The sequence below is a fragment of the Haemaphysalis longicornis genome, unplaced genomic scaffold (genome assembly GCF_048455015.1).
Source record: "Haemaphysalis longicornis isolate Haplotype H1 unplaced genomic scaffold, Haemaphysalis longicornis Haplotype H1 scaffold_16, whole genome shotgun sequence".
Lineage (NCBI taxonomy): Eukaryota > Metazoa > Arthropoda > Arachnida > Ixodida > Ixodidae > Haemaphysalis > Haemaphysalis longicornis.
The window spans coordinates 22751339-22895517 of record NW_027526266.1 but is presented as its reverse complement, the minus strand read 5'-3'; the positions used below and the strand labels follow the sequence as shown (position 1 = coordinate 22895517).

The window sequence follows — 144179 nt, the reverse complement described above, 5'->3', positions numbered from 1 at the left end:
TTTGCTTTGCGAAGTAGGCAGTTCAGGCAGAAAGTAGATTTATTAGTTGCAATAAATGGATTATTTTGGGTATGTTAATGGCTACTTTACTGTGTTAATTTCTGCATGCGGGGATGATGGAGTCGGAGAGGAAAAGGGAGGGGGGGGGGGGGGGGGGGGGGGGCTCCCGCGGATTGCGAACTTGTAACAATAAGTTCGTTATAGGCAGGTTCGGCTATATCGAACTATTGGATATATCGAACTAATCGCGGTGCATATTGCAGTTCGCTATAAACGGGTTTGACTGTAGTAGTCGGCGAGGAGTCGACAGCGACAGTGAAGGTCGGTTTGTGCCGTTGTGCTGCAGCATCTAAGCATAATGTGTAAAACAAGAGGGGAAAGCGGAGACGAGGGCGCGCGCTCGATGGAAAGGAGGTCTCGTTTTCATCGAGTGGCCATGGTCGAGCAGTAGAAGTAGGGTTCATATTGCGGAGGAGTGGAGAAACCGTTGTGCAATCTCTGTAATCGGCTGTAATGCGAGCCGTGCTGGGGGTTGATGTAAGAGGAGTATGTATTTGTGCCTCCATAAGTTAGAGTTGGCCAGGTGTGTGTTTATTTGTTTATTTATTTCAGGATACTCTCACTCAATCCCGTTATGGTATTATTACAGGAGTGGAGTCACATTTCAAAACAAACAATATACAGACTAAAAATACATGTTTCAAGTACTTGGAATTTCAAGCATACATCACGGACGTAGTGCAAATTTCGGCGCACTGAAATGCAAAGAATCGTTGGAAATATAAACATTGGTTCAACTGCTGGGGAAAACGACAAGCATAATAAAACCAAATACCAAAAGTAATTGCACATACACAGAGTTAAAATTTGCGACATCGTCAACTCAAGAAATCATGACTACATAAAAGTCAGCACAGATTCACTCGCTCGAACAAATTTGTCCACTGTCGGCTGTGTCAACACAGTGGGGGGCAGTGCATTCCAGGCGCATATGGCTCGTGGAAAAAAAGAGTGGCCAAAAACATTGTTCTTGAAAGAATACTCATCAAGTGTGTGGCAATGCTTGTTTCGTTTTTGGTGCTTACAGTTAGCCTTAACATAACTAGCAGGATTTCTTTTGAACAGCGCAAGTAGACGAGGACGTGAAGTGGACAGGACAGGACGTCCTCGTCTACTTGCGCTGTTCAAAAGAATGTCGTACCAACACGCCCAAGCTTCTACCTTAGCAGGATTTATTTTCAAAGAGTTGTGTAACATCAGATACAACAATCTCAGACTATAAAGTTTGGCGCGGCTCGCCAGGGTGGACAGATCCGCTCTTTTCAAAAAAGCTGTAGGTAAATTGGTATGCCTATAACGATTATAGATAAAACGAACTACCTTACGTTGTACTCTTTCAAGCGGGCTTACATGTTTGTTTGTGAAAGGGAACCAGGCCACATTCGCATATTCGAGGATTGGACGCATAAGCAAGGTATACGCTAGAAGTTAGCCAGGCGATGTTAGCCAGACGATGTTAGCGAAGTTAGAAGTTAATCAGGCGATGTATCTAGCCCGTACGGTGCGCTTCAAATAATTCTACAGGGCTGCCCTCGGCTTGCCTTCTCACGCATCCACTGCAAACTATATGGGCCACCCGCCGCACAACTGCCTGGTCGAATTATTTGAAGCACGAAGCGTTCTATCGTGAGGCGTTGCAAAACGAGTGTCCCGGTGTTTTTGGCACCGTGACTAGATGAGACGGCGATGACAGGATTCGCCGACACCTAGAGTCCGGAAGTCGCTTCGCCCATAAGGAGTATTGGCATCGCTGGGGCTCGAACCCGGGGTGTTTGTTTCAAAACCCACTCCTAGGCTACTGAGGCAGTTTTTTTTTATTTATTGCGTGGGAGAATACGCTGATACATGACAGTACGAGGACACTCCATAGTCAAGCAAACAAGACGTACACTACGCACAAGCGTTCGAAAGTTGGAACCAGTCAAGTGGTTGGTCGAAAGATGTATGTAGTTTTCTTGCTTTAGTCAATGGAAAATTGGGGCCCACTCACGATCATAGAAAACGACTAAGACTAAGAGACAATACAAAAAAATCCCGGGTCATCTACACTATCCTGAAAACTCGGGAGGGGCGAAACATGCACTGTATAACTGTATTCTCAGCGCCTTTGCATTTTTGCCCACGGAGATGAAACCGTCTGGGGTTCAGGTATACAGCTTTGCTGCGAAAGGCTCTTGTCTTTGAAGCACGAAACTCTCTAGCGCGAGGTGTAAACGAGTGTCCCAGAGTTTTTTTAGTACGCGTTACGAAGCGCTCCAGCATGAGGCGTAAACCAGTGCCCCGGTGTTTTTTTTAGGACGCGTTACGTTCTAGCGTGAGGCGTAAACGAGTTTCCCGGTGGGTGGCGGGGATTTATTAAGAAAGCAGGGAAGAGAAAAGAACTGGGGATATTGTTGAACTCATCGGGGAGTTCACCCTCGTGCAACCCAGTCCAGGGAAGGGAAGTGGGGGTTTCAAACTCAAAGGATACGAAGAGAGAAAGACGGGGAAAAAGAAGCTGATTGGGGGACAGTCTGTCGCGTTCGTCTTGTCCAAGGCTCGACGACAAACAAACAAACAAATTAACATTTATTGAAAGGTATGGCTCAAGGCCGCATGGGGAAGAGGAGGGAGGGGAGATGAGGACCTCAATAGTGTCCCAACATGGAGGAGTCAAGAACGAACCGCCACAGTGCGGATAAAGTCTGTTCGATGCGGCCCTTCGGACGGATCCAGTCCTCGTAAGCGAGTACCCAGGCAGGCCGATGTGTCTCACGTGGCCCTGCGAGACCTATGCAGTCCCATACAAGGTGATGGATGGTTGGCTTCAGCGACTGCCCACATGCGTAGCAGACGTACGAAGGGTCGGACGGTAGGTGGTATGGTCATCTTGAAGGTGCGAGTTGTGTCTACGGCCGGTGCGTGCGTAACGGCGGCGAGGGACGCCGTTTGTAAATGGCACCGCCACAAAGCAGCCACGAAAACAGAAATTGTTGTTGAGCTACAATCCCTATACTAGTCCTGCCACAAAAAGGAAGTTTAGGAGGTGCTGGAAGACCTCCCGTCGGAAGGCGCCTGTTCCCATAGGGAACAGGAAGTCTTCCAGCTTCTAGATTGGTGCACCGAGTCGCTCGAGTGCGACCAGGAGTTCCTCCCTCACGGTGTCATGGTGGCGGCAAGAGCACAGTAAGTTCCCGAGCGTCTCGGGCACTGGGCAGTCCACGCAGGTGGCGGACGCCCGGCGGCCCTGGTGGTGCAGGCGGGTCCCCACGTTGAGCAATTAAGCCGCAGGCGAAGCAGGAGCCACCGGCAGCCTCTGCCGAAGCGTCCGGGCAGACCCCATGGGGCCTGATCACTGACCACTCGGCATCTGGATGCAGGGCCTCCACCACTCGGGCCAGGACAGTCCTTGCAGCGTCGAATGAGACCCCATCCCGGGAGGCTAGGACCCCTGCCTGGTGAGCAGCACCCTAGGCCAGGGAGTCTGCAACCTCGCAGCCTATGATATCCACGTGCGATGGCAGCCAGCGAAGTCGCAGTAGACACCCCTGGGCCTCCACCGCATGACGCTTGGCCGCCAGTGACCGTTCTACGTAGCCGCGGGAGCTGGCTGGCTGGTCGGCAGCTCGCAGACGGAGGAGGGCAGACCGGGAGTCAGTCAAGATGATGGCCCCCCGGACCTGGGTCCCCTGCTCTAGTAGGAGATCCGCGGACAGGTAGAGTCCAGCCAGCTCTGTGAGGGTGGATGAGGCCGGGAAGGTCAGGCTGCACACCTGGCTGGTGCGGAGGTCCAGGGCCGTGCAGGCAGCTCCGGCTCTGCCCATCGACTGTTGCACGGAGCCATCCGTGTACACCTGCAGAAGTCCGGCAGCGTTGTCCTGCAGCAGGGCGGCCACCTCTTGGTAGATGGCCTGGGGTGTAGTGGGACTCTTACTACGGACCCCCGGCATTGTGGTGGCGATGCGTAGAGCCTGCCCCGTGCCTGGTGGTGGTGGCTCAAGGCGGGGCCGCTGCGGCAACGGGTTATGGCTGTCGTAGGTACTGAGCAGCATGCCCATCCGAGAGTTGGGCCGGCTGCGGTAGCGTTAGGAGGAGTGCCGCGCTATCCGCGGTGCCCTGCAGGTGGTGGATGTGGTGGAGCCCCACCTGCAGGGCCCGCATCTGGATAGGCCAGGAGCCTGCCTCCGGGTACGTCGCTGTCTCCGGAGATGTGCTCGGACGGCCCAGGCAAAGGCGGATAGCCCAGCACTGATCCACTTCCAGCTCCTCCCACCGGCGCGGCTTGAGTTGCACCAGAGGCAGAGTATAAAGGACAGTGGACGACGCCATCCCATGGAACACCCGCAGGGTCACGGTGTGTGTGCAGCCTGCCACGCGTCAGCAACCTCGGCACGCCCCGGTGTACCCTCGTTGTGCGTTGCCGGAGCGCCTTCACTGCACGTAGCCAGAACAACTGGAATTCGACCAGGAGCCCCAGATACTTGGCACTGGTGCACCACGGAAGAGACTGGCCATTCAAGGTGAGTGGCGGTGTCGCCTTGCGTGCCCTGCAGCCCCTCGGGTGGAAGACCGAGGCCTACGTTTTCGACTGGGACAGCTGCAGGCCATGGCTTGTCAGGAAGGCGGCGACTGCCCACAGCCCCCCCCCCTGAAGGCACTCCTTCGCCTTGGAGAGTAGTCTCGTTGGTCCGTGCGCCCAGATGGTGATGTCGTCGACATTGACGGCCATCCCGACTGGAAACGCAAGGCCAGCCGGGATGCAATCCGGGAGTGGAGCCAGGACTAGGTTGAAGAAGAATGGGCTGAGCACACTCCCCTGAGGAACCCCAGAGCTGACGTCTCGTGGATTGCTGGTTGCGCCGCCGACCTTGACTAGAAGGGTCCTGTTGTCCAGGAACGCCCTCACGTAACTCCGGAGGTGCCCCACAACGCCCATGCTCTCCAAAGCCATGGCCGTATGGGGGATGGAGTCGAAGGCCGACATCATGTCCAGCAGGACCAAGAAGGCCACCTCCTTGTCATGGCGGGCCTGCTCCAGCATAGACACAATTATCCCAGGGAGTCCGCCGTGCAGCGATGACTCTTGAAGACGCCCCGACGATCAGCAATCCACTGGAAGTGGGTCAAGACCGTGCTCTCCATCAGCTTCCCCGCTGCGGACGTCAGGGAAACCGGGCGTACGATGCAGGCTCGGTGGGCGGCTTACCGACCTACAGCATCGGCCTGACAAGTGCCACCCGCCACTGAGGGTGGAAGGCTGCCCTCCCTCCACACCCGGTTGAGGCGCTGCATCAGGGGCTCCAGCCGGGTGACGTCCAGGTTCCGGAGCATCTGGTACGTCACTCCGTCAATGCCAGAGGCGCTCCGCCGCCTGCGGCACCGATCCAGGGCGGCCCGGAGTGTGATGCCGCCACCGCAAATGGCCACCACTTGCGGATCTTGCGGGATCGCCGGCAGCACGTGCAGTTGGGCCGCAGTGGCAGGTGAAGCCGGGGTGAACTGGTCTGCTAGCTGCTCTGCCAAGGCGTCCTCAGTGATGCCCAAGGAAATGGCAGAGGCCAGCAAAGGGCGCCGGTTGGTGATGGCAGGCTGGAGCAAAGCCCGGAAGACTCTCGAGGCTTTGGCTGGATCCCTACGCGAGTCCATGGAGGAGCAGAGCGACTCCCAGCTCTGCCTTCGCCGCTGCTTGGCTCTCCTTCTGCACTGCGCATCTACCTGCCGGTACGCTGTGGAGTCTTCCGGACGCCTGCTCTGGATGGCCCGCCGTTGCTGCTGGTTCTGCCTGGCCCGTATTCTCAGGAGCTCTAGGTCCGGAAGTGCCGTGCACAGGGGTACCTCCCCCGTACCGTGCCCTTGGCGCTCCGCATGACAGTTGCCAGGTAATCAGGCTCTGGGTCCTCCAGACACTTTGCCATCTCCTTGCGGTAGTTGTTCCAATTGGTGACGGCGTATACCCTGGTGTCTGCTCGCCTGCTATCGCTCCTGTTTTTGCACTGTGAGTACATGAGACGACGATTACGAGGGCGATGAGAGGAGGCGCCAACAGCCCCAGTCCATAAGGGACTCCGCCCGTAAAAAGCTAGCAGGCATCGATGACGAGGCACATAAGTCCACATGCGGTTTGTCGCCCTTCAAAAGTCAGGCGAGCAGACACGAACATCCAAAAGATTCAACTACCTCGGTGGATCACTCTGCGCCGCATAAACACTCCTCACTAACGCAGCCAATTAACGAAAAATGGACCATGTTGGCCGGGGTGGTTCCGTATGCCGGTCAGTCATGCGGCACTACCGCAAGCTGTAACCGGACTGTGTACGGAGTAATGTTAACGTCGTTTCTGAGAGTCCTCTTCAAAACGACCTAGTAGGCGCTATTTCAAGCCACAACACAAAAAATGATCGTTGTCTCTGGTTTATTGCATAGGCAGCAATTGTCCGACAAACGAATAGACATTACCGTTTCGCGCAGCCATGTTTTAACTGGAAGTCTGCAAGAATGAAGCTTGAAGAAAAACGCTTTCGCATTTGGCCGAACACAAACTCACTACCCCCGATAAGGGGATTTGCGGGGATAAATTGGTCGCAGTTAGCGCAGGACCGGGGTACTTGGAGATTAATGGGAGAGGCCTTTGCCCTGCAGTGGGCGTAGATAGGCTGGTGATGATGATGATGGTGAAACCTATTACACGTTTTAAAAGTACTTTTATGGTAACCGAAGTAAGGCTGACGATAAAAGGCGTCGGAAAAGGCTACCACCTCCCCTCGCGGGAACCCCTGTGTAGATGCGACGCATAGGGGGTTCACGTTGCAGCGTTGGACAGCGGAGGAACGGCGCTGGAACGATGGAGCGGAGCGGCGCAGGCACCACGTTTTATAGCGCGCATAACGGTGAGGGGACGCGCCGGCGCCAGTGCGTCTGCCGCGGCTATGACGCAACACAATCCAACACAATCCACTTTAATCCAATCTAATCCAAATCCAATCCAATCCAACCCAAGCCAAGCCAATCCAAGCCAATCCAATGCCCCTCACGAGAGAGTGTTCGCTATCGGAGAGGAGAGGGGGTGAGCGGTGGAGAGCGTAGCTGGCGCGGCGAGGAGAATGGGGGAGGGGCGGACGCCGACGACGACAACGCCGACGACGCCGGATGCAAGGCGAGTGAATGAGATGCAGTCGCATCTAAAAGGCTTTCAATGAGACTGCTCGTCGCAATTTTGCTTGGAATACTGAACAGACATTTCAAAAGAGCTTCTAGAAGTTGCATAAACAAAAGTGTTCCAAGTGAATCAACAGGTGGCGCTGGGTTCACAGGAAATGCCCCGCTTGTACCCTCAAAGGAACGGAATCTCTCCAACAACTCAGACGTTTAGAATAGCCAGAAAAACTTGAACGGTGTACGAGGGACGCGCGAGAAATGCCGCGTTGCTTTTTGAACGTACAGATAACGTTTCAAACATTACATTCACGCTCAAGGCGTCTTTTAAACACGAAAGTGTTTTATGCCGGGGTCCACCAAGATCTCACTGACGTCATATCCATCAGTGCCATTGAAAAGTGCCATTGACGCGACGGCGCCCAGATTCGAGCCCACAATTCTCTCTCACCTCTTGCCGTAACGGTAGGTACGAGGCGCCCTGCCAATTCTGCTGTTTTTTTTATTGAACTCTGCTATGAACTCAGACGTCAACAGCTCTACGAACGCGCCTTGTATTTCACGAGGATGACTTGGTGGGCTAGTTGGTGTAGCATCATAAAGGGTTGACAGCGCACAAATACGACGACACACAAGGAAGAGAAGACTTGTACTGTCTTCTCTTCCTTGTGTGTCGTTGTCTTTGTGCACTGTGAACCCTTTATGGCGCCTTGTAGCCTTCCTTATGACTAATTCAGATGATGCTATCCTCTAGGAGAGTCGAAGCACATCATGACGCCAATGAGCGCCGAAAGTTGGCGCCTCGATTCCAGCGCCTTCGTGTACGGGGACGCGCGTCAATTGAGCCACCCCCCACTGTCGCGTTGTTCCCATGACCGTTGTGTGTTTCAAGCTGCTGTTTCTGTGCATGTCATTTTGGGTTTTGTTGTCCAGGAACAAACCGGTTATTTTTCTGTTTCTTGCGTGTCGGTGTCACTTCGTCTGGCGGGGTCAGGCTCGCGAACCCTTCGCACATGAAGGAGGTTCCTTCAAGATTCAACTGCTCTGGTGAGGGCACCTTTCACTTTCGTGGGTCATTCCAGATAAGATCGAACAAAGCATGGCTAGTCGACCTCTTCAATTCGCTTGAATTGTTTTGCCTCATTCCCGCATGTATGTAATTTGCGGATTCAGAAATATTTTCGGTTGAAAAAATTTTGACCGACTGAAAAAAAAAAATTAGTAGTGGCTTAGCTCTGCTATGCCAGGATATACGTAGCATGAACTAAGGTTAAGGAATCCAGTCGTATCCAGTCCAGTCCAGTCTAATCCAGTCCGTTACAGTCCAGTCTAGTCCAATTCAGTCCAGTCCAGTCCATTCCTGTCCAGTCACTGCTCCTCGCGCATGTTCAGCACCGCTCTTCACGAGCCACACGAAACTGCTATCAAGCGGCTCCGGTGCAGTGTCACACTTGGCTACTGCGCAATAGGTGACCGGTAAAAAGCGCAAAGGATCATGGGTACGTCTTCTGCTACCGCCACATCCGGTTCGAGATCTCTCCTTCCCTCCCGTACGCCTGCGAGCGCCGGCGGCTGTCAGGCGCGTGTGTGCGTGTTGTTTATTTGTCACAGGGTGCTTACCTGTCAGATAAACCCCTAGTGTGGTCAATCGTTGTTATTTATGGAATTCCCGATGGATGAGCGTTTTTTCCCCAGTGGAAGCAGATAAACAACAAGCACACACGCGCGGGAAAGCCGACGGCCTACGGGAGGCCAGGAGAGCTCCCGAACCGGAAGTGGCGGCTCTCCGCGGGAGAAAACAATGCACCCATGAGCCTTTGCGCTTTTTACCGGTCACCTATTGAGGCGCACACCTGGGAGCGCGCCGGCGCCAGTGCGTCTGCCGCGGCTATGACGCAACACAATCCACTGTAATCCAATCCAATCCAAATCAAATCCGATCCAATCCGATGCAATCCAAGCCAAGCCAAGTCAATCCAATCCAATCCAATGCCCCTCGCGCTTGCGCAGAACGGCCCTTCATGGCACACGCGAAACTGCTCAACCTCGGCCAGTGTAGCTTACGCTACAAAATTTGGAACGCACCCGCGTGGACACCGGCCGCTGCCTGCCCGTGCGGTGCAGCCAAATTTAGCGACGTCTACCAAAAATTACACTGATCAGATGGGAATGGTAAATTTTATGCTTAACCTACGCGTAGTGTACATTTCGCCCCCCAAATATCGTTGGCTAGAAAAACATATATTTTTGTAAATATTTCCAAATCTTGCTCACCCGCCGCGGTGGCTCAGTGGCTAAGGCGTTGCGCTGCTGAGCACGAGGTCGCGGGTTCGATTCCCGGCCGCGGCGGCCGCTTTTCTGATGGAGGTGAAAAGCGAAAACGCCCGTGTGTACGAGATTTCGGCGCACGATAAAGATCCCCAGGTGGTCAAAATTAATCCGGAGCCCTCCACTACGGCGCGCCTCATCGCCTGCGTTGCGTCGGCGCGTTAAACCCTACAATCAATCAATCAACCAAATCTTGCTCATTTTGTTCTGTACTTTGTGGGCCAGCATTATCGTAAGTGCTGGAGCTAGAGCGTTCAAACTTTAGTTAGGCCTGCTCCTGGCAAGCACAAATAAGGGCCGTAAATATCCTGTATGTGCAAGCTACGGTTAAAAAGCAACTGGCGCACAAGTTTCAAAAAAAAAAACGAAAACCCTCCATGTTCAGAGGCTTATTAAAAAAAAAACACTTCTTCGATTTTGCTGAAATTCTCCCCAGATGTTCACCTGTGCATGCACTTCAATGATCATTAAAAACATGCTGCATCATTTTTTAACTGACGCGCCTACAGCGCTAGAAAAAAGCCTCGTCGGCCAGGTCTTCACAAGATCTTGAAACACGAAACAGTGAGAGCAACTTCCACCGAATGGGCAGACATTTTATAATTTTTAAGTGCGAATGCACTTCTTAAGCGAGCCTGAATCGTCCGCCGCCGTCGTCCGCATAGCAACAGCTGCGGGTGCGCGTGCTCCTCGTCTTCCTCCTCGTCTTCCCTAGCAACGGGGGGAGATGGGCGCGCGCTACTCTCCTCCTCCTCTCTCCGCTCAGTGACTGCGGGTGTTGGGCGCCTCCTCTCCACTTCGGGCGGGAGAGCTCTCGCTCGCGTAGCGGGCGCTCCGCATTCCGACGCGTGAGGGCGCTCGTGTAGCCCTCGCCCTAACGGCGGGCGCTACTCTCCTCCTCCTCTCTCCGCTCACTGACTGCGGGTGTTGGGCGCCTCCTCTCCACTCCAAGATCACGATATCCACCGTAATCGCGCAATCAACAACCGTGCATTCGCACTTACACACTCTCCCCCTCGGGGAAGTGCGAGGGAATTTTTTGTACCAAGGCAAATGATTACTCATCGATAATATTACGGAGAATTCAGAAGTGAAACTTAATTTCTATGTGAATTTTGGAACAAAAAAAAAACAATCTGCGCACGCCTAAACATGTACAGTTTGAAGAAAAAACGGAACTCCAGGCTCACGCGTATTTAAAAAAAACACTTCTTCCTGCTTTATGAAGCTTTCCACAGATGTTTTCTTCAAAACTTACTTGTGTGAGCCCTAGAAATATCGTGCGTCATTCTAAGCACAGCGCGGATACAGCGCACCTTTCGTGCGGTTGCGAAACCGATGCAATGTATGGTGGTAAAACGCGCAATTGTAAGTTCTTCGAATCTATTTTCAGAGCTTCCTCTAGGTTTCCCCAACCCCGGTCACTCTTTGGCTTACATTATCAACGCTCTTTTTTTGTGCGCACTGCTGCCGTGATGCGCTATTAGGTGCGATGTACCTTGTACCGCACAATGTCCGTCCGTGTCCGTGGGCATATAGCATTCACAATCGCAAAAAATCACACAGGCACCGGCAAGATTCGAGCCTGTGTCTGGTAGACCAGACAGAGTTCGTGTCAGTCGTCTTACCCATTGGGCTACGAGCGTTTTTTTTTCTTTAATGCCGGTCTTCGACACAACACAGAAACACAAAACAAAACTTATTCACATGAGCAACTCGAGCGACAAGCCACCAACCTATATGAAGGCTGATGTCTCTCTAAAATTCCCTAAGCGTAGTCAAGGGTTCTATCCTTGACAGCCACTCAGGAGTGCATGCCCTGCGCTTCTGGACTTCTACGTACTGGGATATAGACTCACGAAAACATTGCCGCGTAGGGCGGGCGTCCACATCACCGTGGAGCCAGGCCATGCACGAGCGCCATATGCTATGCAAGGCCACCAACATAACGAGGTTAAGGGCGCCCCCTCTTCGTTTTCCACCGCTAGATAGCGTATGCCATGGGGGCTCAGCGGAAATCTTTATGAAGGGTCCTCTGGAGGACATCCCACAAAAATACCGCAGCCCAACAATGCAGAAAAGCGTGCTCTATAGTTTCTGGTTGTTTACAAATTGAACACTGAGTTCCCCATGGCACAGATATCCCTCTATCCTGCATCCAGGTTCCAACAGACAAGGTGCCTGTGTGTAATTTGAAGAAAAAGGTTTTCACACCAGGGTGAGCCTCCATTCTTTTGACGCGCTTTAGCACATTTTGGCCTGGCCCAACACGGTAATTATATCTATACATAGGGACGGGGAAAACAACATCGCAAATGTCCTTATACAGTTTTTTTGCGTGTCACAGAGGACAGGTACTCGCCAGAAAAACGTGCGAATAGAAAACGGGCCGTCATAACTATTTCCTCAAAATAACCATACACGCCACCTGGCATGCACCATGTTGATACTACATATTCCGGCATAGCACGCGCCAGCCGTAATTGGGCTAAGAGCGTGAGTTAGCACCCGAGAATCAAACGGCTTACTCTCTCTCTCTCTCCTGTAACGGTGCGGAGTACCTTAGGACATCCCAATGCCCGTCCGCGTCCATCCGTGCGCACACCACCATCAAGCGAAAATCAAGCGAAATTCGATTTGAGCCGTGAGTTGCAGTTTCATTTAGGGAATAATCAAGGTGCAACTCGCGGCTCAAATCGAATGACGGTCGGGGCGAAAATCGGATGTCATTTCGAGTCCACGTACTCCGCACCCTCACCATCATCCACGGAGTGGAGGTGCTGCCATTTATTTGGTTCATAAGATCAGCTACTTGACAAGGTGCACGCAGTCTTGTTTTTTTAACTCGCCTGGACGTAACTTTCGTTCACCTGAAATCAAAGGTTCAACGGAAGCCCGTCCCGTCGGCAGCACACATGGCAAGTATTAAAAACGGACATCGGCCACCCACTACCACGGCGCGCGTAACTCCGCCAGGTAGCGCGCCCCTCTTCGGTCCTTCTCCGGACTGGCTAAATTACCGAAATAACGATCAAACAGGAAGCCAAACGCTCTTGAGCCTGGTAGGGTCCGGGACGACACATGTGGGATCTTCATTTTTTTTTTTTTTTTTGAGGCGACTATTTTTTAAATGCAGAGCATTTCAGTAACTCACGATGTCACCCGCGTTGACGTCCGTAGTCCGCACCGCACCCCTCCCTACTATATAAAAATATACTATCCGGCGCCAGGTTTCGACCCCTCGACCCTGCGGGCAGAACTCAATGTACATGGTGCTCTACCCACTGCGCCACAAAGCCGACACAGAATGGACGCTTACGAACGCGCCTTATATCGTTTACTCATTCAAATTACTGCTGACGAGCGCTGTCTCGTCAGCAGTTGCCACAAGTGCAACAACATTAACGTAACGCAAACATTGTAACGTCGTGCGCCCCCGGAAATGCTCTGCATTTGATCGTGCCCCTCGCGAGGGGGATGTTTCACTGCGTCTTCTCTCGGTCGCGGGACCCGTGGCGCCATCTGGCGGAGGCGCGGCACAACTCGTAGCACTTTCTTTGAAAAAGCGCCTCGAAAGCGCGGCAAATATGAAATAGGGATGACGCGCTTTCGAAGCAATCCGCCGACGCGGCTGCTTTGTGTACAGACTCGGCGGCGAGCGTCCCGGGATTCTGGTGCCGACCGAACCCCATTTTTGATTAAGTATCTTCTTAGTTGTATACGCAGCAAGTTCCCTTTTGTGCTTTTTAAACCGGATGCGGGGGCGGGGACTTGGCTTACCGAAAGAGCGAAAGAAGGGAGGGGAAGAAAGGGGGCTGCATGCGTTCGAATGGTTACGAGTTCTCAGTTCTGTCACACTGTGAGAGTGCCTTGCGCTGCCTCCCCGCTATTTTACTACGGTCGCATTTCAATCTTCATTTCATCATTTTTTTGTTATTCCTTTTATGTATTCGGATTTTATTATTATTTCTGTATATATTTCGCTTGCTATTCAGTCTCTTTTGTGTTTAATCTTGTTCGTTATTTCCCTGCTCAATGGCTGCGAGGAGTAGCTTTCGTCGAGTGCATTGTGCGGACTATCTCGACAAGCATCGACGGAGGATACTGCAGAAACGAAACTTTCGCAGTGTTAACGACCTGGACATCAGCGCCCTGAAACGCCTTTTGGGCCCGGACAACTTCAAGAAAGTGAGTGAAGATGATTAGTTGTGTCAGCACTGCTTCATGCAGTTTACTAAAGTAATTTCTCTGCAAACGTCCGAGCCTGACGCCGCCGTTTTTGTGACTGCCGAAGAAGCTGTGGAGCACCTAAACCTTGGCGTACTTCTTCCTGAAGTGTCGCCACCGAAACCACTCTCGCCAAGTGCAGTGAGAAAACGGGAAAGATCAGCTTATGCCGAACGAAAGCAAAGGGAATTGGTGCAAGCTGTGACCAAAAAAGTGCGCTCGAGCGTGCGCGCCGCATATAACGCGAAGACTGCATCTGGCTCAGCAGAGAAAAAGTGCTTCACCTGCGCCGAGTTCAACCACAACTTTCGACAAGCTTTTGCAACTTGTACATCCTCCAGGGAGCGTTGCCAGCTGCTCTTGTTGCGGCCGTCATCCCTCAAGAACGAAGTACAAAGGATCATTCCGAAAGCTTCCATGTACCTGATCAACAAGTCCCGGAAGGTCAGGGAAAAGCACGGCGTATGGTATCAGCCGGACCCGTACACGAGGCAAAGGGTGAGTCAGGACTGCATATCCACGGCAGGTGACTACACGAAAGATGAGCTAGAGTGTTCGACACTACGTCCGAATAATAAAGACGTCATCTCGGTTGTGCGTGACGGAGAAAAAACTCTTGCCACAAAGCGCTTTATGACACGATCAATTCGAGAAGCGTTCCGCATTTACGAGGAACGAAATTATGACTCAAGCACTTGGCTAACAAAGTTTTACTAGTTGCGGCCTCGTTGGGTGAAATGTAGTCCTCAGCAAGAAGTGTGTGTCTGCGCCTACTGTGCCAATCGCGAACTCTATGTTGCCGTTGTGGAAAACGCTAGCAACTCAAATATAGATGCCAGTGGATTCAACGCTGCAATCCTCTGCACTCCGGCATCAGACCGCCGCTTCTTAGGGGAGTGCGACCAGTGCCCAAAGGGAGAGTACCTGACGCTCGAAACACTAATTATCCCCAAAGAAGAAGACATTGCGGTTGCGACGTGGGAGTCCGGCGACCTTGTGAAGAAGACCCTTGACCCTTCAGCATTCCTGAGGGGAATCCTACTAGCACTAGCTACATGGATCCTGCACAATCACATCCGAAAGACCCAGGGAGCTGCCATCCACAATGGAAAGAAATGTGAACAGCGAGGAATCGGGGTGTTTCACTTCGATTTTGCCGAAAAAAGTCCCCGCATTTCCCCGAGGGGAAGAATGTGAAAGTGCGAATGCACGAGTTGAATTTGCGCGGTTCGGTAATGTTCGCGAAAGAGAGATCACACACACACACACACAACTACAAAGAAAGAAAGATGCATTTATTCACAGACACCTATTTGTGTTGTCGTTGTACTTGATTGCTAGAGCGGATCTCAGCTTTGAAATTTCGTGTCAGTACTCCTTTAAGCGGGTGCATTAGCCCTTCTCACGCCAGATTCCTGGCCAATCCCCCACGTGGGTATGTGCCATGCACAGACACCTATTTGTGTTGTCGTTGTACTTGATTGCTAGAGCGGATCTCAGCTTTGAAATTTCGTGTCAGTACTCCTTTAAGCGGGTGCATTAGCCCTTCTCACGCCCGATTCCTGGCCAATCCCCCACGTGGGTATGTGCCATGTCAGCGGCCAGGCAGCGCGCGCCCATCTCCCCCCGTTGCCAAGGAAGACGAGGAGATTCCTGGCCAATCCCCCACGTGGGTATGTGCCATGTCAGCGGCCAGGCTGCGCGCGCCCATCTTTGAAATTTCGTGTCAGTACTCCTTTAAGCGGGTGCATTAGCCCTTCTCACACCCGATTCCTGGCCAATCCCCTACGTGGGTATGTGCCATGTCAGCGGCCAGGCAGCGCGCGCCCATCTCCCCCCGTTGCCAAGGAAGACGAGGAGATTCCTGGCCAATCCCCCACGTGGGTATGTGCCATGTCAGCGGCCAGGCTGCGCGCGCCCATCTCCACGTGCGCGGACATCGCCGGTGGACGCAGGTTCAGGGTCGCTTAAGAAGTGCATTCGCACTTAATTGGACTGTCCTCCTTCCCGACCACGTCCAAAGCTACCACTGGCATAAAAACCAAGTATCGATATTCACTTGTGTGGTGACGACCCAAAAAAACAGTCATAGTTTTGTGGTTGCAAGCGATGACGTCTGCCATGACTCTGCGCATGCCTGCTTGGCTTCAGAAAAAATCAGGCAGTGGGTCGACGACAATCTCCCACCGTACTCCAAGGTGACTTATGTGAGTGACGGAGCTGCCAGTCCCTTTAGAAACAGGTACCAGATTCATGAGTTGCGAAAGAGCGACGTGCCTGAAACGCAATGGATATTTTCCGCAACAGGGCACGAAAAGAATGCCTGCGACGGAGTTGGAAGAATCATCAAACACCAGGCGACACTTTACAACCTAAGAGAACCCAAAAGTAATGCGATTCAGACGGCAAAATACCTGGTAACTGTGTTGTCTGAGGAGATCAAGGGTGTTCACTTCCTATACCTCGAGGGGAACGAAGTTTCCCGCTATCGCGAAACAAAAAAAGTAAGCATGGCGAACAGTGCGTGCGTTTCCCGACATACAGCCCTGGCACGTGTGGTGTTTAAGGAAATCATCAGAAGTATATATATATGAACTATATGCAGCGCGGACTGTTTGCGCCCCTTTGAGGAAACTGTGAACATTGATGTAGCAAGCAACATGTAAATAAACAGCTATTAGCTGCACGGTATTTATGGGGTGCCGATGGAACTCTGTCATGTGAAACGTTGACTTCGTAAATGTCACTTGGCTATTCTATTCTCCTTATCTCAGAAGATATTCTGCCCTTTCTACAAAATAAATAAAGGAAATCTGCAGAAAGTCACAATTGTCGTTTCATGTCTAAGCTCCTTGTGACGAGCATGCTTGACAAGGCTCTTTTGCTTTTTAGTGATCAAAATGATGCAAACTTTTTTATTGGCTCCCCCGCACGGGGCACCATGAGTAATCTTAGTTAAGGTATCGGCGACACCGTGGAGCCCAAGCCTCCATACTCATGCGGTAATCTACCATGGCTAGGAGTTTTAAGGTGAAGGGAAGAAACCACAAACGGTGACCGTCGGAGCCCTGGTCAAGCTCCGGCGGATGGGCAACGTGTCTGTTTACCAGGTAGGGAGCTCGGGGACCTGTCTGGGTACCAGGGTAACCCGAGCGAAGAAAGTACCCCCGTCCCCTGCTGTTATACTATGCTATATGGTATTGTCAACCCCCCCCCCCAAACATGATCGGTCACTGAAAAGGGGCCGCACGGAATTATCTTTTTCCCCCTTGACACCCCTAACCTTTCCTGAACCGGGTAATTACTCTTGATTTCTTTTCATGGAATCCCTCAGTCCAGCCCACCATCTTGCATCGCAGTCTTTCTTCTTGATCGCAAAATATCTTAAAGCCATAATCGGAAAATCGTATAAGCCCAAAAAACAAAGGACTGGTTAAGTCCTCATCGAGGTAAATGACAAGCAGCAGTTCACAAAGCTTTTAGCTCAAACTAGACTGGCTGATCTGGACATCAGGGTCACACGCCACCGGAGCCTCAACAGCTCCCGGGCTGTGATCTCTGAGTCACATCTGTTGAACGAAACGGATGCGGATCTCTTAGCCGGCTTGAAGGATCAGGGCGTAACAGCCATGAGGCTCATCACTATCCGAAGAGACGACAAGGAGATTCCCACCAACCACATAATCTTGACCTTTAACCACGCATCACTTCCGCAGCATATAAATGCCTGCTTTATCCGACGCTCCATCCGTCCCTACATCCCGAACCGACGGCGCTGTTTTAAGTGCCAGCGGTTCGAACACGGTACAAACTCTTGCCGTGGCCGAACAACCTGTACAAAATTCGCGGCACAGGATCATCCTACCGACAACTGTCCATCCGACACCCTCTTTTGTGTGAACTGCCGGGGCCGCATGCGGCATACTCCCGCAAATGCGAAAAATTTCAACTGGAAAAGAAGATCATCAACATCAAGGTCACTGCGAACATCACCTTCCCAGAGGCGCGGAAGAGGTTCGCTTCTTTCCCCTTCGGGAGGTTCGGGAGGTACGCCGACGCAGCTCGCCGGTGGGCGGAGCGGCGTTTGGTTTCCACAGGGACCCAGTTCAGCGAGTCTGACTTGGTCCCTCCCTCGCCCCCAGCTGGGTTGCCTCAGGCAGCCCAACCCGTCACCACACCGCTTGCTGAAGCACCAGCGGTTATGGTGCCAACCGCTTCCGTCGGGACCGGTGCCGCTCCGGCCCCTGTCTCCCCGTCCTCCAGTGCGTTGGAGGGTACCGAGGGGATGGACACCGGAGGCCTCGCATGGGCTCCCACCACCACCGCTCTGCCCGTGCCCCCTCTGGCGCCCCCGACGCCCTCGGCGGTGGCAGGTGAAACGAAGGGCCCCCGAAGGGGGGCCAAGTGCGGGGGGGCCCGGTCCTTCGGGCACCCCTCTGACATCTGACAAGGAGATGGACGTCGGGCCGTTACTGCCTGCAACGCAGCGCAAGGAGCAGCCTCCGACGTCCGAGCCAACAGAAAAGCCCAAGAAACCTGCTCCAAGAATACTATCCCCGAAAGACGAAACATGAACACACACGTTTCAGTAGCTCTTGTGAACATAATGGGAAAAGAAAATATCATACAGTGGAACTGTAGAGGCCCCCTTAAGTATCTTGATGATGTATACGAAATATTGCATTCCAATCAGCCAAGTGTGATGTGTCTACAAGAAACGCATCTAAACTCAAGACACACTAATTTCTTGAATAGTTACATTGTATTTAGCAAGGACAGGAATGGGGGTGGTACATCTTCTGTGGGTGTGGCCATCATTGCCCCAAAATCATTGGCATGTCTTCTTATCCAACTACAGACTGTCCTTGAGGCTGTTGCCATAAGAACCATAATTTTCAATAGGCTAATAACACTGTGCTCCATCTACATCTCTCCTGATTTCCAGCTTCCAATTGGGTTCAGATTTCGAGGGCCGTGTAGATCAGCTACCGGAACCTTTTATTCTCATAGGTGACCTCAATGCACACAACTCTCTTTGGGGATCTCTCCGCACAAATACCCGAGGTCGCCTAATCGAATTTCTAACACCTTCAGGAGCATGCCTACGTAGGAAAAAGCCGTGGACTCGGTGATGCTGTGGCTCTCCTACATTTATTGTGGGTGTGCAAGCCCCTGCCGGAACTGGAGAGCGGTGATGGCATGCGACCACCCCTGGAGCGCAGCCGTGTTCGATCTCTGTGTAGCGTGGAAACTGTTGACTTGGCCAGCCACCTGTGATGGTGATTGTAGGCAACCGTTGTTTATGATGAAGATAGTAGCGCCGCAAGCAGATGGTGATTATGCGCCACTACACCTATTTAACAAAAACAAGCCTAGATAACATAACATAGGACACAACACTCATTCCAACCTTGACTTGGCTATTGGCTCTGCAGTACTCTTTCCATAGCTTGAGTGGGATGTTGGCACTAACCCATAAGGCAGTGACCACTTCCCTACCTCACTAACATACATAGATAAAGGCTTTAACAGTTCACCTTCCCATTGCAAGTTTATTGAAGCCAGAACAAACTGGAACACATTCACACAGGCTTATCAACTACACTACACATAGCACACATACCTGTAGAGAAGGCAACCCAGCTTGTCCCGGCGCACACACTCGCTGCCGCTGCCCAGGCCTCCTTTGCCCCGCGCAACCGAAGGAGGCCCTGGTGGAATGACGACTGCAGGCGTGCGCGGGAGGCCCAGAACAAGGCGTGGGGTATCCTCCGTAGATACCCCAAAACTTTTAACCTTATTTCTTTCAAAAGGGCAAAGGCATAAGGTAAGCGTGTGCGCCGTGAGGCAAAAAGGGAGAGCTGGCGCGCCTTTCTCACATCCATAAATTCATACACGGACACCCACATGGTATGGACACGAATACGTAAACTGAAAGGACAACACACACATAGCCTGCCCCTGGTTAGCACGACAGAAGACACACTGGAAGACACACTGGAAGACCACTTGCACAACATTTCCAACATGAATCTAGTTCTGCACACTACACAAACACTTTCATGAAACGCAAAATATCTGCAGAAAAAAGCCCCTACGTGGCAAGAACAAGTCAAAGTCGGCATACAACTCTGAATTTACACTTCATGAGCTGAAGATTGCTCTTGCCACTTGTAACCCTTCAGCTCCAGGTGCAGACAAGATTACATACACTATGATTCAACACCTACACGCAGCCACTCTTGAGACTCTCCTACACCTGTACAACCAAATATGGCTTTCGGGGCACATTCCAGAGCCTTGGAGGGAGGCCATAGTTGTGGCTTTTCTGAAGGAAGGGAAGGACCTTTCTTCTCCCGCAAGCTATAGACCCATTGCCCTGACAAGCTGCCTGTGCAAGCTTTTCGAGAAGATGATTAACCGGAGGCTCATGTACTTTGAGTACAATGGTATTCTCGAGAGCTGCCAGGCAGGCTTCCGGGCAGGGCGATCCACAAAGGATCATCTTGTTGTATTAGAATCATACATTAAAGATACCTTTATACGCAAACAGTACTGCATGACCGTATTTTTTGACATCGAAAAAGCGTGTGATACGGCATGGTGTTATGGCATTCTTGCAGACTTAAAATCCTATGGTGTAACAGGTCACATGTTGAACACTCTTGATACTTACTTGTCCAAATGAACATTTTGTGTTACAGTCAGGTAGGCACTGTCAAGAGTTCACATTCAAGAAAATGGCGTGCCTCAAGGCGAAGTTTTGAGCTGCACGCTGTTTATCGTCAAGATGAATTCGCTTCGGAAAGCATTGCCTCCATCGATCTCCTGTTCATTGTATGTGGATGATGTACAAATACCTTTTAAAACTTGTAACATATTCATATGTGAACGTCAAGTACAGCTTGGGGGTAAAGAAACTTTCACGCTGGGCAGACGAAAATGGTTTCAAACTTAATCCCGCGAAAAGTACTTGTGTCGTATTCTCAAGGAGATGCGGAGTAAGGCCCGGTCCGGCAATAAATCTCAATGGTGACCCAATTTTTGTTAAAAAGGAACACAAGTTTTTGGGTATGGTGATGGGCGAAAAACTCACATTCATCTCACACATCAAAGAACTCAAACATAAATGTCTAAAAACAATGAATATTCTGAAAGTACTGTCTCACCAATCATACGGTGCAGATAAACAACTCCTGCTGCGCCTTTATACCGCTTTGGTAGGGTCTCGTTTGGATTACGGAAGTGCTGTCTACGGGTCGGTCACAAAAACAGCGCTAAAAATGCTCGACCCAGTGCTGCACTTGGTCCGGCAATAAATCTCAATGGTGACCCAATTTTTGTTAAAAAGGAACACAAGTTTTTGGGTATGGTGATGGGCGAAAAACTCACATTCATCTCACACATCAAAGAACTCAAACATAAATGTCTAAAAACAATGAATATTCTGAAAGTACTGTCTCACCAATCATACGGTGCAGATAAACAACTCCTGCTGCGCCTTTATACCGCTTTGGTAGGGTCTCGTTTGGATTACGGAAGTGCTGTCTACGGGTCGGTCACAAAAACAGCGCTAAAAATGCTCGACCCAGTGCTGCACTTGGGGATTCGCCTCTCGTGTGGTGCTTTCCGTACAAGCCCGGTCCAAAGCCTGTATGTGGAATGTGACGAATGGTGCCTGGAGTACCAGTGAACTTATGTTGAATTTTTATGTTTGTAAAATATCATCAATCGGCAACCATCCTTTTAAACATGTTTCTATGGATGCATCCGCACCACAGCTCTTTTTAAATCGCCCATCCGTTTCTGCTCCCTTCTCGCAGAGAGTGAGAGAGGAGGCGGCTTTACATAATGTCTCCTTTTTAAACACCTTCAAATCATCATGCATTGATTTTTTGCATTGAATGATGACCCATGGCACCTTCGCACTGTGTCGTGTGACTTGTCTTTCATCCAACTGGATAAAAATTGGGTTCCGAGGAACGCGATTCTGCATCCCTTCCTGTCACTGCAGGAGAAGTACCAGTGTACAGAATTTTACAGCTACTCCTCCAAAATTTCCTAGGCCATGTCTTGTGCTGCGCACGGACCCAATTTTAAAGTTTCTGAGACCATGAATGTAACTTGTAGCATATTCACAGCAGAGGCTTATAGGATCTTTCTTGCTGAGAATCACATTGTGAAATGTCATATTCCAAAATCCATCATTTACACAATCACTAAACGTTGTACGAGCGTTATCACCCCGAAAGAAGCCCAAAAATTACATCATCAATCTTGTCCTTAGGACAATTATGGCGGCATATGGCGCAAACATTGAGGTGACTGTTTGTTGGGTCCCAGGCCACTCAAGGATCGCTGGAAATGAGGCGGTAGATGAAATAGCCGCCGCTGCACTCACAAACACGGTGCACATAACAGCAGTACGCTTCATCTACTTCCAACCATACATAAAACAACAACTACGCAAAACTTGGCAAAAACATCAGAGTGAACAGACAGACAACAAACTGCGCATCGTAAAACCACACTTGGGACGATACACAACCAATTCACACAACAGACACGCAGAACAGACACGCAGACACACACAACAGACACGCAGAACAGACACGCAAACAGATATGTTATGGATAGGCCACTCACATGTAACACACTCCCACCTGCTCACTGAATCCCCAAGACCCATGTGCAGCGGGTGTGGAGAGGGGCTATCCGTGATCCACTATCCACATACTGATTCAATGCAAAGCACTTGACACAACCCGACGTAAACACTTCCCACAACTATACACACGACATATTCCACAACACCCGTCATACTTCTTAGGAGACGAGCCCATGTTTTCAATGAAACGCGTTTTTGAGTTTCTTACTGAGGTAAAATTTTTACATCTCATTTCTTATCATGCATCTTGACAACCTGGCCCTTAACACCAGTCATCTTCATTACGTTGTGTGTTACTTAGTTTATTTTTACTAAAATGTTTTACTTTTGCTTTCGCTTAGTTGGCCTTGCGGCATTAAAATCCAAACGTCGTCATCATTTTTAATGGCTCATGCAAGTAAATTTAGAGGAAAATATCTGTGGAAAGCTTCATAAAACTCGAAGAAGCGTTTTTTTTAATCCGCGTGAACCTGGAGTTCCTTTGTTTTTTCTTCGTTCAGTACACGTTTACCGGTGCGCAGATCGTTTATTTTCGTTTCAAAATTCCCATAAAAATCAAATTCCACTTCTGAATTCTCCGTAATATTATCTATGAGTAATCGTCTGCCTTTGGTACAAAAATTATAAAATGTCTGCCCATTCGGTGGAAGTTGCTCTCAGTGTTTCGTGTCTCAAGACCTGGTGAAGACCTGGCCGACGAGGCTTTTTTCTAGCGCTGTAGGCGCGTCAGTAACAAAATGATGCAGCATGCTTTTAATGATCATTGAAGTGCATGCACAGGTGAACATCTGGGGACAATTTCAGCAAAATCGAAGAGGTGTTTTTTTTTTAATAAGCCTCTGAACTTGGACGGTTTTCGTTTTTTCTTCAAACTTTTGCGCCAGTTGCTTTTTAACCGTAGCTTGCACAGACACAATATTTATGGCCCTTATTGGCGCTTGCCAGGAGCAGTGAACGTTCTAGCTCCAGTACTTAATAATACTGGCCCGCAAAGTACAGAACAAAATGCGCTCGGAGCAAGATTTAAAGATTAATTACAAAAAATATATGTTTTTGTAGCCAACGATATTTGAGGGGCGAAATGTACACCTGACGTAGATTAAGCATAAAACTTGCCATTTCCTCCTGACGAATACATTTTTTGGTAGACGCCGCTAAAATTGGCCGTGGCGCAGGGGCAGGTAGCGGCTGGGGTCCACGCGGGTGTGTTCCAATTTTTTTTCAGTCGGCCAAAATTTTTTCCGCCGAAAATATTTGTGAATCCGCACATTACATACATGCGGAAATGAGGTAAATAATTTTAAGCGAATTGAAGAGGTCCACCAGCCATGCTTTGTTCGATCTTATCCGAAATGGCCCTCAGTGTTTTATCGATTCCTATGAAAGAGAGATCAACCACTTTTTTTTCTTTTTAAAACGCTGCTTTAACATCGTCAGGTAACACGTAACGTTGCTTCAACGCTCGTAACTGCCAGATAACGTTATTCTAGCATGTGCTACCTGGGCGGAAGTGCACAGCCAGCGAAGCAATTGTTTGGAATAACACCATTCAAACTATACCGTCTGCGAAAAAAAAAAATTGACATCCACGTGAAATTCTTAACAGGGTGTACTGTCGGGCGAGCTCGTAGTTCATTTTAAAATAGCCACAGCGCAGGAAGGAGCAAAGATACGCGGAAACGACGGGACGAGCGCTGACGCCCCACTGAATTTATTACGAAGAAAGTTGCACCTTTTAGTCACGCACAAATCATGTTAACGACAGAAATATTAAAGGATTAAGACCGCAAAAAACCTAGAAAACACACCACAAAAACAAAAGCGTTCACACAATTGGCACAACCTTTTAAGGTACCAGGTTGATGTCGTACGCATCAGATCAACACACCCCTGTTAAATGCGTAAGCAGGACATCAATCATGTTGTATACAAAAAGAGATTGATTTTCTTTTTAACACGTGGTGTACATCGGATACGACATAGCCTGGTATCTTTACAGATTGTGACAAGAGTGTGAACGTTTTTGATGTTGTGAGGTGTTTTCTTGGCTTTTGCCGGTCTGCTTTTGGTTTTCATCTTCTATTTTTTTCTGTCGTTAACATGATGTGTGCAGGTAAAAGCTGCAACTTTGTTCGAAATAAATTCAGTGAAGGCAGCGCTCGTCCCGTCGTTTCCTCGTGTCTTCGATCCTTTGCGCGCTGTAGCAATTTTAAAATGAACTGCCAGCTCGCCCAACAGTACACCCTGTTCAGCGTACAGCTACATTTCAGATGATGTCAAATTTCAATTCGCAGAAACTTACTCCACCTCGGGGATTTCCCCTAAATGTGGGCGATAAAACTGTATGCTCTGTACCGATGTACGACTTTAAACGACACGCAAGAGCCTTTTCATTCAACTGGGTTACAAAGGTTTTTGAAAGTTAATCGTCCGGCTGGCAGATGAGGGCTATCGTAAAAAGATTACTTGCGAGATGCTGAGCTACTCGTTATATACCTTCCGCCTCCCGTTTCTTCGTTCAGCACCCGCTGCTGCTTTTTTTTTTTTTTACTGCCGTACTTCGACATAATGACAAAGTAAACATCACGCCGTGGGCAACTTGACATACATACAGTGCCACTTTCTGGATCTCCCGGCTGGCCTTGTCGTTATAAAATTCCTTCAGCGTAGACAATGGTTCGACAAGTTCCAATCAATCAGACACTCACTCTTGAGCACTTAGCTCTTCAACAAAAAGCGAAACGCTCTGGCGAAACATCTTCCGCCTCGGCCGAGCATCCATGTCATCACGATGCCAGGCCATGCGTGCCCTCCATATACCGTATTTACTCGCATAATGATCGCACTCGCGTAATGATCGCACCCCTTAAGTATGTCGTCGAAGTTCGATTTTTTTTATTTCCCGCGCAATGAACGCACACTGAACTAGCCGCAGCAATATGTCGTATGTGTGCAAAGTCTAGCTGATGATGGTCGTGCGTGTACCTGTGGTTCCTTCCCTTTCGAAGAGGACATGGATACGTTATTGCGGCAGACTTGCCGATATTAGCGATATCGGCAAGTATGCGTTCATTATTGATGAGGAAGAAACTCTCACTAAATGCAGATAATATACTCACAATAGAAAGAAAAAACGCGCCCAGGTTGCAGAGTGGGCCGCCATGTCTGTTGTGATGTCCCGCACTGTAACAGCGGCAGTCACTTATTGGTCGACCTGTTGTCCCCTCGCCGCAACTCGCACCGGCGCGCTTGGTAATTCATAAAAACACGGCATTTTGCGTCACTCCGCAAAGCAGCTGGCGGCAGTGTGCGGAGTTTTTATGTTTTTGTATATTATTTTTATTGTGTTCATGAGAACTATCGTAACACTTTTTACGCACAACTTGCTCCCGTTTTCTGTCCTCAAAAGTGTTTCGCGAAAAATTTACCCCGCGCAATGAACGCACCCCTAAATTTACATCAAATTTTCTGAAAAAAAAAGTGCGATCATTACGCGATTAAATACGGTACTATGGACGCCCAGAAGCAACAGTTAATCGTACAATACGCCCTCCACATGTTCGGTAGGAACGTGCCGAATGTGATGTAGGTCCAATGGAAAATCATTATGCGGTGTTCGCTGTAAAACGTCCAAAAAGTGCACCGCCATCACATGTTGCATGATTTCTGGTTGCCTACATATTGTTGCAGTAAGCGCACTACGGTACTTCAAACTCTTCATATTACCGCCAAGTTTTAATTGTAAGAGTACCGGAATGTAGCTTAAAAAGAAAGACTGCCCGCTCTGGAACTGGCATTTTTGTGGCTCACTTTCGTGCATACGTCTTGTCCTGGGCCTCCAGATACCGGGCTCTGTAGCGTGGTTCAGGGGAGAGGTTACCGCATATATTTACGTGAAATGGTGTTCAGGCACTGCATTGGGAAGAGAGCAGAGAAGAATCGCACTGACAGCCCTACTTCTTGCCGGCTGGCGGTGTTTACGGGATCGGCGCCTGGTTGTGCACGCGTTCGTGGCATGGCATTGAGAGAGAGAGAGAGAGAGAGAGAGAGAGAGAGAGAGAGAGAGAGAGAGAGAGAGAGAGAGAGAGAGAAAAATTTATTTGCCCTTTAGGCTAAGGCCTCATCATTCCAGGGGGCCACTGGATTTTTTTGATAGTTGGTCTTCCACTTCCAGGAGTCTTGCTGGGAAGGCGGGGTGCCTATGGTCTTTTAGACAAAGCCTGCAAACGATAGCTGTTGCTCTAGCGTGGCCGGTTCAGTCAGCCATTCCCTGCGGATACTGCTTCTGTCTACCTTGGGGCACTCGTGGCATTGAGGCATTCGTGTTTCAGACGTTCACGTGGTCTTCTCCGGGCAGGCCAATGAGGAGGTGTCCTCTTTGACTTTGAGACGCTGTGCCGGGTTCGTTTGTCTTGTTTTTTGCTTTTGTTTTCCTTCTCTCCGTCTTTCCAGCTCGCTTCCGCATCCTTTCTGCACACGGGCGACACGAGAAATCACGACCAACGAGAGGCTGACAGCTGACTTAAAAAAATGCCCACGTGCGTGCGACTTCGGTGAACATTACAGTACCAAAGCTTTTTTTTTATTCTGTTGCAAACATAGTGCAATGATTGAAATGCCCCTTAAGTGCGCTTGTTTTCCCAAACGTTCTGAAAAAAAAAAAAAAAAAAAAAAAACGCGCGATCACGTTTTACAACCATACACCAAGAGAGCGTAACAAAAGGATAAAGAGAGGGTGCAGCTATAGCCGCTGAACGGGCTAAACCTCTACCTGCGATATTGAAATTTTCCGCTTCGAATCGGCGCCTGGTTAATGAGACTGCGGATTAATTTAGACCATCCATATGAAGACAATAAAGTGTGATAGCACGTATCAAATCCAGCGATCTCCGTTTGAGTGCGTGTGTCCATTAAAATAAACATTTTTTACCTTCCATGGTCTTCACAGAAACAATTTTTCTCCCGCCACCGAAGTTTATGCGGTGCGGCTGACAGTAGGCAGCCCGTGGTTCGTCCAACCCATGTTTGAAAAGCGCGCGGCCGTCGTGTGCTTCGCTCCCTCGCCGTTTAGCGGCGCGGCGTGCGCGGTCACGTGACCCACGCCGTCCTTCAAACTCGCCGTGAGTGGTTGTGTCGAGCGAAGCCGGAGTGCCGTCGACCGAGTGGTGCACGCACAAATGTCGGAAAACAACCCGGACAGCGAAATGGAGGAGCCCACAGCGCAAGAGACGAAGGTGAGCGACTCCGATGGCGGCGGCCGAGCGGGAATCGCCGCCATCGGGCGGCATCGTCATGACACCGCGACGCCGGCTGCGTTGCGCACCAACAACAGGCGACCGTTTCTCGAACGCCCGACATCGTGGTCGCTCCGCTGGGCACACGTGTCGTACTTGTGCCGATGCCGCGCGACTCCCGAACGCTCGTGGAAACGTCTCGCAGGTCGGCGTACCCCGCTAAGGGACTCCGACTCGACGCAGTGGGCACGATATTTCGAATTAATTCCGTGGTTCGGACAACGTCCATAATGGCGGGCGATTCGTGGTGCGGGAGTTTGACGAGACCATGGCGCCATCTTCCGCGTCCGAGGCAAAGTTCCCCGTCGTGTTGTCATGGCTACGCTTCCAGAGCCGCCGATCTGTGGTATTTTATCTACGGGGCCGGCCGAATCGGTTGCCGAGACCACCTGCACCACAGCGTGATCAAGTTTGCTTGTAGCGAGGCTTCGATGCGCGCTTTGTGTTTGTCGCGGAAGCAGCGGCTGTATCCTGTCTGGTGTGGGCTTCCCGCGCGCACAGTGCAAGTGTGCGGCCGAACAAGCGCGGCGGATAGCGCGAGCCACTCGTCAACTATGCTTTTTCGCTCATGGCAGAGTCGCGCAGGTGTTCTCCGCGCGCGTGGCCTGGCCCCTGGGGAACCCGGTCTGGATGGGAGTAGAGTTGCCGCGCTTTGTGCCCGAGGCTAAGTCCGCGGTGTTTACATTCGCCGGGCGATGTTGCCGCCAGATTGGACGAGGCCCAACGCGTCGCGAAAAGTTGCGCCAGCAGGAGTAACGTTCGATTAGTTAAGTGCCGTGAGAGAGAGTGAATGTGATCAACACACACGTCAAATGCCGTTTTGAAGCTGATGAAGGAAATAAAAGGGCTTCGAATAAGCAGAAAGTGATGGACTGTAGTACGTCATGCGAGTTCCGCGCTGGCGGCTACGTTGGAAGAATGTGACGGCCGCAACTAGTGCTAAATGGCGCATTCCAACGCGTGCGCCGACTTAGCGCTTACAAAAATATAAAAACAGCTCTTACTAGGATAGTTGTCGGGACTGTGCCAAAACTCGCGGGATAAGTAATGCGGGGTACGCTTATTTCATACAGCGTGTAGTGAGGCAAGCTGCTCACAGATGGCGCCACATGATAACCAAAGGGCAGCTGCTCGTACTGGTTCTTGCTTTGGGTCTTCCGCGTTGCAGTGCCCACCTCAGGCGGATTGTTGAGCGGCTGGTTTGATCCCGTGTAAGCGACCAATGCCATGATTCTGCACAGTACAGGCTGTGTTGCGAAAATTGCCTAGAACTTGCACTTAGCAGTCGTAGTGTACCAAGTCTCAAGAAGTCATCCATCAGCACCTTGCTGCAAAGTGTACACTGAATGCTGGAGAAAATTAACTGCATTCTCAACTGTTTGGTATGAGGAATCTGCAGGAACGTTTGTTTTGGATGGCGTACAGACATAGTTGGTTTTGAAAAAGCTTATGGTCCTTGCGTAATCCTGCATGCACTTCAGTTTCTAACACTGCCACCATTGTTCCTAATATGTTATCTTCGAGAAATAGACACCAGGAAAAGGTTGTGGCGTCTTTGTGGTGGTCCTGTTTGTAACGAGTAAGCCAGTATTATGATAATGACAGTTCTCAAAGGGGATGAAACAAGGTTGAATTTATGTAGCCAAGCTGCCCCTTGTGCAGTGTGACTGGTGACATTGATCACTTCATTATGAACTGCTCCAAAACCAACCCTGAGCGGGCAAACTTTTTTTTTCATAATCTCCATAAGTTAGGAGTGTTCCATGCTACATCGGAGGACATTATTTTTCCTAGGGACCACTGGATTGTGCGAACAGAGGTGTCTCATCTCCTCCTCGGATTCTTGCAGTCCGAAGGACTAAGTGAGGTGTGGTGACATTGTGTGCCTGTTATTTTAGGACTAAGGGAGGTGTGATGACTTTGAGAGTCTCTGATGTGGTATTGGGGACGATTAGGCGGAGCTATGCAAGGCTAAGTCCGCCTCATTCAGCAATACTTGCTACTACTACTAATGACAGTTCTCGAGTTATAAGCTTTCCCGACAAACTGCATTGTACTGCCTCTCTCTCTTCTGGTGGTGCCGAGTATGGTGTTGACCTTTCTCTTTTCTCTGTCTCCCCCCCCCCAGCGGGCAGAAGAGGAGAAGCCTGCAGCAGCACCGGCAGCAGACTCCAAGGAGGAGGAGGAGACCAACGGGGATGCTGCTCCACCCGCTGCCAAGAAGGCCAAGGCGGAGCCGGCCAGGGTGAGTGCCGAGCAGCAGCAGCATCAAATGAAGTTCTAACACGCTTGCACAAAGGCAGTAGGTTCGAGTTGGATGTAGATACTTGCTCGTACTGAAGTACACAAGTAGGGTTGGTAAAGAAAACAAAATGGTGCGCACAGAACATCTCAGCCGGGTGTCTCGAATTACCAGGGAGCTTTATGAACTTTGGGAAGTTTCCTGATGGTACAAATATTGTCGCATAACTTGGGCCTTTTCTTGTTAAGCTAATGTAGAAATGCTGGCTGTTGTTTCAGATAAGTTCTAAAACACTTGCACAGTCGGTAAAATTCGGCTTGGACCTAGTGGATACACACAAATAAAGAAACACTGGGGAGGCAGCGCTGCGATTTTTTTGACATCACTCGTAAGATCCCTGTTCCTACCTTGCTGCATAGTTGGCTTGCAGTGCGCAATGTTTTGCTCCAGATGTGCTTCTGATATGCATTTTTGGTGTTATTTCTTGGTGCTTGCAGTTAGTTCTCAGTGTGTGAATCGTAATTTTATCTCCTGAAGACTTGATGACCCTACCGTGTTAGGCTGCCCATAAATAACTTGAGCAGGGTAGTGTATTGTTGGGTGCTGCAGAGCCGGATGTTAATCAACGAACTTGATGATGCTAAAGAAAGGCAGGCCCACTGTGAATTGACAAAAGATGAAGAATCCCGGTTGCAAATACGGACAAACCCGTATATTACGAACTCGGATAGAGTGAAATATGCTCCATAGCGAAAATTCAAAGTTATTCCGCCATTATGCATGTAAAATGTATTTTTTATGGCTGGTTAATTGTTAGATATATCGAACTCTGAGCTCTGCAATTGGTCACCAGACTCATGCCAACGTTCTGTGCTGGCTGTGCCTAGCCTCCGGGCCACCGCCCTGCCCGCCCGCGCTAAAGTCCATGAAAAGCAGCAGCAGCGGGAGCAGTCTGCGCCTTTTGCCAGCCGACAACGATGTTTTTGTGACGGTGAGCTTGCTGGATTCTGGAGTAGTTGCTGACTTGATGGCGTCTGGTGCCGTTGCCACTGACGAGCTGTCACCGGAAGACAATCGTTCTCACCCAGCGGTGCAAAAAGCCTTTTCTGCTATCGATGTGCTGCGGCGATGCTGCACTGAAATACAGGGAGGTGGGCTGGAGTTTGTCGAAATGTCGGGTGTCGAGAATGGGATTCTCATTACGCGGGAAAGCAGGAAGAAATGGCCCAGCTCTTGGTTTCAAAGTATTCTGCGCAGATTTCCGCGCAAAAAGCCAAGAGGAAGTGTATTTTTCTCTGCACTTATCTTCCCCTACCTGGCCTTTCGCATAACTGAACTTCTCATCACTGGGAACGCGGTGAGCGCCATCATGCTAATCTGATTGTTGTTTCTTAGGATGCATAGAGCGGTCAAGTTTGTGCGGACCATTTGAAGTCGTACGTTGACATCAGGAGTTTGTTACAAACCAAAGATGTCACCACAATACCAATAACGAGGTCATATTTCATACTTTGTAGCTACTAAACTGCACACATTCTGCAAGATGTTTTGAGGCATGTGATGATAGACAACCATGGCTTCGATTTGGGAATGGAGGCAAATTTAAGATGACCTTTTTATAGTGGTTTTCGATACGGAGTAAAATGCCCAACCTACCTGCAATCCGCCTCTTTCACAACCCCACTGCGCATGCGCAATCCCCTAGTGGCCAAGTCCCTAAGCAGTCCGGTAGGGGCAGCAGACGACATTCCCCACAGCTCCCGCACAAGCGGGAAGGGGTCGTGGTTGTATTTACATCGTTTGATTTTTTGTGTGTGCTCGTGCGCGGAACAATGCCCACAACTTGTGCTGCGTTCCGCTGTAACTCGGAGTGCCGAAAAGGGAACGGTGTCGGCTTCTATCGCTTCCCGTCGGCCACACGCGATCGGCTACGGCGGCTTGCGTCGCTCGCGTCGGCTCTGGTGATGGGAACTTTAGGCTTAGCAACCTGGCGGATATTTGATCGCCGCTATCTGTGCAACTGCGAATGAGAATCCGCAACACAACTTTTCACTACACTATCATCCCCTTTCTCGCATGCAGAACTCTATTTAAGTTATAACTGCCGTTTGAGCGATCGGTGATCAAGACATCTGCGTAGCCTGTTTCGATGCTTCCGAGCAGGTATCGCCATCTCTCGGCCGCTCGGCGCACCGCGCGCCGTGGCGACCGGTCAGCGTAGGCTTGCATCGCGGCACATATCTGATCGCCGCTTTTAAAATAAGCCCTGACAACAATCCCTAGCACAATTTTTCACCACACTAACATTTACTTTCTCGCATGTTGAACTTCTTTTTAGCAATCAGATTGATTCAGAAGAGCAGCGACAAGTGCGGTTGCTACCGTGGTCTGCGCCGGTGCGAGCCGCTGAGTGTGCGGAGCTGGCAGGCGCGGCCGGCGTGTGCGCGGACTGTTTCCGAAGGCAGAAAACGCTTCACGATTGCTTGCTTTATCCATTTCTTGCGAACAAACGCGCAGAATTTACAAATTCAGCTCAGCGATCATCGTAGTTGACCATGGAGCAAAAACAGTGGGCGGAGCGACGCCGACGACGCATCTCAAGCGCGCATCGGGCCGCCTCAAATTCACGCGTACGACTAGTCGTAACGATCAGTCGCATGTGAATCGCGTGTACCAATCGTACATGTGTCCAGCGCTTAAAGGGGCACTGACACAAAATTTTGAAGGCGAGATAACTTCGGAGATAGATTGGTGGGAACACATATACATCATCTGCAAAATATCAGCGGTGAATACAGCCTAGAACATATTTAAAATCAATTTTGAAGTGTGCGAAACGCAACCGAGCGGCCAGCAGAGGACCACGCGCAAGTGTAAATAAACAACATCCAAACACGTCACGAGTTTGTGTTTGCCGCTTCCGCACTGCCGGCTCGCCGCTCCAATCGGAGGGCCGGAGGGCGGAGCTTCTGCTCTCGAGAACGAACGTTGGCGCCGATCGTTGGCGGCGGAGGCGCCGTGATTTCGTTAGCTCATCGGGCAGCTGGCCGCGACCAAAGTTCTACAGCGATTCCAGGCACTCTGTTTCTATTACTGTTTATTACCATTGAATGCGGAAACGTGCCGGAGGCACGAAAAGCCCACTGAGCAAGCCGCACGGTAGCTGTGCAGGCGGCGGCCACGGCCGCGAAGTGGCCCACGCCGGCGCAGGTAGCTCGAGTGATATATTTGTTACCGCTGCACGAAATTGTCCCCAAGTCCCGACCATGGTGGCTTACATGAGAAAGGAGTTAATGATGCCATGGCGGGTTGCATTAAAAATTGTCATCTGCACCGCTTACGAGAGCGGCACTCGAATATCCGCCGCAGTGCTAAGCCGAACACATCTGTAGGCGGACCTGTAGGCAGACCGGCCGGCTGCTCCCAGCGCGCGTCTTGCCACCCACCGTCTCGAGCGTCGCGCGTCGTTCGTTAGCCGCGGTAGCATTTGCACTCGCAGCGCCTGCGTCACATCCACGGTCGCTTTTTAATTAGGCGCCTCACGAGATCAGTACGGGGGGGCATTCGCAGAAACTGCCGTCGATGCGGATTCGACAGTGCTACGGCGGCTCTGCTCTGTAACTGTGATATCCCTCCGACGGTCACGTGGTCAGCTTTGTTCACACAAAATCCATCGTTTCGCGGCACTCGCTGAAACCGAAACTGCGACTGGCCGCATTGAAAATGCCTCTAATTAAACAACCGTCGCACGCTGAAGCAAATGAGGTTTCTACAGGTTATTAGTAGGTCACTAGCTACTTATCGCAACAAAAAAAACAAGATGCAAAATTTTTGTGTCAGTGCCCCTTTAAAGGCACTTTGCGAACTGCCGGCCTTTGTTGAGCTGGCGATCGCACTTCATGCCAGACGATTCCAAGTACTGCTCGCTCTGCTACTCGGACGGCACACGCATCTGTCCGAGATTTCTCTGCCAGCCCTCATTCAGTGATAAGAAGCCGCTTGGTATTATGTGATGACCAGGGGCTGTCATCTTAAGGCGTTATAACACCAACACAGAAGAAAAACTTCGTGTGCATGACCCTAGCGTGTGCATGACCCTAGTCGTATTTGGGATTTTTTTTTTTTCAAAACTGAGTTTTTTTTTTTTCCTGAAAAGAACCCTAGGTATCCAGTGCTGTGTACGAAAGGAGCTATTTATAAATTTTTCGTCCAAATTAGTAATATCGATCCCATACCAGTCCCACTTCCCATAAAAGCGCCACGAACTAGTCTGGCGTAAGGGCTGGGCAAGAAAATGGATAGTGAATTGTTCCTACTTCATCTGTTTTTCCTAATGTCAGATCCAGTTGTTTAAATTGGCCTGAAATTTCGCCATTGTTAGGGGAAAAAGCAGTATTTTGAACTTTTGTTTATATTTTGCTATTACCCGCCGCGGTGGCTCAGTGGCTGAGGCGTTGCGCTGCTGAGCACGAGGTCGCGGGTTCGATTCCCGGCCGCCGCGGCCGCTTTTCTGATGAAGGCGAAAAGCAAAAACGCCCGTGTGTACGAGATTTCGGCGCACGTTAAAGATCCCCAGGTGGTCAAAATTAATCCGAAGCCCTCCACTACGGCACGCCTCATCGCCTGCGTTGCGTCATCGCGTTAAAACCCTACGATCAATATTTTGCTTTTAAGGTCACTTTAAACTATTCGTTTTTTAGTTTAGTTATAATTTAACGTATCGAACCTGTTTGTGAACCGGTTCAAAACTCAGAACCGGTCCTTCGACACGTAATTTATTTGAACCGGGACTGGGTTAGAATGAAATAAATTATTCCGAACTCGAACCGTAACCGATGCGGTATTTCTGCCGGTTTTGCGCACTGCTCTAAAGGATCTTGGCCAAGTTACTAGGATAACTATGGAGTGTCATGAAGTTTTGTCCAGCTTTGCTGATTGTTCTGGTGAAGTCGTGAAACATGAGCCTTCTCTTGCGTAGGCTGACAGAAATTACGGAGGCACTTTCATGTGAAGTGATAGAGTGAAATTGGAAAAAAACTCCTGGTTTTACAAAGGGCGCTTGCTCAGTCTTCTGGTAGTAGCTGCCTCAGCACTCGAACGTGGTACCTTGGCTGGCATTGCTGCTTATTGTTATTCTCTCTCGCATACCAAATGTTATGTTTACTCCTGTTAAGGGCATTTAGTACTTCAATCTTGTGCTTTTTTGAAGCCTTGCTGTAGAGCATACCCCCAAATGTTCTGGGAAATCTACTAATGAGGGTTATGGGCTTGCATCATGGTTTTGCATATAAGTTTCACGAAATATGCTCCGGGAAAAAATGTTTTAAATGCTGAACACTTAGCTGCTGCTGGCAATACCGTGCACCATCGATTGCAGGACATATACTGCATGTACCACCCGAAGCAATGTATCTTCTATCTTCTGAGGGGGGCCGTTTTGTGAAGTTTAGAAGCAGGTGCAAAATTGGCTCTAGAGAGTTCAGTTTTGCCCAGTCTCGGGACACTTGGTTTCAGCAGCTTCCAATTTAGGACCAAGGCAATCCCGCACCTCTGGCTCTGTCATGCAACACTTGCCACAGTGGTACTCTTCATGTGAGTGAATTCCACACATTGGAAGTCAGTAACATGAGTTCAAATATCGCTTGCTGTTATCATAGTGCAGTCAAGAAAAACTTTCATGAGATACAGTTAAAACCAGGTCTATTGAAGTCACTGAGAATCGCGAATTATTTCGTTAAAGGGACAGACAACCGATTTTCGTCGAGTATATATTCTCTATCCCAAATGAAAGGGCATCACTTAAAGCACCTTGCCGAGAAACGGTTTTGCTGATAACGCCCTAGAACTTTTTAAATCGAATTTTTTGATCTGCGAGCCATATGTGTCCCTCCCAAAACTAATGCTGGCAACCATGACATACAGTAGCTCGGCAACATACTTTTGTCTGTATGCGAAATAAAAAACAATATTTAAAAACTTGTTCCCAGCTAAAAAAGTTTGAATCGCGGGCTTTCCTGTTCCTTTATGTATTTTTTCAATGCAACGGTCTATTGTGCACGTATGCGCCATCTGTTGGGATAGACGATAGGTAGAATCTGGCTTCACGTTGTGGAGGCGGGAAGTTCGATTCTCCCCGGGTGGGAAGTTCGATTCTCCCGACTTTTTTTTTTTTTTTTTTTTTGTTAAGCTGCTGTTGGCGTATTTGGAAACTGAAATCAAATATTTCGGCAGAACAAACATGTCTGCCTTAGGCAGAATCGTCAAAGCTCCTTCACTGGGTCTGTTTACTGAACGCTGCCGTTGATTCTGGGCATGGAGGCTCAGTTAGCCACACTGGGAGCAACCCAGCGGCGGCGGGCGGCGTGTCTACAAAAATTTCAAAATAATGCTAAAAAATACATATACAATTTACGTTTGTGCAAATACAAAAGGTTTCCTATACGTAAATAAACATTTAGGCAGTTACAGTAGCTGCTACGTTTGCAGGTCACGTGACAGGGACACATATTGTAGTGTCAAGTTTCGACACTACGAACCGCCACCCTTCCGTTTTCAGGAAGTTTGCTGCCAAATTAAAATTATTTCTGCCAGTTTGTTTAGAAATTGCTTGTGGTTACCGGGCTATATAAAACACTGGCTTTCATATGAGCTAGAGAACAAATACGTGACAAAAATTGGTTGTCTGTCCCTTTAAATCAAGGACTTCCGTAAAATCGGGTCTGTTATTTTACAAGCAGTTGATTCTATAAATTTGATGTGCAAAGGGAGGCCCGTCCCTGCAGCTACTATGACATGGTAATTGCCGTGGCACTCGCCCGCTGATAATTTAGCAATGTGCTTATCCGCTTTGAAAATAAGAATGAAGTGCTAGGGGTTCAGAGGGAAATTAATTTATTTCCTGCAAAACAGCCTGCAATTTTTTACAGCTCGTACTTGATTAGCATTTGGCAGACCGGCTTTTCGTAACATTCAAGTGCGTTCCTGGCCCCGGTTCCTTCGTGAGGAGCCCCAGCAAAACGCCTGAGCAAGTCAGTAGCATCCATAACCTGGCCTGGAGCAGGCACAGGAGCTTCAGCAGCAGTTTCAGGGAAGTCGGCATCCTCTGACGCCTCTTGTGTGCCGGAAACTTAACTGTACGATTTCTTCGTTTGAAACCTCTGTCGTGTTTGTGTGTATGTCGGCACCCAGATAGTCATGGAAGCTCCCAGCTCTTTCGAGGAACTTGGTGAAATTTCTTCTTCTTGCTAGTGATGAGGGCTTGCAAAATACAAAATAGTTCGCGAAATCAGGAATGGTGCTGAATCTATTTCGTTAGTTAGAGTTCGTAAAAGCATTGATTCGTATAGGCTCCCCTTCAAGGGAATCCGAATTTGTTCGTTAGGTCGGGAAATCGTCTGAGGGAATTTTGACTGTATTCCAAAATGCTCATTCTAACGTAGCCATCTCAGGTGCATTGGCTGCTGTTAGCATTGTCAGCCCAGCCGCATAAATTGCCTAAGAAATGAGACGCTTGACAGCCACTGGGGGAAAGGGGGGGGGGCACAATATGGAACGTATCACATCTCCCGTATTGGTAGCGGCGTGAGTGCATGTTTGCGAGAACAAAGGTCGCACAGGGTCTCTCTGACATCTCAAACTTTGTGTTCATCCTAGGATAAAAAAAGCTCTGGCGCATTACAAGCAAGGCTGGCCTGCCACAGAACATTGGGATGACTGGATAGGCTGAGCTGGTTGTGTGCATGTTCTTGAATTGGGGTGCAACAAACAGCGGTGAGACATGCAGGTGCGGACTTTTAACTGAAGTCAAACAAAGCAAGCATAACTCGTGACAACAAATCCATGAAACTGTCATGACTACACTGCTAACGTATGCTTACAAAGTGTCCAGATAGGTGGTTTATTTGGTGTGATAGCGTGACACAAGGGAAGCTTACGCGCTCTTTTGTTTTCTTTGCTGTGTTCAGCGCTTGTAGGTCTTGTCAATGACTCGTCCTTGTGTGTTGTGCTGTGAATTCAGGAATGGAAAAACAACGTGCCCAAGCGCCGACGTTAATTGTGCACACGAGCCGTGCTGTCATTCATTGCAGGCGACTGTTCTTAAGTTGGCTTTCATTTTTCCAGAATTATTTGCCCGTGGAGCAGAGGTTTCACTCCTGTACGAAATATTTTCCTCATTTTTCCCCTTTGCGCACCTCAAATCTAATACCTTTGTATGATGAGAATGTCCTTTACGATGTTCTGTGGTAATGCTGAAGGCCCAAGAAGGTTTAGCAGTTTCAAAAAAAGAAAAAAAAAGGCTTGGGAGTTCCACTCATTCAGGTTTGACCAGCAGTGGAGCATTCTGGATTATTACAGAAGTTTCTGAAATGAGAAACTTTGGGCCACTGCAGAATCTTTTTGAAAATAACTAGTGTAAACTAGGTTGTTTTACAAATCAACCTCTCGTAAGACAGCGTACAAAGGTTTGGTCTATGTGGTCACGGCAAACATAAATTATGTCTACTTTAAGATTTTACTGAAGAAAGCGAGTATTGCATCCCCCCTTACGAGAAGTTTGCCCACAAGTTGGCAGGTATGATGATCTTGCAGACGAGCATTTGTCTCGTGTTGAGTCATTTGCAGACTGTTCCCACTTGAACTGATCCCGAATGCAGCATTGGTATTTGTCCCACCTTTCGTAGACAAGATTTGCACAGCCAATTTCAGCTCGCGCCATTCCACGACAAATGGCACGACATTTTCCCCTCTGCGGTGAATGTGCGGAACTGCCGAGTTTCACATCGATCTTTTATTGTTGGTTTTGTCGCTGTGAAGTTGTTAATGGGACACCAAAGATAACCGGCAAGCTTGTTTCAAACGAAAGGCTGAGCATCTCGCAGCCCTCTTAGCATCTATGGTTGGGTAAAAGGTATCTTCGGACTGCTGAGTAACTGCTTAGTAAAAGCATGTTTTCCTTCATTTTCATTTCCAACAACTGATGGCAGTTTGCTTCACAGTAAATCATGAGCAAGTGAGGCGGCGGAGTGGTGTGGCGGCAACCAAGTACTAGTCCACCTTGTGCCAAGCAGCTTCGTCAGTTCAGGCCTAATTGGTCGTGCTTTTATACAATCCTGCGCACTTTGATGCTCCGTACCACCAAGCTGAAGCTTTCTCGGTGGAGCCTCTGTGATATGGTGTGCTGATTCATTGAAAAAAATTACCGAATTATTGTTACATTATGCGAATGTTGGCTGGCTCTTGATGTTGGCTTAATCTCTTCATGGGCTGCCTATTTCCATCTGACTATCTTGCATGCCACACATATGCAGCATTGACAGTTTCTGTTTGTTGGAGGTGAGGGAACATTCATCAGAAAGGTGGAAGTAACGCGCGCATTTAACGGGTGAGCTTTTGATACGGGATTCTGCTCATTCGTGCTTGCATCCTTTCGGAGCTTAACGTCGGAGTGTTTGTGTGATGACCCTTTCGCTCACTTCGTTCTGGTTCTTTTGTCTACTCCAAAAGTCCTGCATTCTTGGTTTTTACTAGACGTCGCCGCTTCCTGAAGGACTGTTTTGATTTTCTTGTGGTTTTGTCACAGAGGCAGTCAATCACAGTGGGCCCTTGTTGACGCCACTTTGGTGTGACGGTGGTTACTGTCCAGGAGCGACACTGGTCTGCCCTTTCGGCTTTTTGTCGTGAAGGGGTAGTGCTAGTTGTTCTTTTCGCGTGAACTGACTTCAGCCAAGATTCTCGTTTACGAAAGGTATCCACAGTAGTAAAAAGTGCACAGTTATTGGCTCAGTTTGCAACATATTGGTTCTGGACTTCATTTTGTCTTCTGATGCCAAAACACAACACTTCCACTTGCATCACATATGCTTGTGGGCATGTATTGTAATATTTTTCGTGGTATAATTTTTCCACTTACAGGGTGTCTAGTGACCGGGAAAAGTCAGGGAATTTTGCGCCACCGGGAAAAATCAGGAAATTGTCAGGGAATTTTTCAATCAAGTAGTATCAGTCAGGGAAAACCACTTCGGGGCCTGCCCACAGTTTCAGAATAGGGGAAACTAGTGTTGGGGGCCCCCAAGAAGTTACCGAACGCAACACGTTCGCGCGCGACGAAAGCGTGAACCGCATGAAACGTTTTCTGGTTTTTCTGCAAGCGAAAACACGGCGCACACGCCTGAGGCGCGCTGACGCCGCCACGAAAACCACCCGCACGGTGCGTGCCGAGCGGCAGGCGCCGGCAACATGGTGGCTGCACCTAAGAGGGACCTTAGCTGCACCGGCCGCGGAGTAGTGTGGGAGCTCCAACCACCGCTTCTAACCGCTCTTTAAAATGCTACTCAAGGCACAAACGCACTTGCTTGTGCAGGAAATGCGCCACCGCAGGCACGAAATCGTCGACGCGGCCGTGAAAATACCGCGCACGAATCGCGTGCAGAAACTCGCCGTGCGGTTCACGCAGCTCGCAGCTGGCTTAGGTTGCTGGTTGCACTTGCGCAGAGGGGCGATGTAGGGAGTGCACAAATCGCACGCACAACGCGCTATTTTTTCAGCGAATTTTTAAAGTCCGCGTTTTTTGGGAGCTAATCTTGAAAGAACTTCTTTCTTATGACATCCGGAGCCAGAATTACCTAATCAAAATGGAACACGACATGGTTTAGCGTGAACTGCGTGGGGCGTTTTCTGCTCACGAAAATGCACCGTGCACGTCACACGCTCTGACGCTGCCGCGAAACCACCTGCACGCTGCGCGCGGTGCTGCCGGCGGCGGTTTCGACCGCGAAGTGGTGACGGGAGCTCGAGCGACCGCTTCTAAGCGCTTGCCCTCTAAAGTGCCACACAAGGCACGCACGAAGTTGCTTGTGAGGTAAAGGAGCTTATAATGTGGGCGAAAACGATACTATAAAACATCATCCGCGCCGCTAGTGAAAGCGCCCATGCAATACCTGCCGGGGTGGTAAGCCTCAACATCTGTGGCGGGGCCATCCGGCTGTCACGAGAGCTTCGAAACTGCCGCCATGAGGCGTGCGGCTCTCCATTGGCGCAAGTCGGTAGGCTCCTCCCACTTCCTCGCGCGACACGCGTCACACTACCTCCCCCCCCCCCCCCCCTTCCCTCAAAAACCTCATCGCATCGCAGAAGCTGCCGCGCACGCGAATCATCGACGTGCGGCCGTCTAAAAATCACACGCGCAACGCCGACGCGCCGAATCGCGTGCAAAAACGCACCATGCGAGTCATGTTGCATGTCAAATCGGGACAATAAAAAAAAGCAAAAGGTCTCGCTGAAGCGCAAGTTGAAGCTTCTATCCCGCAAGATGAAATAAACTCCCTGAAGCCGTAACAGAAGGCAAGCAAACCTGAAACTGAACAAACTGAAGTTAATCAAAGTGCATTATGAGAATTAGGGCACTTGCAACAAATGTGTTTTTCCTTATGATAGAATGTGTTTTGTATATGCTTTTTATATGCTTCACGACCATTTCCACAGAATGGCGCCTGTTTTATAGGTCAGGGAATTTTGTTTAAAATGGTCATGGAAAACATGGAAAAGTCAGGGAAATTGAATTAGGCAATTTGCTAGACACCCTGGCTTAACCAGTGGTGGCGGTGGCACTTGTCTTTACAATTTTGTCGTTTTCCTTGCCATTTTAGAACAACTGGCCGTAAAAGGTTGCAAAGCTCCAATGTGTGTTGACAGCGGAGGTGTTTTCGAGCTGTACCCAAGAGTCATAATCACTTACATCTTCTGTTTGTGCATCGGCTGCCGTGACTGAGTGGCCAAGGCGTTAGGCTGCTGAGCCCCAGGATGTGGGTTCGATCCCGGCCACAGCTGCCGCTTTCCTGGTGAAGTGAAAAGCGAAAACGCCGCGTGTGCAAGATTTCGGAGCACATTTAAGCTCCTTGGGTGGTCGGCCAATCGGGGGAAGCCCACCACTAAGGTGTGCCTCGTAGCCGAAATGTTGTAAGCTTGGGTGTGTTGAACCCTCAGGGTTTGAATTCTTTTGCCGTCTCCCCGTGCGCACGCAGACGGGCAGCGGCCGTCCGCAGCGGGAGAGCAAGGCGGCGGCAGCGCGGCGCCTGAGCAGCCTGGAGGCGGCGGCCAAGGAAGGGGAGGCCCTGCTCAAGGAGCTCGGCCACAAGGACAGCGCCGACGCTGACAGCGGCCGCCGGCGCACGCGCTCGCAGACGCGCGGCACCCCGGCGGCGCCCCCAGCCCGGCAGCAGCGGCAGGCGGCCAAGGCGGTGAGTAGTACCCGCTCGTCCGTCAATGGGAGGGGAACATTGTCACGGGGGGCAGAATCGAGGTTGGCATGACTGGCTGACATGCGGAGACGGGCAGGGTGGCACACTTAGCAGGCAAGAAAAGCCCGGTCGTTCGGTCCAAGTGGCTGAGAGAGAGTTGAACAGTCACCTATAGTCCGGTACAAATTAAGAATGACAACAGAAGTTGCCCCGGCGTGTCGTCAACACAGCTGGCTGTTTCTCCACACATCAGAAACGGTGCATTACTGTGAGTACAGTCTACGCTCGTTACATCGGATCCGTCAACAGACTTTCGGTTACAACAGACCATTTCTGTGGGCTTGTCTGGTCCCCATGCATTTTAAATGGAGTCCACTCCACTCATAACAGACCCGGCTAGAGCAGACTATCGGCTACAACAGACCAAATTTGGGGCGAAAATTGTTTCGACTGAATGTTTATAGCGGACTTCCGTGGCGCTGGCACCCGATATGCTTTTTCTTTGTTTAGTTTGGCAAGAAAACATTTGTCTGGCAACATTGCTGGCAGCCGGGTTGTTGGCACAGCCAAGCCAGTGCCAGTTCTTTTTTTTTTTTTTTTTTTGTGCGACCAGTTGCATGAGTAATAATTAACGCTGTCGAACACTGGGAAAAACGGGCCGACATCGCCAGAAGTACAGGCCTGTCTTAGCAGACGGTCCGCTCTACCGTCAAGAACAAGGCCGCTGCCGATAAACGCGACTCTGGTGAGATTGAAAACTGGGCTATCAAATACTTAAAGTGGTGCACCCAGAGGCGAGTTTGCCCTCGTCAGTTTTTATATGTGATAAAAAACTGGGGTTCAGTGGAGTTCGGTCTTTATTATTCCCACGTATGCATCGTTCCCGTTCCATTCGGTGAAAAGGTAATAAATGCCTCAAGTAGTGGGGCTGGTTCCCATCCATTGTGTGCAATCTGCCGGTAACTGTGCGCAGTCCAACTGGTCTAAGTTTCGATTTCACAGCTGTCAGTCATCAGATTATTTCATAACAGCTGTTTTAAGCGCAGTCTCCTTTCAAAACGCGCTCGCTGACGTCCGGGTTCATCGCTGTGGGGGAGTGACACACTGCATCAGCTATTGCCATTCTTAACTTGTACCCATAGTAATTTTTGTCCTGCAGTTCTTTTTTGCTCTTTATTCGAGATAAATGATGGGGTCCCAGTGTTAGTATTACTTGAAAGGGGACAAAAATGGCGGAAGTCAGCTTAACCTGACACGGTAAAGGCAGATTAGGAGGAATCGACTGAAACAGGCAAAAGAGGCAAAGTGAATAATTCTTTCTTCAAGGGGAGACGCTCCTCGAAAACTTCTTTTTTTGTTATTTAAACTTAGAGCTTTCGAAATCGGACCACTGATGTAGTTTTTCCTCCCGATTCCAAATCTGTAATCAGTTTTTACATAAGTGCAATAGTTTGTGAGTGATGTTGCAAGTAATGGTGAAACTTGATAAGTTTTCTGGAAACTTTCACGCATACTAAATGTTCATGCAGAGAGTTGTTCAACAGCTCCTTTTGCTCCCTATTAGCCATAGTGTGCCGATATCTAGCTAGAAATTGTGCTTCAACTGCTTCAACTTTGAAAATATGAAAAAAATATCTGTGTAGCAAAGTACCCTTTTTGTGCCACTCAACTACGATTTAATTAATTAGTAGATATTTAGGGCTTAAGGTAGTGCTGATTCAAGCAGATATCGGCATTCTACGCACTCTCCTCAATGTGTGTGCCAAATTTCGTTGTGGTATGACCATTCTAAGTGCCCGAAACACTTCCCGCAAAAAATGCAAATCGGCCAAAATTGCGAAATGAAAAAAACGCGCTTGAAAGTTTGAAACTGTATGTACAAAAATGAAAAATGCAGTAGCGCGAAAGTTGGACACATGTCCAGAGGGAATATGGGGTGTCTAAAACTCTCCAGTGCCATAGGTTTTCCCTTCCCGGCTGGTGCGGCAGGACTCTTCCATCCAATCTTTCTTGGCTGCACTGCGACGGTGTGCCCTCGCCTCAGCAGTCTGACGCACATTCATCTTGTGCATGCACATGCTGTCTCAGCGGTCGCTGAGGGTAACCAGGGCCTCAAAAGGAAGTACCCCAAGCTCTTCCAGCACCTTTTCAAAGCTATCCGCCGCGGTGGCTCAGTGGCTAAGGTGTTGCGCTGCTGAGCACGAGGTCGCGGGTTCGATTCCCGGCCGCGGCGGCCGCTTTTCTGGTGGAGGCGAAAAGCAAAAACGCCCGTGTGTACGAGATTTCGGCGCACGATAAAGATCCCCAGGTGGTCAAAATTAATCCGGAGCCCTCCACTACGGCGCGCCCCATCGCCTGCGTTGTGTCGGCGCGTTAAACCCTACAATCAATCAAATCGACCTTTTCAAAGCTCAAATTCGAGTGTCAGGGTACACGTTGGCATCACAGACCCCGTTGTAGGCCTTGCTGTCTCCATCGCTTAGGAAGATGGTGAACCGCAGGGGCGTCTCATAGTCCACAGTTTTCTGCCAAATGCGCACTGCAGCTTCGGCCTCCATGGCATGAGAAGAACAGTCACAATTCCTCTCACAAACAGGATGATGAAACGCCTGCCATGTTTCCTCGTCGCCTCCCATGTCTTTATGTAAACTGCACGCCAGGCAGAAGTTAGAAAGCACTTCATAGTCCAGGCGCAAACCAGTGTCCAAAGACACCACAGTTCCCACACCATTGTGGCTTTTGTGGCCTCTTTCTTGCCATGTGCCGTCAAACGTGACTGGCACGTCCCTACAGTTGAACCTCGTTATAAGAGACATGGATGTACGAGACAAATGGGTATAAGAGACACTATTCACCCACTTGGTTGGCTGCCCTATCTTTACCACTAAATTTACCTCTTTTATAGCAGACATCGGATGTAGAAGACAGTTGGCTATCAGGGACAAGTCATCCTTGAACTTTAATCAATAATCTCGCTTGTAGCAGACATTTTAACTTCAGATGCAGGTGCCACCAGTCACTAATTGCAGTTGCTTCCATTGTGGAAACACAGGTGGACGACAGACGCCTCCAATCGCTACTTATGATAACTTAAGCAAACACACAGTGGTTCACTCAGCTATGGAATGACAATGAGAAGCCCTGCCAATGGAAATGCAACTTACAGAAGTGGTTGAAACTTACTGCCATCCATTGGAGCGCGACCGCACATGCGGGCTCTCCCACTCGCATAGCTTCCAATCAAGAAGCACTGCAGATGTTGAGTCCTGCAAGCGTAATGAATAGCCTGAGCACACAGCAGAAGCTGTGCGCTCTGGCTATTCATCAGACTTGTGAACTCAACATCTACGATTCATCTTCCACAAACGGTGAAAGGAAAAAAAGCTTGTAGAATCGGCTGTAAAAAAACAGTGTAAATAAAGTAATGAAGCAAACAAAGATTCAGAACTGATTCATAAATTCTGGGGGCCAAACATAAATTATAATGATTCTTTTGCAACATGCGTTAGTGTTCTTTTGAGCTTATTTTAGTCATACGGTGCCCACATTGGACTAGGGTCTGATAAGTAAATGAAAACATGGCTCCCTGCTTATAAGGGACATCTCGTATAGGGACCTGGCGGCCATTGTATGGCACCACCGTTGTTTCAGCGAACAGCGCCGCCCGTGGCGAAGCGCTCGTCAGTGGAATGCCGGTGGCGGTCAGCGCAGCGTAGTTGTGCATGGCTTTCTGTCGTTTTTCTGCGGTGCGGCTTGCAAAGCGAACGTAACCCCACGTGCATTTTTCAGATCGGTAAATCTTGAGTGTGGATGTGACGTTTACGAGGCATGCCATGTGTGTTACTTACGCCCATACTCGGTATTTACAAATAGCAGACGACGCTCCATGCGCCAAGCTGGAAGTCAAGCTGGAAGTGAAAGTTTGTTGCTTCATGCAGTGTTTTCATGCCTGCATGCAGTTTCGCGAATCGAGGAGTATATTGCCGCTAAATGCTCCCTCAAAGCCGGTGTGTGTAACCGATCTAGGAATGCTGCGGCGCTGGCCTTTGGCAGTTGATGACGAAACGACGAAACGGCGCCGACGTCGTGCACAAGCGAAAGACAAAGTTGGAGGGTGTCTTCGAAGATTTACCTCAAAACAGAAATTGTGATGGACGACGCTTCCGCAACTTAATTACCTACGGCTGAAACGTGTTTAATTTCACAGAAATGCTCTTACTACAGTAATCGGGAATCGTTGATAGAATAAATACCGCATGATAGTAGAATGTTATTGCTTGTCGTGGAGAAGCATTGCTTTACAAGAATTGCAATGGTTGCTGGCTAGTTGGTAAATGGTTTTTCAAAAACCAATTCCTGCGTGGCTGAAGGACGCAAGACAGGAGAGTGCCCGAAACCTGTACTCAGCTTCACAACTGAATGCTGCGGTTGGTTTACAAGCTGCCACCTACGCTTGAAAAATCGTGCACACCTCCGTCTAACGACGATGATGGTTTATCGCAAAGCTCTATCGTTGCCTTGGTTGCCTTCTGGATTTAAAGTTTGACTAGTTAAGCGTCGAATTTGACCAGCACGCAGTTTGATCTTTTGATCGCAGCGTCTTTGACTTTGACCGTTTCCCATTCGATTTCGCAGGGAAAAAGCTTTGTGTTCAACCATCATAAACATTAGACGGAGGGCTAGATGATTTTGCTGTTTAATTTTGAACTTCCATGCCCCCTCTCCAAATCTAAACTTTTTCCAGTGTGTCGGAAATGTGCCTGTGGTGGAGGACTCGGGCTCATGCACCCATATTTGAGGCAACTAATCACCCGTTTTTGGTGTCTTCACCAGGCATTACACGATTTTTTTAGGTACTCTATAAAGAATACTTAAGCATTAAAAAACACCGGCTGACGTTAACACTGCGACATTTTTTGACTATCGGTGCCAGCCTTTATTCTACGCAGGGGGTAAAACGGGAAGGGGAGGAGGAATGGTGGATGGTTTGTAGCTTGGGCGGTTGAGTTAGTGAATAACTTTGGCTCTTGATAAAATGACCACCACAAACATGGGGTTTCCACTTCGGCTTTCAGGCTCCCATGCTGTCACAGTGTCGCTCACCAAAACCGAAGGTACAAAGCTCACGGTTACAGAAAGTGTAAACTACCGCAACATTTCTACGGCTACACGGTAATCCATCTCGCATACAGGTGCCTTTCTATTTAAAGCACACGTATTGAGGTATCCAAGCGCTAGGGCTGGCGTGGAAACTGTAGTCATTGAAACCAGTGAAAATAATTTAAAGTGGTAGAAATTAATTCTAATATTGCTAATAGTTTTATTCCTACACAGATCGCGCGGAGCCAGGCGCAGAGCGCTGCAAAAAGCGCTCGTGTCAATGTAGCCCTTCCCCAACCTTACAAGTATCCAATAAGTTTGCGTAGCCGTGAGTGCATTTAAGAAGAAAATAATACTAATATTAGTAGTTTTATTCGCACTCAGAACAGGTAGAGCCAAGCGCATATCGCTGCAAAAAGCGCTCATGCCATTGCAGCCGATGCCCAACTTTAGACGCGTCCGTCAAGTTTACGTAGTCATTACTGCATCTAAGAACCCAACACATCTGTTTATACTTCGTTTCATCTCACATGTCTGCTCACAACGCCACCAAAACATACAAAACACCGAAGCAAACACGACAAAAACAACGGGAGGCTGTGTAGTCCAATGCACCGGCGCATTCCACTGACGAGGGGAGCGCCGAGTGGTGGCGCCACCCGTCCAGCTGCCCGGTCCCTATAAACAAACTGCTCCCCGATGCGTGTCTCTTATAAAGCGGTTCAACTGTATTACCAGCCACCTCTTTGGTCACGCTGCATGCCCTTTGCATGTTTTTGCCGACAGCCTTCACCGCAGCCCCGTGAATCTTTTTGCCGATAATATGGAAGGTCTTATGGTGCATAAAGCTTGGTAATCCAACTACTGCACAAAATCGGGAAAGTTGCTCATGCCCGATGCCGACGGCGCGCTCTGTAAGCACCACTTTCAGGTTCACGGCAAAGGCGTCACGCGAACTCCCGCTGTCGTAGCTTCTGCTTGCACTGTGGCTGCCATCTGACGTGACCCGCTTCGACGAGTACGTGGACGAAAGGATGCTCTCTGAGCACTTCGTATTCTCACAGTGCAGTTCCAGAAACGCAGAAAGGCCTTTCCGCTTTGTATTCGGCGCCCGAACTGCGAGTTTCCGCTTGTGGCAAACGGAACATGCCGCGCCTGCGATGACGGCCGTCAATGCACCCAACTCGCACAACACTAAGCTTTCGGCCTGACGTCGTTTTCGAACAACGCGATCTTTTTCTGCGATGCGCTCACAAATTTCTCTGAATCGTGGATCTCGTCATCGCTGTTGCCATGGTCGACATTGCCGTGGGTGATGTTAGGCGTAGCGGCCGCTGGCCCGTCGGGGACATATAGAAGAATGGGCTTTGTAACAGTGTATTCATCCTCATTTGAATTTGCAATGATCGTCGGTCACTGTGTAATTTTTGCTTAACAGCAATGACATCCAGATGCAAACCTGGGTTTCAGCTTTTCCACAATGCACTCCATTGACCCAGTCATGCAGTCAGCAATGAAATTTTGGCGAATAACATTTTCATATGTGCAGATTCTCCCCTTAAAAGTCTGGTTTGCACAGTGCAAGCATGGCAATCTTCAGATTGCCATGTTGCACCGCAAATCACGTTTGCATATCTGCCTACTCCCGATTTTTTTGCCTATTCTCCCAATTGTATTGGAACAGTCGTAAATCTCCCAAAAATGTGCCCCTAGTGCACTGCAAAAAAAAAAGAAAGCATGTCAAGCAGCACCGCCGCATCGTAATTACCATCATGAGCTAGGTAGCCAGCCGAAGTCAGTGGAAGTCGTATCCAAGCCATTTGAGTTCAGTGAGTGTGTAGGCCTTTTTTGTAGCTCCGTAGATAACATAGCGGTGTCGAAGTCGAAGTAGTAGTGTTTGCAGTTTTTCCTTAGGCCTCATACTGCAGAATTTACGTGATCTGTGCCGTCCCGGAAAGGCAAGCACTTTGGATTTTGCATGAATATTGCATGCGACAATAACGTGGCGCACGGGTGGAAAAGCGATATGAAACTGCACTTGGCAATGACCAAGCATCGCACCGAAGAGAAGTGGGGGTCCGTAGACAATATCTTTGTCAACAGCAATGAAGACGGTGAGTGTTGTGCATGCCAAAAGCCTCTTCACTAGGTTGCAACAATGCAAAATCCGCCACCGTGCAGTTGTTGCAAAATCGTACGCAGGTGAACTAGATGGGCAGTTGCGAGTGTACAATGCTCCTCCCAACTGTAAATAAATGTCAGCTTGAACCTGCTAGGTTTTCAGCATTATTATGGCCTTGAGAATCATCAAAGCGGATATCGGAGGCTATAAAGGCCACGAGTGCTGCTACAACCCCCCCCCCCCCCCTCTCTCTCTCTCTCTCTCTCTTCCCCTGATTATCCCGTGGCCAATCTCCTGATTTTTGAGGTCCCCAGGGGTTGGCAGGTATGCGCTTGTGAATCAAATGGTGTGCACGTTGCTGTGATTCTCTGACCAGGGTTCGTACAGGTCACGATGTTGTGGACACAGCAGCCCAAAAATTTGTCAAATAGAGTTGGCGGTGCCGTGGCGCCGCGCGTGGACCTTTGATTAAAAGGACATCTGGTGGCAGAACTCCTTAAAGGAGCCATGAAGAGAAAACACAAGTTTGGTTCATTCGAAAGATTGCCTCGTTAGAACCATAACGACACCACTTATAACGCAAACTTCGCTCAAATAAGCTACATAATTAGGAAAAAAGGAAATGACCATGCGACCCACCAGCTCATTTTCCGCAACAGAACCTATGATGTCACTCGAGAATGCTCTGCGATTGGCGGAGGCCGGCAAAAGCAAACGCATGTTAGGCAGGCCTTACAGTTTGCATAGCGAGCTAAATGCCCGTGAAACACACTGCACATTCTTTTTATGACAAAGAACGGTGGAGTAAACGGTTGAAGTTCCGAACGAACACGCAAGCATGTGCGCCAATGCGTATACGAAACTACCGCCAACCGAGCTCGACATCTCGCCGTTGCGCAGACGAATTTTCGGGTTCGAGTCTCTTAGGGGCCAACGAACCGTCCCAGCACGCACAGCTGCGACCTTGCTTGGTATCGTAATCCCTTCACAGGAGGTTGGCCGTCATATCGCCAACCAGCAAAGGTAAAAATAGGAACGAGGGGAGTAAGGAACAGCAAACTAGTGACAGTCGTCGCAGTTTTGGAATGGTGTTGGCTTGCTGCTATTGTTAGGAGCTCGTTTCCAGTTTACAACCACTGAAAACTTCAGTTTGTTCGAGTACTTTAGAGTGAAATTTCGTTGCTACGTTTTGAAATGCCCATGTAGTACGGGCAAATCGTCGAGGGAGTGCGACATCCCCGGTGAGGAGATCTCCTTTCATGTGCTGCCCAACGACGAACCTCGGCGAAGCAAGTGGCTACGTTTTGTGAACTTTGCAAACGGAGGAGAAAGAGAGCTTAAGGAAGTACGAGTGTGCTCGCTTCATTTCCGAGGAAGTGATTACGGCAGGGACCCTTACGTTAGCTCACTCCTGGGACATGCTGGCGCTCATCGCCGACTTCGTCAAATCGCCGCCAAAGCGGAAAAAAAATGTCGTAAACACCGCGCATTGACGTTCGTATCTTTCTGGTCGAAGCAGAGAGCTCGCGCTAACGGCTTTCCATACATGACACCGGCCAACTGGCATAAGCGATACTGCTACTGAATTGAACTATTATTAACCGTAATAAAAATACGGCACATACGTACCAGTCTGTATTCGTCCGTCGCGATGGGGCTGACGAGGCAGCGGTGCTGACGGCAGGGCGTTCGTCTGTTGTGGCTATCGCGGAATGGTCGCTTTCCCGTCCACCGCGTATTCCACAACTCTTGCCGCTCGTGCACTTTGAAGCATTGAGCGTTCAAGTGTAGTGAGGATGTTAAATGCAAGCCCGAGCTCCTCGGCGAGAGTTTTGTTCTCCGGATCAGGCGATTCCATGACTAGGGCTGCGGGTGCACTAAGTTTTACTAGTATTTTTAAAATGGCGGCCGTCTCGGTCGACTCCCGCGTGTGGGTGCTATATGGAGTCGACATACTAAGTATCTGTTTCATGGACCGGCTCGTATGACGCCATTGTTCACATCACGGAATGTGCAATTTTAGCGGGAGATTTAAAATTTTGGCTTAAATTGCCTTATTTCTCAGTGAATAAAGCATCATTTGCTTCCGGGAAAGCACTTGGGGTACTATGAAACGCCTAATCTTTCGAATAAAACAAACTTTTGTTTATCTTCATGGCTCCTTTAACTAAGCTTCGAAGCGAATTGAACAACGACTGTCTGAAGCCAGGTGGTTAGCAGGCACCAGCGGCATGCATGTAAAACAACATTGAGCTCACCGTGTGAGCTCACACAACGCGATCTTAACGCGTAATTTATTGCATTGTTTAAACAGCCACGAGATTTCAGGCGTCCTAAGTTCATTAAGACGCGCGCCCAGCTCCTCAGAACATTGGACACCGGTAGTGAGTTTGACAACATCGATTCGTGTCTGCTGCTTCGTGCATGGACTTACCCCAGTTGTGCGACGTCATTTACGACGAAGAAACATCAGCGTAGCCGCCGCCAGTTTAATCCATTTCACAAACTGCCTACTTGTTTGTCGGGGCGTTGTTCCGGCAGCGGACGCTTTCTTTTGCCGCTGCTTGTACGGAGTAGCTTGGGGGGCTGTAGCCAATGGTAAGTCGACGGCACTGCATCGTTTGCGAGCGCGCACCTCTTCGACATTCAGTAGTACATCCCTTCAAAGCACCAAAAAACCTTTTCGTGCAACCGCACTATCAAAAAAATGTAGCACAGTTCAGGTGTGCTACACAAGTTTCTGTGTAGCACAGATCTGGGGCGGTATTCACGAGTTTTGTCTCATTTGTGTCCCTTTCAAAAGTGTCCTTTTTGGCGAGCCCTGATTGGCTAAAAGCTAACAACCGGAAGTGACGTAACGCAAGCGCAACAAACCTACTGCCAACGCCCACTGCCTAACCGGAAGTACGTCACGATGAAAGGGACTCAAAAGGGACGTTTTCAAAAGGGACAGTTACAAGAATACCGCCCCAGGTACCTCCGCCAAACCCGCCGCGGTGGCTCAGTGGCTAAGGCGTTGCGCTGCTGAGCACAAGGTCGCGGGTTCGATTCCCGGCCGCGGCGGCCGCTTTTCTGATGGAGGCGAAAAGCAAAAACGCCTGTGTGTACGAGATTTCGGCGCACGATAAAGATCCCCAGGTGGTCAAAATTAATCCGGAGCCCTCCACTACGGCGCGCCTCATCGCCTGCGTTGCGTCGGCGCGTAAAACCCCACAATCATCATCATCAAGGTACCTCCGCCACCTCATGTCAGTGGTGGGCAGGGTTCTCCTCACGATGCATGGCGGGGATTTTGCCGCCCACCAGTGTGGCTGCCCGTCCATCACCCAATTAAACCACGTCTGGGCCTTCCGATGCGGCTTTTTGGCAATTCGCAACCCTTCAAATCGCTGTGCTTGGCGAGACGGCGCACCAAAATCAGTCAACAAAATCAGGTCTTCGCCGCTCCTCTGCGGTTGCACCGCATGCCCATGCTAGGTGCTAGCCGGTGCTAGTGGAGCGTGTATAGAGAAATTGTAGCCTGTACCAGCGCAGCTTCTTTCTGTTTTGTAGGGGCTGGGGGAGGAGCAGTCGTGGGGAGGAGTCGCCATCTCGCACGCACCTGTTCGAAAGGAGAGGCGCCACATGAAACTTTCCTACTCTTCCGCACAACAACCACTCCGCAACGGTTCCGCGTGCACCCACAGCATTACTCTTGCGCCTCATCAACTTCACTTTTTCATGGCGTCACTGCACCGCTCTGTTTAGCGGGTGCGCGTCGAAACAACCTAGCTTGGTTAAGCCAAGACGTACCATGCCAAAGTCAACCCAAGCACCGAGGCGCCAATCGAAGAAAATGGCCGCCAAGAAAAAGCCAATGGAGTCGTCTCTGCTCTCCTTTTTTTTTTGTCAAAAGTTGAAAACAGCGTCGAGGTCCGTTGACCAGGAGGGGCAGCTTGCCGTCGCTGCCAGTTCTAGTGCGGCAGATGTCACCAACACATCTTCAAATGTTGAAGTGTCAACCAATGAAGCACAGCAGCATGCCGCAAACACCTGGCGTGAACGCAGCCGACGTTACTTCCACATCGTCGTTGAAACGACCTTACCACTTCGGGACGCCGCGCGATGTTATACTTCCAGCCATGTGGAAGCTGGTGATGGCAGCAAGCACGTGTCACGTTTCAACAAATCATGACTTTGCATAATCCGGGGCTCCTTTTCGATGACATCAAAGGTTGGATGCTTTGCAAGCTTTGTAGGAAGTGTGACAAAAGACCATTTGACAACTCCGTGTGGAATGAAGCGCCCTGTGAAAGGATTCGGCTGGAAAGCGTTCACAAACGTGAAAATTGCTACTCGCACTGCGACGGAGTAGCGCTGGAGGCGCTTAGCACCGAGGCTGTGCATCGCCTTCGGAGGCTTTGCAATCTCCCGTTTCCCGTGGCAGAATGCAAAAAGCATTTGCCAGCCTGTACTATCTTCGCAAACGTTGGATAGCGCACACGATGGACTACGAGCCGCTTCTGGGCTTGCTGACATTTCTGGGGCTGAACATAAAAGACCAAATTGCAGCGGGAAAGAATGCGACCTATTGCAGCCAGCGAGCTATCATAGAGATGGTGACCTGCCTGTCGAGCGTCACGGAGGACAAGATTTTGCAGGAGCTCAAACAAAGCGAACATGATGCCCTGATGTTCGACGAAACAACCTACTGCACTACAGTAGAGCAGTTGGTTATCCACTGCTGTTACATTTTCGATGGAAACTTGCAGGTGAAGTTCCTGGCATTGATTGATTGATGTGCTGGGCAGCCTAGGCCAGCAGTTGGATGAAAAAAGGGCGATTTCCCTTAATGCAGCCAATGTTGCACGAGCAGTGGAAGATTTTGTAGTGAAGCAAGGCTTGGCCTTTGAGTGGCATTAGAGCTGATGGTGCCCCCATAATGACAGGAAGGAAAGGGGGAGCCGTGAAGCTGCTGACAGACAGGCAAAGGGCAGTAACGGCTCCACAATGCACTCAAGGAGCTCACAAACTCAACCTGGCTGCAAACCATGCTGCAAAAGCAGTTCTGTACATTGGCAAACTCAAGGACCTGCTGCAGCACCTTTACAGTTTTTATGCATCAAGTCCAGTCCGCACTGCTGGACTGAGCGCTGTGCAGAAAGTACTAGATGCACATGGAGGAGGAGGAAAGATGATTGGGTCATCTGCCACACGCTGGCTTAGTGTAGGAGGATCGTGTGCAGCCGTGCGAAACAATCTTGCCTCCATTCTGGTCAGTCTGTCAAGAGAAGCAGGGGAGCGGAGGGAGGAAGTAAAGGCTGCGGGCTTGCATAAATTTGTGTCAGACTAGAAGTTCATTGGCACTCTGTTGATCATGTGTCAAGTCCTTCCATTCATTGACAGGCTCTCCAAAGCGCTTCAGCCCAAGTCGCTGCATGTGGGTCTTTCACAAGGGCTGATTAAGTCCACAATCAAGACCCTGGAGGCCCAAAAGAACATTCAGAGAAGTTCAGGCTTTTTGTGAAGCCGGTGGAATCCTGTTTCACACCCACTCAGGAATATGAAGAATGGCTGAGGGCCACAAAAAGCTCATTCCTGGACAAGTTGATTGAAGACATCAAGGACAGGTTTCAGGACGATGCCGTACTGGCAGCCTTTTCTGTGCTGTTTGCCAGAGGCAGCTATGAAGAGGTTGTGTCTGGCAATGCCGCGTACACTTCTGACATGATGGAAGAGTGGCGAAGTTTTGCAAACTTTGTGCTGGAATGTGAGAAACTGCAAAAATGGGCAGATTCGGGGTTTTGCTGCATGTGGCTACAGGCATGAAGGAGTTGTTTCCTGGTGGTGGTGGTGTTTCCTGCTGGTGCGTACCTGGTCCTGCCTCCGCACACTGCAGACTGTGAAAGAGACTTCCATACGTTGAAGCTAATTAAAACACAGTTGAGAAACTGCCTAAAGGAGGAATTGCTCGATGCACTCATTCGCATTGAATGCGAAGGACGAAGAATATCCCTATGACAAGGTAATGGACAACTGGGCCAAGCTAAAGAGTAGGCTGAAAGTGTAAATTAGTTGCCAACACAAAAATTAGGTGTTTCACGGTTCTGCAGTATTGCTGTTTGTTTTGTAAATTGACCCCCCCCCCCCCCCCCCCCCCCCTGCTCTGATGATGTCCACCTCAAAAAAATTTTGGGAGAATCCTGGTGGTGGGCGTCCTGTCATGTCACTTGCTCGTGATCTAACAGTTGTCCTTGGGAGTGCTTGAGTTTAGAAATTTTGGGGCAGTATAGCCGGAGTTTGAACAGGCTGTGCTCAGGTTACAGGAGGCACACAACACCAGTCTCGGCCCTTCTAGCGTAGCATGATGAATTCAGTATGGTCTGCATAGCCCCATGAAGCCATGGTATGATTTCGGTCCTAGAAAAGGCTTAAAGGGGCACTGACACAAAACGTTGCGATAAGTAGCTAGTGACCTACTTATAACCTGTAGAAACCTCATTTGCTTCAGCGTGCGACGGTTGTTTAATTAGAGGGATTTTAAATGCGGCCAGTCGCAGTTTCGGTTTCAGCGAGTGCCGCGAAACAATGGATTTTGTGGATTTTGTGTGAACAAAGCTGACCACGTGACCGTCGGAGGGATATCACAGAGCAGAGCCGCCGTAGCACTGTCGAATCCGCATCGACGGCAGTTTCTGCGAATGCCCCCACGTACTGATCTCGTGAGACGCTTAATTAAAAAGCGACCGTGGATGTGACGCAGGCGCTACGAGTGCAAATGCTACCGCGGCTAAAGAACGACGCGCGACGCTCGAGGCGGTGGGTGGCAAGACGCGCGCTGGGAGCAGCCGGCCGGTCTGCCTACAGGTCCGCCTACAGATGTGTTCGGCTCAGCACTGCGGCGGATATTCGAGTGCCGCTCTCGTAAGCGGTGCAGATGACAATTTTTAATGCAACCCGCCATCGCATCATTAACTCCTTTCTCATTTAAGCCACTATGGTCGGGACTTGGGGACAATTTCGTGCAGCGGTAACAAGCTATCACTCGAGCTACCTGCGCCGGCCTGGGCCACTTCGCGGCCGCGGCCGCCGCCTGCACAGCGACCGTGCGGCTAGCTCAGTGGGCTTTTCGTGCCTCCGGCGCATTTTCGCATCCAATGGTAATAAACAGTAATAGAAACAGAGTGCCTGGAATCGCTGTAGAACTTTGGTCGCGGCCAGCTGCCCGATTAGCTGACGAAATCACGGCGCCTCCGCCGCCAACGATCGGGTCGTTCGTTCTCGAGAGCAGAAGCTCCGCCCTCCGGGCCTCCGATTGGAGCGGCGAGCCGGGCGAGCCCGCGTAAAACGCCGGTAGTGCGGAAGCGGCAAACACAAACTCGTGACGTGTTTGGATGTTGTTTATTTACAATTGCGCGTGGTCCTCTGCTGGCTGCTCGGTTGCGTTTCGCACACTTCAAAATTGATTTTAAATATGTTCTAGGCTGTATTCGCCGCTGATATTTTGCAGATGATGTATATGTGTTCCCACCAATCTATCTCCGACGTTATCTCGCCTTCAAAATTTTGTGTCAGTGCCCCTTTAAAGGAGCACTGACACGAAAATTTTGTTACACTTTTATTGCTTTTATCGATGCTTAATGGTCTGGCGAACCTGAAACAGCACTTCAAATACTTCAGCGCGCGATAGCTAATTACATTGAACGGCCTGAAAATCGTTTGTTTCAAATTCCCACGCTTTCATCCCGAACGGCGCATATGACAGTCCCGGTTTGACCTCACCGCTTTGTGCGGACGTCACCGGCGCCCGCTTGAGGGGTGTTGAGCCTGCTCGCCGCTCGTGGGGCCGCGCGCGTGAAGGGACGTCACGAGTTTTTGACGCGCGTTGTCGCGTCACTTCTTTTTCCTCTCATGGAGTGATGTCACGCTGATGTCCATTGGCTGAGTGCCGCTCCGCACGCTGCTCCGTCAGCGCGATAAATGAGATCCAATTGAACTATGTTCTTCGCGTCGCTGGCCGCTCATATTTCAGCCAGGGTATTCTGTTGAGTGAAGGAAGCGAACTGTGCAATAATATTAACGCCGAAAATTGGTGTCAGTGCTCCTTTAAAAAATTGTAAAGTTCAAGAAAGGTCTCTGCATACTTGGGAGTTAGTAGTGGTACTATAAGTATTTTGGTGGTGCTGGTACACCACACCTAGCCAAACTGCTGTTTCAAACGACTTCATATTTCATGAGCACATTGTGATTACGGTTTTGGAGCTCAATATTGCTGAAAATTTTGAAGATTACACCTCCGAGAGAATCAAAAGAAGTGAAGTAATTTTTCAGACGTCAATTTTTTTATCGCAGGCCAGTTGAGATATTGAACTGGTTTTTGTTAATATAAATAACTTAGTCAGGTATCTAAACACTGTACTACAACATTTTTAAATGACACCAATATAATAGCCACGATCTGGATTCTGTGAAAACGGTGTGTTTTTACACTTTCCTCAAGAAGTACACAGCCGGTAAATATATCCGATTCGTTTTTGCTTGCAAATGCTGCCCATTTGATTGCCCTAAAATCAATTTCAGGATTTTGTCCTAACATGCGCATAAAAAAGAAGTGAGGTTTGTTAATTCACACCCTTCTGGACGTAGAATTCAGTTGAATTTTCCCGCGTTCGCATAGCGCCATCTGTTGGAACTTCCTGCAACCCCGCGCCTCCTGTAGGGAGCCCATGTTACTGATCATAAAACCGTGACCGATGAGCATCATTGAGGTAGCACTTCTCATGGGTAAGAATTCCTTTTTTCACTCAGTCGGCTTCCGTCGTATGTTCCTAGTGCAACCTCCTGCCGAATGCAAGTTATATTTAGAACCGGGCACTCTTTCCAACTATGAGGCAGAGATAATTAGAAGGATCAGAATGGGGTGGGGTGCATATGGCAGACATTCTCAGATAATGAATAGCAGCCTACCATTGTCGCTGAAGAAGAAAGTGTATGACAGCTGCATCTTACCGGTACTCACCTACGGGGCAGAAACTTGGAGGCTCACTAAGAGGGTTCAACTTAAATTGAGAACGACTCAGCGGGCAATGGAGCGGAAAATGATAGGTGTAACATTAAGGGACAAGAAGAGAGCGGAGTGGGTCAGAGAGCAAACTGGTGTTAAAGACATATTAGTAGAAATTAAGAAGAAGAAATGGACGTGGGCAGGGCATGTAATGCGAAGGCAAGATAACCGCTGGTCATTAAGGGTAACAAAGTGGATCCCTAGAGAAGGCAAGCGTTGTAGGGGGCGGCAGAAAGTTAGATGGGCAGATGAGATCAAGAAGTTTGCAGGTATAAATTGGTCACAGTTGGCACAGGACCGAGGTAATTGGCGAATAATGGGAGAGGCCTTTGCCCTGCAGTGGGCGTAGATAGGCTGGTGATGGTGATGATGATGACTTTTTCTGATATATTAGAGTGCAAGCAAAACCCCAACCTCCCCCTTTTATCCACTCTTCCCATCCTTGAGCTGTGGGAGAACCTGGTGACCAGCAGCGATTTGGAAGGCTGCCCACTCATCACGTGGCTTTCTGGAATAGGGAACGAGTCCCCCTTCACCGGCTCAATGTAATGTTTTTCACTCGCACACTCACTCGCTTGATTGCACCATCTTGGTGCAATTTGTTTAGCGAGGGTTGCAGTAAAACACGAGTTCCAGACGTTTCGCACTACCCCGTTGCGCCTGCGGTTCGAGCCCATGTATTTATTGACAGCAGTCAGGAGCTCCTGAGTGTGTACCACTTCACGATGAACTAGCCAAATATGACAACTAACGAACAAAGGAGCACGTGTTATACCCATTAGTGTCATTAATATAATGGCCCACTTTGGCATCGCCAGGTACTACCGCTAGTTTTTCATATTTACGAACGAGCACCGGACTAGTGCAAGTGCACCAATCACTTTGGAGGTTGTGGGCAGACGATCGTTGTTGCTTTCTCGCAGTCTCCGCTTTCACTTGCACTCGGTGCGATGTCGGCAATGTAGTCTTACAAACTCTCCCATTGTCGTGGTGTCATCGTACACCCTCACAAACTTGCTGACCGTTGATCCAGCAATGCCGTCCGGAAATTGACAGCTCGCTCTACACCTCAAAAACACTGGCGGTGGCTTTGTTGCACCCCTCACGATTTTCAGTCATCACTGGCACGCACAAGCAGCAGATTTGAAGGAATTTTGGGTGGTTTCTTTAGTGACACCTGTCCAGAACCTACTTCGCGAAGGTGTTCTCGGGAACCTTGTGCGTGACGGGACGTTCGACTTCTCAGCAAGTTCACTCAGCAAGTTCTACTCGATTTGCGATTGCCAGCTTCACAGTGGAAGCAAATTTTGCGGCTTCGCTCTAGCTAGAGCCACTGAATAAGCCTTTATGTAGTAACAATAGCGCTAGCCACCACAGCTATACTTTTGCCAAAGGCCACAAAGCGCGAAAGACACACACAACGAACGGAAAAAGAAAAGCATGGCGGGTGGGCGTGATGGCGCAGTCACAGTAGGGAGAGCAAGGTGAGGGAGGGGAGAGCCACCCAATGTTCATGAGTGGCCGGGCAAAAACCACTTGGGGGATGTGCCGGCAGAATTTCTTCTCCGCCCCGAGGGAAAGCCACCTTAGGGCATACTTTTGCGGCATTTGTCGTTTTATAGATCAGTTGTTGCGGGTAGTTTTGTTCGAGATAACCGTAGTTTTTGCTATAGGGACCGGGCGGCCGTTGTATGGCACCACCGTCGCTTCAGCGAACAGCGCCGCCCATGGCGAACCGTTCGTCAGTGGAATGCCGGTGGCGGTCAGCGCAGCGTTACTGTACATGGCTTTCTGTCGTTTTTCTGCGGTGCGGTTTGCAAAGCGTAGATAACTACAGGGGCTTTTTTCAGATCGGTAAACCTTGAGCGTGGATGTAACCTTTACGAGGCATGCCATGTGTGTAATTTACGCCCATACTCAGTATTTACAAATAGCAGACGACGCTCAATGCGCCAAGCTGGAAGTCAAGCTGGAAGTGAAAGTCCTTTCCTTGATGGAATTTTTTGATGCCTGCATGCAGTTTCGCGTATCGAGAAGTGTATTGCAGCTAAATGCTCCCACATAGCTGGTGTCTGCAACCGATTTAGGACTGCTGCGGCGCTGGCCTTTGGCAGTTGATGAGGAAACAACGTCGTGCACAAGCGAAAGACAAAGTTGGGGGGTGCCTTGTAAGATTTACCTCAAAACAGAAATTGTGATGGACGACGCTTCCGTAACTTCATTAACTACGTCTGAAACGTGTTTATTTCACCGAAATGCTCTTAACTACAGTCATCGGGAATTGTTCACAGAATAAATACCGCATGATAGAACGTTATTGCTTGTCGTGGAGAAGCATTGCTTTACAAAAATTGCAATGGTTGCTGGCTAGTATTGGTTAATGGTTTTCCAATTACCAATACCTGTGTGGCTGAAGGACGATAGACAGGAGGGTGCCGAAAACCTGTACTCAGTTTCAACACTGAATGCTGCGGTCGTTTTCAAATCTGCCACGTACCGTTGAAAAAAAACGACGATGATGGTTTCTCGCAAACTTTCTCGTGCGGCTTTCATTGGTTGCCTTCTGGATTTAACTTTGACTACTTGAGCTTCGAATTTGACCAGCACGCAGTTTGGTCTTTTGATCGCAGCGTCTTTGACCAATTCCCATTCGATTTCGCGCGAACAAAGCTTTGCGTTCAACCATGGTAATCATTAGACGGAGGGCTAGATGATTTTGCTGTTTAATTCTGAACTTCCGTGCACCCCTCTCCAAAGCTAAACTTTTTCCAGCGTGTTGGAAATGTGTCTGTGCTGGAGGACTCGGGGCCATGCACCCATATTTTAGGCAACTAATCGCGCATTTTTGGCGTCTTCACAAGGCATTACTCAATTTTTGAGGTACTCTGTAAATATTACTTAAGCTTTAAAAAACACCGGCTGACGTTAACACTGCCACATTTTTAACTATCGGTGCCAGCATTTATTTCACGCAGGTGGTAAAACGGGAAGGGGAGGAGGGATGGTTTGTAGCTTGGGCAGTTGGGTGGGTGAATAACTTTTGCTGATAAAATGACCACCACAAACGTGGGAGTTCCACTTCTGCATTCAGGCTCCCATGCTGTCACAGTGTCGCTCAACAAAAACGAAGGCACAAAGCTCACGGTTACCGAAAGAAAGTAGAAACTACCGCAACATTTCCACGGCTACATGGTAATCCATCTCGTACGCAAGTGCCTTTCTCTTCAAAGCACACGTATCGAAGTATCCCAGCGCTAAGGCTGGAGTGGAAGCAGTAGTCATTGAAGCCAGTGAAGTTAATTTAAAGCGGTACAAATGAATATTAATATTCGTAATAGTTTGATTCCTACTCAGATCACCCGGAGCCATGCGCAGAGCACTGCCAAAAGCGCTCATGTCAGTGTAGCCTGTTCCCAAACTTAGAATCGTCAAATAAGTTTATGTAGCCGTTAGTGCATTTAAGGAGAAATGAATACTAATAATAGTAGTTTTATTCGTACTCAGAACGGGTGGAGCCAAGCATAGATCGCTGCAAAAAGCGCTCATGCCATTGTAGCCGATATCCAACTTTAGAAGCATCCGACAAGTTTGCGTAGCTGTTACTGCATCTAAGAACCCAACACATTGTCTAGACTTCGTTTCATCTCACATGTCCGCCCACAACACCACCAAAACATTCAAAGCACCGAAGCAAACACGACACAAACAACAGGAGGCTGTGTAGTCCAATGCACCGGCTCATTCCACTGACGAGGGAAGCGCCGAGTGGTGGCGCCACCCGTCCAGCTGCCCGGTCCCTATATATTCTCATTGTGAATGTATCGTATCCAGAAATAGTACAATATAAAGGATAATTTGATGTAAGGGGGTTAGATATAGTCGGTTTTGACTCTATAGGCGCTATTCGCTGAAAAGTTTAGCGGTCAATGTCTTCGCCTGGCAACACTGGAAACGGCCACAGACATGGCCGATGCGCCACGGACACTACCCGCACGCCGAAGAAAAGAAAACACCGGTGTACGTCATCTGCTCCGTTTCGATCCGATTGTAAACGGCGGCATCAATAGAGATGTTATTAATCGCACTCACATTGAACTCGAGGCGATACATTACATTCATTGAGGCAGAGTTTGTAACGTAAACCATGGTCGCGTGTTTCACAGTCGTGCTTAGCATGGACAAGTACCGCCATCACTCGGAGCCCGACGTAACGAGTGACGGCGCACCACGGCTGGGCTAGAGCGGCGGCACGCGCTGTGTTGATACGGCCTTCGCAGCGGCGGGAGTGAGAACAATGCAGCCCCGTCTCAACGTAAAGTTCCGCCACCAACGCACGCACGCCGCTGCTCTAGCCTGGCCATGGGCGCACTCGCACGGTTGCATGGAGGAGTATAGGGGTGCCTGATATGCGGGCCATGCGCACAACGTCGCCTAGCAACAGACGCTTGGCCACAGATATGGCGGCGCACACTTGGTTGCCTGCATGCATTCCGCGCTATTGAATATCGGCTATAATGGTGCTAAAAAAAGGTGGGTGGAGAGAAGCGAGACAGGAGGCCACTGTTCCGAACAGCTGCTACTTCCTACTACTACTTCAACGTCGTTTTCTGCATCCTCCCACCTTGGAAGATGCATGGCCAATGCCCAGGTCCTTTTTCTACATCCTCCCTCAGGAAGGTGAAGATCTCAACTCCAGAAAATACAGAACCCCCTGTTAGGCCCACTTATGATGCCTGTGTCTGTCGGTACGTCCTTGATGTAGAAAAGCTTGACTGGCGTGGTAACTGCCTTCTTATCTGACTCTTCTTGTGTGGATGAAGTTTGCGGTCTTTTTAAAGCTTCTTCCACAGGGTGTTGTGTACTTTGGGTGGCGGATTAACTGGTTAACAAGTGGAATGTCGGTGAATTGTGCTCAAAAGTCTGCGCGGAGTCGTTGGAATACTATCCAAGACGTCTTCCCATAAAGATAGTTGAAAGTGTTATCAGCTGAGTTATCGTCCCTTTAAAAGTGTTACGTGTGAAGCATGGGGCTTTTGCTCTAATTCCTGTGAAGGCCCTTGTTGCTCCAAGATGCACGCATTCATTGGGTCCACTCAGCAGTACATCATGGTGCTTTTTTTGTTGTTACACAGGGACGCGCATGCTTTGCCACTTGATGCATTCCTCCCCGCATCTGACGTTCATGCTGCCTCATGTTAGTCCTGTAATAGGGGAACTGAGCATTTCAGTGAGCAGGATAGGGTGGCCCCAAATACAACGCTTACTATACTCGGTGACAACTTAAGGGGGGACGCGGCTTTCAACTTCGGAAAAATGACCAAAACATCGTTTTTTTGAAACCCACATATTCGGCTTCTATGTTTCCTATTCTATGCGTCTGCAAAGTTTTTAGGCTGAAAAGCGTCGCAAAGTGGCATAAAAAAATACTTTTGTCAGGCGCGGTGACAAACTATCAGCGCAAAAGGGCGAAAAAACGGCAATTTTCGGAGCGCTCTATCTCTGCACCGGTGCCACCGGGCGCGGCCATTTTGATATGGTTAGCTCGGCCGAGCGATCGTCTTTCCGGTTCCGCTCGTCTCTTTTATCTTCGTTCATTCACAAACGCACAAACGGCAGAAAAGAAACGACGCACAAACGAAGCTAGAAATAGATGCTGAAGCGCTATTGGTCCTCCGGTCGGGGCGCAGAACAACGACCCTCCTGATTGGATGTCACGGGCGCAACGCAAGATGGCGGCCGCCTGAGCTGCGTAGCGAGCGGTTCGAGTTCATTTTCGCCGCTTCGCTCGGCCGAGTTTCTGTTCAATCTGTGGTATTCAACGCGGACGTTATCGCGGTGGGAATGCCGGAGATAACGAGCCAGATTGCGGGAAGTTGTGTGGCTCTAAAGGAAGAGGTCATCGAACGCTTCGTGGTGCGCGTGACTCTACCGTCGCCAGACCCCGGAGGGTGACGCGGTGTGCGCGCTTGCGATAGCAGTTCGTGAAGTGAACTTTTAGTCGGGTTTGCAATGTTTACACGCTTAGTTATTGCTGTGTTTTGACTGTGGGCTCGCTAGCCTTGAGAAAGGAACGGTCGACGCGTCAAACGCAGCGGCGTGCACGGCATAGCCGACGCACATTGGAGCAGCACATGACTGGGCAACCGGTTACGATTGAACGCCAGTAGTTGTAATCAATGCCTGCGACGTTAGATTTAATCTTAAAAGCGACCTGACCAGCCATATCAGGTATAATCAAAGTTCGATATGTCGCGGTAAGCGTGCGCTGCAATGCGCGCGAGCCATATCGCCTTTCTTGCGCAACGTTTCCCGTGCACTTGTAATTTTCATGCAAACAGGTTTGAGTTAGTAATATAGGAATAAAAATGTGTTCTCTGCATTAAAAATGTACGTTACTGTCGCAGCATTTAACAGTGATTTTTTAGTGGTTATTGATACCATTGCTTAGGGCAGGGGTTCTCAAGCATGTTGGTCCCAGGGTACCCTGCTAAGTTCTGTTAAGTGCCGAGGAACCCCCCCCTCCCGCCATTTTTCATTCCGTTCATGCTACAATAACGTGCAATAAATTCAAAAGCAAGCAAAACCTTTTTTTTTTTTCGTCGACTTTACGCGAATGCGTACGCTAGCGGCACCTATCTCCAAACAGGACAAATGCGCATGGGGGTAATATAAGACCGAGATTCAAGTGCCATAGTTTAACCAGGTAGCCCGTTTTCGGAGTCTGGCTGGCTACACGCTGCTGGCGAGATTTATTGCGCAGCTCGCGCGTGTTTTGCTCCGAGGTGGGCTTACTGACACTCGGGCGTGAGTAATGGAGGTTCCTTAGATCGATCGCACCTCAAGTTCACCATATAAGACTCTCCGACTGCGGAACCAGTGAAAATTTATCAGTGGCTCGCGGAACCCTGAGGAGGGGCCTGCGGAACCCGTAGGTTCCGCGGAACCCACTTTGAGAAACCATGGCTTAGGGCATACTGGCTTTGCTGCGAGAAATATTGGATGCCTTGAATGTCAAAAGTAGTAAAAAAATATGCTCTTGCATTGAAGTTGGGAGTTATGCAGAATACTCTACGAAGCTTCAAAGTAGCTCATTTTCATCCTTGTGGTATGCAAACTTTTGGCAATGAACACCTGCACGTATGAGTACTAAGTTGCTGTGCCAGGCAAGATGATAAAACATAAAAAAAAGCCAAAAATGTTCAAATTTAAGTAAAAAAAATGCTTAACTTGTTGCCATGGTGACAACACTGCAAAAGGAGGCTGTTCAGTGTGATACAGCCAACCAGCTAACCTACTTTGCATTGAAAGCCCATTGAAACCCATCTCCCCCTTCGTTTGGTCTGCAAAGTGGGGTATGTACTTTTCACAGAGGAGCTGAAAATGATGTTTTCTGGAAAGAGAAAGGCTGTAAAAGGCACTCCAATTTCAAGGCAAGGCATTCCAGAAGCCCCATGTTCAAAAGGACATGAAAGGCTACAACCGTGACGACTTTTGATAAGTGAAACCTATGTTGCAACTTCGGAAGCCGTTTTCTCAAAACAGTTTTTTTTGCCACCTGTGTCGCTTGTACCAGGGATTTCTTTGTGACCGCTGGGTCTATTTTGATTCCGTTTCTTGCATTACATTCCTTGATGAACAGTTCAGGTCGTGACACTCTTGGTTTTCCAGATTTGTTTTTTGTGATTTTTTTATTCAAATCGTTCACAGTCAACATGCCTATTGCACATTAACCTCTAACAAAATGAAAACTAAAAAACATTGTGTTGTAACAAAAAAATTCTAAAACTGTCACGACCTCGTCCATTCATTTGGGAATGCAAAGCACTTCGAACAAGATTTCTATCATGTTTTATATGCCGCTCAAGCTCGGTACAAGCGGAACAGAAAGAAAATTTAAAGGAGTACTGACACGAAATTTCTCGCTTTCAGTTTTTATGCTGTAAAGAATACCTATTGGCCCAGTAATTACGAAAATCGAACCGAAAGCCGTCAGCCGCCAACACAGAATTAATTATAGCACGTTTATTGCAACCAATTTCAAATTTGGTCGCCGCGCGGGAAAATGGCCGTTCGAAGGCCAGCCTGCAAGCGGGCAGCCTTACGTCACGGTCACATCCGTGACGTCAGGGACGTTTTTCTTTCCTCCATGCGTTCGCCGCATCGTCTGCTACGATTGTACATGGTCCGCGACTCGCCCACGCAGTCGACATGTCGTCTGAATCTTCAGACTCGGATGAGTCACTGCCACCTGACAGACAGAACAACTTTATTTGGCCAGGCGATTAGGCCGGCGATGTCTTTGCCGTCGTCCGTTTTTTAATATCACTGCGGCTCGAACCGGCGCAGATCGTGATAGCAACAGCTTGTCGCCACTCTTCTAATCAATCTGATCACGAAAAAGAAGCTCTACATGCGAGAAACTAGATGTTAGTGTATTGAAAATTGTGCTAGGAGTTGTTATCAGAGCTGAATTTAAAAGTGGCGTTCAGATATTTGCCGCGATGGGAAGCCTACGCTGACCGGCAGCGGAGGTTCAGCGCTCCGACCCAGCACTGTCGGCACCACGGTGCGGCGAGCGGCCGAAAGATGGCACCACCTGCGCGCTAGAATCAAAACAGGCCGCGGCAGATGTCTTGGTCACCGATCGCAGAAACGGAAATTATTGCCAAAATAAAGCTTCATATGCGAAAAAGGGGATGATAGTGTGGTGAAAAGTTGTGTAAGGGATGGTCATTCGCAGTTGTACAGATACCAGAGATCAAATAGTCGCCACGATACTAAGTTCCCAACACCCAAGGTGACCCGTGCAACCCCGAGCCCGCTGGCTTGGGCGACAGTTCTTGCGGCCGCCGGCGTGCACGAACTCCACGAAGTCCACATTTAGCGCTGCATGTCGTCGCGTGGAAAATAATGCATCTTGGCGTCGTCGTTGATTTGCTCGGGCAGGCTTCCACGAGCAGTACTTCGCATACCGCGAGCTTGCCATAGCACAACTTGGGCGAGCTCGGCGACGCGCACCGCCGTGTCGCCGCGGTGCCCATGGACATCGCGCACCACGCCGTTTTCGGCACCAGTGCCATGTGCCGGCAACGAACTGAAAAGCAAAGACGTCAAACACGCAACGTTTACAAGCATTGCTCACACAGCTACGCCCACGTCTCCTGCCAGAACGAATACCACCGACAACAGCAGCGCAGGATATCGTTTCTGGTTCTTAAAACGACTATATGACGTCACCCTGAACCGGCCAGACACGTAGGCCAATGTTTCGTCACGCCGAAATCGATTGCGCTAGTGCTGCCGATTTGTGGAAGCTCGCGGCCTGGACAATCAAAATCGATTTTAGATGTGATTCTGGCCTCGGATCGCTGCAAAAATTTCTGTGAGGCATCTGTACAAACTATTGAAGCCAATTATATCATTTTTTAGGTATCAAAATTTGGTGTCAGTACCCCTTTAATACATACAAAAGTTTTCAAAATATTAGTTTGAAATTTTTATGGTGTTATCACGGAAGTATTTCCAGTTGCTGTGCCAATTTTCATCAAAATCCACAAAGAAATAAAAAAGTTGATTTTGAAAGCCACGTCCCCCTTTAAGAACGGCTCTGGAAGTTGCCACTGTGCCTTATCACCATAGCCGGATGTTTCTCCGCGCGGCGCAAGTAGGGCGTCACTGGGGATATTTTGCACATGGCGTGAGCCATTTCCGTGATTTTTTGGTCTTAATATGCTTATAAACGACTCCAGTGACGATAAACAAACTGTGTGAGACAAGGCAAACGGTATCACGCATTCATAGCAAACCCCTTTCAAAACGCGCGCGCACTGACATCATGGGTCCGGCGCTTTGGCGGATTGATACACTACATGAGGGGGTGCCGTTCTTGAGTTGTAACCGAGTATAATAACAATTTTTGGAATTTCCACCAATTACTGGCAGCTACCGTGCGTTTCTTGCGCGGAGCACTGTTGCGACACGGCTCCTTTCATGGCTGGTTCATGTAGAGAAGGCTTAGCATTACCGCAGTTTTTCGGTCACTGAGTTAACAAGCTGCATTGACGAAGATTCCTAGTGCATTTTTTCACCACACTGTTTTCCCCCTTCAGGCACTTGTAACTTCGTACGTGGATCATTTTTGCCTGCAGAAAACGCTTCATGCTTTTCAGCAGTGTCCATTTTTCATGTGCTAGTTTGACTGGCAATGAGGATTCACAGGGGAACAAGGAAAAACTGAAGTTTTTGCATGTTTGTGCAACCCCTGCATTATGCGCAGGTGTAATAGCCGGTGGGTGGCGTTGCGAACACGTACTCTGGTAATTTCTTTTTAGGGTCCTTTTAAGGTTAAAGGCCAACTGCACTCAAAATTTCGACTTCTTGAAAACCCTATTTCCGTATAGTCTGCTTAAAAAGAAAGCAACATGCAAAATACAACAGCTGAAATACGCACGTGGGCGCCGCAAGCGGCCAGCAAAAATCGGCGATTTTGAAACCGAAACCGAGGAGAGCGCGGCCATTGCAGTGACGTTGCAGCCGTCCAGCGAGCGGCCGGACGGTCACCAGTTCGGGAGAATGTCTGCGCGCAAGCTCTACGCGCGCACGGGGCAGCAGAGCTCGACCGGTTCTCCCGCTGCGTGGCTGGCCAGAGGAAAAAGCCACCGTCGGCTGGAGCGTCACGGGCGCGTCATGGCTGTTTACGCGATCCGCCGGCAGGTGCAGAGTGGTCTGCGGCGGAGCCTTTTTAAACGCTTCTGACTGATCAACGAGGCGTTTCACGGGGCTACCACTTGTGTCTCAGCTTATTTGGGGGTACTTACTACGCATTAAAAACAAATTTGGCCGAGGTGAAATTTGAGTGCAGTTGGCCTTTAAGGCGAAAGCAGAGTCCTTCAATGCTTTTCTGGTCACGAAACTCCGGCCGAAGTTTCATTCAGGGACAAAAGCTGCCGCTAGGATCGCCCCTGTTAATGTGATGGCTTCGCCGGCGGGCGACGACGCTTGCGGGCCGGCGGTTTCTCCGTCGGCAACGCGCCTACTTTCATCTGCTCTTCATTTCCACCTGTAAAAACGTGAGCGAAGTGTGCATGTTTTTGAGTCAGTTATTGTCGCGTAGCTCAGCTGTGAAATTGAGGCAAGACCACGGGTGTTACTCACATATGTTGCAGTGTTCGTTCGTTGCGGCAGGCACCGCTACGTTCTCGCTTTGAGAAGGCGGACATCTTACGTTTTCAATTTTTGACTAGCCTTTGCAGCCGCCTGCATAATTTGAGTTAACTAGCGCCAGAATTATATGTGTATGCAGCCCTGGGTGACATGCTGCGCTGAGCAAATAGGTGTGCAAACATACAGCACGTTGGGTTAGCGCCGTGTTTGCGCCATTTTATAGCGCGCTAATAATGTAAAAAAATATTCCAGATTTGGAAAGTGAGGGTGGAAAGCAGGAAAAAAATGCTCACAAAATGGAAGCAGCGTTATGGGCGCGCGGAGGGGCCAGGGTAGGAGTAAATGCTACAGCCTTGAGCGACTTTCTCGGCTGTCCTCATAGGCAGAGGGTGTCAACAGATAAACACTCGCCCGCTCAGTGCCTGTCACACCCCTCCCACCCAAACGGGAAGTTAAAAAACATTGATTGATTGATTACGAGGTTTAACGGGCCGACGCTACACCGGCAATGGGGCGCGCGCCGTAGTGTAGCGCTCCGGATGAATTTTAACCACTCAGGTATCTTAAACTTGCGCCGAAATCTCCAACACAAGCGTTTTCTCTTTTCGCCTCCATCAGAAAAGCGGCTGGGAACCCGCGTCCTTGGGCTTATCAGCACAACGCCTTAGCGCACGGGCAAGCGAGGCGGTCAAGTTAAAAAATATATATATGCCGGCAAAGATAGCCATGCTCAGCTTTCCAAATTCAAAATGTCTGATTGGATAACCAAAATCACAGTAGCTGCAGTCCCACTGTTGTTCAGCGCCTGAACGCGACGACATTTTTCAGACGGATTTTCTCGCTGTGAGCGTTACCGTGGTTTGGGCTTCGTAAAATACGCCGGCAGGTTTTCAAATATCCGGGGTATCAACGCGGAGCTTGAGCTTCTCGCGCTGCAGAAGCACAGATTGCCCACTTATTTTGAACTCATCGGCTCGAATAATGTCCGTAGGGTCGAAATGTTTCTCGCACACACGAACGGCCCTCGACTCGAAGCTGAAAGCGTCCGTCTCCTGTCATGGAATGGCTCGCTTCCACCTGTCGCGTTGTTCGCGGTCGCTTGGGAGGCAGAACAGCGAAGCCTTTTCCGTTCTACTCCGATAGCCAGAGCGGCAACCAGGTACACAGCACGTCAGAGGCATGGTAGTTCACACAGTTTGCCCTTCGTGATGAGTGTAGAAAGCTACATCACACAACAAAGACCAGCAAGCTCGCGCTCCAACGCACTGCAAATGCGGCCGCCGCCGTCCAAGCCGCCTTCACCGGACTCGTAGCGCCACCGCGCGGGAGCTTTGGTCCCCATATGAAGCTCTCCCATAGCGTTACGGAGAAGTTTCGTGACCAGAAAAGCATTGAAGGACTCTGGCGAAAGTAACCACGGTGATCACAGTTTGAGGGGCCATTCCGCGCCCTCAGCGCACCGCTGAAGCTGTTACCTGTTGGTGGCAGTTGTTGACAGTGCAGGGAATATTCTGCTGTCACTGATTAGTTTGACATACGACGGGGTTGCTGCATTTGCATGTGAAAAAGTTTCTTTGCTTACTTTTGCAAGATATCAACGTTTCGATGGAGCCAGTCGTGCCTATTTGCAGCAATTATCCATGTACACTCCCTTTGTCAAAATTTTCTAGGCCTATCCTAAGCCTACCCTACCACAAAGAATTTAGAGAAGAATACGCTTTACCTTTAAACGTGACAAAAACATTGACAGCTCTCTGGCATAAACCGTTCAGCCTTGCTCTAGACGTAAGCTTCTACATTGAATTCTTTTGTGGCCTGCTCACCTTTGGCTTGGCCTTAAAAAATTTTGACAGGCTGTACGTGCTATTGCAGCAGTTTTGATATCTCGTGCGCTGCAGTGTATAAAATTGTGCTTTATTTAGGCAAAGGTTATTTACGTGGGTTTGTGGCACTGGCGAAGGCTCGGATTTCAAAACTGCACATATTAACCACGCAGCGAGTCCTGCAGCGACGCTGGTCGCGCGAGTTATATGCAATCCGACTGTTACGCTGCCATTGTTCGCTGTGGCTAGGGTACCAAAAATAAAGCTAAAGATTTCCGGTGTTTACAGGTTACTGAAGTTCGCTTCAGTCCTGTGCTTTTATCGCATAGAGCTTCGGCAAAATTTGAAAGCGTGAGGGATGAAACTTTCATCGCGTAAATACAGGCTGATCTTTAGGATTCCGTCTAATCCAGCTTACTTCAAGTTTGCAGGTGCCGCCACTCAATATCATTTGGGAAGCTCCGGTTTCCGAATTCGTTGCACTCCTGGAAATGTCCCACCCGTTACCACTTGAATGTTGTGTGGCAAAGTCTTAGTTCAGTCTGCTGTGTTCCCACTTTGCGAGAGGCATGCTGCATTCATTGGAAAACAGCTTAGACGGCTGTCCAGTTTAAGGAACCCAGTTAATCAATGAAGACATCCGGCAGCTGCGTTGTTGTTGTGTAGCCTGCGTGCCTTTTTTTTGCTGGCCAAGCTGACATGTTCGAGGGGCGCTGGAAGCAGCTGCGGGAGCGTTTTCGCCTCTCTGTCTCTCTGTAGCTGTTGGGGGTAATTACTGCATTAGTGCACGCAAGGCGTGGGTGCGTGTTGGTCGGCGGGGTTACGTGTTTGCTGCGAGGTCAGTCGTGGGGCCAGAGATGAGTAGGCAAAGGTGCACCGCGGTGCCTGGATGGAGAAGTTGTGCCGCCCAAGGTTCGCAGCGAGATTCAAATTTGTTGCGCGTCTATAGTGTCGCCACGACGGCAGATATATGGGACGAGGGACTGACAGCTCCTTTTGTAATGCACATGCTGTTTTGACAAAGGTGGCAGTTTCGTCATCGCTGTGCGTAATGTTGGCGCGTGTTGTAGGAGCAATACTTTAGGGAGGCGGGCCTTCGGGCCAGTGCTCAGAGTTGCTATCAGTTGGTTTTTGTTAGTGATGCGCTTGTGCTTTGATGGAGTTTGAGTGAGAGTGTGGATCAAGTTATTGTTTGTGTACAAAACTTGAAGCTGCGAAAATATACTGCCGACGCCACTGGATTCCGCGGGAGCCTAGTTTCGGCAATGCAGCGCGCAGGTCTCGTCTGCCCCCTGCGTGTTCCCAGTGCTGCCCTGTGGTGGCTTCGGCAACATAACAACCTCTTTTCATAGCGTTACCAGAGTCCTTCAATGCTTTTCTGGTCACGAAACTCCGCCCGAAGGTTGATATAGGGACAAAATCTCTCGCTAGCGGGCGCCACCCGTCGTAGGGGGGCCACAAGCCGCCGCCAGTGCTGGGCTTGTATGCGCACTGCTGCCGACGTTTCGACGCGATTATGTGCGTGGCTGTTCTTCCTGTTACCTTTTCTTAAACGTGTCTGAACGCATCAGTGGGACCAGGTAAAAAAGTCGAAACGGGATCCAGTGTCGACGACGAATGACAGCTGTTTACTTTGGAACGCACGCGTAGTTTACTTTGGAGGGCGCCGCGGCGGGCCCACCTTATAAACAGCAGCGCATTTAAAGTGTTCTCACACCGCGCGATAACGCATTGTGTTAATAATTGTCTAATAGCCCAATTACATGCATACTTACGATGCCTCGAAGCGGTACTTGCGAGCTATAGCTCGCAAGCGTTGAAAGACGATGCTCATGCTCCCGATGGGAGCAGCTACTGCTATAGATCTGCTCGACAACGTGTTTATATTTGCGCCTGGCCAAAGGGCGATTATGTTTATGCGGTAGGTGAGCTTTCTATTCTGGCAGTGCCGCAAATAGGGGGAGGAAGGTCAACGGAATGAAACACGACTGGGTAGAACAGGAGCAATCACATTGGTTTATATCCGGTTCGCCTCTCGCGCGCTGCTACCCAAGTATTCAAATGAAGTGAATGGTCGAGCCAGCAGTTTTATTCCAGACCTTTCATTGTAGTTTACACCCAAATGCGCAGTTGTTTTCGACACACGTTTGTTAGCGCCGATCGCTTTTTTGACGCGGGGACTTTCGATTCTGAGCGCTTTCGCGACCGCTCTAAACACGAGTTTTACGTGCCTAACATTTGATTCATCACTTTTTTCCACGCAGTTTACACGGGACACCCGCCGCTTGACATTTCCTGGTGTTTACTGTTTAGAGCATTATTAATTACCGGCCGACAGCCCGTGATTTCTTCGGGAAGGGAAGTACAGCAGCCTAATCTGAAAGTTCCTTTTGATGCCAGTGCTATCTGCTCTGCCGCCTTTGCCTCTACCAGAGTCTGCCACTACCTAGGCACCACATCATACATTTGTTTTATTTTTTGGATGCTGGGGGGTAAGGGCGGTTATGATCTAAAGCATGCAATAAATCTTAAATTTGGCGCTAATGATACGCCGCTTAGTACTCAGGTGTGTACTTATGAATGGGAGATTCACATCAGGTGCATGTAATGAGGAGAAAGTTGGAAAACATGGTTTATTTACACAAAATACACCGAGAACAACAATTTGGAGAAGGAAAGCACTAGAAACTATTACAGCTGTTTCCAGTAATGTTACACAATCTGTTACTCTACTGTACAATGTGTATTTCATTTCATTAACAGCTGCACTCTGCCCTAGCTCACTACCTTGTAAGGAGGGATGGGACCCAGTCAAGCCGATATAGCATTAGGTTTCTGTCCCCTCTCCTGCACTTTTTGCTATGTAAGAAATGCAAAATAAACTGAATTTGAATATACACTATTGAAACTATATACACATCAATATGAAAAGTACAAAAATATTACAGTCTAATGTATACAAGATATACAACACTATATACAAATAGGCAGGCGTGCTCACACATACACAACCATTAAGACTGTGGCTTCCGCCCACCACTTGCAGGGCATGAACCGCGCACAGTTGCCCGTGAGGCTTTGTTTTTCTCTCGCGTGAAGAAATGTAATCTACATCTCAAAAAAAAGTGTACAACCTCAGCTGTTGTCAATAAAAAGGCGACAGGTCAATCCCTTCTAACTACCGTCCAATCTCTTTGACGTGCATTTCTTCAAAACTGCTTGAACATATTATAGCGTCTAGTATCATAAACCACCTTGAATCAATTAATTTCTTCTATCCGCAACAACATGGGTTCTGCAAACATCATTCCTGTGATACACAGCTGGCCGAATTTACACAAGACATACTTCACTTCATGGATAATAATCTTCAGGTTGATGCGGTTTTCCTTGATTTCGCCAAACCTTTCGATCGTGTGTACCTCATAATCACCTCATTCGTAAGCTAAGCTGTCTTGGTCTCCCTTCTAATTTGTTAAGTTGGATTCAGCACTTTCAGGACGCATGCAGTTCACCTTCACCAACAACTATCAATCTGCCCTCACCAAAGTAACCTCTGGTGTAACGCAAGGCGCCGCCTTATCGCCCGTCCTCTTTCTTATCTACGTGAATGATTTGCCCGTTTGCATAAAATCCCATCTTCGACTTTTCGCTCACGATTGCGTCATCTACACCGTCATAAACAACCCCGACAATGTTTCAACTCTTCAAAGCGACCTCGACCTCATTGCTTCATGGTGCGATAAATGGCTCATGCCATTAAACATAGCTAAGTGCAAATCGTTGTCCTTTACTCGTAAACGTACTGCAGTTTCCTACCCCTACTCCATTAATTCCACTCCCATCGCTTCGGTGTCATCTTATAAATATCTCGGGGTTAACTTGACTTCATCTTTATCCTGGACTACCCATATCGATACAATCTTCTCTACAGCATCTAGATCTCTTGGCTACCTTCGACGCAACCTCAAGTGCGCATCCTCCGAAGTAAAAAAACTAGCTTATATAACTTTCGTACGCCCGAAACTTGAATATGCGGCACCTATCTGGCATCCGTCCCAAGCGTACCTAACAACAAAACTTGAATCCATTCAAAACCGCGCCGCCCGCTTCATATCTTCGCAATACTCCCCTAGAACCAGCGTCACTGCAATAAAACTCTCGCTCTCCCTCCTAACACTAGAATCCCGCCGAATTATCGCCCGCCTATGCCTTCTTCACAGCTACTACTATCATCCCCGCTATCGGCATCCCTTGCTTCAACCAGCGCACAGGACTTCAGCACGCCTTAATCACAGCAAACCCATTGCTCATATCTCCGGCAAAACATCAGCATTTAACACCTCATTTTTTCCCCACGCAATAGTCCTGTGGAATGCTCTACCGGAGCACTGCATGTCATGCACCGAGCGCGAAATGTTCCGCTCCAAGCTCACCGACCACTTGTCTGAGCAGCCTGCTTGTTATCGATAATTTGACTACCTCATGTATTTCTGCCAAGAATTCTTGATTTGTACGCACCTTAAAATTGTAATTCTATTTTCCAGACAACATTGCAGTATTTGATTGTCTTTACTGTCTACATGTATTCGATTCTAGTTTCTGTGTTTTCTTTTACTTTTTTGTGTGTGTTATGTTTGAACATTGCTCTGTACCTCGTCACTTGCCCTCCCTTATGTAATGCCCTCGGGCCTTTAAGTTTGAAATAAATGAAATGAAATGAAAAGTGCAACACACAACCTACACTTGCTGACGCTGTGCGGCTGTCGAGCAAAATTCTCTCAACAATCCTCGCGTACATGTCACCGCAAGCAATTTTTTGCACCATGTACGTCTCTACATGCTCTTCAACAATTTTCAGGAGAGCAAGAAGACGGCTGCTAGGTACTTTTAAATAGCCCCTCGATTTTGTTTGGATCAAGGTAGGCCGGGAGCCCGTCAAAAATCCTTGGAACGGCATCCGTCCGAAGCCTCGGTCTCTCTCGCTGAAGCGACACGACCACCCCGTTTACGATGTGCTCGTCGGTTCTTGCAACGTCGCTAGCATCAAAATGCTTTTCGCAAACCCGAGCGTTCTTACTTTCGAAGTTGAAACCGCCAGCTTCCAACCGCGGTATAGCCCTCTTCCATTTCTCTCGAAGTTCGGCGCTACTTGGGAAACAGAAGATTGACGCCTTTTCCTTGTTGCTTCGGTATCCGGAGCTGCAGCCCGTCACACAACACGTCTTAGGCATTGTTCATTCGAATTTTCATGCCGTCCACCTTGAACGCGGTGCACTTGCACTTGAAGTTCGCGTGACGCTGATGCAGAAACTTTGGTGGAAGGAATACCGCTAGCTGTCACCACACAACGCCTTCGGGCTGCCGCCGCTGCCAGTGCGTTCCGCCGGGCGCAGCGGGGCGATGGCCCCCCTAAGACAGCTTGCGCCGCGTAGCGGCCGTTCTTGGCACCATATCAAGCTCTCCCATAGAGTGACGGAGAAGTTTCGTGACCAGAACGGTATTAAGGGACTCTGGCGTTACATTGGAGTTTCGTAATGCAATGGGAGGAGGTAAAGTGCATGATGTACTGTAGTGTTCTTTAATTTTTTTTGATGTTCCTTAACTCTTTCGTTACCACGCCTATTCAAATCGATCACCGGTGATCGATGATTTATATTGCCTATTTCGACATGTTGTAGTCGTTTCTCGTACACCTAATGCAGCCAGTGATTAGTCTAGGCATTGCCCTTTTAGAATCAGTTTAAATTTTCCCGCTCCGGCGACATTGAGATTTTTGGCGGCGTTTTTTGCGAGTTGAGGTGCGCGTGTTTTTGACGAAGGGGGCGTGGCTGCTGCACTTGAGAAAAAAGGATGCAGGTCGTGGTTAGGCTGCATTACCATAATATTTTTTTTGTCAAAAGGCTCCTGGCAAGTCAAATACCAAATAATGGGGTCAGCTTTGTAATCCGACAGCGTTGAGAGGTGATAATTACTTGAAAATGGCCCCAGCTATTCACTAATGATCGTTGGTTCGGACAAAGGGCAGCTTTATTCTCCCAAAGCTTATTTCTGATGGTCCCCCGCATGTCTAGCAAGTGTGCCTGACATTTTCAACCAGTTTCCAGCAGTTTCGGTTTCTTTTCGCATTGCGAAATTCATATTTGGCGCTACTACACAGTTACCCAACTACAAGCTCATTTGCCATGGCGCCTCCGTTGCCCGCTACTGCTCCTCAAAACAAGCATGCCGCTCGCGCTTCCACTTTATCTACGCCTTGCTTCTGCGATAAGAGCTTCCGCTGAAAGTCAAACGATAACACCAAGTCGTCGGGTATCAGTTCAGACGAGGAGAACGCTTCCAATTGGCCTTGAACACCGCCAGCTGTTCACCGGCCAGTTTCGGTTTCATACGAGGGTATTTCCGGAAGTCTAGTGTCGCTTCTTAGTAGTACTGTTTATTCTGACAAAGTCGCCAACAGCCTTGTATTTGTTTCTTTTCGAAATTGTTAGGTGGCGCTGCAATGTAGTAGGCTCGTAGTGCTGAACTCGCTTCACAGCCCGACGGCGGCTTGGTGAAAGCTTGCTGGGCATGATTCTAGCGCATCGTGCCTTATTCCTGCAAGCAGGGCTACCATAGTGAGTCAGAACATGATAATAAAACGCAAATGAAAGTGCTTACTTATGAGCGATCATCAGAACGTCAACAAGCATCCACCAAAGAGTTTGGTTCTCAACTCCAAGCGGATTTTTTCACATCGCTTGCTTGCCTTCAATATTGTGCCAGTCATAATCATTGACAAGGTGTTTTTAGATCACGTGGAGGCTAATTTGGGCCTTTAATAATGTCGAACCACCAGATTTCTTCTAGAGAACTATCCAAAATAGCAAAACTTGAAATAGAGGTTGGGCTTCACCACATGGCAAGGGCACCACGTGGGCTAACATTTTCTTTTATATCTGACAAATTGTACTGCGCAACTCAATTTTTTTTCTAGGACGGGTTTTTGAAATGTCTACCTACAAAATGTATATTCTAAATTTTTTCTACTACACGTGGTTTATTATACACAACTTACTTTTTTCTTTTTTCTTCGACGCGCGGACAAAAATTTCGAATTCGATAATTTTTTTCGGAATCATTATTTAGGAAAACATTAATAAAACTGGTGTCGTTGGAAAGCTCGTGGAATAATCTCCATTGTATGTCACTGCAATGTGGGCCTAACCAATATGTATAGCACAAAAAAATGTTTTGTTAGACCCTTCAAAATTGGTCAATTTCCCGCGGTAACGAAAGAGTTAAAAAGTCCTTGATTTTTTTTTTTGAGAACCTGTTAGAACCCTGCCAGGTATAGCTTCGGTGCATTGAAGCCCACAATGAAATTTGGACAATGGTGCTGGTAAGCCACATTAGTTAACGGCGTTCCTAGCGCCCTGCTTTTGGTACTCATAAGAATTTGGAATTGGGCGCCAGTTTTGTTTTATATATCACTTACGACCAGCCTCTCTCTGCGAGAGTCACTTAGTTGCATGTGCATTTGCTCTTCCACCTCCCGCAACAGGAAACATCGCGGCGGACCCCTGCCAAGCAGGCGCGTGGTGCAGCCAAGAAGGGGCCTGCCCCGAAGCGAGGCAAGAAGGCACAGCGGGAGGAGGAGGAGGAAGATGAGGAGGAAGAGGAGGAGGAGGAGGCGGCAGCTGCGGCATCGTCGGAAGATGCCTCTGCAACTGTTGCCGCTGCGACCGACAACAAAGAGGAGGAAAAGAAGCCCGCAGCCGAGCCGGCTACCGACAAGGACGGTGATAAGCAGGACGCTGCCGACGAGGAGATGAACAACGACGAGGACAGCAAGGACAAGGTGCGGCAAGCGGCCCCCGAGCCCGCTGCGACGGCTGCGCCTGAGAAGAAGAAGGAAGAGTCACCGAAGGCAGTGGTGAACAACAAGGAGGACAGCAGCAGCAGCAGCAGCAAGCCAAATGCGGAAAAGGCGGCCGCCGGCGACCATGCGGCCGAAAGCAAGGCGCCCGAGCCCGAACCGCCGGCTGCGAAGGAGAACGCGGTGGCGGGGGACAGTGCGCCGGCGGCGGCGGCTGCGGCGCCGGCTGTGAAGCCGCCGGAAGAGGTGGCCGCTTAGTGTGGAGCGCGCGTGGGCGGCTGCACACACTCTTCTCAGCATCACACCTCCTCTTTGTGACATCCCAGTGTGACGGCCCACAGCACGAGTGCCCGAGCCGATGGTTGGCTCCCCCCTTCCTGGCACGCCAAGGCAGGGACTGGAGGGGTTCCGGCCCTTACGTCCCCTTGGTGGCCATTGCGCAGGTACTGCTCACTGTGATCAAGACAGTTGATTTCGGGTCAAGGGGTTGGTTTCCCTCATCTTTATCTGCCTTGTCCTGCCAGGAAGGGGCTTGGGGGAGGGGGGGTGGGTAGCAGGGATTGTGCGGGGACATCATGGCAATGAGTCCCTAATGTAATTTGTTTTCAGGGTCCCTTCAGGAGCGTGAGGAGGCTCTGGGAAAGCTTGGGTTCCACATTGGGTCGGCGTTGAACAAAACGGGAAAACCACTCGTGGGCTTTTTTTTTACAGTTTGCTTCATTGGCTGCAGGATGGCCACTCTCGCCCTAACTTGTGCGCAGAAATTTTTAAGTCTGCATTGTCATTTTCTCGGCTTGCTCGCAGGTGAGCTTATCTTGAATGTATGTATGGGCTTAATCCCAAACCATTGGTCTGCAGGTCACCTCCCCCTGGCACTGATTGACAAGTTTGCATAACTGCGGGATGTTTCAGCTTCGTCCACCTTACCGTGTACCAGAAAACCATGCGCATTTTTCCCTTTTTTTGCTCCCAAGTGTCGCGGGGCAGGGATTTAGGAGTGTGAGGGGTGTGATGCAAGTGTGAGTGGTGTTTTTGTTTTCGGTGTTTTTTTAAACAAGTGCAGTGTGTAGCTTGACACTTGCAGGTGTCTGTCTACCTCCCTGGTGTTGTCAGTCACCGTGATGCAGAAACAGCCCCCCCTTTTGAGACGAAGCGTGGTGGAGTTGTCACTTGAAAGCGGAAGTTCCAGAGAAATTGTGCAACCGGCGACCACTAATGCTGATGCTGAGAGTCCATTTCAGAGAATTATATCATAATCACTTTGTCTCCTCTTTCTGTGGTCTTATTTTTCTGTTCGGTAGTCATTGAAGCTCTCTCGGGAGACCATCAAACACGCCCGCACTATGTTTGTCTGCTCCTTTTGTAACAACAGTGCTTAAAAGTGGTGGTTTGTTTTTGTGACAACAGTGCTTAGAAACAGTGATTCTGGCTACTTGCTGCTCAGGACTAATGTGTGTATGAATAAAGCTTAGAGAAAATTTTTGGTCCCAATTGAAAACTGATGCTGCTTTAGCCAGTAGTGGGGGAACATGTTTCTTTGTTGGCTTGATTGCATTTTTAAGTTTGCCCTCACTTTATGCCTCATCCACCTTGTGTTTGTTGCCGTACACTGTAAATACGTGCATTTTCTTCCGCTTCGTATTAGTGCACGTCGGCCGTAATAACATTTGGTTTGCACTTCAGTCGTTCCCAGAGTTCTTTTGGCGACACGATCCGTGCTAAGTGCATCTTAATTGCACGCATAGTTTTTTAACTTTCGAATTTGCCAGGATGTAATCACCTTGTTTTGGAGTCGGAGGCCGTTATCTGTCAGGTACGGAGTGAGGAGGATTTTGTGGGCAGACGATGGCCCAGCGAGCTCAAGCGTGTGGTCGGCTGTCTAATCCGTCTGGTGGTTGTTGTGTGATGGGTGCTTTTTAGCCGCGGTCAGGAGTTGCGGTGTGGTTGGCTCCGCTCCAGGGCTTTCTTGTCTCCCTGGAGTTTTGTGGATCCGCCCTCCGGCAATGCCAGCCTAGTCCGGGTACGAGACTACTCCGGAGAGCATGTTTGTATGCAGTATGTGCAAGAAGTGTCGGAGGTTTGAGATGTGACCGGCGCTTGTGGGGTTCGCCTTTTCTGAGCCTGTGGGTGTGCCGGCTGGCGTCGTCGGCTCTCTGCGACGGCAGAGCTATGCGGGGCATGTTCCAAAAGTGTGCTGCAGGTGTCCCGGGGCAGTCCGGGTCGGCAGCGGCTGTCTGTGAAGTTGCGTGTGCCAATTGTCACTGTGAATGCTGTCGGGTGTTTTCAGAGAATGGACTGTCAGCAGATGGCACGTGTGTTTTGGTACGACAAGCCCCCCTTGTAGCTAGGTTTTTTTCCAACCATTCTGTTCAGCAAGGAGGCAGCGTACATCGCTGTGATGTAGTGTTGGTTCATCTGCCGGCTGTTCTGCACTGCAGTACTCATGGCAGTTAGGGTAGACTAGCTTGGCCGCTTTCGGTTCTTTGCTTTCGGCACTCGATACAAACTTGTTTGCGTTAGTCTCAATGCTATTTCACAACTAAAAAAGAATTAATAGCCCTGCTTGACTTCTTTTGGATTAGTTTCAGGGGAATTGCAGAATCAAGAACAATTGATAGGCCCTGACTGTGTCATTAGGCGTTGCCTAGGAGTCAATAGGTCGGTGTCTGTTGAAAGACTTGCGGCTGGTCTTAGCAAGGAGCAATTTTTTTTAACAACTAAGCCAAGGCTGCACTTCGTGGGTACTGTGCTGACAAGGGAGCCGTTTTTAGATTAGGTCGTTGAAGCTTGCTGTTCACAGAGAGAAACCACTTGGTCCTTGCCTTCCCCCCGAGCATTTCCCCGGCAGCACGTCGCATGAGGGTGTTGCCGTGTCGCATTTTACCGTATTCTTTTTCTCACCACAGTTGTGCTTTTGTAGCTGCCTTCACTCCATATCTTCCCCTCATTTTCTTCACTTCATGATGATGGCGAGTGTAAATCCACAATAAAGCAATTTCCATCAAATGTTGCCTTTGTCGATAACTGTCACACGTGCATGCTGGTCGTCCAGACTATTGCCACTAAATAAGCTACGCTGAAGAGTAACGACACTGATGCACGGCGGCAGCCATTGTGGTGCCTGACGCGGGGGTGGCCAGCTCTATGTGCCCTAGTGTGGCTGACATTGACGAGAGGAATTGGTCTGGGAGCTGCTGGGCAACCCTGGCAGCCGTGTTTACTTCGAAGATTTAAAGGGACACTGAAGTGATTTGTAAACAATGCGGGATTACGAGCGCAAACTGTAGTCCGGAGTCCCTGGGCCCTGTTTCGACCACTCTGTGCGCGTTTACGCGAATTTATTTAGTAGAAAAATCAATTCGAAAATGCTGTCCTCCTCTCTTTACGCTCGCCCATTTTCTGTGGCGTTTTCGTGTGACGTCAGCAGGAGAGGAGCTGACAATTGGCTGCGCTACTGCACGGCTCGCCGACCTTCCGCGACCGAGTCAGTCGGCCCACCGTTTAGTCCGCCGGCCGCCGACGGGTCGTCGCAATTCGTTCGATCAGTTGAAACTAAGCCACAACACGTTTGGGAATGGAAGAATGCGCCCTTCTTTACTTGGTTAGTTTGTACACTGTATCTAGCTCCAAGTCAAGGTCGCTTCACACAAGCGCACATGTGACGCTTCGCTGACTGGTACGCCAGTAGGAAAATATAAGGCCTCTTGAAGGGGGAGAAGAGTGAGCGAAGTCAATATAGGTACTAAGGAAATAAAATGAACTGATATTTTTACCGTACAGCGTAAAACTAGGGTGCGGGAAGGACTTTTTTGCGCTGGGCGAACAAGCAGAGCGTTCAGGAGCACGACTACGCATCTGCGAACGCTTTCCCGTCTACGAAATACAATTGCTAGACGTGAGCTATTGTGGAAACTCGGGGGACGCTTACTGCACGAGCGCAATACAACAAATAGTCACCTAAGCTGCTTGAAATACTAAAACTAAATAAAAGTAAATTGGTTATACATTATGTACCTGATATTTTCCATTGCCGCCGGCGGCCCCCTGTGGCCTAGTCGTCTGGTGCGCTAGGTATGTCACCGCAAGTGTTTTGCCAGTCACAAGTTCGACTCGCCGCGGGTACGTGCTTTTTTTTTTATGAGGTAACTTTTTCGTTTTTCGCTGATGTTTTCTATACTGAGTTCACCTTTTTTTGGGCCGCAACGTTCATTGCTCCACGATCTAGTCCACAGAACTCGCGCAGGCTGGCACTGCCGCGCTAGCGAGTTCTCGTTGGCGTGCTGTTGCCATAAGCACCGACTGCTTGCGGGCAGTGGGCACACGCCAGAATCAACAGACCCTTGGCCTGGTGCGAACACGCTTTTTACGATACAGGCATGAGCGAGGCAAGCTCCAAATATGGGGGAAAAGCGCATGCATTTGAGCGTCTGCGGGGACGCGGAGGGCGTTCATGCACTGCGTAGGCCTCGGATAGTGAATGCTACGATTCCAAGCCGTCCTGGGAGGCTTATCTTATGCATTTTACAGCCGACAACATGGCAGAAGCGCGGTACTACGATAACTGGGATATTGAGAATGGCCATCCAACGACGCCATCGAATGTCAAACATGTTGTTTTACAGACCGAAACCGAAACTTGTTTGATTGCTAACCTTGGGCATCGTCCAATCACGGCGCCCCTCCTCCCAACGTCACAGTAGTGCTGCCACTCCTGCGCCAAATGCGCCATTGTGCGCCAAATGAGGTATCCTGCGCCATCCTGATAAAAAACCGCGATTTTGCAAGGAAGTGCGCCAAAATTTGTGTCGAGCCAATCGCGTGCAGCCTGTTACAAGCACTACTTCGCAGTGGTCTCTAGACATGCATGTATAACTAAATCGGGTTGATAACTTGAACTCCCTCGCACCCGTAATCGTGTTTTCCGCGGTGAGTTTGGTTGGCGCTGTCACTGTACCGCCGATACAGTGTTTTCGTCTAGCAAGTCGTTTGCAGCGCTGGCGTACCGCGGCTAAAAACTTTCCTTTTGTTTTAGTTTCCAATAATTCCTGCTATAAACAATAGGTAGTTTTAGGTGGCGTTAATTGCCGGCCCTCTCCGCTCCGAGAGCCAGCGGGAACGCCGTTTCGCGGCATGCATGACGCGGTCGTCTGCAAGCTCTCGCTTCGCTTGTTGGGCTCGCGGAGGGGACCGCCGCAAGTGAAGCGGGCCGTGAAAAACAGCCAGTCTCTGTAAAGCACGAACCTCATGGAGCGTTTTCTGCTTGCGAAAACGCGCCGCGTAAGCACCCGCACGTTGCGCGCGGCGCGGCAACATGGCGGCGGCTTCGGCCGCGAAGTGGTGTGGGGAGCTCGAGCGACCACTTTTAAGCGCTCTCTAAAACACCGCTCAAGGCGCGCACGAAGTTGCTTGTGTGATAAAAGAGCTTATAATGTGGGCGAAATCGGTACTATAAAAGATCATCCGCGTCGCAGGTGAAAACGTCCATGCAATACCTGCCGGGGTGGTAAGCCTAAAAACCGCCGACAGAGCTACCCGGCCGTGACCGGGCTGTCTCGAGCGCTTCAAAACAGCCGCCATGAGGCACGCGCCTCCCCATTGGCGCAAGTCGCCAGGCTCCTCCCACTTCCGCGCGCGACGCGCGTCATTTTCTGAGCGTGGTAGAAACTGCCGCGTGCGGGCGTGAAAAAATCGCACGCGCAACGCCGACGCGCACGAATCGCATGCAAAAGTGCTCCATGCGCATTTCTCGTGCACATTTCCAGCTAGCTTGGAAATGCGCACGAGGACTGATAGCTAGCGCCTGCATCTAATAAAATGAAAAAGTAAAACACCAGGGCTTGCCTCAACAATTAATAAACTAGAAAAGAGGCGCGAGAGGCGCGTTGTTTTTTTGCTAGGCAGGTTTGTCGAAGCCTTTCAATATTCATTATCGTGTTCCATGTTGTCTTTTATCCACACCAGAAAGAAACTAAATACCTTGCAAATTATGTTTTGTTGCATTTTTGCTATTGCGTGGATACTTAGGGGATTTAATTGCATCAAACTTCTGGCTACTTCTAGCAACTGTTTCGAAATAAGTGGAAACAAAATACCATTGCCCCAGGAATGACAGGTTAGGCTATAAAGAGCCAAATATGGCTATTTTTCTTGTGGCTGTAGAACTTTTCTTTATTGGCTATTTCGCTATTCTTGGGCTATTGGGAGAGCTGACTGTGAAAGCTATTTTTAATGCATGTTCGAGCCTGCCAACTATGAAGCGTTTTCAGTGACTCCTTGAAAAAAAGACTTCCCCTAGTAGAGACAAGACGACCATTATTCTTGAGCTGTGCCGTTCATTTGTTATCGCATGTGGGAAAAGCACCTTGAAGCGCATTCTATGACGACCTCCACATCAATTACTGAACGATTCTGGTCAATTTTTAGTGTTGAGAGATGCTTTGGACACATCTAGCAGTTGATGTTTAGTTGCTCCAAGGGGCTCCAAAACTGTCATTTAGGTGCTCCAAATTGCTCCAAAATTATAATTTTGCTGATACAAAAATTGCTCCAAATCACCGTTCATCAGTGGCACCACTGACAGCTTAGTTTGTGCGGCCGCCGCAAACCGCGCATGGTAGTTTTTCTTCTTTCGCGCTTTGTAAAATAATTACCGATTTGTCAGCCGGATAAACGATGAAAAGTGTGCTAATGTGAGGCAGTCTACACAGTGCAAGCAAAAACGGGAGCTTGACAAATTCACTTCAGTGTCCCTTTAAAGACAGCGCTCCCGTGCGAGAGGGTGAGGCTCGGTTACGCTAGCGAGCTTGCTTAGTGGCTCAGGAAACGGTAGAGCCATTAAGCTACGCTTTTTAAGTGGTTGTAGGTTAAGCTAGGCCACTCGTTTTTTCCCAGCGGGCAGCGATGCAGGCGTTTTCCACCTTCCCGCCGGCATAAGAGATAGCCCGCCGGTTGAAACAGCCCAGTACAGAGCAGCACGGCATCGCTACTCTGTCTCGGTGCTTGAACACTTACTCAACGTGTCATACAGCCGCACTGGCTCCGAAAATCACGACTTGTCGAAGAGCGCGCGCGGCAACACAGGCGCCAAAAAGTCAGCGCCCATGGGTCTTCGCGGGGTAAACAAATGTCTCGTGACGCGGTTCGACCAATGGCCGTTGTCGGTGGCATACAACAATGACAGAAAAGAGTGCCGATATTCTGAAACCTCATCTAGTGAGCAAAGTGCAGTATTGGGCGAGTTGGTTATCCATCATTACTAAACAGCGCAACAAAAACACGGACTATAGCTGAGGTACACAGGACGAGCGCTCGTCCTGTGTACCTCAGCTATAGTCCGTGTTTTTGTTGCGCTGTTTAGTAATGACTCATCTAGTGGCTCTAGTCCAGACGTACCTCTACACAGGTGTCTTGATCGCTAAGCTTGCCTGCTCTTTGGCTTCTGCCCAAGAAGGGTCGGCAATACTAGACTAAAGAATCGTCATGCAATTTAAAGGAGCCATGAAGACAAAACAAAAGTTTGTTTTATTCGAAAGATTACGTGTTTCATAGTGCCCCAAGCGCTTTCCCGGAAGCAAACTATGCTTTATTCAATGAGGAATAAGGCAACTCAAGCCAAAATTTTAAACCTCCCGCTAAATTGTACGTTTCGTGACGTGAACAATGGCGTCATATGAGCCCGTACATGAAACAGATATACTTAGTATGCGGACTCCATATAGCACGCGGGAAACAGGAACCGGAACTCGTGCTGAAAACGAGACGGCGGCCATTTTAAAAGTACCAGTAAAACCTAGTACACCCGCATCCCTAGTAATGGAGTCGCCTGATCCGGACAACAATGCTCCTACCGAGGAGCTCGGGCTTGCATTTAACCTCACACCACTTGAACGCTCAATGCTTCTAAGTGCACGAGCGGCAGGAGTTGTGGGATACACGGATGGATCGGAAAGCGACCATTCCGCGGTACCCACAACAGACGAACGCCCAGCCGTCCGCACCGCTGCCTCGTCAGCCCCGTCGCGACGGACGAATACAGACTGGTACGTATGTATCGTGTTTTTATTGCGGTTAATAATAGTTCAATTTCAGTAGCAGTATCGCTTAGCCAGTTGGCCGGTGTCCTGTATGGAAAGCCGTTCGCGCGAGCCCTCTGCTTCAGAAAGATACGAGCGTCAATGCGCGGTGTGTACGGCATTTTTTCCCCCAAGGTCAGAGCGCTTTGACGGCGATTTGACGAGGTCGGCGACGAGCGGCGGCATATCCCAGGAGTGAGCTAACGTAAGGGCCCCTGCCGTAATCACTTCCTCGGAAATGAAGCGAGCACACTCGTACTTCATTTAGCCCCCTGCACAAAGTTCACAAAACGTGCCACTTGCTTCGCCGAGGTTCGTCGTTGGGCAGCGTATGAAAGGAGATCTCTTCACCGGCGGGGATGTCGCACTCCATCGACGATTTGCCCGTACTACATGGGCATTTCAAAACGCAGCAACGAAATTTCCATGGAAATTTCATTGAAAAGTACTCGAACAAACTGAAGTTGTCAGTGGTTGTAAACTGAAAACGAGCTCGTAACGACAGCAGCAAGCCAACACTACCGCCATTCCGAAACTGCTGCGACGAGTGGCACTATCTCGTCGCTGCTTGCTGTTCCTTACTCTCCTCGTTTCTATTTTTACCTTTGCTGGTTGGCGATATGACGCCAACTTCCTGTCAAGGGATTCGGATACCAAGCAAGGTCGCGGCTGTGCGTGCCAGAACAATTCGTTGGCCCCTGTTAAGTTCGGGGGTTGCATCGCCTAATTGCTAAGACTGGCTTGCACTGTTTTCAAAGACGATAGTCTTTCTTGGGCTACTTGAACCCAGAAATTTCGGTCTGTCTGTCTGTAACTCGATTCAGCCACCCGGTCAAAGTAAAATTGATATTGCGCAATAGTCTTATATACTCACAGCCAAATGTAAACGTCTAACCCCGGTTTATATGTTCATAGTTGTCAACTTTGTTGAACAAGAACAAGGCATTACGCAAATACAAGACAGCAAATCAGTACACAAGGGATGTTTACAGTGTTCCTTTATTTAAAAATTTATGGATGCTTGGTTTTTCGATAACAAATGATGTTCTACATTTACTGCAGAAAACCGCCGCCTCCTGGCGGCATATGAAAAATCACGCGGCAACAGCAACGAAAGGTTCCACTAGCTAGGTTGCACGTTCTGCTTGGAACACACGTGGAGCACGGCCACGCGGTTCTATAAACCTTGTAGTCGGGCGCCTCCATTCACGCGCGTCTCCGCCGTACTGCAGCGCTGGCATCGAGGAACGCGGCCTATAGCAGTGGGACGCGGCAAATTCAAATCGCCTTGCGCAAACCTTTAGTGTGTTTACCTTGGGATGAGCGCGACGGTGCAGGAACAGCATGAGAGGTGAGCGGGAAAGCAAAGGGGGCATTTCCTTGGCAAACGTCTACAAAGACTATCGTCTTTTGACGACATTTGCAACGAAAGGAGCAGATACGCGGCCAATTTTTTTAAAATTCATTTTCGTAGAGGCTCGGACTGAGTGTCAACTAGCCGGCGTAGAGGGACTAAGGGGCGCGACGCGCCGCAGATGGAAGCACTTTCTTCGAGCGATTTTTTTTTTTCTTTCTTTCTCTCGAGGCGGCGGACACCGCTTAGCGCTTCGGCGGCAACTGGAAATCAGTTGTCCCTAATTCTCGGGCATGCGAGGGGCGGGGGCCATGCGATTTCGCGCCGGGCGCGTTGAGTGTCTGGGCTGCGGCGCGGGACTCGTAGCGGCAGCGCAGCCGCCGGGTCGTAAATCGCTGGGTCGACTCCTCACGAAGACGCGGAATGTCAGAGCGGCGGCAGCGCTGGCGACGGCTTTTTTTTGAAACCGTACCACGTTCTGTTTTGTTTTGCAATGGGTAGTTCGGGGATGACCGGAAACGGAGTGACAACTGGACATAAATTCTCAGAACCGTTGGCGCGGAAACGGGCATGGTGCGGCGGCGGCGACCTGTGGTAAAGAAGCGGCGACACGCCGCAGGCGTTTGTTGGCATGTGGGGTTCGGGAAGTGTCGGCCTTGTCGGGCCCTTTGGGGCCACTCCCGAATCGGAGTAAGGACGCGTCAGACTTAGTTTGTTTCTTTTTCGTCTCACGGCTTCCGGTGCGAATCCTTTCTGAGTATTGGCGTCTAGTTTGCGTGGGAATGGGAAAGGAGTTTGGGACAAGAGGTGCACTAATTGCTTAATTATGAGCTCCGCCTGTGGCGGCTGTGTGGCCTATGAATGACCAGATATTTTCATTGTGTGTCCTTCTCTGTCTCTTTGGTTCCGCCTTCGTTGGAGGCGTGGTTTTTGTAATAAAACCAAGGTGTTTGGTGTACAGGGGGAGGAGAGAGCCCCGCGTGATGCGGGCTCGTCCCGAGCTCGTATCTGCGATGTCAGTTGTAACTTCTTTGTAAATATTGTAATAAAGTGTAAATATGATGGAGCAGACCGTCGTCAGCTATGTGCCTTCGATCAACGAGCCATCTTCAAAATCAACATCATCATCGATCCCGACTTCATCCATCCTCTTAATTTCAACTGGTGCCGTGACCAGGATGGATCGAGAGGCTTTCGGCAGACGACGGAGAGGCTACTCCACGGCTGGGGCGACAACCCAGTGAGAGGCCCCAGGGAGCAGAACACGAAATCTTTTGAATAAAACAAACTTGTATTTTGTCTGCATGGTCTGCACTAACCAATTTTTGATGAAACTGCATAGCATTATGTAGTTGTGCTGATTTCAAATCTGCAATTAGATTTTTTGCAAGTTGATTATTTTTTTGAGATAATAATTGCCATTATTTTGAGTCACAATTTCAAAATAACAGCTCCATACAGAATGGCGATTACCACGTGGCTAGGAAGACAAAAGAGGCGCTTTTTTTTCTCGGAAAGCCAAATCCACCTAAAGTGAATTAGAGAAAAAAGCGAGTTTGTTGCCCAACCTAAATGCAACACTGTCAAAGCTGTTATATGGCATGTTTTACATGTCAGCTAGGAGAATTATATGGCCGCAGGTAATTGAAAAAATGGGGTGAATATGAGAGTATTAGGGTGATAAGTTCGGATTTGGCTCGTACTGAATCGAAACTTTCAAGTTGATGCGGCATTCTTATGGAAACTTTATTGCAATTGACTTTCCAGAATGGTATACGATGAAGTTTTAGCGGAAAAGGCATTAAACATAGGCAACACTGCTTCAAGAACAGTAGAACTGTACATGAAGAGCAGGTCAGTCCTGGCAGCATTAGCAGCTTTTTTAGAATTCCATCGGATAATTTTTTTGGGCACGAGTAAAGAGAGTAACGAAGTAAGAAGCTCTCCATTGCCTTGCCGTAAATTTCCAAAACGCTTCACAAGAAAGCTGCAGCTCATACCTTCTTCACCTAAGGAAATGGCCCGTACTTACACCGAGGGGGGATTACCCACGGCTGGTAAGTTGCGGCTAATTTGTTAAAATACTCAACTGTTAAATATGGGAGTAAAAATAATAACCAGATTTAATCCGTGGGGATGGGCAGACGAGATGAAATGATTGTTTTACGTCTCCCAGTTTCATGTAGTTCACATCTGTTCACTTTTACACCGACGTCCTCGGACAGATCTTTGGACAATCTCTTAATTCCTGTCTGAGTTCATGATAAGCCAGCTCCGAAAAAGCAAAAAAAAAAAAACACCTCAAAATGCCCATGAACAGTCACGCAAAAAGCGAAGTTTCATTGTGCGAATGGATTTGGTACATTTTGATCCGTGCCACTGCAGGATCGGGCTCATTTTCGATACGAACTTCGATCTGCGTCAAGTTTTCAGGGCGGCACTTCTTTTCTCACCACTTCCTTTGTAGGCGAAAGTTGTCGAGTTTTTTTTTTTTTTTTAGTCAGTGCAGTTCTGTGTGACTTAGTTTCGGTTTTTAGATATGGCTCGCTTCGAAAAAAAAAAGAACGCCTTAAATGGTGAAAGAATACAACGTTGGAAGAAATTTTTTGATTTAGCGATTCTTTTGATTTAGTCGTTTAAGAACACACTGGACTTCACTCCTCCCGCGCTCTGCCAGAAATGGCTCACAGGTGGAGTCAATTGAACACAATAATAAATTTCCAAGACCTCCACTAGAAAATTTGTTTCCAACCTTGTATTTTCCACGCATTTAGGTATCGGAAGCACAAAGAATTGCAGTGTTACCTGCTCTGGGTGCCGAGATATCTGGGCGAAACGTAGCTTCGCGTTGCAAGAAAAACGCCGTTTTACTATCCAATTTTGCGCAAATTGAGCTCTAGAGTGCACTTTAAAATGCTGTTTACAATAAAATATGGTGCATTTTGATGAGAAAATTTGCAGACTGATAGACAAATTTCAGAACAGGATTTTTTGGCCGTTTTTCGGCCCCAGAGACCCATCTCCCCACACACACAGTAAGCTGGAGAGTCAGAAAGCAATCCAGCGCTTGCTACCGTCACATCCTGGCAGCGACGGCGAGATACCAGATAAGCTTAAAGACAAGTACATTGGCACAACTTTACCTCCCGTGCCTTTTCCGCACGTACGCTGGCCGTCCCAACCCGGAGCTGGACAAACCAATAACGACACAGGAGGTCTGGCGGGAACTTCAAGCCCTAGCTGACCCGCAACACCACTCCGGGAAATGACAAGGTCACAAACAAGCTGCCCACGAATCTTGACGACCCAAGCATCCAAACCTTACGGGGTACTTCAATGGGCACTGGAAACGGGGCAGAATACCGGCTCAATGGAAACACGCTGAAATTTTGCTCATTCTGAAGCCAGGCGAACCTACGAAGCTGGACACATTGCGCCCCATATCGCTAACGTCGTGCGTAGAGAAGCTCTTTGAGCGTGTGATACCCACCTACAACAATACATAGAAGCCCGAGACATTTATCCGCACGCAATGTTCGACTTCCGGCACCATCTGTAATTCTTGACATACTTCTTCAACTGAAGGAAGACGTCGTGACGCACATTTTTCCTTACTCGAGCAGGGCTATTCTCGCTCTCGATTTGAAAGGAGCGTTTGACCATGTGAGCCACGGCGGCATCCTCGAAAACCTAAGTGACACTAACTGTGGAAAACGAATGTTCCAGTATATCCAGGCATTCGTCACCAGGCATCGGACCACTACGGACTGCCCTTCAAACCATGCTCAACAAAGGAACGCCACAAGGAGCGGTGCTTTCCCCAACATTAATTTAGCTATGATGAAGTTCCCGCAACAGCTTAACACCACCCCAGGAATTAAACATGCGCTCTACGCAGATGACTTCATGATTTGGACTACTGGTCGGTCAGAAGGCGACATGCAGGATGCGTTCCAGGAAGCCGCTGACGCCGTCCAACAGTATACGCCAGTATAAGCGGTCTTCAATGTTTCCCGCAGAAGTCCGTGCTCATCATTCTGAGGCGCAAGCCACTGAATCTTCTACAATACAAATAAAGCTACAGGGTAGCGACATCCCCATAGTCCGGCCATCCGCATACTGGGACTCTACATCCAGTAAGGCTGGGGAGGAACGCTAACCATCCAGCGCCTCAACCACACTACCTCGCAAATCTATGCGTATCGTAAGTCCAGTCACAAACCGGAACCAGCCCAAGCAGCAGAAAGTGCCAAGCCCAAGCATGGCAAATCTTCAGTGGCCAATGTGTCCGAGCTTGGCAGTACGTCGGCCGCCATTATTGGCTGGTGTTTGGGAAAGGTAAGAAGCCAACAGTTGGCCAAGCTCTGGAAGGCCAATTAAGGCATTAAACATAGGCCGATAAAGGCATTAAACATAGGCAACACTGCTTCAAGAGCAGTAGAACTGTAAATGAAGAGCGGGTCAGTCCTCCTGGCAGCATTAGCAGCTCTTTTAGAATTATTCCATCGGATAATTTTCTTGGGCACGAGTAAAGACAGTAACGAAGTAAGAAGCTCTTCATTGCCTTGCCGTAAATTTCCAAAACGCTTCACAAGAAAGCTGCAGCTCATACCTTCTTCACCTTAAGGAAATGGCTAATTAAGGAAAGGAAAAGGAAACAGCGAGGGGGGATTACCCACGGCTGGTAAGTGGTGGCTAATTTGTTAAAAATACTCAAATGTTAAATATGGAAATTAAAATAATAACCAGATTTAATACTTAGGGATGGGCAGATGGGATGAAATAAGGTAAAGTTGTGCCAGTGTACTTGTCTTTAAGCTTATCCGGTATTTTGCCGTCGCTGCCAGGATGTGAGGGTAGTAAGCGCTGGAATACATAGAAGCCCGAGACATTTATCCGCACGCAATGTTCGACTTCCGGCACCATCTGTAACTCTTGACATACTCCTTCAACTGAAGGAAGACGTCGTGGCGCACATTTTTCCTTACTCGAGCAGGGCTATTCTCGCTTTCGATTTGAAAGGAGCGTTTGACAATGTGAGTCCCAGTATGCGGATGCCGGGACTATGGGGATGTCGCTACCCTGGAGCTTTATTTGTATTGTAGAAGATTCAGTGGCTTGCGCCTCAGAATGATGAGCTCGGACTTCTGCGGGACAATGCTTGGCAAAGCATATTCCCATGGAAATGTCTATGCGTGGACCCCATGCCATTTTCGTGCAAATTTCTGGCCTTCCGGCCAGTCCTTATGGCTAATGCGTATTTTACGAGTTGCCTCGCGGCCCCATTTCTGCGTTAGACACGCCATCATGCAGAAAATCATTTAATGCGCACGCAATAAATAATTTTCTGTACAATGTCACGTTTAAAACAGAAATCAAGCCACAGGGCACAATAAATGAACTGCATCAACTTTGGGAAGCAATTACGTGACTTCCCAAAAAACAATTCAGCACCATAACACAGCTGACCTATTGTCTTACCTTTTTATTATGCACATTAAATTTACAACAAGAAACATGACTTAACAGTGGCAAGGATACGAAAAAGTATGTTCCAAACTTAAAACACGAAAGGAAAATACAAACACAATAGTAGACTAAAAATGAAAAAGCTCGTGAAGGGCGAACCGATCCATGCTTCGTTCAGCTGCTAGATATGCCTACAAAACAGAAGCATTCAGGTAAACGAAAACAAAACCTTTTCCTTCGGAATTCGCCGATCTGCCAAGATCACAATATGTTGTTCAACTGCACTATTGTAGAATTGTCCAACTTGGAAGACTTGTTCTCTCTGCTGCATCTGCCACTTGTCCACGGGAAACACCTTACGTGGTCGCGCCCGTAAGAAGTAAAAAAAATCGTTCACTACAATTGTAACTGCACGCTGCTTATTAAATACAGCGCCTAGCACCATTTTCAACGCATGCACGTGCGTTCAGCCAAAACTTTTAGCTTGTTAACATTCGCTCTCAAAGATGAAACATACTGCCGTCGCTCACTTCTGGCTAGTCAGATGCTCAATTTGAGTCATCCCATTTTTAAATTTGTACCCTTGCGCAAATGATACCACTGTCTTGGTACTCTTGTTTATAGGGTGCATTCATAAGAGTGTAGCGGGCTCACAAAATTAACGGAGGACATATGAGCAGCCGTTAATGAGCTTTTATTACGTAGGTTTTAAACTGTCTGCCAGTTTAAGCAAACATATTTACTCAGAGAACAGCGGGCAGTCGAAGTGAGTGTTGCGGAAACAGCTATTGCAAGCACCAAAGTGCGTCGCGTTAGCACAGCTACAGGACTTGCATAAATCTCTTCTTGCTTGATACAACTCTAAGAAGCTCAAACCGGATTGTGTAGACGACCTAGATTTCCAATAGCCCGTTTTGCATTTCAAGGAAATGTGCCGTGCTACGATAGGTAGTCATCCACAGGAACAAAAATGTGGCTCGGGTTGGCTATAGTGAAGCTAGAACTGTGCTGGTAGTAAATATGCCAGCAAGCTCATTGGCAAGTGTCGCATAATAACATTTGTGAACAGTGGGTACATGGACTGAGCAATAAAGCATGAGTAGCATGTTACCCAAAAAGAGTCAAACCCTGCCGTAACCGGCATGTAGTAAGTGAAACGATCCTGGCCAATCCCCCAAGTGGGTATGCGCCACAAACTGCGCAGGAGGCCGCCTGGTTCTTGCTGCGGCAGTAAACTAAACATCCCCCTCGCGAGGGGCACGATGAAATGCAGAGCATTTCCGGGGGCGCACGACGTTGAGTAGTTTGCGTTACGTTAATGTTGTTGCACTTGTTGCTGTTGGTTGTTGTATTGTAATAAATGAGACGTAATTACGTGGTTACGTGACATCATTTATTAGCAGGTGGGTATGATTATTGTGGCGCAGTGGGAAGAGCACCATATACCTCGCGTTCCGCCCACAGGTAGTCAATGCGTTGTATCAGCAGCTTCTTGGCGTAGTTTGAATGAGTCAAGGATATAAGGCGCGTTCGTAGCCCTCCATTCTGTGTCGGCTTTGTGGCGCAGTGGGTAGAGCACCATGTACCTTGCGTTCCGCCCGCAGGGTCGTGGGATCGAAACCAGGCGCCGGTAAGTATTATTTTTTTTTATATAGTGACGTAGTTTGAATGAGTCAAGGATATAAGGCGCGTTCGTAGCCCCCCATTCTGTGTCGGCTTTGTGGGGCAGTGGGTAGAGCACCATGTACCTTGCGTTCCTCCCGCAGGGTCGTGGGATCGAAACCAGGCGCGGGGACTATTATTTTTTTTTATATAGTGTAGGGGGAGGGGTGCGGACTACGATGGGCAACTAGAACGGGTGACATCGTGAGTTAAAGAAATGCTCTGCATTTAAAAGGCAGAGAAGATCTATAAAAATTAGCACAGTTAGTGTGTTCCCACTACTCAAGCAAGATTGATTGGTTGAATAAACTTTTATTAAGCCCGCAGAACTAACGCTGACGTCGAGACGCTAGCGCTCGTCGATCGGGCCTAGATCATCCTCGAGGGGACGGCTGGGCCGTCCCTTTACGGTTCCCCATCAGGGTCCTCCGGGGCCTGCCTAGCCATTGCCTCTCGGAGCTGCTGGACGGCCCAGAGCTGGTCTTCTTGGTTGTATGATGCCAGCAGCGATTCTAGCCGTGGTGGTAGGAGTCCTGAGTTAGCTTTGTCCGGGTGTGTCTTGCAGTCCCACAGCATGTGTGTTAGCGTGGCCGTCTCCCTTCGGCAGACCTTGCACTTGCTGTCTGGGTAGGCATGGGGATACATCCTGTGCATCATTTGCGGCGTCGGAACGGTCCTCGCTTGCTGTTGTCGGAATGTAACCGCCTGGGCTCTGTCCAGCTTTTCGCTGGGTGGAGGGAGATCCCTTCGAGCCAGGCGGTACGCCTTCGTGATCTCGTTGTATCCGACTAGTCTGTATTTGGCGCTATACCAGAGTTGCGAGGCCTCGTCGTCGCTGTCAGCGCGGAGGGATAGCGCGCGCGTCGCGGCGTGGGCCGACTCGTTCCGATTGATCTTGCTCTCCGACACTTCGCCCTCGTGCGCCGGGAACCAGATTTTTGGCTCGAGTGTGGGCTCGCTCCAGGATGCAAGCAGGCGTCGGTGAAACTTCTCCCTTAGCGAAATTTCGCACTGCTTGACGCGAGTCACTGAGGACCGCGGTGCATCCCTCGTGATTATCGCCAAGGCAATGGCCACCTCCTCGGCTTCTTCAGCCTGGTCGCATTTTACGCTCGCCGCCGATCTCGTGTTACCCCTGCCGTCGACCGCGGTCGCCACGTAGCGGCGTCCACCCGCGCATTCCGTGGCGTCGACGAAGCGGGCTTTTGGGTTCTCGCCGTACTTGTCGACGAGGGCCTTGGCTCTTGCTTGAAGTCGGCCCTTGTGCTCTGTATGTACGTTTCTGGGTATTGGATCCACTCGCAGGTCAGGGCGAATCTCTTCCTTAAGCGTGGTCTTGCGTCCTTGTTGTTGGTGGTACCCAATGCTCAGCTTCTCGAGGATGGTGCGTCCGGCCTTGGTCTTCGACAGTCTCTCCAGCTGAGGCACTCTCTGCGCATCGATGATTTCCTCGAGCGAGCGTGTTGTGTACGCCCAACTGCAACATTCTGTCGGTGTTCGCCGTTTCCGGCAGGCCGAGCGCGATCTTGTGAGCCCTGCGTATCAGGATGTCAATCTTTTTCTTCTCGTACGCGTGCCAGTGATGAAAAGCTGCCACGTACGTTACGTGGCACACCACGAAAGCTTGTATTAGTCGGATGAGGTTGTCTTCCCTCATGCCGCCGTGTCTCGAGGTCAAGCGCTTCAGCAGCCTGGTGGCGTTGGGCTGCCTCGTTCACGAGTCGGTTCACCGTGTCTCCGTTTCTTCCGTTCGCTTCTATGACCATACCCAGTATCCGTATCTTGGGAAGCGTGGGTATGATGGTGCCGTCCTTGGTCCGGATCGTGATCTTGTCGCACTCTCCGCTCGACTTGCTCTTCCGGCCTACCTGCACTTGTCCCGCCTTGCTTATGTCAATGCCCCCGCGGAGTCTCAGCACAATCTTGAAGTCTTCGCGCGGCAGCCCAGGCATTCTTGAGTTTTTGATTACCTTTTCTCGAGCTCTTCCCGGGCGCGTGGCTTCGTTGGGTCTCGACTGTTGCGGGCCGTCGGGCAGGCTTGGGGCTTGCATGCGTACATTTTGCTTTCCAGAGACACTCGAGCCAAGTGCCTCGCTGACTTGGTCGGGGGATATATCCTCCCCCTCTACCTCCACTTGCGTCATGCTTGACGTAGCGGTGACGTGGCTCGTCGAGGCTGCCATATGTCTTAAAAACGTGAAGGATCGAGCTAGTTGGTAATCCATAGTGCAAATTTAAAGCGCAGAAAATTTAGACAGAAGACGAACGACACACGGCTTGTCCTTGTGTCGTTCGTCTTCTGTCTAATTTTCTGTGCTTTAAATTTGCACTTGCCATATGTCGGGTCACTCCGCCGCCGCCGCTGCTGGAGCGCGGCTTCGGCTGGTAGGCCTAACAGTTAGGCTTAGCTCCCGCTCGCCTCGGTTGGTAAAGGAAAGCGTTTCTAAAGTCCAGAACAACGAATTCCTACCTTAAAAACAGGTATCCTCGTAATCCTTGTCACTTCGCGGAACACTTGGTGAAGGAATTATCGGGGCAGAAGGTGAATAACCGCGTTGCAATCATCGAAAAACTGCGGAGCCGATGTGACACGCGTTCGCACCGCTCGGCAGCTCGCAGCGCGAAGGAACTTGTTATCAAAGCACGCAACATAGGGATGCCTACTCAAGCAAGAACAAAATCTTGAAAATTGTGCATATGCATACAGTTACCGGGGACAACCAGGCGTTGTTACAGGGCACACTGGAGGAACCAAGCAAATGTCTCTTGAAGGCCAAATCTTGTAACCAAAAATTGTAAGCACACTGAGGAGTCGCCCTCTATCAGTTTTTATGAATGAGTATTGCAGTTTCCTTAAACATAGCAGAAAAGAATTAGTCACGCCGGCCCCCCAAAAAGTTATTCAAAGTAGTTTTAGTGACTAGATTGCATTCCTTCTCAACTCGTTGAGGTAAAGCACTGCCCTTTGCAAACCTGGCTGTTGCTCACAATAGTGTTAAAGTGCTCAGTGATGGTTATAAGCCTCAACCGCCCGCACTTCCTGCACTGCGAATATGTTCATCGGCCTCCCCTGGTTCCTATCATCTGGAGCACCATTTACTTGCGTGAGGATCACATGACCTCTAAGGTCTTCAGAGTGCAAAAGAGGCAAACGTCTGCAAACACAAATTACTCAGGAGGTTCAAAACTTTGCAGCCTTTTGATTGCAAAGCCAAGCTCCATCGTCAAGGCCATAATCCACAAGATCTTCCACATATAAGCCGTTTTTGCATCCTGCCTCTTCTAAATAGCGAAGAATTTGCTCAAGCAGGGTAAAAAAGTTGCTTTAAGTAGCAGAGGTGTCTTTCGTAACCATGTCACTTGTATGCAGTGTTGCTAAACGCTAACATAGGGAAATTAACCAAACTGTTTCTTAATGTTTCTTATAACTGAGCATCTATTGCAACAGCGCCTCTTGTACCGAGGTTTTAGAGGGGCACCCACGCAACTATCCAAGAACACAACACAAGTATAAATGCAAGACGAGTTTGCATATCAAGGGAAAAAACATAGCGACTGGAAAACTATGAACCTGTGGTGAAGACAAAGTGGAAACACACTTGTGTATCCAGGTTTCAGCAAACTGTAATCCCCAAGTAGTCAAAATCGATCCAAAGCCCTTCAAAACGGCACGCCTTGTAGCCTAGTTGTAGATTCAGCTTGTAAAAGCATTAAACTTGGATTTTTCATTTCAAAGCTATGCACTTTCACAAGCGCTCCACAGAAGCGAAGTCAGGCCTACCTTTTGGCTAAGTGTGGCAGTTTGCAACGTTCGAAAAAACACACATAAACCAAACAATGCATGTCAGTATATATAAGCGTGACACAGAAAACACAACCCGTGGAAAAGTGATTACCCACACAGACTTTTCTTGTGTAATAAAATCAACGCGACAATCTTCTAGCACCATGCGTGTACAAAGAATGCGTACAGCGCAGTGGTTTGTGTTGTTCGAAATGACTAGAACTGATTGAAAACAAACTTTTCTTGTGTAAGAAACTAAACGCGATAATCTCTCTTAGCAACATGCGTGCACAGGGTATGCGTACAGCGCAGTGGTTTGTCTTGTCCGAAATGACTAGAACTGATTCAAAACATAGAATTTTCTTGTGTAAGAAACTAAACGGGACAATCTCTCTTAGCACCATGCGTGTACTAAGGATGCGTACAGCGCAGTGGTTTGTCTTGTCCGAAATGACTAGAACTGATTGAAAACATAGACTTTTCTTGTGTAAGAAACTAAACGCGACAATCTCTCTTAGCACCATGCGTGCACAAGGTATGCGTACAGCGCAGTGGTTTGTCTTGTTCGAAATGACTAGGACTGATTGAAAACATAGACTTTTCTTGTGTAAGAAACTAAACGCGACAATCTCTCTTAGCACCATGCGTGCACAAGGTATGCGTACAGCGCAGTGGTTTGTCTTGTTCGAAATGACTAGAACTGATTGAAAACATAGACTTTTCTTGTGTAAGAAACTAAATGCGACAATCTCTCTTAGCACCATGCGTGCACAAGGTATGCGTACAGCGCAGTGGTTTGTCTTGTCCGAAATGACTAGAACTGATTGAAAACAGACTTTTCTTGTGTAAGAAACTAAACGCGACAATCTCTCTTAGCACCATGCGTGCACAAGGTATGCGTACAGCGCAGTGGTTTGTCTTGTTCGAAATGACTAGGACTGATTGAAAACATAGACTTTTCTTGTGTAAGGAACTTAACACGACAATCTCTCCTAGCACCATGCGTGTACTAAGGATGCGTACAGCGCAGTGGTTTGTCTTGTCCGAAATGACTAGAACTGATTGAAAACATAGACTTTTCTGGTGTAAGAAACTAAACGCGACAATCTCTCTTAGCACCATGCGTGCACAAGGTATGCGGACAGCGCAGTGGTTTGTCTTGTCCGAAATGACTAGAACTGATTGAAAACATAGACTTTTCTTGTGTAAGGAACTTAACACGACAATCTCTCCTAGCACCATGCGTGTACTAAGGATGCGTACAGCGCAGTGGTTTGTCTTGTCCGAATTGACTAGAACTGATTGAAAACATAGACTTTTCTTGTGTAAGAAACTAAACGCGACAATCTCTCTTAGCACCATGCGTGCACAAGGTATGCGTACAGCGCAGTGGTTTGTCTTGTTCGAAATGACTAGGACTGATTGAAAACATAGACTTTTCTTGTGTAAGAAACTAAACGCGACAATCTCTCTTAGCATCATGCGTGCACAAGGTATGCGTACAGCGCAGTGGTTTGTCTTGTTCGAAATGACTAGAACTGATTGAAAACATAGACTTTTCTTGTGTAAGAAACTAAACGCGACAATCTCTCTTAGCACCATGCGTGCACAAGGTATGCGTACAGCGCAGTGGTTTGTCTTGTCCGAAATGACTAGAACTGATTGAAAACAGACTTTTCTTGTGTAAGAAACTAAACGCGACAATCTCTCTTAGCACCATGCGTGCACAAGGTATGCGTACAGCGCAGTGGTTTGTCTTGTCCGAAATGACTAGAACTGATTGAAAACATAGACTTTTCTTGTGTAAGGAACTTAACACGACAATCTCTCCTAGCACCATGCGTGTACTAAGGATGCGTACAGCGCAATGGTTTGTCTTGTCTTAAATGACTAGAGCTGATTGTAAACATAGACTTTTCTTGTCTAAGAAACTTAACGCGACAATATATCCTAGCACCATGCGAGTACAAAGGATGCGTACAGCGCAGTGGTTTGTTGCGCTTACGCACGATGCTGCGTACGACACTGCGTGTGTACAGCGTGGTGGTTTAAGTGGAACTTACGAACTAAGAGCTATTTCGTGCGTGAGGTCTCCCACACAGGGCTGAAGGTCGCTGTCTTCGTCAGGAAGAGGAACATCCAGCCCTGCTGTGAGCACCTCGGTGTTGTCATCGTCACTGGGGCATATATGCATAGGTTGTGCAGCAGGCAGGCCCCAATGATGGTAAGGACGGCTTGCTTGATGGACGGTGCGTTGACGTAGAACAGCCTCTGGAACGGATTCTTCAGGAGACCAAAGGCACCCTCAATGGTGACCCTCTGCTGTCTGTGCAGCCTGTTGAAGTCCTCTTTGCGCTGTGCGAACCCTTTAGTCGTACTTTTGTACGGGGGAAGGAGCCAGTGCAGCAGAGGTTACGCTGAATCACCAAGGAGGTAGTCACCTGCGTTACACATGTGCAAGCACACGTATGAAACTGCAGTATATGTATAAGCATTTGTGGAAGCCGAATGCCAAAAAAGGAACGAAGCAGTGTAATGACCCTCATCAATGTTGCGCGCAAGAAAAATCTTCTAAGCAGCCCACTGAGTTAATTATTCTTCATATATGGGTCCCGTACCCATGTTGAAAAAGAAAAAAAAAATGCTGTTATGCTATTTTTAAATCGAACCTTATCTGTACGAGCAACACACTGTTGAAAATTGGCAAGCTCAGCTTTCGAATTATTATTCAGCGAACGATGAAGCTTGGAGGACGGTGAGCAAGCAGCTGGAAACAAAACAATAAACCTAGCCCCAACTTTTCTACGTCAGGGCACGTCTTCAGCGAAAGTAATTTAGCGTGCCAAAGCATTCGCACAGTGCCGAGGAGGATTACATACACACACAAAAACTAACCAGTATGATAGTCGGGTTTTAACAACACCTACGTTTGGCGCATAATTGAAATATATGTTTATTTTATTGTTTCTACTTAGATAAAAAGGTTGACATATACATTATGACTTTTACAAACAGTTTATCGAACGGTTCGATAAACTCTAGTCTCCTTAGCCCCTCGTTACAAGGAGGGCTTAAGGAGGCTAGAGCCCAGGGGCTCATTCAGTGTGGGAGTGCCCAAAACAAAGATAATGGAGCTTTGAGTGACATGCTTATTAACTATGCAAGAATACCAAAATAAGGTGGAGACGCGTGACCTCAGTGTTAGTCAGGGCTAAAATAAAAACACCGACATGGCATTTCGTTTAGCCCAACCAACATACCTTGGTTTAGCATTACTGGCCATCCAAAAAAACATGTCAGTGTAGTCAATTTACAAAGGGGGCGTATGTTTACAGCAGCTGGTGTTTCTGTCAAATTTTCCCATGTTTTCCCCATGAAAGTGGGAAGAGCATCTATAGCAAGAAATCACAAATGCCAGCTTCATTTATGACTACATTAACAGATTAAAGCTGAAAACTATGAAAATTCTTAGTCTAGCTAGAGGCGATTATTTACAGCTTGCAGGGTTTTTTCTATCAGCTGGACTGACAAATGCTAGCTGGAATTAATAGCTGCCAGACGGAACAAAATCTCAATCCAGCTAGAAATGAGCTAGAAACTGAAGTTCTAGCTAGAATTAAATTCTGCCTATTTCTCGTTCAATAATAAAAAAATATATTTTGTCATCTCGGTTGCTATACAAAAAGACTTTTCAACTTTGAGCTGTTCCCCATTTTTCGCAATCCGGCACAGTGGACAGTAAACTGTGCTTGGTGTACGTTCATTTTGCGAAAACCCTCGTCACATACATATGTATACACGTACGTACGCACGCACGTACGCAATTAAACTTAGTGGTCTTGCTTTCTACCCTTTTCTTCAATTCAATAGAGCAATATTTGGCACTCACCTGCACACTTGGCAGCAGCATCCTCATAGAAGAAGCTTTTCTTGAGGACCAGGGCATCATGCGCATATCCGGGATAGCCGGAAAACACGTCGAAGAACTCTTTCCGTTCGTTGCATATTCCTTGCAGAAGGATTGAGTGGTATTTCTTGCGGTTGCAGTAGGAGTGTTCGGACACCGCTGGCTTCGGTATTTCGACGTGACAGCCATCGATGCAGCCGATGACGTTCGGAAACCCCTGCTTGCCGCTCTTCGTCTTTGCCATGGTTCGGAAAGCGTGAAAGCTGCGCTCGCGCTCGGTCTTTGTCGGTCAGCGGATAACTTCCTGTGGACTGCCGAAGAGGAAGTCCAGCGGGCGGTTGAGGCTGTTCTGTACCGACGACTGGGCCACATCAAACTTGTCGGCGATCTGGTTCATCGTCATCTGCGTGGCCAAATCCGTCAGCCCAACCAAACATGTTTTCTCAGGCGACATTCGCGGTCTTCCATGCACTGCTTTGGGGTAAAAAGGAGACGGCTCGAAACGTTCGATGAGGTGCCTGGCCGCGTCACGCGGTAGCCGGAACAGTAGCGCTGGAATTCAGTCGATGTAGCGCGGCACCACCGTTTTCACGTACAGTGGCACTTGCTTGCGTTGCATCCTGTACGCCAACATAGACAGCTCATGTATTAACATGGCTGTTTCAGAGCCCGAATCTTCGTCAGACGAAGAACTGTCGTCGAATTGAAACGGTTTTCGGCGAGGGCTCTCACAGCATGCATGTTTGATCTCTGAGATGACACATTCGGTTTTTTTGTTACTCACGATGAGGGTGAGGTCTGTAAATGTGTGTTTTGTAGGTGTATTTTGTTAACTACAACTAAAAACAATTTTAAAATGGTTGCATTTTCTTTATTGCATTGAAAAAAAAAGTGTCTGCTGTGGCGCAATTTTATTGTCGTCTGCTGGAACAGCAGACGACGAGTCTCTCTAGCAGAAGTTTGTCTCATTTGATTGGATAAACCCCGCGTGAAGCATGACGTCATGACCTTACTGCACTGGTCCGCACTACACTACACTGACCTGCACCACTGCAGGTTAAAAAATACCTCTAGTATTAACTCTAGGGCGCGGAGACCAAGGAGTTTGTATAAAACATCTGGAGTGGTGGTCTGCCATAGCCGCCAACGCAGGTAGTTGAAGCTGGGGAAGCCGGTCGGTGGCCATATTGCCGTGGGCAGAAAGCCCGCATGGCACGCTGCAGTACTTTCATGTTTTAGGGGTTCACATGGAACAAAACGATAGCCAAGTTGGCTTTGTCGATGGGGATACTTGAGGGCAGCCTGATTTTCGCCCTATGCGTAAGCCATTGAAGCAAGATATGATCTAGCAGCGAGTAAGCGTTTGCATCTCTTGGGATGGTGAAGGGAGCCATCGCAGCGGGAAAATGTCTAGTGCTGGGCTGAAGACAGCACTCCTGCTTTTATTTCAATAAACGTTTATTTAGTGTCTCTAAAGCTACAAGTCGCGTCAGTAGCACTAGAGTTACGTCATGTTACAAGCCATAGGAAGAGATCCGGCCTAAACACGGCTAACAAGGCCCGCATTTCGCGCTGGAAATAGCGGGACATTTCTGTTCCGGCGTGATTATTGACGCTTGCTTCTTAGCTCCAGTGCCGGAATTAATTAATATTGTTAGTTACGCGACTCTCACACCCAAGAGAGCTTTCCCGAAACACTTTAGCGACTCGACTTGTTTTTAGGCAGTGCTGCAAGTAATGAGAATATTGCAGTGTTTATATGTTTTTAACATAGAAGTTTTCTGTTTTAGACAATATCCCCACTGAGTTCACATGCACAAGGCGAAATTAAGTAGCATGCTGAATTACTACGTGGTCTGCACTTTAGCACGACGTCTCGATTAAGCGCAGGCTTGATCGAGTGGCCGTGACTTTACAATTTCCTGTTTCATTGCATCTCTCTTATTCCCAGCTTTTCCTTGTATTTTACGAAAGTTTTTTTTTATTTATTGGTGCCTCAAGGGCCCTTTTGGGGCATTACATGAGGGGTGGGCAGGAAAAAAGGCAGGCAAAATATAGTGCAATGATGTAAGCAGTAAGGGTTACAGATCATGACACAAATCTTCTATAGCAGACCTAAAACGACTGCTATCGGCAATGACGGTGATATCGGCAGAACGATTGTTCCAGTCTTGCGCTGTATGAACCATAAATGAACGCTGAAAAGTTGTAGTGTGAGCGCGTGTCGGGTAAACAATGTTACGATGGCTGTGGCGAGATGTTTTCGGAGGGGGTAGGATGAACTTATTGTTTGGGGGCAAGGTATAAAAGAACCGGTGATATAGGGACAGGCGTGCTATCAGTCGACGGGAGGTGAGAGGAAGGAGGTGAGATTGCGATTTTAATGCCGAAACGCTTGTGTGATACGAATAGTCTGAAAGGATGAACCTGGCTGCGCCGTTTTGAACGGATTCAATGGCTTTACAGAGGTTGGCTTGGCGTGGGTCGTAGATGGCGTTGTTGTAATCAAGTTTGGAAAGAACGAGTGTTTTGTCTGCAAGTACTTTAACAGACGATGGTGCCAAAGAAGGTTGCGACGTAAATATCCGAGGACACGATTTGTTGCGTTAGTAACATGACTGATATGGTTGGGCCAAGTTAAATCGGGACTAATGTGGATGCCGAAGTGGACTGACGTACAGAAGGGTACCGCGGTATTTTTTAGGCAATACGAGTGGGGTGCATAATTAGAACGACGGTGAAAAGAGATGAAAGATGTTTTACTGACGTTAAGTGATATGATCCATTTCCTGTACCACTCTTGAACAGCAATGGCATTGTGTTGAAGGGCAGTGTCGCCTGAGGAATCGACTATTGGCCGGTATACAACACAACCATCCGCGAGGAGGCGGAGAAGAGACAACGTGAGACAGGTCATTAATGTAGACTAAAAAAGAAGGGGCCCCAGCACAGTGCCTTGGGGACACCCGAGAGAACTGGGGACAGGGCGGACAAGTGCGAGTTGGCATAAACAAACTGTTGGCGATGTGTAAGAAAACAGTGAATCCAGTTTAATGTAGACGGTTGCAGCTTGAGACGAGATAGCTTAACTATTAGTCGAGAATGGGGGACTTTATCAAAGGCTGTCTCGAAATCTAAAAAGGGCGTCAATTGGAATGTTGCGGTCAAGATACGAATGTAGGTCGTGAAGGAATAGAGCAAGTTGAGTGTCGGAAGATAGGCCTTTGCTTGAACCATGCTGGTTGGGATTAAAAAAGTTACGACGGTAGAAAATTAGCAACATGGGAGTAAATAATATGTTCCCTGATTTTAGAGCACACACACGTGATAGAGGTTGGATGGTAATTAAGCGGGGATGATTGGTTTCCTTTTTTGGAGAAAGGAGTGATTTTGCCACTTAACCAGTCTAATGGAACAATTCCCGGGTTCGAGGACTGTTGAAATATGAGGCACAAGATATTTGACGATAGATATTTGGTGTTTTTGAGCACTTTAGCAATAATACCATCGATTACAGTAGAGGAAGAATTATTCAGTGAGTCTATAAACCTTAACAATATCAGTAGTGTTGAAAGTACTGCTGGTGTCGGAAGGATGCAAAAAATCTGGCATATCAGAGAAATCGCTGGCAAGCTCGTTAGTAAATACCGAACAGAAAGCAGTGTTTAAGATATCAGCTACCCTTGTATCGGGGATGGGGAACACGGAGGGGTCCAGCAAAGTGATGAGGTTAGATTGTTCTGGGTTTATGGTCTTCCAAAATCGTTTAGGATCAGTTTGTAGCATTGAAGGCAATGTTTTATAGCAGAACTTTTGCGTAGTTTCGGCAATTAGTATGTCATTCTTTAGCAGCAGCGTACGTAGTACTTCTGCCAGGCAGAATACCGCATAGTAGATTTTGCAGAACGAAACAGGCGGTTTTTCTTGTTATTAATGTGTTTTAAAGCGACGTTAAACCAAGGAGAGCGCGGAAGCGCAGTTATGGTGGTAGTTGGTATATGAAGATTGATTAAGCGGTGCATTTCATTCTTATATATTTCCCAGCTAGATTCGACAGAGCGAGTGGAAAACTGTTCGCGAAGTTGTCAGCGAAGGTCTCAAGCTCCCGGTTCATGTTCAGATAATCGCCACGGTTTTAAAGGGTACTATAGTTTTGTTTTTCTTTTTGGGCATTTGAAGGCTGCACTGAAAAGTTGTGTGTAAGACTGCCTGGTCACTAAGCCCTTGGAGATAACACAGAGGTGAAAAGCGATCAGGATCTGTGGTAAGGGTTAAGTCGAGAATGTCGGCTGAATGACCAGTAATTCGCGTGGGATTTGTGACGATTTGGGACAACCCGAAAGTAAGACATGTGTCAACAAACTGAGATGCAACATTACTATATGATAACGTAGGGGCGAGGTCTCACCACTCGATAGTAGGAAAAAATAAATCGCCGAAAAGTAGAATGAGGGTGTTCTGGTAAGTGGCTTTGATTGCGAACAAGCCGTATAAGCCGTTCCACATATAAGCCGTTTTCGCATCCTGCCTCTTCTAAATAGCGAAGAATTTGCTCAAGCAGGGTAAAAAAGTTGCCCTAAGTAGCAGAGGCGTCTTTTGTAACCATGTCACTTGTATGCAGTGTTGCTAAACGCTAACATAGGGAAATTAACCAAACTGTTTCTTAATGTTTCTTATAACTGAGCATCTATTGCAACAGTGCCTCTTGTACCGAGGTTTTAGAGGGGCACCCACGCAACTATCCAAGAACACAACACAAGTATAAATGCAAGACGAGTTTGTATATCAAGGAAAAAAAACATAGCGACTGGAAAACTATGAACCTCTGGTGAAGGCAAAGCGCAAACACACTTGTGTATCGAGGTTTCAGCAAACTGTAATCCCCAAGTAGTCGAAATCGATCCAAAGCTCTAAAGGGTACGGTTTTAAAGGGTACTATAGTTTTGTTTTTCGTTTTGGGCATTTGAAGGCTGCACTGAAAAGTTGCGTGTAAGACTGCGTGGTCACTAAGCCCTTGGAGATAACACAGAGGTGAAAAGCGATCAGGATCTGTGGTAAGGGTTAAGTCGAGAATGTCGGCTGAATGACCAGTAATTCGCGTGGGATTCGTGACGATTTGGGACAACCCGAAAGTAAGACATATGTCAACAAACTGAGATGCAACATTACTATATGATAACGTAGGCGCGAGGTCTCACCACTCGATAGTAGGAAAAAAGAAATCGCCGAAAAGTAGAATGAGGGTGTTCTGGTAAGTGGCTTTGATTGCGAACAAGCCGTCGCTGTCGCTGTCGCTGTTGCTGTTACGAGCTGTCGCTGTTACGAGGGCGATAGCACACAGCGATCAGCACGGGAGGAAAAAGGGTGTTTCAGCAAATGCAGATCATTTCAAGTGATGTTGATAAGTTATCTGCGCTGTATTGTAACTGTCGATTAGTTGTTATTAGCACGCCACCACCGCGCACATTACTGGTTCCATCCTTAAAAAATATGTCAAAATCTATAAGAGTGGGAAGTACTTCAGTATCAAGTACCGACGGTTTTAACCAAGTTTCTGTGTGTATGATAATGCTACTGGCAGATGAATTCGATAGGTCACATAAGGAATCACGCTTTGGAATTAGGCTACGTATGTTAGTAAACAGGAATGATAGCGGGGATTGGCTGGGTTGAGAAGAGGACTTTCTAGGTATATCTGCTTGCTATGAGGTCAGTTCGATAACAGTTCCCGAAGTCTGATCAAAAACGAAGGTTTTGAAATTACAAGAAAGTTTGTCGAATTTGAGTTTAAACTGCATATTGCGAGCCTTCCCAGATTCGATCCGGTTCCTTCGAGCAAGGTGAATATTCGGGGAGAAGTCTTCCGCTATGCTGTAATCTGTGTCTTTAAGTTTACTACGCAGCAAGAGGATACTTTGTTTGTCTTTGAAGTGCGAGAATTTAACGAAAACCGCACGAGGCCGGTCCTGGCGAAAGGAACCCAGCCTGTCGGCGCGTTCGATATTACGCGGCGGAATGGTGAGGTTAAGATGTTCGGCGCAAAGGTTAAGAAGCTTTCCGGATGTCTTCCAAGTTTCGTTTTTCGTGGCCATTAAGCCGTAAAAGATCAGGTTAAACGCCTTGACCTATTTTCAGGGTACATTTATATGCGCAGACAACGCAGAAATCTGGGAAACACACGCTTGCGCTGTCGACTCAACGGTTCGAATTCGTGTTTTAACTGTTGCAATGAAAGAGCGATCCGATTCAATTTTTCCCAATCGAGCTTTCAATTACCAAATGTTTTTTAGTTGTTTGCCAATGTTGTGCGAATGGACTCACGTTGCCCGACCATAGCGTTCTGCCCTGATTGCAGGTCATTCAATGCGCTGAGCATGTCGGGAGGGAGAGGGACAGGCTTAGGAAGATCGGGGTTTGACTCCACGTCACCGGCAAACAAGAGAAGAAGCCTAAACGTCATACAGCAGCAATAAAATAAAATGTCAAGAAAAAACTGTGGGCCCGGCAGCACAAGCAGAGAACGACAACTAGTACGCTTGGCAAAAATGTTATAAGAGTTGGTTACCTGCACAAAAAAAAAAAAACGGAAGATCGTGAGTGCGACCCATCGGTGCTGTGCTGCAAAGCCCACTGAAGAGCGCGCGATCCCGTGTCGGCCTTAAGTAGGGTCTTTGCGCGGGAGAGGGTGGTCCAGATGAACTGGTTCTGATGCTTGTGATAAAGGGCCAACAGAGCGGCGGATAAGGCCGTCGGGGACGATTGTGATTCTAGGGGAGAGGAGAGCGCTGCAGCGGAGCCGATGCGCCGTCCGGGATGTGCCAGGCTGTCAGGATCCGAGCGGTCTCTCCATGAAAATTGATTGATTGTGGGGTTTAACGCGCCGACGCAACGCAGGCGATGAGGCGCGCCGTAGTGGAGGGCTCCGGATTAATTTTGACCACCTGGGGATCTTTATCGTGCGCCGAAATCTCGTACACACGGGCGTTTTTGCTTTTCGCCTGCATCAGAAAAGCGGCCGCCGCGGCCGGGAATCGAACCCGCGACCTCGTGCTCTCTCCATGAAAATCAGGATTAAAGCTGTGGGCAGCATCCGTTCAAGTAGAAAGGCCAAAGGGGGGACCTAGGAGCAGAGGGAACAACAATGCGTACACTGTACCTCAATAAAGTAATTTGGTTATTTAAAGTCACAGCCAATATCCTTGATGCACTTCACAGAAAGCATGGGACACATTAAAGGAATTTCGCTTCAAATTGAATTAAACATTGTCAGTCGCCGTCTTTCGACTTCCAGTTATCTTGCTTAATAGCACGTGTACACACGCAGACATACACACACGCACACGCACGCACACACACACACTTCTGTAAACAGACAACTAAGCGTATTTCTATGTCTTACCTGCCAGTTTGCCCAAGTATTTTGTTATGAGTGCAAAAGAGTGGTAGTGTAGGCATATCCCTGAAGGCTACTTACCCGGTAGTCTATCCCTGTTGCTTTGAGTACAAAAATAATGCTAGTAAATGAAGTTTCAGTAAAGAGGATTGCTTTAAAAAATGCATCAGCGCCTATCAGGTTGTGTCGCCAGGGCCACTTGCAGTACACCAGAAGTTATTCTCTCAACTCTTTTTGTAAGTTTGAGTACTGAAGACTGACAGCAGCTCATTTATAATTGTGTTTCGTGGTTTTCATGCCGGCTAGGTTGATGTAGTATACAAGAAGTGTGAATGGCAGCCACGGGAGTCTTTCTGAACTTGCCTTCGTGTCTTTCCTGGCGAGTATGTGTCCTACAGACCGAGAAGAGAGGTATTTTTTTCCGGTTTCTTTTAGGGAACCAGAGGAGTGTATTTCTTCACAATTTTAAGGAGGCCAATCATCGGAATAGAGCATGTCGGGAATGCATGTGTTATGTTAGCTAAGGTTACGAGAAGTCTCAAGTCTCTCAAAGGGGTCAGGAAGTATGAATAGAAAGCCGCAACAGGGTGGCTAGAAATGTTGTACTGCCCAAAGTTGCGCGGTGTGTGTTGATTGGATCGCAATAAGGCTTGACTTTGGGCTAGTTGGATATGCATGACACCTTGAAAAACAGCGCAAAAACACGGACGTAGAGAGATTACACAAACACGAGCGCTGACGAACAACTGGTGAAATTTTATTAAAGTTGGCAATAAATAGAGGAAAGAAAGCAATCATACGCCAGTACAAACGAGATAAATATACAGCTTAAAAGCGGAGTCGGGAGTAAAAGTTGATAAAACGCACACAAATTTCCTTTTATCCGGCCAGATAAGCAATCTCGCGCTCAAACAGTGCCACGGATGGCGAACTCACGCAATCCTTCCCCTTAGTGGCTATGACTGAAGCCTCAAAGATTTCGCGGGATCGGGCATCACGATACCGTTTTAAGATGCGGGTTTTGTTGAGCTTGGGGTAGCAATCTTTGCAATTCTTGCAGTGTAAGGCCAGATTGCTACCAGTTCCTGTGCGCATGTTATTTGCATGCTCACGAAGACGGTCGTTTACGCACCTTCCACTCTGGCCCACGTATACTCGCCCGCACTTCAGTGGGATCTCGTATACTATGCATTCCACGCATTTGACATAATGTTTATCATGTTTCTTCCCACAAGCAGCCCTTCGTCGGCGAGCCACAGCGCCAGGATTTGCCGTATCCTCCGCTCAGAAGCTCATTGGCAAGTCCGCTTCCTTCAGTCTTGCCTTCAAGTGGCACACTCGCAGGTTTCACCGACCAGCCAAGTTCCAGGACGGGTGCGTTCGGATCTGCGGGTAGCGTCAACAGTAACCGAGGTTGTATGGAAAGGGATGCTGGCCAAGCTTCCAAGAAAGGAACGCGGAAAGAAGCCAAAACAGAAGATCCACCTGCTGGGGGTCGACGCTCTACCAAACGGCGTGGAAAAGGTGCTGGAACTTGGGCCGAAGTTTTGCCTACAACCGCAACTGGAAAAGCCTGAGCTGCTCTCCTTGGTGCGAGGCACAGCCAAGAAGGCCAAACGTGAGGAGCAAGACCGATGCATCTTGGAAGGAGTCAACGTGCTGCCGTCAAAAAGCAACCGCCAGCGTAACAGCAAGCGTGACGTATCGAAAAGCTTGCAGCAAGCAGGTTTGAAACTACTTCTTGCTGACAAGGAAGGCGGTTTTACGGTTGCTACCACAGATGAGTATGAGAGGAGGGCCGATGAGGCAATTGATGCCAACTTCCGAGGCTTGACGGGAAAGAAACCTGAAAAGGCGAAAAAGGATGCCGTCCACTTCTGTGAGTCGCACGAATTGCCAAAACTAGCCACCTTAATCAAGAAGGCAAAAGGTTTGCACTTGAAGAGCTTCTTCAGTGCCAAGACCCACAAGGAGTTGTGCCCATTTAGGGTGATCGTCACGGAAAGAGGCACTTGGCAGAACGCCTGTGGGCGCTTCCTCCAGAACTATCTGTCAAAACTGCCGATAGACGACCCCTTCTTGGTGCGGAACCCCCGAGCGGTCTCAGAGTTCTTGGAGACGCAGCCGTCCGACCTTTTGAGTGGCTTGTCGGTGTACCTGAAAGACATGTACTACTCGCTCCCTCATTCCTTGGTTTTGGAAGCGGTGAGTGAGGCCATCGACCTGTTCGGGAACACAAGATTCCAAAGTGAGTGCGGCATCGGGACGGAAGCCTTCCTTGAGGGGCTAGCATTTTACCTTCAGTCGACTTTCGTAAAGCACAACAACAAGCTGTTCTTCCAGTGAGAGCCCCGCACGGGGCACCTTGAGTATTCATGGTGACGGTGAGCAGCGACACCGCGGACCCCGAGCTCCCAACATAAGCCGTGTCCAACCGTGGCGAGGTGTTTTTAAGGTGAAGGGTAGAAGCCGTAAACGGTGGCCGTCGGAACCTTGGTCAAGCTCCGGCCGATGGGCTCCCTGCCTGTCTACCAGGCAGGGAGCTCCGGGACCTCTTTGACTACCAGGGTAAGGTCAAAGGAGAAAGTACCCCCGTCTCCCTGCTTTCCAATGTATCATATGGAATTTTCAAACCCCCCCCCCCCCAGACGTGATCGGCCACCGAAAAGGGGCCGCACCGAAGTTTCCTTTCCACCCCTACCAACTATCAACGTTCCGTAACATGACAACTATCCCCGTTTTTTTGGTCCTTGAATCAATCGACAAATCCAAACCCGTCTCCTCCCAATCTGTATTCCTCGTCTCCAAGTTCCTTGAAGGAATTGTTGGCAAATCTTTCGAGGCAAAAAAAAAAAAACTACGAACAGGCGAAGTGTTGGTTGAAGTCAAGACGCAGCAGCAAGCCACAAATCTCCTGACCCAAACCCGCATGGCAGATCTGGACATCACTGTCACACCCCACCGCAGCCTCAACAGCTCGCAGGGGGTGATATCTCAACCAGATCTGCTAAGTGAAACAGAGGCCGATCTTCTAGAAGGTCTGAAGGATCAGGGCGTAACAGCTGTCAGGAGAATCACCATCCGTCGCGACAATGTAGAAATACCCACAAAGCACATAATCCTAACATTCAGCAGTTCAAAACTTCCTGATCACATCAATGCTGGTTTCATTAGGTGTGGTGTACGTCCGTACATACCTAACCCGCGCCGCTGCTACAAGTGCCAGCGGTTCGGGCACGCTACGACTTCTTGCCGCGGCAAACAGACCTGCGCAAAATGCGCCGCACACGACCACCCCACTGAAAAATGTGATTCCACCACCTTCACCTGCGCAAACTGTCAGGGGCCGCACGCGGCATACTCCCGTAGCTGTGAGAAGTTTCACCAAGAAAAAAAGATCATCCACGTGAAAGTAACTGAGAACATCTCCTTCCCCGAGGCGCGAAAGAGGTTCGCCTCTTTCCCCTTGGGGAGGTACGCCGACGCAGCTCGCCGGGGGGCGGAGCGGCGTCTTGTTTCGGCGGGGACCCAGTGCCAAGAGTCGGACTTGGTCCCGCCTCCGCCCCCCCCTGGATTGCCTCTGGCGACCCAACCTGCCATCGCACCGCCTGCTAAGTCAGCAGCGGCTGTGGTGGCATCCACGTCCGTTGGGGATGCTGCTGCACCCTCTGTTTCCTCCTCTCCACCGGCCCGAAGCACATGCGAGGGCCCGGAGGAGATGGAGCTGGAGGAAACCGCAGCAGTTCCCACCTCCGCCGCACCGCCTGTGCCACCTGGGGCGCTCCTGACGCCCTCGGCGGTCGCGGCCAAAACGAAGGGCACCGCAAAGGGTGTCAGGTCCGGGGGGTCCGGTACGCCGGGTACCCCTTCCAAATCAGATGATGACTTGGATGTGGGACCCTTCCTGTCTGCTTCGCAGCGGAAGGAACGGGTCCCTCCATCTAAACCTCCAGAGGAGGTAAAGAAACCCCGTCCAAGAGTCCAAGCCCCGAAAGACCCTACATAAATAGTCACACTCCAGTAGCTCTAATACATAATAATGGGAAGAGAAAATATCGTTCAATGGAACTGCAGAGGCCTTCTAAATAATCTTGACGACGTCTATGAGATTCTGCATGCTAATCAGCCAAGTGTAATGTGTGTTCAGGAAACGCACCTGAATTCCAAGAACACAAATTTCTTGAATAGTTACCTGGTATACAGAAAGGACAGGGTTGGCTGCACACACTCTTCTGGCGGTGTGGCCATAATCGCCCGCAAATCCTTAGCATGCCACCCTGTCACCTTGAACACTATCCTTGAGGCTGTGGCAATTCGAACGATAATATTTAATAGGTTGATAACGGTATGCTCCATATACATTCCTCCTGATGTTTCACTTTTAAACTCTGACTTCGAGGCGCTGGTTGACCAGCTGCCCGAACCATACATTCTGACAGGCGACCTTAATGCTCACAACACTCTTTGGGGCTCTTCTCGCACGGATGCCCGAGGTTGCCTTATAGAGAAATTCCTAACATCTTCAGGAGCATGCCTTTTCAACAGTAAACAGCCTACATACCATAACATAGGACACAACACATACTCATGTCTTGACTTGGCGATTGGCTCCGCAGTTCTCTTTCCTCTCCTCGAGTGGGGTGTGGGCACTGACCCATACGGTAGTGACCACTTCCCCACCTCACTCACATACATAGGTAAAGGCCCATGCAGTCCATCTTCCCATAATAGGTTCAATGAAGCACGAGCTAACTGGAATACATTTACGGAGACATCCAAACTACACCACACATCCATAGGACACCTACACGTTGAAGAAGCTACCCAACTCCTCACGGCGCACATCCTCGACGCCGCCGAAAAGTCCATTCCCCACGCCTCTGGTGCCCCGCGCAACCAGCGGAGGCCGTGGTGGAATGAGGACTGTAGGCGGGCGCGGGAGGCCCAGAACAAGGCGTGGGGTATCCTGCGTCGTTACCCCACGTCGAGTAACCTCCTCTTGTTCAAACGGGCCAAGGCGTTCGGAAAACGTGTGCGCCGTGAGGCAAAACGCGATAGTTGGCGTACATTCATAACATCAATTAACTCCTACACAGACACACGGAAAGTATGGACCCGAATACGCAAACTGAAGGGACATCAAACACACAGCCTGCCTCTGGTCAGTACAACAGGGGACACACTCGAAGACCAGGCTGACACACTCGCACAACACTTCCAACACGTTTCGAGTTCAGCACACTACACAAACACTTTCATGAAACACAAACTCGTGGCCGAAAAGAAGCCTTTACGTGACAATGACACGTCAGCCACTTCTTATAACTCGGAGTTCACAATTCATGAGCTGAGGGGTGCTCTGAGCACGTGTATACCCTCAGCTCCAGGCCCAGACAACATTACATATACAATGATACAGAACTTACACACAGACACTCTTGTAACACTTCTTCACCTTTTCAACAAGATATGGCTTTCGGGGCACATTCCAAAGTCTTGGAGGGATGCCATAGTTGTAGCATTCTTGAAAGAAGGGAAGGACCCTTCTTCTCCTGCTAGCTATCGACCCATTGCCCTGACCAGCTGCCTGTGCAAGCTTCTCGAGAAGATGATAAACCGGAGGCTCGTGTACTTTTTGGAGTATAACGGCCTTCTCGAGAGCTGCCAGGCAGGCTTCAGGGCGGGGCGATCCACGAATGATCAACTTGTGGCACTACAGTCGTATATTAAGGATGCCTTCGTGCATAAACAGTTCTGTTTAACTGTGTTTTTCGACCTAGAAAAGGCCTATGACACCGCTTGGCGTTATGGGATCCTTACTGACCTGAAGTCATTCGGTGTTTCTGGTAGTATGTTGAACACCCTTGCTAGCTATTTGTCGGAGAGAACCTTTCGCGTCAGAGTTGGTTCTGCACTGTCAAAGGTACACGTGCAAGAAAATGGCGTGCCGCAAGGCGGAGTTCTAAGCTGCACTCTCTTCATAGTAAAAATGAACTCCCTTGGGAAGGCACTGCCGCCTACAATTTCTTACTCCATGTATGTAGATGACGTGCAGATATCTTTTAAATCATGTAATATGTCCATCTGCGAACGTCAAGTCCAGCTCGGCGTCAAGAAGCTTGCCGGCTGGGCAGACAAGAATGGTTTTAAATTGAATCCTGTAAAAAGCTCCTGCGTTGTGTTCTCTAGGAAGCGCGGGGTCCATATAGACCCAGACATTACTCTTAACAGCGTGTCGATTCCTGTGCACAAGGAACACAAGTTTTTAGGCATTTTATTCGACGAAAAGCTTACATTCATCCCGCATATCAAACAGCTCAAATGCAAATGCTTAAAAACAATGAATATTCTTAAGGTCCTCTCACATCAATCTTATGGGGCCGACAAACAACTCCTGCTGCGCCTTTACACGGCCTTGGTGGGGTCTCGGCTCGACTATGGCAGTGTCGTGTATGGGTCTGCTACAAAAACAGCACTGAAAATGCTCGACCCAGTGCTGCATCTTGGCCTTCGCCTCTCATGTGGCGCATTCCGCACTAGCCCTGTTGAAAGTCTTTATGTCGAGTGCGACAAATGGTGCCTAGGGCATCAGCGGGAGTATGTTGACCTGTTGTATGCATCCAAGATCGTGTCTCTGACTAACCATCCTTTTAATCCCACCATGAACGATATCTCAAATTTACAACTCTTTTTAAACAGGCCATCGATTCCCTTACCGTTCTCTCTCAGAGTTAGGGAGGAGGCTTCTGCACTCAATGTCCCCCTTTCTGACACGCACAAGACACCCATTCATAATTTCATCGCACCATGGCATCTTCGTTCTGTATCATGCGACTTGTCATTCACTCTTGTAGAAAAAAATAGGGTACCCAGGAATGCAATTCTGCAGCACTTCCTGTTCCTGCAGGACAAGTACAGGTGTGCAGAATTCTATAGCGACGCGTCGAAAACTGGTTCTACAGTATCTTGTGCAGCGCACGGACCAAATTTTAGAGTCAGCAAAACAATGAATTTTCATAATAGTATTTACACGGCAGAAGCATATGGCATTTTACTCGTTTCAAACCACATCATCAGACACAAAATTCCCAAGTCCATTGTGTACACAGACTCTCAAAGCGTTGTACGGGCACTGTCATTAGGAAGGTCATCTAAAAACTATGTTATAAATGCTCTTTTCAAGGTACTAATGTCTGCATATGCCATAAATCTTGAAATAACTATATGCTGGGTACCAGGGCATTGTGGAATCCCTGGTAATGAGGCCGCCGACCAAATGGCTGGTGATGCTGCTCTCATGACTACGGTTGACATTACAACAGTACCTTACACCGACCTAAAGACACACATCAGACGACAGCTTCGTAACACATGGCAATCACACTGGAGTCAACAAACAGACAACAAACTACACGTAATAAAACCACAACTGGGACGCTACATAACTGACTCACACAACAGATACACTGAAGTCGCCCTGGCTAGGCTGCGGATAGGCCACACATATGCGACGCACTCCCACCTGCTCACTGGAACTTCGGGACCCACGTGTAGCAGGTGTGGAAAGGGCCTATCCGTAGTCCACATACTAATCACATGCAAGGCACTTGACACAACACGACACAAACATTTCCCTGAATTATACAGACGACACATCCCTTTGCACCCATCACATTTTTTAGCCGACGAACCCATGTTTTCTAGTCAGCGTGTTTTTAAGTTTTTAGCTGAGGTGAACTTTCTGCAGCTCTTGTCATATCACGTATAATCACCCTGGCCCTATACACCAGCCATCTCCATTGTCTTTTGTTTAGCATCACTTTTACTTTTAGTCAAATGTTTTAGTATGTACGGTCTCATCACAATTCAGTAACTTCTTTGGCGCTCTTTGCCCGTAGTCGGCCTTGCGCCAATAAAACCCAACCATCATCATCATCTTCCAGTGAGAGGGAGTGTGCATAGGCTCCTCGATTGCACCTGTGCTCAGCGACCTTCTACTTGCCGTGTTTGACAGGCGTCTGCAAAACGTCCTTCCTGACCATGCAGTCGTGAGAACGTTTAGGTATGTCGACGACTACTTCGTGCTGTTCAAGGTTCGTGGAAACCCGCTAAGCCAAGGGGACAAGCTTTTGGAGGCATTTTCATCTGTTATGACGACATTCACATTAACGAGCGAGAGGCCAGAAGACAAGAAGCTGCGTTTCCTTGACATGGAATTGACCTTCGGCAGTCATGTGTGCTGGCAATATTCCCCGCGTTCACAAAAAGGACTCCTACCGTTCAGTTCGGCACACTCGAAGATTGTAAAACGTGGGATAGCCGTGGCAGCCATCCAAAACGCAGTGACTAGGTCCTGCCGTCACATGATGACGCGGAGCTTGGACCATCAGGTCAGCAGACTCAATTTGGCAGGGTATCCTACGCCATTGCTGCGCAGCTCGGCGGAAACCGTTTTGAAACGGGTGAACACCAGCGGGGCTACGATAAGGTCGCAAGAGAATGCCAGGGGCCGCCTTAACGTCATCCCATACGTCCACGCCGTGTCGCACCCCCTGAAGAAGATAGGAGACAAGGCAGGAGTGCGGACAGTCTTTTCAGCGCCCAACAAACTAGCCACATTGTGTGCCATGGTGAATGACAAAAAGGCTCCCAGGGCTGCTTGTGGGAAGAAACATGATAAACAGTATGTCAAATGCGTGGAATGCATAGTATACGAGATCCCACTGAAGTGCGGGCGAGTATACGTGGGCCAGAGTGGAAGGTGCGTAAATGACCGTCTTCGTGAGCATGCAAATAACATGCGCACATGAACTGGTAGCAATCTGGCCTTACACTGCAAGAATTGCAAAGATTGCTACCCCAAGCTCAACAAAACCCGCATCTTAAAACGGTATCGTGATGCCCGATCCCTCGAAATCTTTGAGGCTTCAGTCATAGCCACTAAGGGGAAGGATTGCGTGAGTTCGCCATCCGTGGCACTGTTTGAGCGCGAGATTGCTTATCTGGCCGGATAAAAGGAAATTTGTGTGTGTTTTATCAACTTTTACTCCCGACTCCGCTTTTAAGCTGTATATTTATCTCGTTTGTACTGGCGTATGATTGCTTTCTTTCCTCTATTTATTGCCAACTTTAATAAAATTTCACCAGTTGTTCGTCAGCGCTCGTGTTTGTGTAATCTCTCTACGTCCGTGTTTTTGCGCTGTTTTTCAAGTTGATTGGATCCACAGCTGTGGCTACGATGTGTGTTGACGAGGGTGCCGTGATTCTTTTGTCAGACGTGTGTGGTGAGAGTACGGAGAATACAGGGACGTGCTACAATAGAATTATCATTTGCTTGGTGTGGAATTTCAGGCATGAATTTTATCTACACTTCTTAAGGGGTTTCACGGCCTGGGGTCTCATGGTCATCGCTGGTAGTGTGCAGATGTTTGGTTGTTGTTGTTTTTCTGTTGGTGGTGTCAACTTGGATTTCAGGCAATGTATGTATACCGTTATGAGGGAGGGAGTGCTTGGTCACATGTCTGTTTGTGGATTCACCTGAAATCGGATGTTGTTGACAATTAGGATCAAATGTGCGTGATTTGATAGGCCCGCCTATATCGGTTGTGGTGTTCTTTTGGGAGGTAGGGATTTGTCAGAAAACTGTGGTGTTTGGTGTTTAGAGGAAGGTGGTGAGACATCATGGATGTGGGCCCGGATTTTCCCATCCTGTGGTCTTCTGAGCTGTTTGCTATAGGTATTACTTGTAAGTTGTTTTTCTTTGAAATACACATAGGTCTTTCCGGCACCTTCGGCCACGCGCCAGTCATCTTGTCATCATCCCGATGCATCGATCATTTCGAGTCATCACATTTTCAAAATTTTAACGTTGCTCAAATGAGAACACTGTTTCGGAAGTTTTGTTTATAGGGTACATTCAGAAAAGTGTACCAGACTGGCAAAATTAACAAAGGGCATATGAGAAGCTGTTAATGAACCTTTATTAATATCTTTTAGACTGCGTGTGAGTTTAAGCAAATATATGTATTCAGAGAACAGTGGGCAGTCGAGGTGAGTGTTGCGGAAGCAGCTGCTTGGCGTGTAAGTTGTGAGGACAGCTTAGCAATATTTGAGGCTAGCCTGTGCTTACAGAAGTATTACAAGAAGCATTAAGAACATTAGATTGGGAACAGGTGGGAGTAAGTTTTAATGGCGAATACCGCAGTAACCTCAGATTTGCTGATGATGTCTTGCTAAGTAACTCAGGGGATGAATTGCAAAGCATGCTTTGCAATTCGTACAGCGTACAGCGCAGTGTTTTTTTACTGGAACTTACAAACTAAAAGCTATTTCATTCCTGAGGTCTCGCGCACAGGGCTGAAGGTCGCTGTCTTCGTCAGGAAGAGCCACATCCGGCCTTACTGTGGGCAGCTCGGTGTTGTCGTCGTCACTTGTGCATATATGCACAGGTTGTACAGCACGCAGGCCCAGATGACGATAAGAACGGCTTGCTTGATGGACAGTGTCTTTACGGAGAACAGCCTCTGGAACCGATTCTTCAGGAGATCAAAGGCACCCTCAATGGCGACCCTCTGTTGTCTGTGCAGCCTGTTGAAGTCCTCGTTGTGCTGTGCGAACCCTTTAATTGTACTTTTGTACGGGGGAAGGAGCCAGTGCAGCAGAGGTTACGCTGAATCACCAAGGAGGTAGTCACCTGCGTTACACATGTGCAAGCACATAACATATGAGACTGCACTCAACTTTCCTGGAAGCGGAATGCCAAAAAAGAACTAAGAAGTGTAATGACCGTCATCAATGTTTGACGCAAGAAAAACCTTCTAAATACCCCACTTAGGTCATTATTCTGTATATTTGGCTCCCTTACTCATGTGGAAAAAGAACAAAATGCTGTTATGTTTTTTTACATCGGACCTTATACTGTATGCGCAACACACTGTTGAAAGTTGGCAAGCTCAGCTTTCAATTTATTATTCAGGAACCGATGATGCTTGGAGGACGGTGAGCAAGTAGATGCAAGCAAAATCTTAATCCTAGTGCTAACTTTTCGACGTCGGGGCATGTCTTCAGCGAAAGTAATTTAGCGTGCCAAAGCATTGCCGCAGTGCTGAGGAGGATTTCACACACAGGCAAACACTAACCACATTGATAATAGGCCTTTACAAAACCTACGTTTGGTGGATAATTGAAATATGTTTTTTTCTACCCAGATAAAAAGGTTACCATTACCATTATCCTACTACAAACAGTTTATCGAACGACCACATTAAGGAGGGGCTGAGGAGGCTAGAGCCCACGGGCGCATTCAGAGTAAGAGTGCCTAAACCAAAGATGATGAAATTTCGAGCGACACAAAAAATCGATGTAATTTAGCGATAAAATAGGAGCACAAACATGACATTTCATTTACCCGACCAACATACCTTGGTTTAGCCTTACTTGCTATCCAAAAAACAGATGTGAATAAAGTCAATTTACAAAAGGGGCATTAGTTTACAGCAGCTGGTGCTTCCGTCAAATTTTCCCATGTTTTCCCCGTGAAAGTTGGAAGAGCATCTCTAGCAAGAAATCATAATTGCCAGCTTCATTTATGACTAGATTTAAATATTCTAGCTGGAGTCGACAGCTTCTCACAAGAAAAAGTCTTAGCTAGAGACGATTATTTTCAGCTTGCAGAGTTTTTTTCTTCCAGCTAACCCTAGCTAGTAGTAATAGTTGCCAGCGGGAACAAAATGTCAATCCAGCTAGAAATGAGCTAGAAACTGAGTTTCTAACTAAACACTTTGCCTATTTCTAGCTAGACATATTGTTAGGTGGCTGCAGGAGAAATGAGGCGAACGATGGTTGATAGTGAAGTGCTCTACTTGCAAGATGGTACCATGACAGCACCGACGCCGGCTCCATGCGGCGCCCTGATTCTTCTTCCTCTAGGATTTTACCTTGAGCTATGCGCCACGTCTTCTGTCTTCTTGTAATACAGCCCCCGCGCCGCAGACGACCGTCCCGTTCGATGCCGCATGCAATGGACGGGTGTGGTTAAAATGAGGTGAGATGAATGACAGTTGAGTCCTTGCCGCCACCGATGACGATGAAAGGATGGCTGAAGACTGGCCCGTAGCAATGATTTCGTTGACGCTACGAAGAAACGCCCAAAGCTACTGGATGCGTGCCGGGGTCTGGAAAGGGGAAAGGCGTCGCGTCTGGTCACGTCGCGGCTGGTCACATCGGCTAGTATTTGCAGGTCATTGGCTGGGGACACGGGGCTGGGTATGGCCGCGTTCATGTCTCACCGGGGCTGGGGCAGGCCGATGCAATCCAGGAGGCTTCGAACGATGTTCATGCCCCGCGACGGGGTGAAGCTGAAGGGCCAGGTTGGGAATCACAACCACAACCTTCACCAAAACATGTTACGTGGCGGCAGGAGAAATGAGGCGAACGATGGTTGATACTGAAGGGCTTTATTCACAAGATGAAGTCCGTGGCCGTGACATCACCGACGCTGGCTCCATGCGGTTCACTGCCTCTTCTTCCTCTAGGATCCTATCTTGCGCTATGCGCCACGTCTTCTTTCTTGTAAGAATATTTTTAGCTAGAAGAAATTTCTGGTTCAATAATAAAAAAATATTATTTTCATATTGGTTGGTATACAGATAGACTTCTTTTCCTTGAGGTCTTCCCCATTTTTCGCCATCTGGCGCAGAGCTAATCGTTTCGGAATTTCGAAGGACAATAGACTGTGCTTTGTGTATGTTTTTTGCGAAAACCCTCGTCACATAGTATGTGTACGCACACGCGCGCACGCACGCAAGTACGTACGCAATTAAACTTAGTGGTCTTGCTTTCTACCCTTTTCTTCAATACAATAGAGCAATATTTAGCACTCACCCGCACACTTGGCAGCAGCATCCTCATTGAAGAAGCTTTTCTTGAGGACCTGGACATCATGCGCAGATTCGAGATAGCCGGCAAACACGTCGAAGAACTCTTTCCGTTCGTTGCATATTCCTTGCAGAAGGATCGAGTGGTATTTCCTGCGGTTGTAGTAGGAGTGTTCCGACAGCGCTGGGTTCGGTATTTCGATGTGACAGCCATCGATGCAGCCGATGACGTTCGGCAATCCCTGCTTGCCGCTCTTCGTCTTTGCCATGGTTCGGAAAGCGTGAAAGTTGCGCTCGCGCTCGGTCTTTGTCGGTGAGCGGATAACTTCCTGTGGACTGCCGAAGAGGAAGTCCAGCAGGCGGTTGAAGCTGTTCTGTACCGATGACTCGGCCACATCAAACTTGGCGATCTGGTTCATCGTAATCTGCGTGGCCCAATGCGTCAGCCCAATCAAACAAGTTTTCTTGGGTGACATTATCGGTCTTCCATGCACTGCCTTGGGGTAAAAAGGAGACGGCTTGAAACGTTCGATGAGGTGCCTGGCCGCGTCGCGCGGTAGCCGGAACAGTCGCGCTGTAATTCAGTCCATGTAGCGCGGTACCACCGTTTTCACGTACAGCGGCACTTGCTTGCGTTGCATCCTGTGCAGCAACATGGACAGCTCATGTATTACCATGGCTGTTTCAGAGCGCGACTCTTCGTCACACGAAGAACTGTCATCGAGAAGTTCTTCGGCCAGGGCTCTCAGAGCATCCATGTTTGCTCTCGGAGATGACACATTCGGTTTTTTTGTTACCCACGATGAGGGTGAGGTCTGTAAATGTGTTTTGTGGGTGTATTTTGTTAACTATAACCAAAAACAATTTTAAAATGGTTGCATTTTCTTTATTTCATTAAAAAAGTGTCTGCGGTGGCGCAATTTTTTGTCATCGTCTACTGCTCCAGCAGACCACAGTTTGTCTGAATTTGATTGGATAAACGCCGAGTGAAGCCTGACGTGATGACCTTACTGCACTGGTCCGCACTACACTGCACTGACCTGCACCACTGCAGGTTAAAAAAATACCTCTAGTATTAACTCTATGGCGCGGAGACCAAGGAGGTTGTATAAAACTTCTGGAGTGGAGGTCTGCCATAGCCGTCAACGCAGGGAGGTGAAGCCGGGGAAATTGGTCGGCGGCCATATTGCTGTGGGCAGAAAGGCTGTTAAGTTGGCAGGGACGCTGCAGTACTTTCGTGTTTTTGGGGTTCGCATGGAAGAAAACGATAGCCAAGTTGGCTTTGTCGATGGGGATACTTCAGGGGAGCCTGATGTTCGCCCTACGCGTAAGCCATTCATGTAAGATATCATCTAGCAGCGAGTAAGCGTTTGCATTTCTTGGGGTGAAGAGAGCCATCGCAGCGGGAGAATGTCTAGGGCTTGGCTGAAGACAGCACTCCTGCTTTTATTTCAATAAACGTTGATTTAGTGTCTCTAAAACTGCAGGTCGCGTCAGTAGCATTAGAATTAACTCATGTTTATTTATCTTTTATTTAATTCAGTACCCACAGAGCCTGTGGAATTACAGGGGGGGATTATATATATACAAGGAATTATATACTAATCAATGCAAGTGATTTAACAATAAATGCAGACTCAGACGTAAACAACATACACAACTTGAGTATAAAACTTGAATGTTTCAACAAATTTGGTCATAACATGGAAAATAATGCATCGTTAGACATGACTGTGATATTATCGCGAGGTAGTTGATTCAAATTCGATGTGGTCCAGGGGAAAAAGACTTTCTTTGGACATCTGTTTCACACTTCATTTCTCTTACATGATTCACATGATCCAAATGTAAAGAGACATAATCAGGCCTAAAAAGTATTTTTCTCGCTCTATGGCAGTCCTGTAATGAAAGATATGAAATAACTTCAGCCTAAGAGCCCTTCTACGTTCTTCTAATGGTTCCCGTCCAACAATCTCTTTCGCACGCGGTACACGAAATTCCTAGTGTAAATTCAGAACACAAAACGGGCCGCTAAATTTTGCACTCTTTCTAACTTTTCGGCGTCATTCTTTAGACAAGGGTCCCATACAGTGCAGGCATGATCAAAAGTAGTACGAACGTTCATAATATACAGTAGCTGCTTAGTTTGGAATGGATAATGTTTTTTATTGCGTCGCAAGAATCCTAATACTCGACATGCCTTGGCTGAAATATACTCGATATGGCGGTGCCAAGACAGAGTGGAGGTAAAGAAAACACCAAGATACTTAAACTCAGGTACATATGAAAGCTGCTCGGAGTTAATTGTGCATTTAACTTCATGGAGAGTACGTTTTCTTGAAAAACACAAATTTACAGTTTTCTGCAAATTTATACGCATACCTTGCTTTTTGCACCACTCTGCTGCCCTGTTTAGGTCACCTTGCAAGGCAAAACAATCACTCATATTATGAATAACTCTATATAACACACAATCGTCAGCGAATAATCTGACATGAGATGAGATGTGAACACTTAGATGATTCATGTAAATTAAGAACAACAGAGGGCCCAGAACAGATCCCTGGGGTATACCTGATGTTACTTGCATCTCGTGCGAGTGTTGACTGTTTAATATTACTTTCTGGTTCATTTAGGGTAAATATTCCTTAATCCAAGAAATAACTGACTTATTCAAATTATACCGATAACTTTTGTACCAACAAATCATGCAGAAAAACGTCAAAAGCTTTTTTAAAATCAAGGAAAACCGAATCAACCGAGCAGCCGTTATGTAATGAACTTGCTACATCGTGAGTTTGATCTGCTAGCTGAGTAACGCAGGAAAAATCGGTACGAAATCCGTGTTGACTATGGCTTAGCAAGGATAATCTGTTTAAGTGATTAATAATGTTAGTAAAGAGTATATGCTTAAACGTTTTGCACAAAATACTTGTCTAGGAAATCGGCCAGTAATTGCAAACTCTGTTACGGGGTCCAGACTTGTGCACATGAACAACATTCCTGCGCACAAGAACAGCAGAGTTGTGCACAGGAACAGCGTTCCAATTTTCAGGTAAGGCACTTGTTGTAAGGACGTGTTGAAAATAATGCAAAGATATTTCGAACTTGACTCCGCGCACGGGGACAGTAATGCAGCTGGTAAACCATTTGGTCCACAAGCCTTCCCTACATCCAGTCGCTTCAGTAATATTTCAATTCCTCTCTGATCTATTACAATGTCTTCCATGGGTTGGTCGCCCATTTTGCTGTAATCCGTGTTTACAGTATTGGCACTTCCACGCGCCGAAAACACCGAAGCAAAGAACGAATTAAAGCAGTTTGCTTTGGCAAGGTTTTCATGAACAATGCTGCCAGAGTCGTCTATTGGGGGCATTGATACGTCGTCTTTTCTGTTCGTTTTCATGAGCTTCCAGAACAACTTAGGCAGGCTTTTAATACGCGAGTGAAAATAACCGAAAAATTCATTCTTAGCCTGTTTCACAGCAGTTTTCATTTCTTTTGTAAGCTGCCGCAGTTTAAGCGTTTTTGAGGTTGACCGACTGGTTTTGCATTTCACATAAGCATACTGCCTTCGTTTGGCGGTTTTGCACACTTCCTTTGTATAGCACGGTTTATTTTTTCAGTGACGTGACGTCATCACCCATGATGGCACATAACGTTAGCGAAGCTCATAAATTTTACTTTTAAATATGTGTCACAACGCGTGTAGGTCCCATGTTCCCGATTAGGTTTCAAAAACAGTAAAATACGCCTCTAATGCTTGGGATATGTCATATGTATGGGCCTTTTTGTTACTAGATGCGGAGAGTCGGCCGCTATCTGCAGTTTAAGCGTATCTAAGGTTCATGGTACAAACTATTGTATCGTGATCCCCTGTACCTGGCACAACCACCGTAGACTGTGCGGCCATGGGAACGTTCGTGAAAAGCAGATATAATATATTGTTTCCGCGTGTGGGTTGTAACACCAGCTGAGTCAATGCAAATGAGTGGCATATCTTTATCATTTCTTTACTTGATACATTTCACGAGTTTTCAGTATTGTGTGGCTGCGACCAATAAATTTCAGGCAAATTGAAATCCCCTCCGACGACTAAGTCATCGATGTCCATGGTCTCGATAGAATCACACAGGTGACTTAGCACTTTCACCGGGCTTCCGGTTACATGCCACCGGTTACATGCCATAGCAAGAGATCCGGCCTAAACACGGGTACTAAGGCCCGCATTTCGCGCTGGAAATTGCGGGACATTTCTGTTCCAGCGTGATTATTGGCACTTGCTGTTTAGTACGAGTGCCGGAATTAATTAATATTGTTAGTTACGCGACTCTGACACCAAAGGTAGCTTTCCCAAAAGCGGCGTAATTACGCGACTTTTTTTTCAGTAGAAAAATCTGTTCGAATGTGCTGTACTCATCTCTGAATCTTCCTTGACGATTTCCTATGAAGTTTCGTATTACGCTCACTCGAGATGGCTTGGTTTGACTGCGTTACTGCACGGCTCGCTGACCCTCCGAATTGAACGCGAGAAAAACCATAGCCATAACTTTTACGAATAAGAAAAAAACCACTCAACTTTGCTTATACATTAGACAATTTAGAAATTACTAAAAGCGATCAAGTTAAATATTTGGGAGTTACATTAATATCCAACCTTAATTGGGAACGACATATAACTGCTATTTGGTGGAAAGCGCAAGGTATACTGGGTTTCCTAAAGAGAAATCTCCGTAACACTTTCCCTGCAAACCGCCTATAAGACCCTGATTAGACCAGCACTAGAATACGCAGATATAATTTAGAGTCCATATAAAAAATTTCTCATTATAAAATTGAACGAGTGCAAAACTTAGCAGTTCGATTTGTGTTTTCCGATTACTCCAGGTATACCAGTGTTACTAATCTGCGTAAAGGAGCCGAACTTCATTGTCTTTCCGAACGGAGAATACATTCTAAACTTAAATACCTGTATCTTCTCTATCATGGGAATTATACAATATCCAGATCAGACCATCTTCTTGAACCTTTCAGGCATTCTACGAGAACTAACCACAATAAGACATTACGACTGCCTCAAGTCACAACAACATCCACAAAAACTCTGTTTTTACGTCAGCAATTGCATATTGGAATCAACTTCCATCAATAGCTGTGAACTGTGACACAGTAAAATCCTTTATTGAAAAGATTGAAACTATAGGTTTCGAACAATAGACGCAAATGTACTAATAGGGGATTTATTGTAAGCAGTTTTTTCCCTTGGATTGGTTTGTACTTTTTCGCATGATTCTGAACTTTGTATTTTGACACTGTTGTTTTGACTACTGGGAATTGAATAGTTTTTTTTTTCTTCTTTTCTTGGATTGTGTCTATGCCTTTCTGTACGTGACATCGTTGTTGTATACCCATTGTACCACTCCTGCTTGGACCTAGAAGGTCTGCAGTATACTTAAATAAAAAAGAAAGAGTCAGTCATTCAGCCGGCCGACGGCAGGTCGTCGCAGTCTGTTCGCTCAGTTAAAACTAAGCCGCTAAGCCACGACAATATTTGTGTCTGCATTAATGCGCCTTTAGTTTCTTAGTTTGTAGACTATATCAAGCCTACTAAAGTATATGAAGTTCAAGTCACTTTATTCATTTTGAACACTTTATTTAAACACAGCATTAAGCGTCAAGAATGTCCCAGGCCAGGTTTACCAAACCTAACTGGTCCGTCAGCTTGCCCGAGGTTAGCCAAGTCCGCCATGTTCAGGGAGAAGGGTGTGGAAAATGTGGGAATTGCAGTGGGGCAGAAGAAAGCATAACGTTTTATATTAGCGTACGGTTCTGGAGAATTCGGACATGTTGGGAAGTGTTCGATGCGGTAGAGAAAGGAATGAGCAGTGGTAAGGAGGGTATTTGAGTTACTTCGTTGAAGAATGCGTAGTTGCGTGGTTGTCAGAGATTTTTCTGGAACAGGAAGTCTACGAATATTTTCATTGATATTCTCATAGTTTATTGAGCAAGAAATGTGGGAGTACGGGTGCTGGAAACAGAGCGCGGCAAGCCATATTGCCCTGGTAAATAACCCCCGGCGGGTACGTGCCGCTATCGTCGTGGCTATCATGATCATCATCATTCTCAGCACTTCTAATCATGAGGCTTCCGAAGACCGCTGCAAAAAGAGCTCTTGTCATTGCACTTATGGCTGCTGGCATCGTCTGTTACTGGCGTGCACTGCCTGTGAGTGAAACGACGCTTGGCACTAACCCAACCGGCGGTGTCTGTCCGTGGATGCTCGAGAACACGACTGGTGTGAGTCGTACGGGCAGGTACCACTACGGTGCTTTACACTGTAAGTAGCCAAGCCTAACCTCTCCTCACTTATCATTCCGATGCCCATGCAGGATTGATGTTCATTACTTCTTGAAGTTTCTCGAGGCCGTCACTAGGGTGCAGGCCTCAGCGGTCATGTACTTGACGTTGTCCTGGGTTGTTTGAAGCTTGTGGCAAAGAATTCAGAGCTATGAAGCTCGTATTAGTCTACGACTAGCTAACGCGCAATCCATGTTTTGGGTGCAGGGAGCGTCGCTGTTACAGCCGTAACCAAGGAGGCGCATGGCCCCTCCAAAAGAGACAGCGGTAGTAGACTGTCTGGCGAGGGCTTTTTCGGAGGGTTTTACGCCCTCCTGCAGGTGATCTATTGTCGGAAGCTGTGAACGAGTTCTTCTAAATACTTCGCGAATTATTCACCGTTGTGTAGGGTCTGCCTTCCAACGTATAAAAGCGGCGAAACCGCTTCCGAAATCACCGCTCAGCTGATCCAGCAGGTAGCATGCAGTTTGTGGTGCGTGTAGTGGGCCCTGCCGTGGGATGATGACTGGAATTCATGTACATAGAGGCAGGCAAGTATTCTACCACTGACCTGCCTCTATGTACAGTTAGCACAGGACCGGGATAATTGGAGAATACAGTCAAACCCGGCTATAACGAACCCAGATAGAGCGAATTATGCTATATATCGAACAAAAATATTTTAGTTACAGAAATACATGGGGAAAATATTTCTTATAACGAAGTTCACATCCGATATATCGAACTCTGCGCACCTAGAATGGCTGCCGAAATGCATGGTCTCGAAGCGGCGATTGAGATGTGGATTGGCCACTACCACGGAGCAAGAGCCGCGACTGAGACATTGCGCCTCGCACTGAGTGACGTGATGCCCGACACTTTCCGTAGCTGTTTCCGACGCGCGGGACTCACGATGGAACCCGCAAATTCCGCGAGTCCGGACCAAGACAGCAGCATCGGTGAACTGTGGGAAGAGCTCGCCAGCGTTCCCGATGATGTCGCGAGTGAAAGCCGTCCGACGCTTACAATGACGCGCTTTCGGCAGTCGATGTGATGCGCCAATGCTTTTTTAGATTTTGGAGGACGCGGACTCGAACTGGTACAATGTTTCGTGTAGAGAATGATATGCTAGTTGAAGCCGCCAAAATGAAAGTGAAAACAAAAATCACCGCTTTTTTTGCAAAGTAGGCAGCTAAGGCGGAAAGTAGCTTTATTATTTGCAATAAATGGACTATTTTGTGTTTGGTAATGGCTAATTTACTGTGTTCGTTTCTGCATGCGGGGATGGCGGAGTTGGGAGGGGGGGTGGCTCCCGCGGATTTCGGACTCGTGAAATAGGTTCGTTATAAGCGGGTTCGGCTATATCGAACTATTGGATATAACAAACTAATCGCAGTGCATATTTCAGTTCGCTATAAACGGGTTCGCCTGTACAGTCAAACCCGTTTATAGCGAACTGCAATATGCACCGAGATTAGTTCGATATATCCAATAGTTCCATATAGCCAAACCCGCCTATAACGAACTTATTGTTACAATTTAGCAATCCGCGGGAGCCCCCCCATCCCTCCCTTCTCCTCCCCGACTCCACCATCCCCGCATGCAGAAACGAACGCAGTAAAGTAGCCATTAACATACGCAAAATAATCCATTTATTGCAAGTAATAAATCTACTTTCCGCCTGAACTGCCTACTTCGCAAAGAAAAAAGCGGTGGTTTTTGTTTTCACTTTTGTTATGGCGGCTTCAGCTAGCATAGCATTTTCTACACGAAACATTGTTTGAACCAGTTCGAGTCCGCGTCCTCCAAAATCTAAGAAGCATTGGTGGAGCACATCGACTGCCGAAAGCGCTTCATTAAAGCATCGGACGGCTTTCACTCGCGACGTCATCAGCAACGTGGGGGAGCTCTTCCCAGAGTTAACCGATGCTGCTGTCTTGGTCCGGACTCGCTGACGGCGCGGGTTCCGTCGTGAGTACCGCGCGTCGGAAACGGAAAGTGTCGGGCGTCACGTCGCTCTGTGCGAGGCGCAATGTCTCAGCCGCAACTCTTGCTCCGTGGTCACGGCCAATCCACATCTCAATCACCGCTCCGAGACCCTGCATTTCGGCAGCAGCAGTGGCGGCGACGAGACACGCTTCCTAAGTCGCATCTGCCCTATTTTGCAGGTTGGTTGCGTAAAAATTCCAACTGTTGGTTATTGTTTTGCCGCGACTGTTGCTGCCCAGCGTTTGTGGCGTTTTGGTGCTCATTTTTTGTGGTGCAATGCCTACTAATGCTGAGCTAGCTCAGAAGATTGCGTCCCTTGAGGCGTTGCTTGATGATAAGCTAGATGGTATGCTAGATGCGCTTGCCGAAAAGTTTAAGACGAAGTTAGAAAACCTGGGACTCGGCGAACACGTTAAGCTATCTGAGACTGTTGACTTCCTAAGTACGGAATATGACTTGATGAAGGCGAAACAGGCGGAGCTGATTGCGTCAAATAACGAGCTTTCGGCACGCAGCGCTGCTCTCGAAAAAAGGGTGGGCGAACTAGAACAATACTCGAGACTGAACAACATTGAGATCAAGGGCGTTCCTGTGACGGAAGGTGAAAACTGCCATGAGATCTTACAGACCATGGCAAACGCCATTGAGTGCCCTGTCGAGGTAACGGACATTGACGTCGTGCATCGCGTCCCAACAATGTCGAAAAATAAGAATGAAAAAAAACATAATCGTTCGTTTTTGCTCGCGTGAAAAAAAGAATGACTTCCTCCGGAAGGCGCGCAAGGCAAGGCTGTGCACTAGCAACATTGGTTTTTTTGGAAACACCGATGTGCCTGTCTTCGTTAACGAGCATCTGACTTTTGAAAACAAGAAGCTTTTTTCCAAGGCCCTATCTCTTAAGAAAGAGCACCACTGGCAATTCCTATGGACGGACAACTGTCGCATAAAGGCCCGAAAAACCGAGGACAGCAAGGTCTTTCGCATTGACACAGAGAGGGACTTGAGGGTTTTCTCATAATCCTCAGGCTTGTATCTTTCGGAGCTACTGCTGGCAAACTGCAACCAATGGCTTTGCTGTCACCCGATGATGCAAAAATCCGTCTTTCTAACAACAAGCGGTCTTTAATCCATTTTAATGCACGAAGCCTAAAGAAGAACCTCGACACAATCAATAGTTTCATAGCTTCACTGAACCATTCTTTCTCGTTCATATGCATATCAGAAACTTGGCTTTCTGATTCTGACAGCAATATGCACAGTTTTCCATCATATCAATCAGAGTATTGTCATCGAGCTTCAGATAGCCATGAAGGAACTGCAGTTTTCATATCGCCTAATATCTCGTACACACGTAGACATGATCTGTCCTTCATTACTAATCATTGCGAATCGGTGTGGATAGAAACGGATAGGTCACTACTTCCCCATAACAATAAAAAGTTCGTCATTGGTTGCATCTACCGTTCCCCTTCGTCCTCTCTCACTGAATTCCTGCTTAACCTTGATACTATTCTTAACCAGCTAGCATTCGAAAATAAGGACGTTCTGTTAGTTGGTGACATAAACATTAACTAACTTGACACCGAATCTAACTCGTCTACAGCTTACACAGATTGCTTTACTGGGTTTGGATTCGAATCTCTGATACATTCACCCACCAGATGCGTGCGCAATGCTCCCTGCACTTTATTAGACCATGCACTATCTAACCTATCACCCCAACCTTTCCCAGCCGTTCTTGACTCAGATATCACCGATCATTTTCCTATTTTGCTTATTTTGGACGCGGACGTGCCTGAAAAATGCAGTTCTCATTTCACATCCGTATTTGATTCGGTAAAATTTATAGAAGCTATCAGGGCGACTGACTGGCGTACTATTAACTCTATGGATGATGCAGAACTAGCACTGCAGCACTTTTCTTCGGCGTTTTTAAGAGCTGTGTCATCTAGCACTACTACTGTTAAATGTAAAAAACGATTAAGCTACCCGAATAATCCTTGGATTACTAATGGACTTTTAGAAAGCATGCGAAAGAAAGATAATCTCTACAAGAAAACCAAAAGGCAGCCCTTTAATTCCAATTTATCTAAGCGTTACAAAAGATACTGCTCGCTCCTGAACATTCTTTTAAAACAGGCAAAAAAACGTTATTATGTGAATGAATTTGCTAAACACGAAAATAACCCAAAAAAACAATGGAATCTATTTAATACCTTTCTTAACACGACTACAGTTAATGCCTCAATACAAAAAATTACCTACAATGGAGCAAACCTAAATAAACCTACTGACATTGCCGATGCTTTTTGCGATTATTTTTCCTCTGTCTACAATAACACCCTTCAGTCTGTGAATGCGCAACATGGTATGCGCCGTGCTAGCTAATCTTTCTTTTTATTCCCGGTTACACCAGAAGAAGTCCGGTCTACTCTTGGTACACTAAAAAACAGGAGCCCAGGCCTAGATAACATTTCTATTCGTCATTTGAAGTTAGTTGAAGTCTCTGAAATCTGTGAAGTCTGTGAAGTCTGTGAAATCTGTGAAGTCTGTGAAATCAGACTTCAACTGTGAAGTTGAAGTCTGTGAAATCTAGTAACAGGTGTCTTGTCATCTTGCCATGCCCACGCACGTGTTTATGTATTATGTACGAGTGTATGTTAGTTCTCAAACTTCTCTTATGCGGAGACATCGAGTCAAACCCTGGCCCCGAGGTTACGCTAAAAACTATTTTCGATGGTCAAGCTGTAATTCTTAAGGCAATTGATGAAATGAAATTGCAACTAGGTGCTACAAACGCCGCATTAGCTGAAATAAACGCCACAGTCTCCGAAGTTGACAGGCGTATGAATGAAATGATGCAAGCAACATGCAAAATTGACGGCCTTGGCACATCTTTGGGTTTGATTCGCTCGTCTATTAATCAGCAGTCCGGGAAACTAGTCGATCTCGAGGATCGTAGCCGTCGTTCAAATCTGATTGTGTATGGTATACCTGAGGCTGCTGATGAAAACGAAAGCATACTTAAAGAAAAAGTGGTGAATGAGGTGTTTGAAAAGAAACTAAAAGTCTCGTGTAAATCGGTTGGCAGAATTCATAGGCTTGGCCGTGGTGGCGGAAACCGCCCTACAATTCTATACCTGCAGGACTTTAATGAAAAACAGACAATTCTGAAAAATGCCAAAAAACTTAAAGGAACTAACATCTTTATTTCAAATGACTACTCTCAGCGCACACTTCGAAGGCGTAAGTTGCTGTGGGAAAGCGCAAAAACTGATAAAGCCAATGGGAAGAACGTCTACCTCATCCATGATAAACTACACATTGACGACGACACGTTTGTATGGGATGAAGATAACAACGAGAGGGTAAACGTTTCTCCCACCCGAAAAATGCATGACGGCGAAACCCTTGAAACCCTTCCAACTGAAAGCACCACGGAAAGCGCATGACGGGTTCCGTGCTTTGCACCACAGCAACTTCGCCTTTTAAATATAAACGCCAGAAGCGTTTTGAACAAAAGTGTTGAATTAGAAAGCATTTTGTTGTGCCATAACCCCCATGTAGTTGTACTAACCGAAACGTGGCTTAGGGAAGGCATTAGTGATGACGATATAGTTCCTCCTCTCTACAAGGTTTATAGAAGAGACAGAGCTTCTCGTGGTGGTGGCGTAGCCGTTATTGTAGACAGAAACCTGTCTGTCACTTTGCTTGAACAGATACCTGACCATGAAAGCTTGTGCCTTAGAGTATATTGCTACGGATGTGCGTTTAACCTTATTGCAGTTTATCGTTCACCGTCCGCTGACCCGGACTTTCTGACAAAGCTTCAGGATCACACAGTCAGGCTTTCTAAAAATTGCATAATCGTTGCCGGTGATTTTAACCTTCCACATATTGACTGGTCTAAGTTATCATCTCCCTCTCCATCTGACGATATTATCTTCGATATAATGCTCGCCTCCGACCTTTGCCAAGCGGTAAACGTTCCAACGCGCGTTCAGGGAACTTCGTCCACTACACTCGATCTTGTATTTCACAGCCGGTCATTATCTCATGTTCAGGTTAGTGTCGAAGAAGGCATCTCTGACCACAAACTAGTATATTTTTCATGTCATTTGGGTAATTCTCACCCCCGCATTTCAGAAAAACGAAAATTGGTTAAAAATTACTCTGGAGCAAACGATGAGTCTGTTCTCGACTACCCTGAATTGGCATTGGATGGTTTCACTCATACCGATGTTAATATCCTTTGGGACAAATTTAAATCAGTCTGCCATTTATGTCTCGATAACTTTATTCCAAACCGCGCCAAGATAGTACACCGCAGAAATCCCTGGATAAACCGCGACATAATTCACCAAATACGCAAAATAAAGCGACTTAGAAAACATAAAAGTAATAACAAAGTAAACTTGCAGACCTTGCGACGAAGGTTGACAGCAAGTATACGTGCCAGTAAACAATTCTATTATTCTGAAACGGTTACAAAATTCTTAAAGTCTGACCCTGCAAAGTTTTGGAACCATCTTAAAGAAAATGGCAAAACATCGATTGATCACGTTTCGATCGACGGAGAAAAAATTGACGACCGCAAAGAACTTGCGTCGCATTTTAACCGTTACTTTCATTCCGTCTTTTCAAAAACCAGCCCATGTGACACATATCATAATAAAACGGACGACCTTAGCTCTGATTTCATAACCTATGAGGGTATCTTTTCGATGCTGTTGAATCTAAAGCCGAAATCGTCATGCGGCCCTGACTGCATTCCAAACACATTTCTTCGCCGCTATGCTGAATCACTTGCACGTTTCCTTGTAATCCTTTTTCGGTTGTCTTTTTCGAGTGGTACTGTGCCCCTGGACTGGCTAATCGCTCGTGTTGTCGCTATATTTAAAAAAGGTGATCGGACAAAAATCGAAAACTATCGTCCGATATCTCTCACGTGTACATCCTGCAAGCTGTTGGAGCACTGTATTGCAAATTTTATGATTACATTTCTAGAAGACAATAATCTTTTAACTCTGTTTCAACACGGCTTTCGTAAAGGCTTCTCGACCACCACCCAACTCATTTCTACCGTTCATACACTCGCGTCCACTCTCGATAAACCTGGTCAAACGGATATAATATTTATGGACTTCAGCAAAGCATTTGATCGGGTTTCCCATTCTGGTCTGATATTGAAACTTAACCGATTACACTTCCCTTCCAACCTAGTTAAATGGATATCGTCCTACTTAAACACGCGCCGTCAGTTCGTCGATGTAGATGGCCACTACTCTGACTTCCTTCCCGTTAATTCTGGAGTCCCGCAAGGAAGCGTCCTAGGCCCGTTGCTTTTTTTAATTTACATAAATGATCTAACAGCCTGTATTGATGAGAGCGTTACTATTAGATTATTTGCCGACGATTGCTTAGTTTACAAGGAAATTAAAAATAACAATGACCAGGTTGTTTTAAATGGTAGTATCAGGGCTATTTCTGACTGGTGCGATAAGTGGCACATGAAAATTAATCTCGAGAAAACAGTGTTCATGCGCGTTACCAACAAAAAATGTCCCGCTGAATTCCAATACCGCATTAATGACGTTGCAATTGCTCAAACTGAAAGCTTTAAGTACCTGGGCGTAACACTCACTAGTCACCTAACATGGTCCAAACATATTGATGCTGTCTGCGCATCTGCTCGTCGCAAACTTGGTCTCGTCAGACACAGGCTCAAATACTCGCCCCCGCATGTTAAACTGTTGGCTTACAACTCGTTAATTAGGTCTAGACTAGAATATGCATGTATTGTTTGGGACCCCTTCTATAAGAAAGATATTAACAAACTTGAACAGATTAACAGACTTGCAGTTCGTTTTACGTATAATCGTTACAAAAGGTCTGATTCTCCTACCGAACTAATGAACGCAAATGGAATTAGCTCCTTAGAATCTCGGAGAAAGCTTGCTAGGCTAAAATTTCTTTTTCATCTCTGGCATCAGGACTTAAAGCTCGACTCCTCTACCTACCTTCAGCCTTCAACCACTAGACCCACACGACATCACCGTTCCTGTAGGTTAACTCCCATTTTTGCACGTACAGAGAAGTTTAAACATTCCTTCTTTCCAAGAACCATAATAGATTGGAATGCCCTCCCCGGCCACATATTTCTTTCAAATGATGTACCCCGGTCCATTGAAAATTTTCTTAACATGTAAAAATTTCAGCTGTCTGTTGTTCTCCCCATTTCAGTTGCTCGTTGTATGGCGTTATAAATGGTCTTATTTTTTTTTTTCCTGTTCTTCATGTTTTTCATGCATGCCTTGTATACCAAACCTCGGCTTTACTATACCCTTGCTTTTTTCCCTTGCGCTGCTTTTATTAGTTATTCTTTACTTTTTGCTTGCAATGTTAATGTGTATCAGAATATTGTATCTGTACCCCACTCCTGCTTGGGCCTCAAAAAGGCCTGCAGTATTTTGTAAATAAAATAAAATAAAAAATAAAAAGTTGTCAATTTAATCGTAAATACACTTACCAATATAATAAATCTTGTATTTAGGTCTGGAACGTTCCCATCTTCTTTAAAAAAAGCAAAAGTGATACCTATTTTCAAAAAAGGTGATCGATTATTACTATCTAACTACCGCCCCATTTCCATTCTCTCCTGTCTGAGTAAACTAATTGAACAGCTGTTTTCCAAACGTCTTAATAGCTACCTAAGTTTAATATACTAAACCCTTGTCAATTCGGTTTTCGGTCTGGACGTTCCACTAACCTAGCTTTGCTTTCGTTAACTGACTTTATTAAGAAATCTATTGACTCTGGAAATTTCGTGGGGTCTGTTTTTTTAGACTTTACTAAAGCATTTTATACCATTAATCACGAAATCTTGTTTAATAAATTAGAAACGTATGGCATAACCGGACCGGCATTATCATTTTTGAAAAGTTACTTACTAAACAGAAAATACACTGTATATGTTGCTGATACTTTCTCTGAAACGAGAACATTTAATCAAGGTGTTCCCCAGGGATCAATCTTAGGTCCTTTACTTTTTATTTTATATATTAATGACCTTCCCGATTGCATTAATCCCTCTCATTGCGTTTTGTATGCGGATGATACTACAATATCATTATCTAATAAATCAATAATTTGCCTTACCTCTAACTTGAATGCAGTGCTTAACAACGTTATAAACTGGTGCCGCGACAATTACCTAATTATTAACCCGGAAAAAAACTAAATTTATGGTATTCAGGTCCCATCAGAAAACTATCACTATTTTTCCTGAACTAAAACTTGGGCCTCATTTAATTGCACCATGTGACCGCGTTACATTCCTTGGCATTCATCTCGACCCTAACCTTACATTCTAATCTTAAGCAAAAAAACGCTTTTGGCATACGAGCTTTGATCAAAGCTCGGCGCTTTTTTCCTCATCATGCTTTGTTGTCTTTATATTTTGCTTTTGTTCGCAGTCATTTCCATTATGGCATTGTTTCATGGGGCAACGCGTACTCTTCACACGTTTCATCAGTTCAACATATTCAAAATCAGTGTATTCGGATTATAACATTCAGTTCATGTCGTTCTTCTGCTTCAGGCCTTCTACGTCAGAATAACATACTATCAATTAATGCAGTATTTCACTATAACCTGGGAGTATTTTTTTACAAATTATTGCACTCTTACCATTCTTATGATTTCATTGATCTTGTTAGTTTACGAAGCAAAACCTTCACCAGATTTTCAAGTAATAATAATTTCTTGTTACCACCTGTTCGAACTAATTACGGTAAGAAAACATCTTGTTTCGCAGCTATCACATTGTGGAATAATTTGCCTGTTACGGTTAAATCGTCGTCTTCTATTACATGCTTTAAAAACAATCTTAGAGAGTTTCTTCAGGTTTGCTTGTGCCTGTTTGCTTGTGCCGTTATTTCTTTTACGTTACTTCACATTGTATAACTTTTTGTTTATATATATTAGGCTTACTGTTGAGTGCATGTAGATTATAGATTAACTTCACTTGTGTTTTTACTATTATGATGAGATGATACGCCCATTTGCTGCTTTCAAACATTTGTTTGTGTATTCATCATCAAGGGTCCCCTTACAGTCTGTCGACTATGGGACCCTTGTCTGTATAATATTATGTATGTATTCTTTTTATAAAATAAACTTTCACTTTCACTTTCACTTTCATTGTAGGCGCGCCCAGTTCGACATATCAGATGTGAACTTCGTGATAAGGAATATGTTTCCCATGTGTTTCCGTAACTGAATATTTTTGTTCGCTATATAGCATAATTCGCTCTATCCGGGTTCGTTATAGCCGGGTTTGACTGTAATGGGAGAGGCCTTTGCCCTGCAGTGGGCATAGATAGGCTGGTGGTGATGATGATGATGATGACAACGACACACAGGAACTCTAATGACGATGTGGCCACTACGAGTTGTTTGGACGCAACGTGACATCTATTGGTGGATTGCCGAATGATGTAACGGAAAACCACTGGGAGCAGGAGGCTTGCTGAGAAAAAACCTTATCGGTCAGATAAAGAGCGGCCAACCACCTACGCAGGCTAGAACTGATGGTCAATGCAATGTGCATCAGTCCTATTCTAACGGCACCACGTTTTCCCCCTTGGTCAAGACCTTACGGTGCTTTGTCACAATTCTCGCTTGTAATTGGTAAAGCCACTGTCTTGATGAGCAGTTTGTGCTTGCGACTAATGCTCCGGGAATGAAATTCTACTGGAGTGCGGTGCGCATTTAGGTTCGCATTACAACTCACTTGCGGGAACTCAAGTACTTGACCACCTGGTGCGACACATTCATAAGATCAGCGCACGCAAGAATCAATATAGATTGATTCTTCCTGAGCATAGGTTTAGGTAAGTTAGAAAGTTCTGTTCACAACGATGTATTTTATTCCATCGGCGCGTACCCATGGTCTCAAGTGGCGTTTGCACGCCAGCTGCTTTACAGCACAGCATCTACAAAAAACTGCCCTTAATATTCTCGAAGAAGGGTGTGGAGCTGCGATATGTCATGGCGTCCCGACATGCGCAGCTACTTTGGTGGCTCACGCTCGATAGGTCCTCCGTCCTGTATGACGAACGTGTCTAGTTTTTTCCCCAGAAACTACGACTGCATTTTTTGTTTCAATCAGTTTATCAACAACTCCAACATGCGTCACTGATCTTTTCTGTACGTTATCTGCCCACTGGCGCAAACCTTATCCAGGTTTATCAAAATTCTCGGTTGCAAAAGCCGCGTTATTTCTCGACAGTTCGTGTTTGGGACTAATGCACAATCTTTCGCTTGGCACTCTAAGTAAACTCTACATTTTCCTTCGAGTTACAACTCAGCTGTAGAAAGTGATGTACGTGGACGTCGTGTGCGACTGACGTATAAGTTCTGCGTACTACATTGATTCTGACTGAGCAGACCCTCATCTTAGAAAGGTTCGTTCACAACGATCTGTTGCATTCCATAGGCACACCTATGGCCACATTGGCGTTTGTAAGAGTCCTTTCTTGCGGCACAACACCTACAATATCCTGTCCTTATTGTTTGCAAAGAAGCGCTTGGAACTGAGATATTCTTAGCGCCCCGAGATGCGTCGCTGATGCGTCGCTGATGCCCCGAGATGCGTCGTCTGGAAACAAAGCCTTCCTGTGTTGTGCTCAACTTCTTACCTGCTAATGGCTGGCTCGTTTCTTCAGTCCTTTCGATTTATCTCCCGGCTGAATGTTGGGCTAAAGCACGTGGGAATTGTCTGCGGGACGCTAGAGGCCAGGAAACCCGGAATTTCGCTTAATAAGAAAGCATCGAATTTACTTGCGGGTCGTGGTGAAAACGTCCCAGTAACTGGACGTAATACACTAATACAGTGGCGTTGGTAACAGCAGCCTCATTCGCGAGACTTAGGACTTCGCGAACGAATGAGGCAGGGATCCACGGCAGCGATCCACCAAGGATAGGGCTAAGTAAGAAAACTTAGGCTAGGTGTCCAATTCCGCTTAGGTGCATTGAGATAAGGGCGCGAAGCTAGGTGTCCTTGCGCTGTTTTAAACTACTGAATAGCTGCATGACAATACGGGCTACACTCAGATAATAGCGTGGCGCACTCTCCGACATCTTAATCGGTACCTCGGCAGATTAGGAGTACGTAACCTTTGTCCTGGGTGCCTGCTGGCCGACTCCATGCAAAATGTTTGTAGAATACTAGTTTCACCGTTTAGAAAGATGTTCTTTTGTAGAACCAGTAAATAGGTTGGGATTCCCGTTGTTCCCTGGAGTCATCGTGCAGCATGGTACTAGGTGTTTTGGAGGCACAAATGGTGAAGTTATATTGGCTGAGCACAGTTGTATTGTTGCTGCCGGTGGACTTACCTTCTGACATAGTCCCAACATATGCGCAAAATATTGCATCGATCATGATTTACAAGTATTTTCGTCGCTAGCGCCAACTACTTGTACAGAAAACCGTGGCACGAACCGGAATCACGCTGCGACAAGCAGTGGCAGATAATTGGCTCGACTATTTCATTCCTGCGCTACACGGAAGATAAATGTCGAGGTAGTTTAGTGTGATAAATTGCGATGAATGCGATATCATTACGCATTTGAATCGCACTACTTTACTCCTGCACATCAGGTGGGCGTCTTGCCGGTTACGCGAAACTAGTGTAACAGATATTCTCAGTTTCTCTGTGCGTAATTCCGAATGGCCTTCATACTTGCCTTATATTTCACTGAATAAGATAGCCCACTTGACGGCGGCTGTTAGAGGCTGGCGCGGACTCCACAATTCCCATTGAATTATAAAAAAAATTAATCATAACTAGATGTCCCGAGTAATTTTAGTTTTCGTATTATCACGGATAATTATCGCACTTATCACCTGTCGTTAACTACCACCAAAAATCTCTTTCATAAGCACCGGTCGTTCGCAATCCCAGTTAGTGAGTAGGTGTTGAACAAAGAGGTAAAACGAAGAAGCAGGGTGCCCTAATATTTAGCCATTGGTTGGAACAGAATAGCACGAGCCAGGAACTGACCGCGCAGACTATGATTACAAATGCCGTTGTTCTTGTCGCGCGCTACGTGAACTGCCCCGTCAATACAAAGCTAGAAAGATGTCACCCATTGCAGATTATTTTGTGAAGAAGGAATGCTCGGGGATGGAATGGTGTCGCCATCCGCAGCTGGCTGAGTGAAACAGGGGCCAACTACAACACTCTTCTCCATCCACACAACGAAAACATCGCACACAGGTTTCACAGCAAATACCGCGCAAGGGGTCGTCTTGTTTCTGAACTCTAGCACTGACGGTGTTCGCGGTTCACCAGTGGAGACCATTCGCGCGTCCGGCGAGTCTTGTAATGAGTCCTCTTCTGCTGGGTCTTCTTGCTGTACAGCTAAATTTTTTTACAGTCGGTACTCAGGTGCGTGGTTGGATTGCAGAGGCCTTTTAAAACTCTGAATACCATCACGTGCATAGACTTGCGAGTCAACTTCAGTTGCGAATAAATCAATGCGCGAATTCTCCTGATGCCGTTCACACGATCGACCAGTCGGCAATGCGACACCAGTCATTGTCGCCAGAACCCATGGTGGACCATCTCGAACATGTTGTGCGAGACAGGATTTCGTGGGTACAGAATTAAAAGGTTTTTCATGTACAGCCTTCTGCTTTAGCTCTTTCTGAGAACTGCGGTACTATGCCAGGGTGCAGTAGTGCACAGGCTGTCTTTACCGTGCGTACCATCACCAACTCAACCGGGGAGCATCCATTAGTCTCGGGTGGGGTTGGCCTGTAGATCAGAAGGATGCGGGCTAGTTCACAAAAGAAGCTTCCATCCACCGTCTTCTTCAGCGTCGACGAGATAGTCTGGACGGCACGCTTCACAGCCACATTCGACTCCGGGTGATACGGCTGCATCAGTATATGCGTCATGGGGTTTCGCTGAAGGAAGTCTTTGAAACTGGCACTCACGAACGCTGGCCCATTATTTGACACGATCACGTCTTGTAA

General features: G+C 48.0%; 3 protein-coding genes and 1 pseudogene across 3 annotated transcripts; 3 read left to right on the top strand and 1 right to left on the bottom strand.

The window, feature by feature from the left end:
* Positions 1-14163: 14163 nt before the first annotated feature.
* LOC144166071 (uncharacterized) lies at positions 14164-19023 on the top strand. Its single transcript, XM_077695728.1, has 4 exons — positions 14164-14272; positions 14579-14907; positions 15735-16250; positions 18916-19023. Exons 1-4 carry the CDS (start codon positions 14164-14166, stop codon positions 19021-19023), a joined length of 1062 nt encoding a protein of 353 aa, XP_077551854.1.
* An 8469-nt stretch (positions 19024-27492) lies between these two features.
* On the top strand, positions 27493-79778 carry LOC144166179 (uncharacterized). The gene is made up of 4 exons (XM_077695781.1): positions 27493-27648; positions 29837-29953; positions 41971-42186; positions 78981-79778. The coding sequence occupies exons 1-4, from the start codon at positions 27592-27594 to the stop codon at positions 79551-79553; spliced, it is 963 nt and encodes a 320-aa protein (XP_077551907.1). The 5' UTR covers positions 27493-27591; the 3' UTR covers positions 79554-79778.
* LOC144166147 (E3 SUMO-protein ligase KIAA1586-like) lies at positions 53546-55457 on the top strand (annotated as a pseudogene).
* Positions 79779-101709: 21931 nt separating the features above from the next.
* LOC144166070 (uncharacterized) lies at positions 101710-103787 on the bottom strand. The gene is made up of 2 exons (XM_077695727.1): positions 103526-103787; positions 101710-102002 (listed from the first exon to the last, which is right to left on the bottom strand). Exons 1-2 carry the CDS (start codon positions 103785-103787, stop codon positions 101710-101712), a joined length of 555 nt encoding a protein of 184 aa, XP_077551853.1.
* Between the last annotated feature and the right edge of the window lie 40392 nt (positions 103788-144179).

Bases quoted from the DNA above. Each gene is read 5' to 3' on its own strand.
- LOC144166071 (XM_077695728.1), top strand. From the start codon at position 14,164: ATGTACCTGATCAACAAGTCCCGGAAGGTCAGGGAAAAGCACGGCGTA. The intron at 14,908-15,734 runs AAAAGTCCCCGC...GCATTCGCACTT, and splicing joins TTCACTTCGATTTTGCCGAA to AATTGGACTGTCCTCCTTCC. The intron at 16,251-18,915 runs GTAAGCATGGCG...TGGGTGTGCAAG, and splicing joins GCTATCGCGAAACAAAAAAA to CCCCTGCCGGAACTGGAGAG.
- LOC144166179 (XM_077695781.1), top strand. From the start codon at position 27,592: ATGTCGGAAAACAACCCGGACAGCGAAATGGAGGAGCCCACAGCGCAA. The intron at 27,649-29,836 runs GTGAGCGACTCC...CCCCCCCCCCAG, and splicing joins CCACAGCGCAAGAGACGAAG to CGGGCAGAAGAGGAGAAGCC. The intron at 42,187-78,980 runs GTGAGTAGTACC...CTCCCGCAACAG, and splicing joins AGCGGCAGGCGGCCAAGGCG to GAAACATCGCGGCGGACCCC.
- LOC144166070 (XM_077695727.1), bottom strand. From the start codon at position 103,787: ATGGCAAAGACGAAGAGCGGCAAGCAGGGGTTTCCGAACGTCATCGGC. The intron at 102,003-103,525 runs GTGAGTGCCAAA...GTACGACTAAAG, and splicing joins TGCTGCTGCCAAGTGTGCAG to GGTTCGCACAGCGCAAAGAG.